Source organism: Oncorhynchus mykiss, chromosome 6 (genome assembly GCF_013265735.2).
Source record: "Oncorhynchus mykiss isolate Arlee chromosome 6, USDA_OmykA_1.1, whole genome shotgun sequence".
Taxonomy (NCBI): Eukaryota; Metazoa; Chordata; class Actinopteri; order Salmoniformes; family Salmonidae; genus Oncorhynchus; species Oncorhynchus mykiss.
The window spans coordinates 60416150-60560328 of NC_048570.1; the positions used below are offsets into that span (position 1 = coordinate 60416150).

At 41.3% G+C, this 144179-nt stretch overlaps 9 protein-coding genes and 1 long non-coding RNA gene across 20 annotated transcripts in view; 3 read left to right on the forward strand and 7 right to left on the reverse strand.

Moving 5' to 3' along the window:
• LOC110526937 (SHC SH2 domain-binding protein 1-like) overlaps window positions 1-2372 on the reverse strand; it is an 11794-nt gene extending 9422 nt beyond the window's left edge. The window contains exons 1-3 of the mRNA XM_036981767.1: window positions 2212-2372; window positions 1921-2036; window positions 1422-1630 (exon numbers count right to left, since the gene is read on the reverse strand). Coding sequence (XP_036837662.1) covers window positions 1422-1630; window positions 1921-2036; window positions 2212-2332 — 446 coding nt within the window. The 5' untranslated portion in view covers window positions 2333-2372. The remainder of the gene's footprint in view (window positions 1-1421; window positions 1631-1920; window positions 2037-2211) is intronic.
• Window positions 2373-14051: 11679 nt separating this feature from the next.
• On the forward strand, window positions 14052-16158 carry LOC100653452 (histamine H3 receptor). The gene is made up of 3 exons (XM_021607074.2): window positions 14052-14458; window positions 14663-14829; window positions 15021-16158. The coding sequence occupies exons 1-3, from the start codon at window positions 14131-14133 to the stop codon at window positions 15915-15917; spliced, it is 1392 nt and encodes a 463-aa protein (XP_021462749.2). The 5' UTR covers window positions 14052-14130; the 3' UTR covers window positions 15918-16158.
• A 518-nt stretch (window positions 16159-16676) lies between these two features.
• Window positions 16677-32347, reverse strand: LOC110526263 (vacuolar protein sorting-associated protein 35). Of its 3 annotated transcripts, none has more exons than XM_021607073.2 (17): window positions 32217-32347; window positions 31128-31211; window positions 30791-30887; window positions 30517-30640; window positions 30116-30298; window positions 29448-29667; window positions 28777-28860; window positions 28520-28629; window positions 28312-28408; window positions 27935-28083; window positions 24103-24310; window positions 20653-20808; window positions 20437-20559; window positions 19328-19507; window positions 18929-19168; window positions 18408-18551; window positions 16677-17830 (listed from the first exon to the last, which is right to left on the reverse strand). In XM_021607073.2, the coding sequence occupies exons 1-17, from the start codon at window positions 32217-32219 to the stop codon at window positions 17651-17653; spliced, it is 2382 nt and encodes a 793-aa protein (XP_021462748.1). In that variant the 5' UTR covers window positions 32220-32347; the 3' UTR covers window positions 16677-17650. The 3 variants fall into 3 exon arrangements, with proteins under 3 accessions (XP_021462748.1, XP_021462746.1, XP_021462747.1); XM_021607071.2 differs by having other exon boundaries at window positions 31128-31226; XM_021607072.2 differs by having other exon boundaries at window positions 31128-31214; window positions 32217-32343.
• Window positions 32348-32456: 109 nt separating this feature from the next.
• On the forward strand, window positions 32457-36121 carry LOC110526265. 5 transcript variants are annotated; one of them, XR_005052181.1, is made up of 7 exons: window positions 32457-32959; window positions 33138-33264; window positions 33390-33550; window positions 33725-33814; window positions 33911-34020; window positions 34480-34558; window positions 34691-36121. It is a non-coding gene; the product is annotated as an uncharacterized LOC110526265 (long non-coding RNA). The 5 variants fall into 5 exon arrangements; XR_005052180.1 differs by having other exon boundaries at window positions 33911-34558; XR_005052179.1 differs by having other exon boundaries at window positions 34480-36121.
• Window positions 35282-77370, reverse strand: LOC110526266 (myosin light chain kinase 3). Of its 3 annotated transcripts, XM_021607076.2 has the most exons (14): window positions 57719-58512; window positions 51270-51363; window positions 50310-50607; window positions 49331-49355; window positions 48847-49180; window positions 48559-48664; window positions 46689-46782; window positions 41770-41879; window positions 41414-41555; window positions 41221-41291; window positions 40839-40967; window positions 39709-39861; window positions 36687-36822; window positions 35282-36567 (listed from the first exon to the last, which is right to left on the reverse strand). In XM_021607076.2, exons 1-14 carry the CDS (start codon window positions 58277-58279, stop codon window positions 36493-36495), a joined length of 2328 nt encoding a protein of 775 aa, XP_021462751.2. In that variant the 5' UTR covers window positions 58280-58512; the 3' UTR covers window positions 35282-36492. The 3 variants fall into 3 exon arrangements, with proteins under 3 accessions (XP_021462751.2, XP_021462753.2, XP_021462750.2); XM_021607078.2 differs by lacking the exon at window positions 57719-58512 and adding an exon at window positions 77056-77370 and having other exon boundaries at window positions 48847-49355; XM_021607075.2 differs by having other exon boundaries at window positions 48847-49355.
• A 4594-nt stretch (window positions 77371-81964) lies between these two features.
• Window positions 81965-87142, reverse strand: LOC110526267 (UPF0547 protein C16orf87 homolog). Its single transcript, XM_021607079.2, has 4 exons — window positions 86781-87142; window positions 85728-85824; window positions 82848-83027; window positions 81965-82368 (listed from the first exon to the last, which is right to left on the reverse strand). The coding sequence occupies exons 1-4, from the start codon at window positions 86919-86921 to the stop codon at window positions 82250-82252; spliced, it is 537 nt and encodes a 178-aa protein (XP_021462754.1). The 5' UTR covers window positions 86922-87142; the 3' UTR covers window positions 81965-82249.
• Window positions 87143-91809: 4667 nt separating this feature from the next.
• LOC110526268 (alanine aminotransferase 2) lies at window positions 91810-109094 on the forward strand. Its single transcript, XM_021607080.2, has 11 exons — window positions 91810-92411; window positions 96422-96511; window positions 100933-101041; window positions 101838-101971; window positions 102186-102429; window positions 103070-103149; window positions 103279-103415; window positions 103938-104112; window positions 104222-104377; window positions 104576-104688; window positions 106830-109094. The coding sequence occupies exons 1-11, from the start codon at window positions 92091-92093 to the stop codon at window positions 106939-106941; spliced, it is 1671 nt and encodes a 556-aa protein (XP_021462755.1). The 5' UTR covers window positions 91810-92090; the 3' UTR covers window positions 106942-109094.
• A 12442-nt stretch (window positions 109095-121536) lies between these two features.
• On the reverse strand, window positions 121537-126333 carry LOC110526273 (dnaJ homolog subfamily A member 2). The gene is made up of 9 exons (XM_021607088.2): window positions 126177-126333; window positions 124947-125006; window positions 124586-124812; window positions 124368-124448; window positions 124054-124187; window positions 123758-123954; window positions 122857-123001; window positions 122612-122739; window positions 121537-122343 (listed from the first exon to the last, which is right to left on the reverse strand). Exons 1-9 carry the CDS (start codon window positions 126252-126254, stop codon window positions 122158-122160), a joined length of 1236 nt encoding a protein of 411 aa, XP_021462763.1. The 5' UTR covers window positions 126255-126333; the 3' UTR covers window positions 121537-122157.
• Window positions 126334-127577: 1244 nt separating this feature from the next.
• Window positions 127578-142748, reverse strand: LOC110526272 (neuropilin and tolloid-like protein 2). Of its 2 annotated transcripts, XM_021607085.2 has the most exons (9): window positions 142300-142746; window positions 139784-139840; window positions 139495-139641; window positions 137609-137857; window positions 137247-137294; window positions 136815-136942; window positions 135930-136158; window positions 129320-129433; window positions 127578-129191 (listed from the first exon to the last, which is right to left on the reverse strand). In XM_021607085.2, exons 1-9 carry the CDS (start codon window positions 142307-142309, stop codon window positions 128527-128529), a joined length of 1647 nt encoding a protein of 548 aa, XP_021462760.1. In that variant the 5' UTR covers window positions 142310-142746; the 3' UTR covers window positions 127578-128526. The 2 variants fall into 2 exon arrangements, with proteins under 2 accessions (XP_021462760.1, XP_021462762.1); XM_021607087.2 differs by lacking the exons at window positions 139495-139641; window positions 139784-139840 and having other exon boundaries at window positions 142300-142748.
• A 239-nt stretch (window positions 142749-142987) lies between these two features.
• Window positions 142988-144179, reverse strand: part of LOC110526271 (T-cell immunomodulatory protein) — a 112526-nt gene continuing 111334 nt past the window's right edge. Inside the window, exon 17 of one of the 2 annotated variants that reach the window (XM_036980625.1) lies at window positions 142988-144179. This exon is cut by the window's right edge and continues 501 nt beyond it. The gene's annotated coding sequence lies outside the window, so the exon portion shown is untranslated. The other variant, XM_021607083.2, reaches the window with a different exon arrangement.

Below are 144179 nucleotides of genomic sequence, written 5' to 3' on the forward strand. Positions count from 1 at the left end.
ACACTACACGTTGTTCGGCTGCTGTATACACCCATTGCACAAGTAATGTACAGCCAGAAGAGGACTTCCTAGGTTCTGGCCTTTCTAGGGAGTTTTTCCTAGTCACCGTGCTTCTACACCTGCATTGCTTGCTGTTTGGGGTTTTAGGTTGGGTTTCTATATAGCACTTTGTGACATCAGCTGATGTAAGAAGGGCTTTAAAAATACATTTTATTTGATGTAGTTGTCACCCAAACAACATATTTTATTCATCTACAATCCGGCAGACTTCGACTTGGTCGTAAAAGTGTTTTAACAGGAGAAACACTAGACTCCTATACAACACAAATACACTGTATTTATGTCAATTGTTGGGCTCATCGCAATTATCACTGTCTTCTTAAGACTGATTTGTATTCATGTAAATTGTGCATGGGGTCATTGCATATTCTCAAATGCAACACAGAAGATAGACTGTGTGTGTGAACAATAGTAATTATAATGTAACACCAACATTAATAATACATTAGCTATTCCCTTGTTTACGGAGTGGTCGTGCAGCAGGCTAACCCAGTGATGCTACTGGTCCCTCCTCATCTACAGTTGTGACACACTAGAGCAAGCATTTTTAAAAAGGCAAGCTGCTTATGTACCCACATCAAAAACATTCTCAAGACCTCACTGCAGCCCTTTCATTAAGTTGAGAGGCCGGGCTTTCTGAGGCTGATGAAGGTTGCCGTGCCTCACTACAAAGTGAGTGCTGCTAATTTTCTTTGTTTGTTTATTTGATTGCTTAAGGTTGTGTTCATTTAAACTTGCACTAGGGAAACTTTTACCTCATGGCGCCATCGTTAATGTTATTATTTTAATGTTTATGCACACAAAAAGTGCATAGTGCTGCTAATTCTATTTGTCGGTTTTCAATATAAAATTTGGTGAAATGATTTCAGTGTGCGTGTCAGTACTTTAAGAACATTTCCAGCACATTTTAACAATACCACGATAATACTGATAACCGTGGTCACTATAACCGTGATACGAAATGTTCATACCGTTTCATCTCTAGCGGAGGTACAGGTTAGTTGAGGTAATATGTACATTCAGATAGGGGTGAAGTGACATGTCATGTCCATTGACATTATTCTGAGTGCTTTTGTAAAAAAAGTTGACATATTGCAGCTTTTAACCACTCCAAAAAATAAGTTTTTCTAAAGTTCTATCAAGTGGACAAAAAGACAAGAGAGATACATTTTCACACGCACAGTAAGTCAGGCACAGCAACATTGAATGGCAGTTCCACCCCATGCAAAGTCCGACAACAAGAGGCATGTATCACAGGTGCTTTTTCTTGTGCTTTCTAATCTGACATGGAAAGAATAACTGCGGCTTTAACAGCCCTTTGAAAAAAAAACTCAGCAGTTTTATTAACAATGGGGACTTACCGGAGGTGCTCAAGTGCCAGCGCAGTCTGGTCAAAGTCCCCAGACTCATCAAACACCACATGGAGCTCCTGCAGAGGCACTTTGTGCAGTGTGGCCTCTAAGAGGGTATTCATGGCCGCCTCTGTGAGCTCGCAGCCTCTCGTCTCACACTGCAGGGGCACCACCAGCTTCACCTTGGCTTTCAGCTCCTTATAGTTCACATCCGCCATCTGAGGAAAGGGGCATAAGTATGAGGTTGTGACCTTCATATGACCATTTTTCAAGGGTAAATGGTTAGGCTACCTTGTTTGACTACTTCTGCTCCACTGATCAGATCCAACCATCTGTATAACATTGGAAAAGATAGCTGTTTCACTGTTTAACCAGACCTCTGGATTAAGATTCCCTATAAAACTGCATCCAGAATGCAAGTGTTCCAATTCATTTCATGCAGTGTACAAAGCACAGCTCCATTAGACAAGTCTCTTGCTGGGAAATCTTTCAGGTCGAAGTGACTTACCTCCACTGGCACATCAAACACGTCTGTGCACCACTGTGCCTGCCAGTCACAAGGCTCCAGAACCTTCTCCAGGTAGTCAGCTGTGAAGGCCTTCACCTCTGATGTTTTACAATCACCTGTGCAAAACAGCACAGACAGCATCTGAGACAACACCTCAAGTCAGCTTTGTTTAGATTTTTCACTGGGAGCCTTGAAAGATCGATCAATATGGTTGTAGTAATCATCTTTCATCCTCTTTAGCCAGTAAACCTGACAACTGAATTGATGTAAGACCATGTAAGGTTATCATACCTAGCGTGTAGTCTTGATAGGCTTTGAATCTCTCGTAATAAAGCAGTTCATTTGTCTGAAAGGTGTCAGGAAGGGATGCATCTCCTACGCATTCATCACGTTGCAACTGAGTACCAGCCATATCAGGGTTGAAGTAGTCTGTGCCACTGTCACCGTCATCCTCCTCATTCTGAAAAAGCCCTGTGTTAGAAAATAAAGTATCAGTTAGATTGATATATAATTTACTACTTGGATGCATAGTGCAACGTGGTTTCCTTCCATTTTGCCCTATCCTTCATGATCAATTACTGATCTGGCATGGCCTAGCAGCGGGTATTGATCAAGGGGAGACAAAATAATTCCATGGATAGGTACTGATACATTTTCTCTCTCTAACAGTTCTTTGAAATACAGCAAATAGAGATGAAAGTAGATATACCTAGCCTTATTTGCTGTTATGAGTCAACAGTTGGTGGCATTGCGTGTTTAGCTAGGTTGCAGTAACATTAGATAACTAGCTAAGTAAATTGACAAAGGTGAACGTTAGCATGCCAACATTATTAGCTAGGTTAGCTGCACGGTTGAGATGTGCAACAATAGTTACTAAACAAAACCATGTCTGACAACATCTTCTTGTCGCAAATTAAAATCTCTGGCGTCCTCTTGTAATTCAACTCCAAATCCACTTTGTCTGTCTTGTTCTGTCCACTTTCACTTGAAGTCATTGAATCTGCTGTCGACCTCATTCTATCGGCCTCCGTGTTTTTTTTTTTTTTGTTGTCATATTTCAAAAATCAACTTACATCGCTACATCAAACATGTCTAACAAACCAAACGCAGGTATTAACACTACTCAAACATACAACAAATATCAATAAAATAATACAAAATAAACTATTTAAGTGCAATTATATTCACTCTGAAAAGATCTTATTATAATGATTCATGAAGATGTTATTCTTGTTGTTATTCACTAGGGCTAATGTTTTAGTAAGATAATTAAATTCAATCAGAAAAATGTGTAATTTTGGTATAGAATTTTGGAATTTTTGTTTGTGTATAAAGTATTTGGCAACAAGAATGTAAAAAGTTAACAATCATTTCAGTGGTTTTGTTATCATTGCAATGGTAACATATATATTTCATGTAAAAAATATAGGCAGTGTTCATAATGGTAAATAAGTACTTTGCAAGGTTTTCCCAAAAATCTGACACAAATTTACATTCAAAGAACAAGTGAGACAGATTCTCACCTTCGTTTTCACAGAAAACGCAGATATCATCAATAGCCACAAATTTGGAAATCATAGAATTACATGGATATATCTTATGTAAAATTTTGAAGTGCACTTCCTTAATTAACTTTCTTTGGTATACAGTATTTGTAAGGCCTTAACCATGCATTTTTCCAGACAATGTCAGGAATAAGCATGTTCCAGAAAAACTTTCCTCTCGGTGTAAGTTGGTTTTGTGAATGAAGAATTTGTCTTATATATTTATTACAACAAGATCTCTCAAGTAAGCCCACGCCTTCCAATCTGAGTTCTATATAAACTTTGTGATCATTCCCAAAATTAAGATGAGTTTTCATAAGTGTAGTTAAACCACTGGGAACGGCTTTGATCACAGAAATAAACTCTCTGAAAGGTATTGGAAACTCTTTCAATGTTATAAATTGTTCATATGTGAGAATATTACCCTTGTTGTTGAAAATATCAAGAACAAAGTCAATATTCCTCTCATGCCAGCTGGGGTAGAACAATTACTTATTCCTTACAGTTAGGTCTGAATTATTCCACAAAAGAGCTTTATGAGGGGAAAAATTGTGCAGGAAACATATTTTCCAGGCCATTAAAGCTTGTTGGTGAAACCTAGCCAATTTACTGGGTAATCTTTCGGGAATATAATCACATTTCAGTAAAAATTGAAGACCTCCCAATTTATTAAACACATTATTTGGAATGAAATACCATATTGAATCGGTATCGATCAAACAGTTTTTTCAACCAGTTTATCTTGAAAGTGTTATTTATGTCAGCAAACTCCAACACTTCTAGACCGCCTTCAGCTCTTTTGTTAGAAAGGACAGATTTGTTTAGTTTGTGAGACTTATTTTTCCAGATTAAGTCAAGAAAGGTCTTATTGATCTCTTTACAAGTAGCTGGATTTACACATAACGATAATGAGGGGTACACAAAACGAGACAGTCCTTCTGCCTTGGACAGAAGTACTCTCCCAAGTATAGAAAGATCTCTTTGTAGCCAATTATGAAATATATTTTTAGTTCTCTTAATTTTAGGAGAGAAATTCAAATGTTGTCTGACTAAGTGGTTTTTTGACAGATGTATTCCTAAATATTTAACACAGTCCTTTACAGGAATATTTTCTATTTCTTTATCATCCGAGTCAAATAAACATAAGATTTCACATTTAGAAACATTCAGCATTAATCCTGATGCAATAGAAAATACAGTTATAGCATTGAGGGCATGTGCGACCTGGTCTTTGTTTCTTAAGAAAAGAGTAGTATCATCAGCCAGTTGGGAGATTTTGATTTCTTTGTTAAAAATGGTTACGCCATACGAATTTGCATTATTCAGAATATCTAGAGATAGAAGTTCCACAACCAAAATGAATAAAAATGGCGAAATTGGGCATCCCTGTTGTACACTTCTGTTGATACTACATCTTTTGGAAGTATTAAGGTTTAGTAGCACATAACTATTTATATCTTTGTCAAACATGCAAATTACTTTAATAACATTTTCACCAAATCCAAAAAGTTTAAGACCTAAAGAGAAATTCATGTTCAATTGTGTCCAAGGCTTTACAGAAGTCTAGGACAACCGCATCTGTATAGGACAACCGCATCTGAGTCAATTGCATCTGAATAATCTATAAGGTCCAAGACTAAACGAATGTTAGAGCTTATGTGACGGCCCTTCATAAATCCTGTTTGAATCTCATTTATAATGGTATCTATTCCTTTTATTGATCTTTCAACCAGAGCCATCAATTTGTAATCAACATTTAATAAAGTAATTGGTCTCCAATTGTCAATGAGAGAATGGTCTTTATCAGGCTTCGGAATCAATGAAATAAGGCCCTGTTTCATAGTGGAGACCATTTCCCCCTTTTCAATGCAATCTTGAAACATATTGAAAATCTGGTCTTCTAGCAACTCCCAAAACTGTCTATAGAATTCAACTGTCAGGCCATCAGGGCCAGGTAATTTCCCTTTTTTCATTGAATTCAGAGCCTCTCTAATTTCTTCAATTGACACAGGTGAATCGCAAACTGAGTGAAAATCATCCTCAATTACAGGGACATAATTCTGAATGTGGCAAATGTAGCTTTCACAACCATCTTCCTGAAATTGAGAGCTGTAAAGGTTTTCATAAAAGGAATTGACAAATGAGGATATTGTAATGGGATCTTTGCATAAAACATTGTTCATTTTGAGTGCAGTTATAGATTTTCTTTTGTAGTTTCTCTTTTCAAGTGCAAAAAAATAACTAGTGTTTCTTTCCCCCTCTTCAATCCATTTTGCTCTTGACCTTACAAAGGCGCCCTTTGCCAGATCCGTGTAAGTCTGTTCTAATTCTAGTTGTAAAGACCTGAACACAGACTCCTCTTCTTCAGATAGATTATATTTCTTTAGAAAACGGTCAAGCTTGCTCATCATCTCCTTTTCTCTAAGGTTCTTTAATTGCATCAGCTTTTTGGCGCGTTTAATGGCTACCACTCTGACTTTAATGGCTACCACTCTGCTACCACTCTGGCCCCCGTGTCTCCTCTTGCTTCAAGCTGAGGCTCCGTCATAGATGAACAACCATCTTCTTCAGCCAATGTACAACTTTCAAACTAGGCACAGCAGGGGTCCGAATGTACAATAAAATCCAGCACTAAAATGACGGGTGAGTTAGCTAACTGACTGTGCCTTTGCTAAGAAATGCACTTTCACATTGCTCATTTCAAAATTTCCCCGGTTTACGGAGTCCCGACCGTTGAGCATTGCCGTTGGCTAAAGGTTTGGCGTGGTTCAGTTGATGTGCGTTCCTAATAGTAAACCAGTTATTTTTTTCTTCTTTTTTTTATATATGAGTGGAGATGTATCACAAATTGTAAAGAATCTTTGATAATATGTTAAATCAGAGGCATTTATATATGAAGGAAATGCCTGGTCTTCCCTATACCTTTGACCTGTTATATTGTTTATTCAGATCAGTGCATATGGGAGCCTCCGGAGGAAGGTGAGGAACGCACTTTGATTCTTTAGAAACAGAACAAAAATAAGAGAGAGATTGAGGGAAAAGATAGAGGGGGAGAAAGAGATACAAAGATAGAGGGGAAAGAGAGATATCCTTGACCGAGATAAAAGCCTTAAAGGGATACTTTGGGATTTTGGCAATGAGGCCCTTTATCTACTTTCCCAGAGTCAGATGAACTCGTGGATACCTTTTTATTGCCTCTGTGTCCAGTACGAAGGAAGTTAGAAGTGGTTTCGTGAGCCAATGCTAACTAGCGTTAGCACAATGACTGGAAGTCTATGGGTATCTACTAGCATACTAGTTAGCAACTTCCTTCAAAATGCACATAACATAACAATTGTATCCACAAGTTCATCTGACTCTGGGAAAGTAGATAAAGGGCTTTATTACCAAAATTCCAAAGTACCCCTTTAACATTTTTCACGTTCAAGTGGTAGCCTACTGCTGACAGCATCCTTTTCAGTGGTAGAGTGGGAATACAGTCATTGTTTCTGGGCAGTGTTTTACACACCAAGCAGTAGTCCTGACTGACGTAATAGTGAGTCAATGATGTCGTTTCAGAGGGACAGTGCACAGATGGAAGGAATGAGTAAGAAAGAGCAGAATGAGAAGGGGGGAAAGTGTGGGGGATGTCTAGAATAAGTCTTTAAAATGAGATGGACAGTGGTGACTGGTGACGTCCTGACCCTAGTCAGAGCAATCTGGTGTCAACCTCCTGATTCTACCTGTCCATCAGCATCTCCATCTTAATCCATCAACCTAATCAGGTACATCAAACTGGCCAGGTCACTATAAAGAACATTCATTTCAAACTGTGGATTTACATTAATTCACTATTGGAAAATGTCTGTTTACACTGAGCATTATTAGAGGTTTGTTTTATTGTCAAGAATGTTGCTGACTGGTATAAATCAGCATCTACATGATAAACATGGTGGCTATTCTGACACGTAGCTTGTCACATGCTATTTTTCATGTTGGCTGAGCACATATAATCTGATGACTTGGTAACAACACACAGAGGACCACAGGATAACAAATGGACCACTCTGTATGACCTTGTGAACTTGTCAAGCCAGCAAGCATTTGCATCAGAAATGAAACAATGATTTCAGTCATAAATGTGTTACGTGTAAGTAGCATGATGTGTTATTGTATAAGTACCCATCTAAGGAAAATCTGAACTATCAAAATTGCAACATCCTTTGGACCTGATTATAATGGCTCACACACATTAAATATGAAGACCTAACTATTAGTTATAATAAAATAATATTCACATTCACAAATAGCATACTACAACTGTCAGGTTATAAAGTTAAACATGTAAAATGCTAAATTAGTTGGTCAAAAAAAATACCTGACTTTAATTTTTGACTATTTGACTGTGACTGTGTATGAGCCCCTTTTCACAATCTAGCTAAACTACCACTGTCAGAGCAGGATTGAAAAAGGAAATACTGTCCTCTGTTGTTTTTATTTGGGATAGAATCTGAGCATGAAGGTAAGCAGCACTGTCGACCTCACTAGCTAGGTTTTTGTTCATTGACAGTATTATAGCCCTCAATCACAGACAGTCATAAATCCTTATTTGAAGTTGACCTACAGACTACACACCTAGCTGTTTACACCTGTTTATGACGAGTTTGTGGGATAATTTCATGGGTTGTGTTTATATAGTGAAAGGCGTATGTTGCTGTGCGTTTAGTGGACCCAGTGCAAAGCCTTGTCAGATGCAGTCCTAAGTCCCTGAAGTTCATACTTTTTGTCCAGTAGGGGTCAGCAGATACATTTTCAAGAGACAGATTCATTGTTCAATTCATATTTATTATCAAACACATTACAGTATTATCAAAGATTGATTTTATTTCAAAAGGGATAAAGTGAACTTGCTGGTGATGCAGAAAATAAATCCTCAGCAAGGAGGCAAATAGAGGCCTTTTGAGTTGAGAATTGTAAAACCCTTGTGACGATATTTGAGTATGTTAAGGGTTAATTATTGTTTTTTGAGACCTTAATGTGTAAGGAACACATGTTCTGTGGGCGTTCACAGATGGACTGTCATTTAGGCCGCTTCAGCCTCCTGACAGCATGCCCACGTAGCCAACACTCAAAAAGAATCTGGATTTGAAACAACCTAATTATTTATTTATTTTTGGTAGCCCAGCGCAGGGTAAATACTGGACAGAGCACAAGCTGGGTTATTTTTACCCAGACAGTTGGGTTGTGTGAATAACTAAACTGGCTGGGTTGTTCAGATTACCCAAACATGGGTTAATTTAACCATCAGTTGGGTTATAATCACTTTCATGCTGGGTTGAGTCAGCAGCTGGGTATTTTATAATGTAGTCCTTAGGTTATTTTCAAGAGGCATGGCTTTCAGACAGTTATTTTGGGCCACCCATGAGAGTAAATGTAATTCCTGTTCATCTGTTCTGTTGTATTGTATCAGATGTTAAGATAGTTCACCGCAATTTTAAATGTTCCTTATATATTTTAGCATATTACATGTTATAATTATATAATTATAATAATGTTATTAATAATATTTAGATTATTTATTACATATTGTAATAAAGTGGTAACTATCCCAACATTGGAACATATACACTTCTGTAAGCCTCATAAAAGCTTCAAAACGGTCTGAAATGTGATTTTCTTTGAAGTTATGCAATAGGAAGGGGGGAGGGGGTAGCGAGAGAGAAGTAGAGGGACAGAAGTTAGTGCTAACAATTTTTCATGTGCTAACAATACAACAGAACTGTCACGACTTCTGCTGAAGTCGATGTCTCTCCTTGTCCGGGCGGTGCTCGGTGGTCAACGTCGCAGGTCTTCTAGCCATCGCCAATCCATTTTTCATTTTCCATTTGTCTTTTCTTTTTTTCCCTCACACCTGGTTCTCATTTCCCTCATTATGTGTTGTGTATTTAACCCTCTGTTTCCCCCATGTCTTTGTGTGGTATTGTTTATTCTGTTTCATGTTATGCGCACGTTAATCTGTTGCGCTGAGTTATGTTAACCCAAATTGTTATTTTGTGTTTATTTTGCCGTGTGCTTTTGGTTCGCCTAAATAAAAGGCTACTTTGGCTACCCAATATCTGCTCTCCTGCACCTGACTCTCTTACAGCCATTTACGCATACCTGACAAGAACAGAGGAACAGGAACGACATTTACTCTCACAGGTAGCCAAAAATAACAATATCTGAAAGCAACGCCCCTACTAAGCTATGCCTACCTTCTGATCTGACCCACTGGATCATATCTCAATAATAACACAGCATCAACAACCCAACTTTGCTATTTTCTCAAGAAAACAACCCCACTAAGTTGGCCAATGCCTGCAACCCAGCAGTTGGGTCATCCAAACACATTTTTTAGAGTGTACTCAGAGTCATCTTTCAAAATTGTACTTTTCATTGCTGCTTGCGGTTCTGTCAACGATATGACAATTTTATATATTTTGCTCTTAAGTTGTTTCATGTCGGTCACCATCAGTGGTGTAGTGCTGTGTAGTGTCATTTCCAAATTATTCCCACAAATAACAAAAGAGACCAATGTGATTGTGTTGCAATGTAATCAAGTTATGAAGTGATTCTTTTCAAATACAATTTGCAGTGTACAAGTCATTATTATCATTATGTTCCGACCCGACCATCCGTCCCGCAGCTGAATCTATTTGCCTACCACTGGCATAATTTATAATAAGGTAGGCCTAATTCGGTGTTTTCGAATGTTATAAAAACACCAAATTAGGCCTATATGAGCCACTATGTGTAAGCATAAACAATCTGCAATTAGGATGATGCATAGTATGTACATGTATATTCTAAAATGAAATTATACAGTAGGCTACATGTCGGTTAATTGAGAAATGATGACATAAAAAAAAATACAAGATTCGCTCCGGTACCTAAAAAAAATAGCACTAGACCACTGGTTACCATGTCAGGTCAAAGCAGTCCACTCTAGCCCCCTTGTTTATACTCTTTCGGGAAAAAAGTCAACCTGTCTCTGTGCACTCAGTAGTACATAGATGAACGCTGCAATGGTCCTCCTGAGTTCCAGACTGAAGCTGGTCCATAAGCCAAGGTTTCTGTACATCAATGTCTCCAATGTCACTAAGTATATAAAATACTGTAATTTACCAGGCACTTGTGTCACCTTATGTGGAGAAAACAAATGAATCTACACTGAACAAAAAGCGTTGGGCCCAAGATTCATGAAATACAAGATCCCAGAAATGTCCCGTACACACAAAAAGCTTATTTCTCTCAAATGAAGTCCACAAATATGTTTACATCCCTGTTAGTGAGCATGTCTCCTTTGCCAAGATGGCATATCAAGTAACTGATTAAACAGCATGATCATTACACAGGTGCACATTGTGCTGGGGACAATAAAAGGCCACCCTAAAATGTGCAGTTTTGTCACACAACACAATGCCACGGATGACTCAAGTTGAAGGAGCATGCTGACTGCAGGAACTTCCACCAGAGCTATTGCCAGATGATTGAATGTTAATTTCTCTACCATAAGCTACCTCCAACGTTGTTTTAGAGAATTTGGTAGATCACGTGTATGTGGGCGAGCATTTTGATGATGTCAACGTTGTGAACAGTGTGCCCCATGGTGGCAGTGGGGTTATGGTATGGTGAGGCATAAGCTATGGACAACGAACACAATTGCATTTTATCGATGTCAATTTAAATGCACAGAGATACTGTGACAAGATCCTGAGGCCCATTGTCGTGCCATTCACCCTCCTCCATCAGCTCATGTTTCAGCATGATAATGCAGAGTTCCATGTCGTAAGGATCTGTGCACAATTCCTGGAAGCTGAAAATGTCCCAGTTCTTCCATGGCCTGCATACTCACCAGGCATGTCACACATTTAGCATGTTTGGGATGCTCTGGATCGACATGTACCACAGCAAGTTCCAGTTCCTGCCAATATCCAGCAACTTCGCACAGCCATTGAAGAGGATTTGCACAACATTCCACAGGTCACAATCAACAGCCTGATCAACTCTATGCAAAGGAAATGTCATGCTGCAAGAGGCAAATGGTGGTCATGCCAGATACTGACTGGTTTTCTGATCCACGCTCCTACCACAGGAAGCACCAGTGACTCTGTCTTTAAAAAAGTGACTGGAATATGTTCCGGGATTCTTCCGATGGCATTGAGGAGTACACCACATCAGTCACTGGCTTTATCAATAAGTGCATTGAGGAGGTTGTCCCCACAGTGACTGTACGTACATACCCCAACCAGAGGCCATGGATTACAGGCAACATTTGCACTGAGCTAAAGGGTAGAGCTGCCGCTTTCAAGAAGCGGGACTCTAACCCGGAAGCTTATAAGAAATCCCACTATGCCCTCCGACGAACCATCAAACACCAGCGCCGAGAGCTGACAAATGACACGAGCCGACCAGACAAGCTAAATAACTTCTATGCTCGCTTTAAGGCAAGTAACACTGAAACATGCATGAGAGCATCAGCTGTTCCGGACGACTGTGTGATCACACTCTCCGCAGCCGATATGAGTAAGACCTTTAAACAGGTCAACATTCACAGGACCAGACGGATTACAAGGACATGTACTCTGAGCTTGCGCTGATTAACTGGCAAGTGTCTTCACTGACATTTTCAACCTCTGCCTGTCTGAATCTGTAATACCAACATGTTTCAAGCAGACCACCATAGTCCCTGTTCCCAAGAACACTAAGGTAATCTGCCTAAATGACTACCGATCCGTAGCACTCACGTCTGTAGCCATGAAATGCTTTGAAATGCTGGTCATGGCTCACATCAACACCATTACCACAGAAACCCTGACCCACTCCAATTTGCATACTGTACCAACAGATCCACGGATTATGCAATCTCTACTGCACTCCACACTGCCCTTTCCCACCTGAACAAAAGGAACACCTATGTGAGAATGCTATTCATTGACTACAGCTCAGTGTTCAACACCATAGTGCCCTCAAAGCTCATCACTAAGCTAAGGACACTTTGGACTAAACACCTCCCTCTGGAACTGGATCCTGGACTTCCTAACAGGCTGCCCCCAGGTGGTAAGGGTAGGTAACAACACATCCGCCATGCTGATCCTCAACACGGGGGCCCCTTAGGAGTGCGTACTCAGTCCCCTCCTGTACTCCCTGTTCAGTCATGACTGCACGGCCAGGCACGACTACAACACCATTAAGTTTGCTGATGACATAACAGTGTTAGGCCTGATCACCGACAACGATGAGACAGCCTTTAGGGAGAAGGTCAGAGACCTGACCGTGTGGTGCAAGGACAACAACCTCTCCCTCAATGTGATCAAGACAAAGGAGAAGATTGTGCACTACAGGAAAAGTAGGACCGAGCACGCCCCAATTCCCATCAACGGGGCTAATAGTGGAGCAGGTCGAGAGCTTCAAGTTCCTTGGTGTCCACATCACCAACAAACTAACATGGTCCAAGCACACCAAGACAGTCGTGAAGAGGGCACAACAAAACCTATTCACCCTCTGGAGATTGAAAAGATTTGGCATGGGTCCCCTCAGATCCTCAAAAGGTTTTACAGCTCCACCATTGACAGCACGGGTTGCATCACTGCCTGGTATCAGCAACTGCTCTGCCTCCAACCGCAAGGCACTGCAGAGGGTAGTGCGTACGGCCCAGTACATCACTGGGGCCAAGCTTCCTGCCATCTAGGACCTCTATACCAGGCGGCGTCAGAGGAAGGCCCTAAAAATTGTCAAAGACTCCAGCCACCCTAGTCATAGACTATTCTCTCTGCTACCGCACGGCAAACATAATTACCTCAATTACCTTGACACCGGTGCCCCTCGAACATTGACACATTGACTCTGTACTGTTACCGACTGTATATAGCGCCGCTATTGTTATATACTGCTGCTCTTTAATTATTTGTTATTCTTATCTCTTACTTTTTGGGGGATTTTCTTAAAACTGCATTGTTGGTTAAGGGCTTGTCAGTAAGCATTTCACAGTGCTACACCTGTTGTATTCCGCGCATGTGACAAATAAGATTTGATTTGATTTACCTTTACCTTTATTAAGGTATCTGTGAGCAACAGATGCCTGTCTCTATTCCCAGTCATGTGAAATCCATGGATGATTTCCTTATGAACTGTAACGGAGTAAAATCTTTGAAATTGTTGCATGTTGCGTTTATATTTTTGTTTAGTTTGCAAAGCCAGCCACAATATTAATATTAATATGAAATTAGATGAGAATACCTTCCAGACATTACATTTTAATTTATTTTTGCCTTGGAAATTCATATTTTCTAACAGCAAAAATTATGTTTAGAAAGACATACAGAAAACCACATATGCCTTCAAATGTTGTGTATTCTAAGGAATTAACTATTCTAATCTTTATTTCACTGTCTTTATATACTATCTGCTCAAACAGACATAAGAGATAGGAATCATATGTCCTGTTTTTTCAGTTCTCACAAGCACTGCAAAACAACCAATAAAAACGCAGCTCTCGTTTTATGTAGGCTGCAGCCTATAAAAACGGCATCTTCCTCTTCGTTTTCAGTCTTCACACGAACCCCATGGAATGTCAGCTTAAACAACTTTACCATGCTATTGAAGTTGGCTGGTTAAGCTAATATAAAAATTAATAAAAGTAGGGACAATGCAACCCGAATCTTTATTACTGGGTGCTGGAACTTCCATGGCCGTCACTTCGCATTGGAAATCGAATGAGATGCTCAACTGGTCTGTGGTTACCCAGGGAAACGCCACGGCGCTTGGTGATATGGAGATGCCTGGGAACCCACGTTCGCAATATGGACAATTCTCTCCGTCTACCTCCGTGTTCTTGGCCGTGCTCATGACGCTTCTTGTCTTCGCCACTGTGCTCGGCAACGCGCTTGTAATATTAGCCTTTGCGGTGGAGAAAAGTTTGCAAACTCAAGGGAACTTTTTCTTTTTGAATTTGGCTATAGCCGATTTACTCGTTGGTGAGTGCGTAAATGTATTGTGTGAGCAAATACATCGTGTGCCATTGTTGTAAAGGTATACATACTGTTGTGCATGATTCATAAGCTACTGCTACCCATACATATTTTCTCTCTGTACTGTTTTATATTGCCAAAATATCTGAACGCGTTTCAAATGCGTGCTTAATAGTCGTGCGTAAAATGTGTGTTCCATCCCACCTGCAGGCGGCTTTTGTATTCCTGCGTATATCCCCTATGTCATTACCGGTGAGTGGCGACTCGGACGAGGTCTTTGCAAGATATGGCTGGTGGTGGACTATACTTTATGCACTGCATCAGTGTTCAACATCGCCCTGATCAGCTTCGACAGATTTATATCTGTCACACGAGCGGTGAGAAAACATTTACGCATGATTATCCTTTCCTGCAGCAGGTTTCATTTTCAACTGTCTGCGAGTGATATGAAAGTAATGAAATGTAAAGCCATATCAAAATATCAGAATTGAAAGGTTTTCTTTAGAGCACCAAGAACCTGTGTACACCCCATTTCAATAATGTCACCATTCCGTTCTTTCTGTATCAGGTGAGCTACAGGTGTCAAAAAGGTGTGACCCGGGAGGCTGTTCTGAAGATGCTGAGTGTGTGGCTGGCTGCTTTCCTACTCTATGGGCCAGCGATCATTATCTGGGAATACATCGCTGGTAGTAGCGTGGTGCCCGACAAACAGTGCCACGCAGAGTTTTACTTCAACTGGTATTTCTTGATGACAGCATCCACTGTTGAGTTTTTCACCCCCTTTGTTACTGTCATGTACTTCAACATCAGCATCTACATCAACATCAGGAGGCGGAACCAGGTGAGGGATGAGCAGCCTGTCGAGGGGCCTGGGGACTGTGAGATGGAGGCCCTGAAAGCTGGAGTTCAGCATGTATTCTTCGTCAGACCAGTGGAAGGTGAAGCCCAAAGGATCCCAGACAATGCTGCCAGGTTAGGAGGTATTCTATCTACTGCTAAAGTGTCAGCAGTAACTGGGAACAGCAACCATGAGACATGTAAGGACAGCACGATTCTGGACCTTCCTCCACTGCAAGTGGGTGATGTGGTTCAGCATTCCAGGAGGACGCGGTTCCAGTCAGCGGAGCACTCGTTCAGTAAACAGCGCAGCCAATCTGAAGTAGCTGCCAGTCGTTTTCGTCTCTCAAAGGACAAGAAGGTTGCCAAGTCCCTGGCAGTGATTGTGTGTGTATTTGGCCTGTGCTGGGCTCCCTACACACTGTTAATGATCATTCGTGCAGCATGCCATGCCCAATGTGTCCAGCACTACCTGTATGAAATCTCCTTCTGGTTACTGTGGGTCAACTCCTCCATCAACCCTGTCCTTTACCCGCTGTGTCATACCAGCTTCAGAAAGGCTTTCAGAAAACTGCTTTGTACCACCAAGATTAAAATTCAGCCACAGTATATGGAACAAATGTATTAAGCATGACCAAATTGCACTGACAACTATGGCCTTGTTCTGACAGTTTTACATAATCAGTTGTCTCATGATGTTAGTGTAGGCGGACAGGTCATACGAGTGTTGCACTGGGTACAGACGGTCACCATGAATATTGTTTTGTATTTCTGTGTAGCATGTGCTTGTTTGCAGATCTTACAACGTGTATTAGTTACCTTTACAAATGTAATGTCTGTTTTATGTTGAACAATAAAAGACATGCAGCAGCTCACCTCCAATATGTTTATTACCCTGGCGTCTACCTTAGACTTCAGGCAACAGTGTTCAAAACCTTTTTGCAACACATACCGTCTGTTAGCCTTTATATAGGCACCAAAATGCCGCTAAATGACAAAGAAAAACATGTTCTCAGCTGTGATTGTTATTCCGTGGGCCATCAACGAGAGACTGTCTCCATTGAACAGTCACCTAGCAACGGATGAAGTAAAACTGAATAACAGCCATAGACAGGAGATAGCTAATTGGTCCTCATTTGTTAAGCATGAGTCACAACACAACCTTGACCATCCAAACTAAATAGTAGAAAACACCGAAAGTGTTTCTAAAAAATATAACTTTCATAATAACCTTGTCTTTCATAAAAGGGTGACCATTTTGCAAACAAATGTCGATCCCATTCACTAACGTGAATCTCTCTCTCAGTGCACCGACTAAGTATTAATTCAAAACCAGAGGCTAGTTACCTGCAGCATAACAGAAGATGGACACCAAGTTATAGACATGTAGGGTTAATATCAATTTGTTTATTTGTGCAAACGACATGATATTTATTCTGTTTTTGCTGATTTACAAGTAGCTCATACATACAATAGATAGGGTTCAGAATCCAGAAGACAACGAGATGAATAGAACCCAACCCCAGCAGAGATCTTTTAATCAATGTGGACATCTAAGAAATTAAGGTTAGCTGCCACTTTAGTAGCGCCAGTGGCAAAGGGGTATCATACACATCAGTTCCTCCTACCACTCATTGAGATATCCAGAGCAGGTCTATGTAAAAGCATGCACCAACACACACCGCTTAACTCTCTACAAATGGCTGTCAACCACAGAAGTAAGGCCGCAACCAGAAAAAAAAAGCTCAAGCTAAATGAGTGAAGCAGTTGAGGAGAGAGAAAGAGGAGGGCAAAGGAAAATCTACAGCCGACTGCCCAGGTGTTAGTCCATGGAGGAGAAGAGGTTGTTGGGTCACAGCGTTAGGTCAATGGGATAACTCTCCCCCAGTACGACCTAGTAATGATGAGACATAAAAGCAGGCAATTTCTTTCTTTTGCATGACCATGAAATCATGATGACGTACAGACAGAGGAGATGAGTAGGGTACAAACTTTAAACATGAGCTTCCACTGGCTATATCTTCGCCTTCTGAGGGTGACGACGGACAACAGAAATTGTCAAATATGATGGAATGACAACACACAGGAAGTGCAAGACAAACTGCAGCCTGTACACCATGTATTCTCAAAAGCAACACCTTTAAATGCAACACCTTATGCTAAAAATGGTAACATGAAATAAAGGGGGATGATAGAAGGAAATAGAGTGAGAGGAGAAAAGATAGAAAGAGAAAGAAATAGAGAGATGGAAGGCAGGTGTTGTTGGTGGGGTTGGCATTTTTCCCAATGGATGGAATACCCTGGTGTGAGTGTACATGTGTGTGTAAATATATATATAGATATTTATAAGTGTAGCGAGTCCTACAGCACCAGGCCCTCATAAGCAGGCCCCTCAGCCTCCGGCGACTCTCTCTGCAGACGCAGGTGCTCCAGTGTGTTGTGGAAGTGTTTGTTGATCTGCTCCGTCTCCTCGCTGGCCTCCAGGTTTGGCAGGTCCTCTCGGATCTTCTGGATCAGCTGGTTCAGAACCTGGACCGTCACCTACAGGGGATCAAGACATCTCATGATTTCGAATAATAATTTCAAATAAATTGAAATTAGTGAGAGAAAAAAAAAGTACATATTACCTACTGTAGATATGCAGAAATATACTCAGTTATAAGACAAAAGTTATATCATGATTTAGGGGGGGAAAAAAATGTCATCAGTGTCTCAAATTGTTCTGACCATGGAGCCCCTGTTCTCAGTCCCTGGAGGTCTAGTACCCTCTCTAGATGTTAAGAAAAACACCCTGTAAGACACCCCAACTGTCTGTCTGGGGAGAGTGGGTGGGTGTGCTGTAGCCTCCTGTCCTTCCCTCCTTGCTGCGCTGGTAAATAACCACCAAAGAGTGGGCGTCCCCTTGGTGTGCTAGCAAGTCCCAATACTGTTCCAAAAAACTCAGAGAACACGGGAGATTGGATGGCGTCACTCCAGGCAGCTCAATGTGACCGTCTGCACATGAAGTGCGTTGAAAAGACGTCAGGATTTCATAATGCAAGCCTGGTTCTTAAAAAGCATTTCAGGAATGAGTGGTAGTATAGACGAGGAGGACAAAAGGGAAGAAATGTGCACATACCGCATCATTCTCTCTTTCGTAGAAACAGACATATCTGTTCAGGATCTCAATGAAGAGCTGCACTTGCAATGACGGGTCCATGCACTGATTGGCGATTTTCAGGGCCTTCTTTAAGCACTCCATCACCCTCTTCCCGTCAAGAATCTGAGGACAAAGACGGTGGTGTAAAACTATTTTACCACGCATTCACACACACGCCCCCTGTGATGAAGAGGAAGTTGAAACTCTGAATATAAATATAGAACAAAGAGAACCTCTTACTGGATTTCCCACGCTTCAATACTCTTGATTATGTGTCATTATGAGCAAGGAACCTTAGAATTACCACCCTGCTTGTCATATGGGGATTTTTTTTTTATATCTCATCAGAGCAGAAGACAAAGCAAGGCAATCAATCTCAATACTTGGTTACTAGACTGTTACTGCATGTCTGTTACTATGGTGACACCATCATCTTTAGAACAGCACTGTATTTAACACAATAATTATATATTTATCCTCTTTGTGATCACAACCCCCACCTCCTCTCCATTCTTTTCAGTGTTGCGTCCGGACCAGAAGAGGTGTGCACAGATGCTGACGGCCCGACACTGGTCTGGCTTCTTGAGCAGTTTGGAGGCAGCGAGCGCACACTGTGTCCTCAGGGGCTCATGGTTCTCCTCGCTGAAGCATTTTGTTCTCTCAAACGTGCCGATGATCAGCGTGATAGCTGCTAGTTGAGCCTTGGAGTCGCTGATCTCATCCTCATACAGGGAGAAGGCCTGGGGTGGGGGGGCAGTCGTATGTTATGATTCTCAGAGAAAACAGATATAGAAAAATGTCAATGCTGCCAACACAGGGCACAAGTAAACCTAAGGCGAAGAGGGGCAGTGACCTCCTCCCTACAATATTTAACACTCAACCCATTTTGTCCCTTGTACCTGTGACATAAACTCGTAGGCCACAGTCTCGTGGTTCTCAAAGCCAATCTCTCCTGCGGCCAGCGCCCCCTGTAGGAAGAGTCTGAGGGGCAGCTCAGCCAGCTCAGCCTTGATCAAGGCACTGATGGTTTGGTGGGCAAACGAGAAGATCTTCTGGCACTTCTTCTCCCATTTATCATCCTGTGGGACGTGTCCAACAAAGAGGAAACAGTTCAAATCCACCTTCCTGTTTATCATAAATCATCCTCTTCATAACTTCGTAAAAAAATAAAATATGAATACTGAACAAAAATATAAATGCAACAATTACAAAGATTTTACTGAGTTACAGTTCATAGAAGGAAATCAGTCAACTTAAATAAATTATGCCCTAATCGATGGATTTCACATGACTGGGCAGGGGGCGCATCCATTGGTAGGCCTGGGAGGACATAGGCCCACCCACTTGGGAGCCAGGTCCACCCACTGGGGAGTCAGGCCCAGCCAATCAGAATGAGTTTTTCCCCCACAAAAAGGCTTTATTACAGACAGAAATACTCCTCAGCATCCCCCCTCCCTGACGATCCCACAGGTGAAGAAGCCAGATGTGGAGGTCCTGGGCTGGCGTGGTAACACGTGGTCTGCGGTTGTGAAGCCGGTTGGATGTACCGCCAAATTCTCTAAAACAACATTGGAGGCATCTTATAGTAGAGACATTAACATTCAATTATCTGGCAACAGCTCTGTTGGACATTCCTGCAGTCAGCATGCCAATTGCACACTCCCTCAAAACTTGAAGCATCTATGGCATTGTGTGACAAAACTGCACATTTTAAAGTGACCTTTCATTGTCCCCAGCACAGGGTGCACTTGTGTAATGCTCATGCTGTTTAATCAACGTCTTTATATCTCACACCTGTCAGGTGGATGGATTATCTTGGCAAAGGAGAAATGCTCACTAACAGGGACGTAAACAAATTTGTGCACAACACTTGAGAGACTTGTACACTTGTGTGTATGGAACATTTCTGGGATCTTCCATTTCAGCTCATGAAAAACGGGACCAACACTTTACATGTTGGGTTTATATTTTTGTTCAGAAAAGTTAGGGTAAGGGTTACGTGGCGTACTGATGAAGAGTTCTCTTTGTAGCGGAAGGCCAGCTGATAGGCAGCAAACACCAGCGGTGGAAGAGTGTAGCGAATCCTCTGGTTCCCCCCAGCACCAAAGTGCTTCCTGGCTGTATTCAGGATCTGAAAAACATGACGGAGCCCTCCATGAAACACATCTCCTGAAAACACATTGATACTGTGACGGAATTCAACTGTATGGGAAGCAAAGCTTACCAGATACTGTTGGTCGGGGTCATCGGAAAGCAGCAGATGAATGAAGCGACCCACAAGGCTCTGCTCCTCAGCAAAGTCCTCTGGGTCTGGGTCCTCAGCAGGCTGGTCTGGCTGGTCCTGGATCAGTGTTGACACCAGGGACAGGATGGCATCCACCTGGAGGGAGAGAGAAAGCGGTGCTTCAGCAGTGAGATATTTACAGTGCTTTCAGAAAGTATTCACACGCCTGGACTTTTTCCACATATTGTTGTTACAGCCTGAAATAAAAATGGATCAAATTGAGATTGTGTCACTGGCCTACACACAATACCACACAATGTAAAAAAAGTGTACTTTTGTCTTTAGATAAAAAATAAATAAAAAATAAAAAATGAAAAGTATTCAACTCCTTTGTTATGTCAAGTTTTTAAAAAAAGCAGACACTGTATATCCCTTTGAGCATAGTGAAGTTATCAATTACATTTAGATAGTGTATCAATACACCCAGTCGCTACACGGATACAGACATCCTTCCTAACTCAGTTGCCGGAAAGGAAGGAAACCACTCAGGGATTTCACAATGAGACCAATGGTGACCTTAAAACAGTTACAGTTTAATGGCTGTGATAAGAGAAAGCTGAGGATGGATCAACAACATTGTAGTTACTCCAGAATACTAACCTAACTGACAGAGTGAAAAGAAGGAAGCCTGTACAGAATACAAATATTCCAAAACATGCATCCTGTTTGCAATAAGGCACTAAAGTATAATCCTGCTAAAAATGTGGCAAAGAAATGCACTTTTGGTCCTGAATATAAAGCGTTATGTTTGGGGGCAAATCCAACACAACACATCCCTGAGTACCACTCTTCACATGTTCAAGCATGGTGGAGGCTGCATCATGTTATGGGTATGCTTGTCATCAGGAAGAACTAGGAAGTTATTTAGGACAAAAATTAAACACAATAGAACCAAGCACAGGCAAATCCTAGAGGAAAATCTGGTTCAGTCTGCTTTGCAACAGACACTGGAAGAAAAATTCACCTTTAAGCAGGAAAATAACCTAAAATACATGGCCAAATCTACACTGGAGTTGCTTACCAAGAAGACATTTAATGTTCCCGAGTAGCCAAGTTACAGTTTTGCCAAATTGGCTTGAAACTCTATGGCAAGACTTGAAAATGACTGTCTAGCAATGATCAACAACCAACATGACAGAGCTTGAAGAATTATAAAATGGGCAAATATTGTTCAATCCAGGTATGCAAAGCTCTTAGATACTTACCCCAAAACACTCACAGCTGTAATCGCTGCCAAAGGTGATTCTAAAATGTATTGACTCAGGGGGTTGAATACTTATCTAATAAAAGAAATGTGTACTTTTTAAAATTTTATATAAATTTCAAAATCTTTTTACAAATTATATTACAGAATATTGTATGGACTGTTGACAAAAAGGACCATTAAATAAATAAAAAATCCCACTTGGTAACATACCAAAATGTGTAAAAAGGAGTGTAAATACTTTCTGAAAGCACTGTATCATCAACAAGTTTTCTTGAGCAGACTGGAAAGGGCTATTAGTGGCAACAACAACAAAAATCACCAGACTGCAAGTATATTGTAATGGAGTTGAAGTTATATCGTGGCCAAAAAGGTATGGGTGAAGATAGTTATATAAGTTGGGGGGGGGGGCTTTTAAAAGGTCTCTTATGGCATTACTGGGAAATCAATGATCTCCTGGAGTCCCACTAAGAGCGCTCTTAGAAAAGGCTGGTGCTCTGAATCATTGTTCACATTGACCTTTTCCAAATTGAAAAGTTAGAAAAGGTTATTATGACTTTAACAGCCAATATCTTGAAGAAGAGAATTGATGAAAATAAGTAGCCAGACTGCATGGAAGTACACAATACAAAGAGCCTTTTGTTCATGCTTACCTAAACAAAGTAAGGTGAAAAGAGCCCAACAACAAGAAAACACTTATGAGAAAGAACACAGCTCAATGTGCAAAAACATAAGTAGCACATATCAGTACGTGTTTGTGTGTACAATACCGGTCAAAAGTTTGGACACACCTCCTCATTCAAGGGTTTTTCTTTATTTGTACTATTTCCTACATTGTAGAATACTAGTGAAGACATCAAAACTATGAAATAACACATATGGAGTCATGTAGCGACAAAGAAAGTGTTAAATAAAAAATATATTTAGATGAGATCCTTCAAAGTAGCCACCCTTTGTCTTGATGACAGCTTTGCACACTCTTGGCACTCAACCAGCTTCAATGAGGTTCTTACTTGGATTGCATTTCAATTAACAGGTGTGCCTTGTTAAAAGTTAATTTGTGGAATTTCTTTCCTTCTTAATGCATTTGAGCCAATCAGTAGTGTTGTGACATGGTAGGGGTGGTATACAGCAGATAGCCCGATTTGGTAAAAGACCAAGTCCATATTATGGCAAAAACAGCTCAAATAAGCAAAGAGAAATTACAGTCCATCATTACTTTAAGACATGAAGGTCAGTCAATCTGAAAATTTGCAACCCAAATAAATGCTTCACAGGGTTCAAGTAACAGACACATCTCAACATCAACCGTTCAGAGGAGACTGCGTGAAACAGGCCTCATGGTCGAATTGCTGAGTGCTAAGAAGAAGAGACTTACACTTGGGCCAAGAAACACAAGTAATGGACATTAGACAGGTGGAAATCTGTCTTTGGTCTGATGAGTCCAAATTTGAGATTTTTGGTTCCAACCGCTGTGTTTTTGTGAGACGCAGAGTAGGTGAACAGATGATCTTCGCATGTGTGGCTCTCACCATGAAGCATGGAGGTGGTGGTGTGATGCTGCTTTGCTGGTGATTCTGTCAGTAATTTATTTAGAATTCAAGGCACACTTCACCAGCATGGCTACCACAGCATTCTGCAGTGATACGCCATCCCATCTGGTTTGCGCTTACTGGGACTATCATTTGTTTTTCAACAGGACAATGATCCAACACACACCTCCAGGCTGTGTATGGACTATTTGATCAAAAAGGAGAGTGATGGGGTGCTGCATCAGATGACCTGGCCTCCACAATCACCTGACCTCAACCCAATTAAGATGGTTTGGGATGAGTTGGACTGCAGAGAGAAGGAAAAGCAGCCAACAAGTGCTCAGCATAAGTGGGAACTCCTTGTTGGACTGCTGGAAAAACATTCCTCATGAAGCTGGTTGAGAGAATGCCAAGATTGTGCAAAGCTGTCATCAAGGCAAAGGGTGACAACTTTGAAGAATCTCAAATATATTTTGATTTGTTTTAAACTTTTTTCATTACTACATGATTCCATGTGTTATTTCATAGTTGATGTCTTGATTTTTCTACAATGTAAAAAAATAGTAAAAAATAAAGAAAAACCCTGGAATGAGTAGGTGTGTCCTACTCATTGTGTGCGTTGGTGTGTGTGTGTGTCGGTGTGTGTGTACTGACCTGCTCCTGGGATATAATGGTGGTGTTGTAGTCCAGAGTGTTGCTCAGAACGTAACAGCTCATGCTTTTGCGGGACTCATAATCAAAGTACTCGAAGAGTGGTGGGAAGTGCTTGAGTTGCAGAACGGTCAGAATGTTGTTGTAGGTGTCCACTGGGATCTTCAGCAGCCTAGTCAACTCTTTCGAGACCGCGCTACTGGTTGCAATGCTTCGAAAGGGGGGAGACAATGGCGTTGAGAATGAAAACACTGAAGTAGCTACAGCAGTTTCCTTTGTCAGCTATTTATGAAAATTGGGAAATATAATAACTTCCAAACATCACATGGCTGAAAACAAATTATATATATATATATATATATATATAGTCTAAAGAAAAAAGGGAATTACATTAAGAAATTACATACTTCTTACAGAGATTTGAGATTATAGATGGGGATGATAAACTTTATTTATTTTAAAAAATTCATTACTGTTTGATGAGAAAATATACTCTGCAACTGGCTTTCTTCTGAGATTTGTAAACCTTTCAGTCTCAAGTATGGCTGAACAAAGCACTGTAGCCTACTCTAGCACTTTGCTGAAGAATTAGGTTTTTCTACCATTTTTCTACTAGCGGTTGTTTGTTCAGCAAGCTCTTAATTCAAGATCGGTGGCAGGTATATAAATATTTATTTTCTTGCCTGTTTTGCATGTTATTTTGGCATTAATACATGTCACATCAGTTTGCAAACAATATAAAACAAATATATATATATATATATATATATATATATATATATATATATATATATATCATTGAGTTAATAAAGCAGCATACAAACATGGTCCTTTTTTGTTTTCTTGAGTGAGGCAGCTCCAAAATGCAGGTGTTTCAGCCTAGCTCAGTGCTTTCTGTGGTGGTGGGGCAAGCCAGCAGACAATAGCAGCATTGCGCCGTGATTGGCTCAGTGTTCTGTCAGTCATGGGGGCACTACATAATCGCCAAGTTTAAGTCCTTAGTAAGGGTAGACATCCAAGATTTCAGACCTTTGGGTCCTGCCGTAGAGTTATATTACAAGTGCCCTTCCAAGAAGGCTCAAGGTCATCGGCCACAAATAAAATGACGTCAATGACGTTATATGCACTGTAGCTTTGATTGGACTGATCATGTCAACATCTTACTTCAAAGTCTTTGCTAGCAGTCATTATGAATCAAGTTGACAATCTACTGGCAAATCGTTTTTAATCCTCGTCATATGAAGAGAAATAATTAAGATAAATTATAGATAAAATGTATCAGTGCTCGGCCATAAAGATTACACAAGTTGGAAATTGCAAATTCAACAATGAGTGGTTTGTAAGGAATCAGTGGCTAACTGCAAGCATTGCAAAGCAACCACTAGCCTGCTATTCAATGGCGTGGCTGTGTGTTTTTTCCCCCCTGGTTCACACCATAAATCCAGAGAATTCCAGACATTGATGACAAAAAAAATAAATATTTTCACCAACGTCGTATTGTAAACACATAGTTTGTGGCCAGTGTTTGATTGTTTGCAAACCTTTTTGTACAGATTTGACAGTGCTACTGATAGTATTTAACGCGTCAAATAGTGTTATATGGGGCCTCCCAAGTGGTGCAGTGGTCTAAGGTACTGTATTGCAGTAAAGCTGTGCCATTAGAGATCCTGGTTCGAGTCCAGGCTCTGTCGCAGACGGCCGCGACCTGGAGACCCATGGGGCGGCGCACAATTGGTCCAGCGTCGTCCAGGTTAGGGGAGGATTTGGCCGGCAGGGATGTTCATGTCCCATCGTGCTCTAGCGACTCCTGTGGTGGGTTGGGCGCATGCACGCTGACGCGATTGCCAGGTGTGCTGGCTTCCGGGTTAGGTGGGCATTGTGTCAAGAAGCAGTACGGCTTGGGGTTGGGTTTCGGAGGACGCACAGTTTTCGACCTTCGCCTCTCCAGAGTCCGTACGGGAGTTGCAGTGATGAGACAAGACTGTCACTACCAATTGAATACCACGAAATTGGGGAGAAAAAGGGGCCATTTTTTTTATACAAAATATAAAAAAGGTGTGACAAATATTTTTTTCCAGATGTTATTTCTTTCATCACATTCCAAGTGGGTCAGAAGTTTACATACAGTCAATTAGTATTTGGTAGCATTGCCTTAAAATTGTTTAACTTGAGTCAAGCGTTTCGGGTAGCCTTCCACAAGATTCCCACAAAAAGTTGGGTGAATTTTGGCCCATTCCTCCTGACAGAGCTGGTGTAACTGAGTCAGGTATGTAGGCCTCCTTGCTCGCACACGCTTTTTCAGTTCTGCCCACACATTTTCTATAGGATTAAGGTCAGGGCTTTGTGACGGCAACACCAATATCTTGACTTTGTTAACCTTAAACCATTTTGTTATCATTTTGGAAGGATGCGTGGGGTCATTGTCTATTTGGAAGACCCTATAGCGACCAAGCTTTCACTTCCTGACTGATGCCTTGAGATGTTGCTTCAATACATCCACATAATTCTCCCTCCTCATCATGCCATCTATTTTGTGAAGTGCACCAGTCCATCCTGCAGCAAAGCAGCCCCACAACATGATGCTGCCACCCTCATGTTTCACAGTTGGGATGGTGTTCTTCGGCTTGCAGGTCTCCCCCTTTTTCCTCCAAACATAACGGTGGTCATTATGGCCAAACAATTCTATTTTTGTTTCATCAGACCAGAGGACATTTCTCCAAAAGGTACGATCTTTGTCCCCATGTGCAGTTGCAAACCGTAGTCTGGCTTTATTATGGCGGTTTTGGAGCAGTGGCTCCTTCCTTGCTTTACTGTGGATATAGATACTTTTGTACCTGTTTCCTCCAGCATCTTCACAAGGTCCTTTGCTGTTGTTCTGGGATTGATTTGCACTTTTCGCACCAAAGTACATTCATCTCTAGGAGACAGAACGCGTCTCCTTCCTAAGCGGTATGACGGCTGCATGGTCCCATGGTGTTCATACGTGTGTGCTATTGTTTGTACAGATGAACGTGGTACCTTCAGGCGTTTGGAAATTGCTCGCAAGATTGAGCTAGACTACTGGAGGTCTACAATTATCTTTCGGAGGTCTTGGCTGATTTTTTAAAATGTTCCCATGATGTCAAGCAAAGAGGCACTGAGTTTGAAGGTAGGCCTTGAAATACATCCACACAGGTACACCTCCAATTGACTGAAATGATGTCAATTAGCCTATCAGAAGCTTCTAAAGTCATGACACCATTTTCTGGAATTTTCCAAGCTGATTAAAGGCACAGTCAACTTAGTGTATGTAAACTTCTGACCCACTGGAATTGCGATACAGTGAATTATAAGTGAAATAATCTGTCTGTAAACAATTGTTGGAAAAATTACTTGTGTCATGTACAAATTAGATGTCCTGACCGACTTGCCAAAACTATAGTTTGTTAACAAGAAATTTGTGGGGTGATTGAAAAACGACTCAAACCTAAGTTTACGTAACCTTCCGATTTTAACTGTAGCAACACATCAGTCAGAGCCCTGTCTGCTGCCAGAATGCTCATTCATGAATACTCAGTGGAGAAGTGCAACTAACGTACAAAATGAGTCTGAGGACAAGCTGAAATTACAATAAGAAGCATTTTAGATCTGCGTTTATAAAACGCAGCAAGATATTTCTTATGCGTTTTATCTATTTTTTCCTGTGTTACGCAACCCCTGCTAAAGTAATTTCATTTTAATTTCCATTAATGTATATCTTTGGTCCGATGAATTCCTCTACCAAACAAAGGAGAAGCAGAATTATCCACATGATCAACTATGTAACAATGAGACAGGGACATGGTAGTGCTCTTACTGCTCCAGGTTGAGCTTATTGAAGATCTCCACTGTGCTCTCCAACACCTTGTCCACATAGTCCACCCGGTCAGGGTAGCACTTCATTGCCAGGTTGATGAGGGACACCTGTAGTGAGACCACATCCTCCGAAGGCATGTCCTGGCGGGACTGGAGGGAAAACATGAAATACAAAATATGTAATAACATATAATGTAGTCTACTTCAGTTGAATTACTTAAACATCCATCAAGGTCATGAGATTGAGTCGATGAGAGGAAAACTAGATCTCGATTTTGTGCCCGAATTTGTCCTTTGAGCGAGAGATATTGATATCTGCAGGGGAGAAAGAAAAATAAGAAAAAAAAGAAGAAAAGCCTTTCTTTCTCCATCACTTACCTGTATAACTGTGGCTACTTGTTGGGAGAAAATATCAAACAGTTTGATTTCAGCAGGGATTCCAGGTCCATCTTCTCGGTGAGCAAACAAAGCCAGTCTAAAACAGAGAAGATAAATCATGTCAGTGTGTTTCAATACAATACCAGGGAAAATTGCAATCCTGTGTGTAGTGTACTGATTGAACTGAAATCGCATGTAGCAGAGTCACCTGTCAATGAGAGCGATGATGATGTTTTTGACATTGACGTGCTGATGCAGGTCGGCACAGGAACGAAGGAATAGGTTCAGTGTCTGAAGGTGGAACTCATCAGGGAAAACCTGTTATAGAAGAGGAGAGCCAGGCCATAGACAGCAGGGCAGGGTGACTCCATTTGACCAGTCTATGTGATGAATCAGTGATAGTTCATGCGTATGCATTTCCTACTACAGACCTTGACGCAATGACAAACTGGAAACGGTAGTTACCTGAATGATGCACTCCATGAGATATTCTTGAGCCAGGGAATCTCTGCAGTTTACCACCTGTTCTAGGACACCGGACAGCACAATCTGGGGAGAGAAATAACCCAAATACAATGTAACACAATGGACATCCTCTCTAGATATAAGGGACTTAAGTATTTGTTTATTTTCTGCACGTTGTAATACATATTCAATGTAATATTTTATCCAATGCTGCATCCCTCTTTGCCAAACATAATTTCTAAGGTAAAGTAGATATAATAGCAGAAATAAAACATCAAGAGGTGCTCAGGGTTAAGAACCTCTCTCGGAGCTTGTCAATGATCATCTTCCCTTGTCTCCACGCCCTCCGATAGACAAACGACAAAGGCTACACCCTACATAATTCTATAGGTGCTCTTTATTCTAGAACAGTACATGATGTGTTCCTATGCTCCCCTGCATGGCATGATTCTCTCAATTCAAGTACATTAATTCATTTGCAAGCCAATATCTGAAAAGTGGCACAAAAACAAGCATACTGATTCATATTAACTACACAGTCTTCAAGTCAGTTTCAGATTAATCATACATTAGCATTCAGATTTAATGTCAAGTGTTCCATTTTACTTCTAGTACATGCAAATGTGCAGCTCTAGACATCGATACATATATAGGCAGACGTAAACACCAACCTGTTTATACTTTTCCACGTTGACCCCCTCCAGCTGGCTGAGTCGAACCAGGTTGGTCCCGACCAGGATGCGCAGCTCTTGCCTCTCCTTCTCCCTCTTCTCCCTGTCTCGGCTGTGGCCCTGGTGCTGCATGCGCACCCACAGCTTATTCATCTCAGCAAAATTCAGCAACACAAAGTCAATGGAGTCGTTAATGTCTCCCGTCATCGCATCCTCCCCCCTGGAAAGACAGAGACGAGGACCAAAAGTTCTGCCTCGTTAACTGGAGCATGATATATCAAGAGGAAGTATATAAGCCTTTTCATTAAATCAATAACTCTAAGGTCACATTTACACCTTCTGGGATGATTGCTAAACAACGAGCTCAAATCTCTTTCAATCAGAGGACGGACACAACGTAATGAGAAGGTCTGATAAATACACTGTGAGGCCTGGATTGCGAGTGGGAATTGGTCGATGAGAATGAGTGAGGGGCAGCTCACGAGGGGAGCCCCGTGAGGAGAAAATCTGAATTGCGTCCTCTTTTTCCTCACCTCCTTCTCAAAAACCATTGGATGAGAAAACCAAAGGTCCCTCCCCTCTGACCTTCTCCTCCAAAGGGTTTCATGAAGGTGGCAAGGCAAGAGGATGCAAGGAGTATGCAATTCAGATTCTCCCTTTGTTCTTACTCTAACTGCTCCCCGTCGTCAGGCAAGATGTTGCGGGTGCACTGGAGCAGGTAGTTTCTGAGGAACAGGCCTCTCAGCGGGTGCTGCACCCCACGACACATCTCCACCAGGTCCTTCAGGATGTCCTTGCGCGACTGAGGGAAGGAGCGAACATACACCACCCCCACAGTGATCAGCAGGTAACTGGGAGAGAGGAGAGGGGGGGAGGGGGTCATTACTTGTTCTGTTTCCTATTCCTTTAGGGTCAAGCTCCTTCATCTGATTCGCACTGCCTAAAGGAGGGCATTGTTGTCACATGATTGATCACATGTACAAGTAGGCTAGTCCAAGAGAACATGTGCAGCTTTCCATTTACACTTATTCACTATCTGAAACGATCATTAGGATGCTTGAGTACTCACAGTCTGGGGATGATGTTCCCTGCATATTGAACCAGCTCATAGAGGTCAGCCACCTTCCTGCCTTTGGCAAACTCATCTGTCAGGTACACCTCCAGGTAGTGGAGCTCGTCAGAGATGGCCATGTCTGCACTCAGAATTAGGGACTCATAGCACAATTGTAAACAACACCAAACATAGACTTGCCTAGAACAGTCAAATGATCTTGAGAATGAGGAGTGCATTTTGTTTCTATGTCTAGACCAGAGATCCATAGGTTGCAACAGGTAAAGGATACAGAGTTCGTAGTAGCTCTTTGGCGATAACATGGAGGTCCTGAGTTCACCCAGCATGTTAGATGCATGTTTCAATGCATCCATCAGCTTGTTCTTGTCCTACAGATGGAAGTGTCAATCAAACAAGTCAAGTAACAAGTCAATGAGTATACAGTACAGTTCGTTTAATACCTGATACACTGCTCCAAAATATGCTGTAATGTAACTTGCAGCTTGGAAACACTGTCTCTCTCATACACTGATGAGGGTCAGAAAACACAATACATATTTGCTATATTGTTAACAGAAAAGAGAAGGAAATCAAACGGACCCACAAAGGAGGAAATAGGTAGATCTTACCAGGCAACGCTTCATCTGAAATGACTGGACCTTGACAGCCTGCACAGCTTCATCAAGTAGCTTTTCCTGCTCGTCCTGGGGTGACTGCTGTGTGGTAGGCTGAAAGACAGCACACAGAAGCTCAGAGGAATGCCATGCATGTTACTCTGACATACTCCATCCACCATTACAGCTACAGTGGTTTACAGTTACAGGGAGCCGAGACATGACATTGACTCAGATGCTCAGTAAACTGGCTATCCTCACAGGAAAATAATTCAATGGTTGGTGGTACTGTACTGGTCAACATAAACATCGAGTTAGCTAATTCATAGTTATTCTAATGTCAGCCCTCTGGATGGCCTAAGATTAGAAATGGTGAAAAAAATGTCACATGCCTCATCAAGAGTGTAGTAGGTGTAGACTGCAAGCTAGCACTGAGTCACCAGACTATCATCAAATGGTTCGCTACTGATTCGTATGTGTTCACACGAACCATGTTCATTTCTAGCATCACCAGAATGAATGATCAATGACTGACATCTGTTGGCTAACCTTTGTTATTGAACTAGATAGCTAACGTCAGTTGTGGTGGCCAGGTTTGTATATTTGGACCTCTCTGTCACGGATAACCAATCGAGTTTAGCTAGTTAGTTACATATGCTAAGTAAAATCGATATTCTCTTTGATCTGTACTAGCTACGTTAGTTAGCTAGATAGCTAACTGGCTAACGCGTCTAGACATTTCATGAAAATACTAGCTAACAAACTGCACTCCTTAGACTTGGTGAAGTTCGTGTCTTAAAGGTAAGAGATGAAACTAATCGGCCATAAGAGATGCTAGACATCAATGAATCGGGTCGATTCTTCAAAAATGAAATATGTTGACAGTTAGTCTACAGCCTTAGCCAACTACTAGCTAGCATGTAGCTATCTGGCTTTTAACTAGGCCGTAGCTAACTAGCACCACCCACAATTTGAGTCTGTTTTCGAGTCTCAGCCATACAGCAATAACAAAAAAACAATACCGAAAAGTAATGACTCACATGGGAGGATTGGATGGATAATAATCACAGTATAAAGTGTAGCTATTTTTGCCTTTTCACTTACCATGATTATCAAGTTTGTATCAGCAAACTGGTAGCTAACCCTGAAATCGTTTCCCAGTCATGTGACTGCTACCAATCCACCAGCTACCCGGTTTCCACAAGTTACCACAGCCACAAAGTCAAAATAGACTATGACGTAAAAATGTATGAAAACAACTATTTGCTTTTATGTCTTAATTTAAGGATAGGATTAGGCATATACTGTGGTTAAGGTTGAGGTTAGGATTAGGTTTATACTCCGATTTTAAGAAGATAAATTGTATACATGGGCGGGGTTTATGACTTTGTGGCTTTAATAACTAGTGAAGACCCGCTTCCCTTTCCACTGAATCGCCCGCATTGGCTGAGCCGAAAACAAAGTGTGGGAATACGTCTCCCATTGGCTAAATTACTGTGTGCAGTAGTGTTAGCGCAAATATTTAGACGGAGATCCAATTACTACAATGTGATATAGGTAAATATATTATGAGTAGAACATTTGATGCTGAATTCCTTTCGTAAATAAATATGCTGTTGTTATTTTCAGCAACAAGTACGCAAACAGACGTCGATGGCTGGTAGGCGTGGTGGTGTCTGCCAATTTTGACGCGAAAGGCATGTTTTTGTGCGATAACTCGATTGGAGAAGTTTGCTTTTTACTCTCTCGTTGGCAGTCACGAACATTAGTTAGTTAGCGGAAATTGAAAATGAAATGTCTACTAAACTTGCATCTAAAATGGGTATAACCTCTGCAAGAGTTTTACGGTGAGTCTGTAAAACGATGATATTGGCTAGCTAGTATACGTGAGACAGGATCATAGTTCAATCAACATGTACCATTGACTTTAGGTAGCTAACTAACCTGCTTGCCAACAGCTGTTATTATTCAGCTGCTTGATAACCTTCTGGATATAGTTTCCTAAACTCTGCATCTACATTACAGCCAAGCAGATGAGTACGTGCGGTTATCCCTGGTTAAATGTACAGGACTCGGAATTACGACGGGTACAAGTAAAGCAGTAATTTGCCTAGAACTGGTAGCAACATCAATGAAGTTTCCTCTGGACAAAGTACGTTTTTTTTTTTTGCATTAGCTTTGATGACAAGGCATCTAGCCTGTTAATCAAATAACCAAATGCCCTGGTGTTGCTCAGGTAACGTGCCCTATGAATACTGCTTTTGTGCTATTCCTCAGGAATATGACTTCAAATTATCCGGGTTGAACAAGAAGCAGTATCAAAGCAATCTGAAGGCCTGAGATTGAATGCATGCTTGGCCTCGAATCTCACCTAGGAGTCGGAGACCTTACTGTTCAGTTTGGGTGCATGGATGCAATCAAAGTAGCCACCCAGAACGGTGAGAACTTGAAGAGTAGCCTACTCTGGCCAACACACAACTAATCTTCAAATATTTTGTTAACTACTATTTTCAGCAAGTCTTCTCTCCTGAACAAGACACCGTCCTGAATATCATACATTTGTCAATGTAAATATGTTAATTTAATAAGATGAATCCATGTTTGTGTTCCAGGTATGAAGCAAGCCTTCCTGCTGCTCAGTAAAAAGATGTGGACCTGTCAAAACCACTCTTCACTACAGCTGCTTTGAACGCTGCATGCGAGTGAGTGTTACAGTATTTCTGTTACTGTTTATCCATAAACCATTCAACCTGATTATTAATGAAACCTAATCACTATCCCCATGAACATCTCTCCAGATGCTTGAAGATCAAAGTGGATAGGAAGCTGTTAGCATCATCTGGTGCTAAAAAGGGAATCTTTGACAGGCTGTGCACCCAGTTCCAGAAACTGGGACAGGACATCTGCAGTAAGTCTGCTGTTAAATTATAAAGGGGTTTGACTAACATATGGTGGGAAATGGGTGAAAGCCCAGGGAGGGCCTTTGGATTTAAAAATGTACTTCCAAGCAATAACGTTCTGTTGACTAACAATACCTTTTTTTGTGACATACGCTTCCGAAAGCTGGGGTTTGAAATATTGTGGCCTTTTTCATAGTGGCTATTTGTACTTTTGCCCCTGGTGTGTGGGTTTTTACTTTCCTGGGTGAAAAGAGAATCTAGGTCATTCCTCTCTCTCATTGTTGTCGTGGTTACCGCCTGGTGGGAGAGAGTGGATGTTCTATTTTAGGACTGAAAACTTCAGTGAGTTGGTCTCCCAATCAGGGATGTCCGGATCGCGGCATACAACATGCCTATTACAATCAATCTCAGAATGTCGTAGCTATGATCTTTAAGTATCTCTTGATATTTCTTTTCCCCAATGGAAGAAGCCACTCCACTGAAGAATCTAGTTAAAATGGCACAGAAAAGACGAACACTCATAGAAAATATAGAACAAAGAGGAAGGTAAGTGTGACCAAATAATAACCATACCAAATTCCTGATTATGTCCTTAGAAAAGTGTAACTCTTAATCTTTGCTGTATTGCGGGGTTAAAACGGTGTTGGGGGGGGGGGATATTTTGTGCTGTCTATCAAGGCCGACGTCTCAAAAGCAGCAGAAAGAGGACTCTGAGGAGTGCGCTACACAGGATTACGAAGAGTGGAAGCCGAAGAATCTTTGGAAAATGCACTTAAAGCCAATACATAAAAGTTAATTTGATAGTCAGCTCAGCCATAAAGTGGAAATGTTTTCACAACCTTGGGCTTGTGATCAGTGAAAATGCTGTCTACAGTGCTGAGTAGTGAGGCTGGAGCTCTTGTTTTCTTTGCATGTGAACTCTAATGAGCAGGTACTCGTCTAGTAATGAAGCACATATGCGCTTACTTCAGCTTTTGGAGAAAGTTACCTGACAGGTGTTTTTATTAGTTACATTTTTTTTTTTTTTATCATTGTTTATTGTTTCAACCATGCTTGTTTTATGCTATAAGCCTTACCCTTGTAAGCAAGCATGATGTGTTTGTATTCCATACAGTACTTTGCCTTTTCTGCCCCTCAGTGGCAGTGTATGAGACTTACTTTAAGATAATTCTGCTGTGCTGTTGCTGGTCAATGTGTTGGATTTGTACAGTTAAGATTAACATTCTGTGGCGTTCACAATTTATGGTGGACGATAGACAGTCTTACCAGTTGGCATTAGCAACTGTTTTTATTTAGACAGACCACAGTATGAGTTGGAAATGGTTCTAAGTTTTTTTTCACCATTCATTTTTCCATCTGGGATTTTAGAACTACTTCCTAAGTTTTGATAACCACACATCTCTCTCATCAATAATTAGCATTGCGAAAGGGTAAATTGCAGCGACTATATTGATGACTACCCTCAGAGGATTACACAGCTATCAAAACGTCTCGCCAATGTAAGCCTATATCTAACACACAATTGAATTAGAATTGTCATTCAAGTGGCGCAGTGGTCTAAAGCACTGCATCTCAGTGCTAGAGCTGTCACTACAGACCCTGGTTTGATTTCAGGCTGTATCACAACCGTCCGTGATTGGGAGTCCCATAGGGCGGTGCATAATTGGCAAGGCATCATCCGGGTTAGGGTTTGGCCGTCAATGGAAATAAGAATTTGTTCTTAACTGACCAGCCTAGTTACATTTTAAACATTCACAATGTGAAAAATGAATGGTGGAAAAACCATTGGAAGCATTTGTGTTTATGGGTGTTTATGGTGATTCCACTGTGCCATACTATTGACAATAGTATAAGTCTGGCCATTTGTGGCTTCACTTATTTTAATGAATTAACATTTCTAGTCATTGAGTTATTCTTGGTGAGTTCAAGTGGAGGTGGGGACACTGTCACAAAATAATGCTATATGGGAACACTACTGTCAGTCAGGTTGGGTAGCATGCAAGCAAGTAGCCCATTCAAAGCCTTCATAGAAGGAAAGATTGACAAGACAAGGTCGTCTGTGTGATTTGTAAAGATTCACTTACCATATTAAATAAACCAAAAATGAAAGCCTTGTGAATAAATGTGATTTGTGATTTCAACGTGATGTACATTCAGCAAAGCAGTTCAAACATATGTCAGTAAGAGTTGTCATTAAATAAACAATTACACCGAAGTAAGTAGTAGGCTACCTGCTTGAAGCGCACTGAGCCCAGGGTAATTTAGTGAGCACTAAACAGGAAGACCGCACAAAGTTGTGCACTGTACAGTATAAAAAGTTATTAGAATACTACAGTACACTTCAATGTCCATTGCAATTTGCATACCAATGCCAGACACTGTTGCCGATCACGTTCTGTTGCCTCAGTCCAACTAGCATAATTGGCAGGAATGCCTGCCATTGAGGTACAACTACTCAGTCTTTGACAGTCTTCTCACTGCTATACAGTGTTTATGGGATGATTCTGGCGAAACCTCTTCAGCCTGTTGGCTGCAGCAACCACATAGAAGTGTTTCTGCAAGGAAGTAGAATTGAATTTAGATCACTTTCCTATAAAAATAAATTAATATTATTCAGACAATTCACTGTAACACAGATGAAATGGGAACATGTGTAACAGGCTTCAGTCCTCACCTTCCACTGTTTGTGAGCGGCCAGGTAGCGCTGGAGCTTGACTTGAGACTTCAGCCGCACCTGATGCAATTTGGCTTTATCCTCCAGATTGTTCAGCCAGGCATGCTTCATGCAGCCAGTTGCACTGAGGCGACTGCTACAATACAGACCCAGGATAGGAGTATCAGTACACATAGGTTTACGGACAAAATTGACTCATCAAGAGAATTGGTTGACTATAATTTTACACAATGTGATATAACTTTCTAAACCGCATTAATCCTTTCTGTTTATAAACAAGAGTTTTTAATGCCGCTGCCATTATGGGGTGGAAACATTCTCTAACCCATGTCTCTTCTAATGCTGGTAGCCTATCATGAAATAGCTGCTGCTAACAGCAGGGATGTACCCATTCCCTGGAAAGAAAAGTAGTCTACAGAGGGAGGCTAATGATGAACCCACCATGGCTGAAAGTGGGAGTTGGGGTGAATAACACACGACTAAGTGCCCCGATTTAGCAATGACCAGATCATTAACGGTGACACAGCACAGAAAGAACAACAAGGAGGCTGTTGCCATCTGCAATCCGGGCTGTCGTTGTTTCCTGCCAGCTGATCACTCAGTGAACAGTCCAGTGTGGAAGCATACACACAACTCACTCAGGCTCTGGCAGTGTAGTTTGCATTTAAATGTGACTCAAATGTGCTACTTTCTATTGACCTTCTATATGCTGTTTATTCAACTCATTTGGATTTCATGGCACATATTCAAATAACCCATTTAGACAAATGGCAAAATGAACCATCAACAGTCCGATTGTGATTCAGTGGCAATGAGGTGCATTCAGTTGGAATATTCCTGCCTTACATAAACAATAGGCCTTTTCATTTTACTAAATGAGATGGTGCTGCAGCCATGATTGAGTGGGGAAAACAATATAAACTAGCACTAACTTCAAACATCTGCTATCTGAGCAGCCATCTGATCATTTATCACTCCAGTGTTAATCTGCTAAATTGTAATTATTAGCCTACCCCCTCATGCCTTTTGCACACAATGTATATAGACTCTCTTTTTTTCTTTTTTTTCTACTATGTTATTGACTTGTTAATTGTTTACTCCATGTGTAACTCTGTGTTGTCTGTTCACACTGCTATGCTTTATCTTGGCCAGGTGGAATAAAAAATAAAAAATAAACTCCCTTTTTCAGGACCCTGTCTTTCAAAGATAATTCGTAAAAATCCAAATAACTTCACAGATCTTTATTGTAAAGGGTTTAAACACTGTTTCCCATGCTTGTTCAATGAACCATAAACAATTAATGAACATGCACCTGTGGAACGGTCATTAATTATTTATTTATTTATTTAACCTTTATTTAACCAGGTAGGCTAGTTGAGAACAAGTTCTCATTTACAACTGCGACCTGGCCAAGATAAAGCATAGCAGTGTGAACAGACAACACAGAGTTACACATGGAGTAAACAATTAACAAGTCAATAACACAGTAGAAGAAAAAAAAGAGAGTCTATATACATTGTGTGCAAAAGGCATGAGGAGGTAGGCGAACAATTACAATTTTGCAGATTAACACTGGAGTGATAAATGATCAGATGGTCATGTACAGGTAGAGTTACTGGTGTGCAAAAGAGCAGAAAAGTAAATAAATATAAACAGTATGGGGATGAGGTAGGTAAATTGGGTGGGCTATTTACCGATTAAGACACTAACTGCTTACAGACGGTAGGCAATTAAGGTCACAGTTATGAAAACGTAAGACACTAAAGAGGCCTTTCTACTGACTCTGGAAAAACACCAAAAGAAACATGCCCAGGTGTCCCTGCTCATCTGCGTGAACGTGCCTTAGGCATGCTGCAAGGAGGCATGCAGATCTGCAAGGAGGATTGCAGATGTGGCCAGGGCAATAAATTGCAATGTCCGTACTGTGAGATGCCTAAGACAGCACGACAGGGAGACAGGACGGACAGCTGATCGTCCTCACAGCGGCACACCATGTGTAACAACACCTGCACAGGATCGGTACATCCGAACATCACACCTGAGGGACAGGTACAGGACGGCAACAACAACTGCCTGAGGTTCACCAGGAACGCACAATCCCTCCATCAGCGCTCAGACTGCCCGCAATAGGCTGAGAGAGGCTGGACTGAGGGCTTGTAAGTCCTCACCAGACATCACCGGCAACGTCGCCTATGGGCACAAACCAACTGTTGCTGGACCAGACACGACTGGCAAAAAGTGCTCTTCACTGATGAGTCGAGTTTTTGTCTCACAAGGGGTGATGGTCGGATTTGCGTTTGTCGTCAAAGGAATGAGCGTTACATCGAGGCCTGTACTCTGGAGCGGGATCGATTTGTAGGAGGAGGATCTGTCATGGTCTGGGGCCGTGTGTCACAGCATCATCAGACTGAGCTTGTTGTCATTGCAGGCAATCTTAACGCTGTGGATTACAGGGACGACATCCTCCCCCCTCATGTGGTACCCTTCCTGCATGCTCATCCTGACATGACCCTCCAGCTCCTTTACAATGCCACCAGCCATACTGCTCGTTCTGACAGGAATGTCAGTGTTCTGCCATGGCCAGCGAAGAGCCCAGATCTCAATCCCATTGAGCACATCTGGGACCTGTTGGATCAGAGGGTGAGGGCTAGGGCCATTCCCCCCAAAAAAGTCCCAGAACTTGCAGGTGCCTTGGTGGAAGAGTGGGGTAACATCTCACAGCAAGAACTGGCAAATCTGGTGCAGTCCACGAGGAGGAGATGCACTGCAGTACTCAATGCAGCTGGTGGCCACACCAGATACTGACTGTTACTTTTGACCCCCCCTTTGTTCAGGGACACATTATTCAATTTCTGTTAGTAACACATGTCTGTGGAACTTGATCAGTTTATGTCTCAGTTGTTGAATCTCATGTTCATACAAATATTTACACATGTTAAGTTTGCTGAAAATAAACACAGTTGACAGTGAGAGGACGTTTATTTTTTGGCTGAGTTTAGTAAGGAAGATGTAGTATACATACCATTTAGTTGGAATCAGCAGTCTGGTAACAAAGTCCTTAGCTTCCTCTGTGACATTCTCAAATGCCTCTGAATCAAAATCCCAGTTGGCGTGAAGGATGTTGTTCATAGTCTCTGCATCGTTGTCCCCCAGGAATGGAGACAGTCCACTCAGACTATTAAAACAGGGAGATATTCTTGGTTAGTCACATTTTCATACAGTCCTTCTATACATTCACTCATTAGAAAGACAAAGCAGTCATCAAAGTCATGATGCTACAGAGAGCTCTGCCTCAATGTCCTGTTGCATGGAATGAGAGTATGGGCCAGTAAATACAAAGTTTGAGAATATGAATCTTAGACCCATACTGTACCACACTTCAACACAAAGACTGTGGGCAATGGCTATGAAGGTGCAGATGTACATGCCACGTTCCAGAGAAATTGAAACAAAACACACTCGCATGCTGATGCTTACTCTAAATAGAATAGAATAATTAAATTAGCACCATGGAGCCCTGGGTAGTGCTAGGTATTCAGGCAAGCTGGCGGCATAGTAGGACAGCCACACTTTCTTATTTTGAGCGAACCCTCCTAAATCTCCTTGGACAGCTGTCCGGTTATTAGCATTAATTGAATCGTCCGGGTCCTGAGAAAAGACAGGCGACCATTGGGATGCACACAGTTCATTCAGGGCCATGGTTGAGGCTGACAGGCAACATTGCGAGGGGGCAGCAGTGGGTATGACTTTAGTAATAGCTGAACAGTCCTAGTGTGAGTGACAAGAGACAAACGTGCGTTTACAGATGGATGGCAAGCATGTTTCCAGTGGCTAGGATACCATTGGTTGACCCTTTACAACAGATCAGGTCCTCATGTTTCCGCCAGAGGAGACTGGTGGGAGGAGTTATAGGAGGACAGGCTCATTGTAATGGCTGGAATGGAATGGAGTCAAGCATGTGGTTTCCACATGTTTGATATTGTTCCATTTATTGCATTCCAGCCATTACAATGAGCCCATCCTCCTTTAGCTCCTCCCACCAGCCTCCACTGTGTTACAAGGTATACTGATGCTGCTGCCGAGCAGAGGTGTGTGGTGAGTGTATTTGTCAAGCGGAGGTGTTTCTCTCTCTGTGTGTGTGGTAATACTCACAGCATATAAGTAATGACTCCTACACTCCACATGTCCGTTGGGAATGAGACAAAGTCGTAGTTGACCACCTCAGGAGCCAGAAATTCTGGAGTGCCAAAATTGACCTTTAGTTTCTCTCTGGGTCTATACCTGAGGGGAGACAAGCACATTTGAACAATGGGAACATAAAGATCTCACTTATTACAACAGAGCGTCATGGGTGGAGACTCGGAGTTACAGAGATGGCCTACTTTTCACCAATCTGTCTACTGGGTGACTGTTACCATGACTACCTCATTGGCTACTCAATTGAGGATGATGGAAAAAGGGAGATGTCAATAGATGAGATTTGTAGATTAAAACAGCTCTCATCACTTAATGGAGAAAATATTGAGAAACTTACTTTCTGGCCAGACCAAAGTCTATTATCTTGATCTGGTTCCCTGTGGAGTTGACACAAAGAATGTTCTCTGGCTGAGAGGAAATAAGGAGAGCATGTAAGAATCCTCACACCAGGGTGATACGTAATATAATTAAAATCCATGTCAAACTAACAAGTATTGCAATATATTCTATGTATAATATATGATTTCTACCTTGAGGTCTAAATGGAGAATGTATTGCTGATGGAGGTACTGTACCCCCTCACAGATCTGTCTCATAAACACGATGGCATCCAGCTCTGTCAGCTGGTAGTTCTCGTCAACGATCCGGTCAAACAACTCACCACCGTCCACACTGCAAAGACAGGGAGCTGGTCAGTGCCATAACAGTGATATTGTTCTACTGTGCAAGAAGCAAAAGAGGAAATTGAGTGGCCTAGAGTTTAATTCCACTAAAACAATGCTTTGTAGCCTGGAACAGTGTTTGCCGTACCCACATGAAATGCAGATAGGTGGTGCTATTTGAGTAGCAATTTCTAAATACTGACTTCATGAGTATAATGACTTACTACTCCATAATAAGCGTAAGGTTTGTCCGTGACTCAAAGGCATCATAAAGCTGAATCAGGTTCACATGGTTAAGTTGGTTCATCACCCCTATTTCATTCTTCACTTCATCCTGTGTTGCCCAGTGGGAGGAAGGAGAGAGAGAGAATAAGGAAATAAGAGAAGAGAGAGCAGGAAGTCACTCAACCTCAGCAAAATGAAAATCACAATCTATCACATTTCATGATTTTAGAAGAAAATAAATCTAACCACTCTGGAGGGTGCTTATGCCCATATCAATTGTATGTATATGGCACTATACCTTAAACACTGAACATTGAACAATGTATTATGCAGACCTGGGTTCAAATCAATGATGAATATATATCTACCCTGGATTGCTGATGCTATGTATTGGCCAGTGAGAGGCTTTGAAGCCACCGGTCAGCCATATTGGCACAGTCCTCCATAGGAATGAATGGAATTCTACAGTATTTCAATTAAATGTTCAAGGTCAAAATGACATGTATTTAAGTATTTTTGTTGTTGTAGTGGGAACAGTGACATTAGTAATCTACATTTTTTGACTGTAATTTTAAAGTAAACATGAAGGTGTCTGTAATAAAATAAATGTGGCAAAATGAACATAGACATTAATAAATGCATGTCTATAGCTTCCAAAATATTTTTTACAATGGTGGGGGAGTGCTAAAACGGAGGCTTGGTGACTTCAACACACCACCCCCTATCAGTCATCTAATAATGTGGCCCCAATCAACTACTTATAAATAGCCTACTATTTAAAAGTATTTTCAAATACATAATTTCAAATTCCTAACCGACCTGGGTTAAATGCATGGGAGTGTATTTGAGTCAGTGTATTTTACTGTTTTCAAATACATGCCAATACATTCCAAGCTTATTTCCAAATACATTCCAATATTCAAATACTTGTCTCTTACAGTAAAAAATATATATTTGATATTATTTGAAATACCCTAAAACACTACTTGAACCCTGGTATTATTCCACTAAGAAACAAATGAAAATTGGATGTTTCTGATATGTATGAGTACATAAGAGCAATTTGCCATGGAAATCCCGTAATTATCTCTGAACAAAATGAGTACATGACATACAGTGCCTTGCGAAAGTATTCGGCCCCCTTGAACTTTGCGACCTTTTGCCACATTTCAGGCTTCAAACATAAAGATATAAAACTGTATTTTTTTGTGAAGAATCAACAACAAGTGGGACACAATCATGAAGTGGAACGACATTTATTGGATATTTCAAACTTTTTTAACAAATCAAAAACTGAAAAATTGGGCTTGCAAAATTATTCAGCCCCTTTACTTTCAGTGCAGCAAACTCTACAGAAGTTCAGTGAGGATCTCTGAATGATCCAACGTTGACCTAAATGACTAATGATGATAAATACAATCCACCTGTGTGTAATCAAGTCTCCGTATAAATGCACCTGCACTGTGGTAGTCTCAGAGGTCCGTTAAAAGCGCAGAGAGCATCATGAAGAACAAGGAACACACCAGGCAGGTCCGAGATACTGTTGTGAAGAAGTTTAAAGCCGGATTTGGATACAAAAATATTTCCCAAGCTTTAAACATCCCAAGGAGCACTGTGCAAGCGATAAGATTGAAATGGAAGGAGTATCAGACCACTGCAAATCTACCAAGACCTGGCCGTCCCTCTAAACTTTCAGCTCATACAAGGAGAAGACTGATCAGAGATGCAGCCAAGAGGCCCATGATCACTCTGGATGAACTGCAGAGATCTACAGCTGAGGTGGGAGACTCTGTCCATAGGACAACAATCAGTCGTATATTGCACAAATCTGGCCTTTATGGAAGAGTGGCAAGAAGAAAGCCATTTCTTAAAGATATCCATAAAAAGTGTTGTTTAAAGTTTGCCACAAGCCACCTGGGAGACACACCAAACATGTGGAAGAAGGTGCTCTGGTCAGATGAAACCAAAATTGAACTTTTTGGCAACAATGCAAAACGTTATGTTTGGCGTAAAAGCAACACAGCTCATCACCCTGAACACACCATCCCCACTGTCAAACATGGTGGTGGCAGCATCATGGTTTGGGCCTGCTTTTCTTCAGCAGGGACAGGGAAGATGGTTAAAATTGATGGGAAGATGGATGGAGCCAAATACAGGACCATTCTGGAAGAAAACCTGATGGAGTCTGCAAAAGACCTGAGACTGGGATGGAGATTTGTCTTCCAACAAGACAATGATCCAAAACATAAAGCAAAATCTACAATGGAATGGTTCAAAAATAAACATATCCAGGTGTTAGAATGGCCAAGTCAAAGTCCAGACCTGAATCCAATCGAGAATCTGTGGAAAGAACTGAAAACTGCTGTTCACAAATGCTCTCCATCCAACCTCACTGAGCTCGAGCTGTTTTGCAAGGAGGAATGGGAAAAAATGTCAGTCTCTCGATGTGCAAAACTGATAGAGACATACCCCAAGCGACTTACAGCTGTAATCGCAGCAAAAGGTGGCGCTACAAAGTATTAACTTAAGGGGGCTGAATAATTTTGCACGCCCAATTTTTCAGTTTTTGATTTGTTAAAAAGTTTGAAATATCCAATAAATGTCGTTCCACTTCATGATTGTGTCCCACTTGTTGTTGATTCTTCACAAAAAAATACAGTTTTATATCTATATGTTTGAAGCCTGAAATGTGGCAAAAGGTCGCAGTTCAAGGGGGCCGAATACTTTCGCAAGGCACTGTATTGGACATAAGAAACATCGTGCTTTGCTCAGTGTATGGTTGAGTGTCTCAGAGTTTTTGATTGATTAAAAATACATTATTAATCACAAATTCAATACCAGCTTTCTGTTGTACTCATTCAATGTGTCAATAAAGGCAAGGTCAGAAGAAAGTTAGAAAATTAGAAAATTAAAGTTAGAAAATTAAGTTAGAAAATTAAAACAGCGCTTATAAAGAGTGTGGTGAATAGTAGGTGCAATTCGAGTCACATGTTTGAAGGCGAAGGATGTGAAATTAATCTCGATGGGATCCGTGGTGGATTTTGGTTAAGAGAAGAGACACAGGTGCATGCTGTATGTACATATGTGCTCTTTAAAAGTGCAATATGCAGAAATCAATCCCCCATTTCCTGGTTGCTAAAATTGTAATAGTTCGCCTACTTTCAGTTTATGTGACAAAACAAGCAATGCATAGTGTACAATCATTGTACCATCTAAACTGCTGTGAATTATATTTTCAATAACCAAAAATATTGTATTTTCAGCTGTTTGAAGCTGTTTTAGAGCCAAAAATTAAAAGACACAAAAATGAAACTTATGAACGGGAAGTACAGAAATAGCGCGCATAAAACAGTTCTACCGCTTCTTATGCCAGGTGGACACTACATGACTTTCAAAATCCAAAATCCAAACATCGCTGAACCTCTCACATTAAACAACTGTCTTTCCTGTGTTTATTTGTCTTGCTTGTGCACACTAATCGATCTGGCACATATGGTGTGTCACACACTACAAGATTCTTCACTTGGTTATGAGGATTCTCCATACCACCACGCTGTCTCGTGAAAACAATGACAGGATGATGTGATTCGATTGTTAACATAGCTAGAATGAGCTGTGGCTCAAAGCAGCCTCAGAAAAGCTTTCAGGCAGACATTCACGCTTGCCATACAGAGCTGACATTTGTAGCCAACATTTTGAAATTAATAACATTGCTTCTGAACTTCATAGCTGTAACGATTTTACACTTTAGCTTTGGTCAAAGGCAAGTACAAATGCATTCACCCTGCGTCCCACTGCTGGCTTGTCTCTGAAGCTAAGCAGGGTCGGTCCTGTTCGGTCCTTGGATGGAATACCAGATGCTGCTGAAGTGGTGTTGGAGGGCCAGTAGGAGGCAGTCTTTCCTCTGGTCTAAAAAAAAATCCCCAGGGCAGTGATTGGGGACATTGCCCTTTGTAGGGTGCCATCTTTTGTATGGGATGTTAAATGGGTGTCCTGACTCTCTGTGGTCACTAAAGATCCCATTGCACTTGTTGTAAGAGTAGGGGTGTTAACCCTGGTGTCCTGGCTAAATTCCCAATCTGGCCCTCATACTATCATGTCCACCTAATCATCCCCAGCTTCCAATTGGCTCATTCATTCCCCTGTAACTATTCTTGAGTTTTTTGCTGTAAATGAGAATGTGTTCTCAGTCAACTTACCTGGTAAAATAAGGGATAATACATAAAACACTAGTAGTAGTCATGGCTCCTGCAGGAGAGTACACTTTCTGGGTGATGTGATACTACGTCATCTCACTGGCTTCTTCTCTGGTGAGCGCTCATTGGCTACTGTTGATCACCGTTCACAAAATTTTTTGTTGCACTTCTCACACCACAAAAGTATTGCAGATTTTGCGCCGATAAAATCAAACCCGTTTGAAAATATTGGGACTTCTGGGACTGCTCAACGGCGAGATCGGTAGCCCTCAGATTGTTTCTCTGACCCGCTCACATTAAATGAGAGTCTGTGACGGCCGCATGCCCGAGTAGGCAAACGACATTGGGATTTTGTCTTGTTTGGGATAGCTAAATTGGTGTGAAAATTGTGTACTGTAGACCCGGCTTGATGTCAATGAAAATAACAGATCAATAATTCAGATTTCTATGTGAATATGGTCAGTTCACCCCAAAAGTTAGATATTGCGACTTTAATTTCATTGCAGAGTATTTTTTTAAAATTTTGAGATAGAGAGAGCTTGTGTGTGTGTGTGTGTGTGTGTGTGTGTATGTGTGACTAGCTCTTTAATCTGCGGCTAGAGAATTACTCACATTGAACCTCATAAATAAACTTAGAGAGAGGTCAGGGTGGGTGTGTAAGGTTGGAGTCAGAGAGAGGAGGGGTACAAAGACCACAGGTCTGTTGTTGTATATCCACTTACTCTCTCCCTCATTCCCTTTACTTTGATCAACTTCGCAGCGAGGATTAGGCCCGATGACAGTTCTGCGCACTTATGGACCTGCCCAAAACGTCCCCTGTGGAAACAAGGACACTTATGAGTGCATAGATACTTTACATACACTACCGTTCAAAAGCTTTTTTTCTTATTTTTTTGTCCATTAAAATAACATCAAATTGATAAGAAATACAGTGTAGACATTGTTAATGTTGTAAATGACTATTGTAGCTGGAAATGGCAGATTTTTTATGGAATATCTACATAGGCGTACAGAGGCCCATTATCAGCAACCATCACTCCTGTGTTCCAATAGCACGTTGTGTTAGCTAATCTTAGTTTATCATTTTAAAAGGCTAATTGATCAGAAAACCCTTTTGCAATTATGTTAGCACAGCTGAAAACTGTTGTTCTGATTAAAGAAGCAATAGTACACAGCATTGTATGAGATCTTCAGTTTCTTGGCAATTTCTCGCATGGAATAGCCTTCATTTCTCAGAACAAGAATAGACTGACGAGTTTCAGAAGAAAGTTCTTTGTTTCTGGACATTTTGAGCCTGTAATCGAACCCACAAATGCTGATACAAATCCAGATACTCAACTTGTCTAAAGAAGGCCAGTTTTATTGCTTCTTTAATCAGCTCAACAGTTTTCAGCTGTGCTAACATAATTGCAAAGGGGTTTTCTAATGATCAATTAGTCTTATAAAACGATAAACTTAGATTAGCTAACACAACGTGCCATTAGAACACAGGAGTTGCTGATAATGGGCCTCTGTACTCCTACGTAGATATTCCATAAAAGCATCTGCCGTTTCCAGCTACAATAGTCATTTACATAATTAACTATGTCTACACTGTATTTCTTATCAATTTGATGTTATTTTAATGGGGGGAAAAAAAAGTTGCTTTTCTTTCAAAAACAAAGACATTTCTAAGTGACCCCAAACTTTTGAACGGTAGTGTACATGTGAAAGAAACAGGTGTCAACGCGAATATTTGTTCATAGACATTTATGAACATACATCCTAGCCGCGCAAGCACAGACTCAACGTTGTATTCTCAGAATCCGTGCTTCAGGTTATGTAGAACCTTTAAAATGCTAGAACTCAAGGCTACATACACCCCGACAAAGGCACCAAAGAGCACAGCACAGACCCACAAGCAGTCAATCTTGAGGGGTATCCTTTGCGATAACCTCAGTTAGGGCTTTGCAGACATTCAAGGACCTGTTTTACTCCTCTGGTTTCATTGGAGGTATATCATCATCCGCCACACATGGAGAGTTTACTAAGCCAACTTTTTTATGTAGCGAGAGAGCGCCTCTACTCTACATGGACCATGGAGATTTTAAAAGCCCCTATGCAAATGGACACTCAACACCTGCCCAAAATAATACCCTGTCCATGACAAGCATAAAATAAGCCCGTGCTTATTTGCAGACTCTGTGGGGGATTAGCCATGTCTGCGTTGCCAGTTGTTCAGATCTGCTGCTGCTACGTACTATCTCTCCTTGATTTGCCCATCGCCTTGTATCATGCTATACTGCACAGTCTGTCAGTCTGCTAGCCCTGTTTATCTGCTAATGCTGCACCTGGTTACCACTGCTGCAGCAAGCTGCTCCTCTTGTGTTTTCTACATCGTTGCTGTCAGTCAACATCATTGGGTAGATGCCAACCTGACAGTCTATTTATAGGAGTAGAATAACAGTTGGTAACCCTCACTTACAGTAAGTATGTTGTGTTTGGGGGGGGGGGGGGGGGGGGGGGGTAACAATAATGGGAATAATATATGCAACACCACAGTCTGTGTGTACGGTAAACACATTCTCGTTGCCTTTAAGATTTAGGACTCACCCTCCAAGAACCGCGTTAGGCTTTACAGCGTAATAAGAGCCCATCGGGACTTGCTTGGCACTCACAATGCGGTGCTCAAAGGGAGCGGGCAAGGGTGGGCAGTCATCTGGAAGAGAAGAGCACCAGAGCATGATTTATTATATGCTTGGTGGTATGGGTAATGATCTGTGGACTTATTGGAAGATTGACAGACCACGAGGAGCATATTTCATACTGCATTTCACTCAGTAACATAGCGCTGTGAAATCCATATTGTGATGAAAATGACATTGATATTGCACTTCTTACCTATGACCAATAGTTGTGCATCCAGGCCTGCCGCCTGTGCAGCTGCTGTAGGGTTTGTAACAACTAAAGAGGGAGTTGGCTGAGGGATAACTGGTTTTGCAGAGTATTTCACTGCCTCAGACTCTGGTTGAGGTGGAACAGGTTTGTGCTGCTCTGTGGCTGCCACCGGCTCAGGCTGGACCTGAGGGACAATCGTTGCGGACTCTGGTTTGGTGACCACATCCAGTGGGCTTGTTAGCGCACTGCTGCACGGGGTTGGTGGTGTTACAATGATAACAGGTTCCTGAGGACTGACTGCAGCCTTTGTAAAGTCCTCTTCAGGGAGGGGGTCATCCTTGGAAGGAAGAGAAACACTTTCAGGGGCTTGCTCCAGCGGTTGCTCCTCAGTGGTGGAGATAGGTGGCTGTGATACAGTGGGCCCTGGACCTTTTGGAACCTCGGTCTCCTTGACTTTGATGTACTGACTGTCTAACTCACTGCTCACCGAAATCATGGTCACATCAGGAGTCCTAGCAACACAGTAACATTACAAAACAGTCAACGTTTGAACAATGCATAGACCTACACTTTTTCTTCATTAATGAAACAGAATATACATGTAACTAATGAAACCAACGTGACAGCAATATATTAGATTGCATTTTAGATTAGGGTGTGTTTATCAATCACATGTACAGGGACGCATATGTAATTGCTGGGTACAGTGAAAATATTATGCTCCGGGCACCAAAAGCGCAGGTCGAAATATAGATAGCCTATTTTATTTATTTTATTTTTTTATTTTACCTTTATTTAACTAGGCAAGTCAGTTAAGAACAAATTCTTATTTTCAAGGAACAGTGGGTTAACTGTCTGTTCAGGGGCAGAACGACAGATTTGTACCTTGTCAGCTCGGGGATTTGAACTTGCAACCTTGCGGTTACTAGTCCAATGCTCTAACCACTAGGCTACCCCCTATCACTCATATTGTTACTATGAGTAGTGAGATACTGATTCTCAGTAACCCCCATTCAAGTACCCCCCATTCTTGGAATGCCACTTAGAGTAGGCATGTAAAAATTGGCAACAACAGAAGGACCCTTTGATGTTCTTTATCCCCTTTAGCATGTGCCTCGTGTTTCTCACCCTACTCCGAGTGAGAGCCCACTGCCACTTGAAACCCTTTCATTAGAGACATGAAAAGGCAGCAGTGGGTTTTAGCTTGAGGATCATTTATTAAATCCCCCCTGTGCTTTCACATTTCTAGCTGAAAGTGTACGTCAGTGATTGCAGGTGCTTTGTTAGATCTCTTTGATGACAATTGATGTCAACTCAACAGATCCACCTGTCACGCTTTTCATAACCCTGTTGGGAGTAATGGTACGGCTATTTGTTGACAGCAAAAGAAAAGCACTTAATAACAAGAGAGATTGCACTTTGGATAACTGGCATTTTCTATTGGTTAAGAATCAGTGACAGCCTACCTCCTCAGCTCAGAGAGCACTTCGATGGTGACCTCCACCTGAGCTACGACCACATCAGGGGCAAAGGTCTGGACTCTGGTGGGCTCTCTGCTCTTTAAGGTGACCTCTTTTGGCTTGCGAGAGCCTTTACTACCCCAATCACTATTGGTAGATGGGAATATGGCCTCGTCGACTGCAGGGCCATCTGTGAGAGCTTCGGATAACCTGCAGGGACCAGGCTCAGGAGGAGTTGGGACTTCCACTCCATGGTCTGCGGCCTTCGCTTCCTTTACAGGGAGCTCTACCACCTTCTGGTCACCTGTGGGAGAACAGCAGCATATTTAACAAAAGGAATTAGCTCAAGTAATCACTCATTTGCTTATGGAATCCCCATCCACTCACATTAACTTTGCAGAAAATATCCAGGCAGTTGTCAGTAACTGGTCAACATTGACTGAAAGCACCTTAAAAGGCATTTGATGTAAGGAATGGGATATACATTACCAGTCAAAAGTTTGGACACACCTACTAATTCAAGGGTTTCTCTTTATTTGTACTATTTTCTACCATTGTAGAACAATAGTGAAGACATCAACAGTATGAAATAACACATGTGGAATCATGTAGTAACCAAAAGAAAAGTGTTAAACAAATCAAAATATACTTGAGATTCTTCAAAGTAGCCACCCTTAGCCTTGATGACAGCTTTGCACACACTGTACAAATAATGTTTGATTGATTAATTGATCCAGGCTGTATTACAACTGGACATGATTGGGAGTCCCAGAGGGCGGCGCACAATTGGTCAGCGTTGTCCGGGTTTGGCCGGTGTAGGCCGTCATTGTAAATAAGAATATGTTCTTAACTGACTTGAGTAGTTAAATAAAGGTTACATTTGAAAAAATTAAATTAAATAGAAAAACATTAACTGAAAAATATGCATCAATGCCAACAGATAACACAGAGACAAGTCCAGCTTACCTGTGGCGATTTGTAAGCCCTCTTCCTGGACCTGAGTCCCCTGGTCGCAAAGAGTGACTTTAGGCTTTACTCTGCTATCTTCTGATTTTGTTTTCTGAGGGAAGAGAACATATTTCATATATATTGTTGCTTACTACTCCATCCCAATCAGGTTTAACAATCATTCTCCCACCAGTGTGGTATCGTTTGAACAAGATAAACCACATATAGCAAACAGAATAAATAAAAAAGTTAAAAGCTGAAATATCTAAATGTTTGTTCACATTCACTCATCGCCACATTGCCAATACATCAGGCATGGAGTATGATTGAGGCATGGTCTTTTTTAGTATTAATGCTGAACTGGTATGGCATATTTGAAATGACAACACATAACTGATAACAGATGCCTACTGGGCCGACTCAGCTGGACTCTGTTATTAGTTTACACTAAGCCATGAGTAACTGGGAGATAGATGCCAGCAGTGGATATGGCCTGGAAGTACACCGCAGGGTCATAGCATGGGAGGGCAAGAAGCAATGTTGTTGTGATCTGTGTTCGCACGGCATACCTTACTGGCTCTCATTATAGAGTCCATCTGTCTGCCTAACACTAAATGAAACTGCACTATCTCCACTAGAGGTGGACCGATTAATCAGAATGGCCGATTAATTATGGCTGAGTTCAAGTTTTCATGACAATCGGTAATCAGCATTTTTGGACACCGATTGTGGCCGATTACATTGTACTCCGCGAGAAGCCTGCGTGGCAGGCTGACTACCTGTTACGCGAGTGCAGCAAGAAGCCAAGGTAAGTTGCTAGCTAGCATTACATTTATCTTATAAAAAACAATCAATCTTAACACAATCACTAATTAACTACACATGTTTGATGATATTACTAGTTTATCTAGCTTGTCTTGCGTTGCATATAATCGATGCGGTGCCTGTTCAATTCTCATCGAATCACAGCCTACTTTGCCAAACGAGTGATGATTTAACAAGCGCATTCGCGAAAAAAGCACTGTCGTTGCACCAATGTGTACCTAACCATAAACATCAATGCCTTTCTTTAAAATCAATACACAAGTATATATTTTAAACCTGCATATTTAGTTAATATTGCCAGCTAACATGAATTTCTTTTTAACTAGGGAAATTGCGTCACTTATCTTGCGTTCCGTGCAAGCAGTCAGGGTATATGCAGCAGTTTGGGCTGCCTGGCTTGTTGCGAAGTGTGTGAAGACCATTTCTTCCTAACAAAGACCGTAATTATTTTGCCAGAATTGTACATAATTATGACATAACATTGAATATATATAATATATATTTAGACTTAGGGATGCCACCCGTTAGATAAAATACAGAAAGGTTCCGTATTTCACTGAAATAATAAACGTTTTGTTTTCAAAATGATAGTTTCCGGATTTGACCATATTATTTCTGTGTGTTATTATGTTATAATTAAGTTTATGATTTGATATAGCAGTTTGCCAGCAGCTCTTCGCTGTGCTTCAAGCATTGACCTGTTTATGACTTCAAGCCTATCAACTCCCGAGATTAGGCTGGTGTAACCATATGAAATGGCTAGCTAGTTAGCGGGGTACGCACTAATAGCGTTTCAATCGGTGACATCACTCGCTCTGAGACCTTGAAGTAGTTGTTCCCCTTGCTCGGCAAGGGCCCCTGCTTTTGTGGAGCGATGAGTAACGATGCTTCGAGGGTGGCTGTTGTCGATGTGTTCCTGGTTCGAGCCCAGGTAGGGGCGAGGAGAGGGACGGACGCTATACTGTTACACTTGCAATACTATGGTGCTTATAAGAACATCCAATAGTCAAAAGGTTAATGAAATACAAATGGTATAGAGATAAATAGTCCTATAATTACTATAACCTAAAATTTCTTACCTGGGAATATTGAAGACTCCTGTTAAAAGGAACCACCAGCTTTCATATGTTCTCATGTTCTGAGCAAGGAACTTAAACGTTAGGTTTTTTACATTTTACATGGCACATATTCCACTTTTACTTTCTTCTCCAACACTTTGTTTTTGCATATTTTAATCAAAGTGAACATGTTTCATTATTTATTTGAGGCTATATTGATTTTATTTTTGTATTATGTTAAGTTAAAATAAAAGTGTTCATTCAGTATTGTTGTAATTGTCATTATTACAAATTTAAAAATGAATCGGCCGATTAATCGGCATCGGCTTTTTTTGGTCCTCCAGAAATCGGTATCGGCGTTGAAAAATCATAATCGGTCGACCTCTAGTCTCCACCCCAAAAAGATCTACATTTCAATCTATTAGTCAAATTTATTTTATAAAGCCCTTTATACATCAGCAGTCACAATGTTTGTTTTTTTTAAATTTTTTACAGCTACCGAGCCTCAAACCCTTAAGAGCAAGCAATGCTGAGGCAGAAGCACAGTGCTTAGTAGCCCTTGATCCTGACTCTCAGTTCCATTACATTACACATAAGTCATTGGACGAAGGGGTCTTCTGTAGGGGGGATTTTTTTTTTTGTTGATCAGCAACCTTATCTTTCATATAATAATTTTTAAAAAACAAAAGTCAAATTTGTACACACCTTTATAGCGTTAGGGTTCCAACTAATCCATATTATGTTACAGTGCTTGTTTTTACGGAAAACAGACGGTAGAGAGAGTGGACTACCTGTGCTAATTAGCTATCTGCATCTTCAAACAGCTGTGTGTAACCAGAAGACAGATGCCACAAAAAACGTTGGCTGCAGCAGTGTTAAAACAGTGAGTGTGTGTATTTTGAAGTGATGTGACAGTAGAGGATTTATATTTCTAGAACTTTACCAAAGTGGACACTCGATTAACATTTAGATGGAGTACTGTATTTGTCTGTTTTGGCTTCCACAGCCAATTCACCTTTTAAACAGAACGTGTAAAGTCCTTGGACTAAGGACTCCAAGGAGTCCAATGTAGGGCTTTAAGAGTACTTGTGTGGCCATTAAGGCCATATTGTTTTACAAGGCGTATATTGGTGCTATATCTGAGTGTTTAACACCTTTTCTGTCTTCGGAGTTGGTCATTTTGGGGGATTTGAATCTGGATTGGCTATCCCTGGCCTCAGATCAATTTAAGAACATATAGTGCATTGGTTTTAAACTCACTCAATTGACCTCAAAACCCACATGGCTAAATGTGAAAAACCCTGTTAACTCCTCCTTGATTGATTTAATTCTTACTGAACCGCATAAATGTTTGTCGAGCGGGTTATTTACATATGATATCAGTGGTCATTGTCCCATAGTATGTATTAGAGATACGAAACAGCAAAATACTAATATTATGAACATAACTTTTTTTTAATGTTTCTCCTCAATGGTTTTTACATGACATGTTCTACTCTGATTCAGCCACTGTATCCTGTATTCCTAACCCTGAGTTGGCTCTAGAATATTTATTCCTCTGGCAGATAAACAAGCCCCTATTAAACAATTCAAAGATAGCTCAGAAGAAAACCAAGAGTTAGATCTATCTAAGCTCATTCAGGTGAGAAATCAGGCCTGGGTCAAAGCAAGTTAAACTGACTCTGTAGTGGATTGGCAATCTTTCAGACAATTAAGAAACAGATACTATCTCGATTAAGAAAGCTAAGTCAACCTACTTCCTAAGCGTTGACCCTGCTGGTGATCCTTCAAACATTTTGGAAAACAGTAAATGCACTGAAGCATACAATTCCTCTTCACCCCTGCCTAAACAAGTTCTGTCTGACTCTGGCACCATATCTGAGAAGAATGGGATAAGTGATGCTTTTTAGTTTTATTTGAGAGAATTGGTGGTTTAACTGACCCTGGTCAGTCAATCAACTGCGCTTCCCTTTGCCAGCCTCTAGCTGACTGGACAGTTAACCCGTCAAATTCTAGTGCATCTCTGTTTTCATCTGAACAATTTACTATCTGTGGTGTGATAGATGCCTTGTTTAAGATTGATGTAAAACAAATCCACTGAGGCTGATGTGCTTGATCCATTTTTTGCTGCAGCTCTCTGCCCTCCTGAATAATTAACCCATATTTTTACCTGCCTGTTATATCTGGTACTATCCCCAAGGTTTGAAAGGCGGCCCATGTACTCCCCCTTCCCAAAGGTGGAGACGCTTGTGACCTAAATAATTAAAATCGCCCTATTTCTAAACTTTCTTGCCTAGCTAAACTATTAGAATCCTTAATTCTCAGCTAAGATCTTTCTTATCTTTGAAATGCATTCTAAATGTACATCAGTCAGTGCTATAACCTGGTCTAAAAACTATCTCTGCTGCAACCCTAGTTATAAATGTGGTTAACTGTATGGTTAAAAGGCAACATTGTGCTGCCCTCTTCATTGACCTGTCAAAGGCGTTTGATACTGTTGATCACTCACTGCTAATTCAAAGGCTTTCCTCAATTGGCCTAGACCAGGCTGCACGTAACTGGTTAATAAATTACTTGACAGATAGAACTTAATGGGTATCTACTGATGGTGTTAAATCAGGTTTCCTGGATATTACAAAAAGGTGTCCCACAGGGTTCTGGGCACTATATTGTTTACATTAACAATATTGATTTGTCTGTAAAAAAAAAAAAAAAATTGCAACCTGCACTTGTATGCCGATGATACTGTTGTGTATGCTTCTCTACCAACTGAGCCACACAGGAGGATGGATGTTTTCTTGAGTGATGATTTTAAGCATATGCACTTTTGATGGTGTCCATATTGATCGTGTTCCTGCTTACAAATATCTGGGCATCTGGATAGAGGAAAAGCTGTCTTTTAAAAAACTGTGATGAGTTAGTTAAGAAGCTGAGAATAAAAATTGACTTCTTCTATAGAAATAGGTCCTGGCTCTGGCTAAATAGTAGAAAGCAGATTATTCAGTCGACGTTGCTATCGGTCCTCGACTAGGGCGACATCATCTATATGAACGCAGCTGCCACTTCATTAAAGCCACTAGATGCAGTTTATCATTACAGGCAACAGTTTAAGTGCTCATCACTGCATTCTCTAACCAGAAAGTTGGTTGGCTCTTTGATGTCATGTAGGTTGATACATTGCTATGTTTTCATATATAAAGCCCTTTTACAAAAACTCCCACTGCAGCTAACATCTTTACTAAACTTTAGACATACGAGTTACCACATCCAGTCTCCGGGATGGCTCACTCTGGAAATTCCTTTGGTCTCTACTGACTTAGGTAAATCAGCTTCTAGTGGAACAATCTTCTAAATGTACTTTACATGTAATATTTTGGTGCCTCTAGGCCAATTCAGAAAGCTGATTGAGGGCTTATTTATTGATGAATGTGTTTGTTTTTTATGACCATGTTTTTCCTTTCTGCTTACATTTTGAAGTGGGTATTTTCTGTCATTTCGGTAGTGCCTATCTGTAAAAGAGACCCTGGTCTCAGTGGGACTCCCTGATCAAATAAAAAGGTTGAAATAAATAAATGAATAAATATGAGATCGTATTGAAAGACTATTCTAATTCCTAATTATGTGTTCAAACGAATAGATGACCAGCATTTGGTTCCATCTGCCTTCTAATGATTTGTTAGTAGGCTACTGTATGTGGTAGCAAACATTAGTATTTAATGTCAAGATTATCAAGATGCCAGTGATGAAAACCTAATTTTGACATGAATCAGAAAATAGATTCTTTATACATTATATGTAATCCAGATTCTTTACCCTAAATTGTCATGAGTTGGAAGCATACAGTCAGTGGGAAAAAATCCCTCACACTTCAGTTTCACTTTGAACTTAATGCTAGCCAACAGCCTGATCTTGACAGTAACATTACTGAAACAGCTCACATTGTTTCCCAACAGCTGAACAAACATTCTAGAGACAGTCGGTGACACGGGTCGCCTGGTTAAGTGACATTGCACAAGGCTACTATAGTAGCAACACTTTGCACTGGGAATTTCAACTGACATTTTGCTGGACAAACGTCCAACTTCAATTTACACTTCCTCATTATGTTAGGTCATGCCCTATGAAAATAGCAATGACCACTTATTGAGAGTTAACATTTAACAAAAGATGCTGTTACAGTAGTCAAATCACGAATATTGAAATCCTTTCCCACAAGCCCAAAGCATGAATTAGTCATTTTCAAAAGAGAAATTGTTCCCTTTATTTTACACCACATCATTTGGTGAATTAAACAGGATGAACGTTGCATATCCAATGCTGCAAATGAACTAATTTGAACTCATGTTCCCATTTGAATGAGAAAGTATTTAAAAAGTGTGAGAACTAAACATAATGACAGTGCACTCAGTACATAATGCACTGCGTACTTTCCAAAGGTTAAATTAAGTGGGTAATGGCTCACAAAAATAACTGATTATAAAATGTTAAAACCATAACTCAAACATTGTCAAGCACCTAAGGACATCACATTTAGTTCTGAAATGGCAAAGATGTGCCAGCCCGCTTTAACATGAGCTCACTGACCTCCTCCTCCTCTTGGATGTACAGCAGGCCCTGTTTCCTCCAGGGTACGATGCCTTTCAAGATGAACTCCACTATCTTAGAGCTTCGAAAAACTTCCCCCACGTATCCCCAGAGCTTGTCCACGGCCGAAACCGAGCTCTCTATTCCTTCAATTTTCTCCCGTTGCCATTTACCCTCCTGCTGCAAGTTCTTCAGCAGTGCCACGGTTTCCCCACACATTACCCTGACCTCCGAGAACAAGGCTGGGTCCCCTCCACCTCCACGAGAGCCACTGTCCCCTGCCTGGGGGTCCCTGTCTTTTCTGAGCTGGGCCAGGTCCTTCTCCAGCATCCCCATGCCCTGACACACCATATCCAGCCTCCTGAGGACCTCTGTCTGGCTACAGGCTATCTGCTCCACCTTCACCTCAAGCTGATTCAGCTTGACCTCCATGCCTCCCAGGCTGTTCAGCAGGCTGTTAGTTGGCTTTTTCATTGCTCCAGAAGGGGCCCCAGCATTGTCCAATTTACCCCCCTCGTACATCTTGGCAATGCAGGAGGCCAATGTCTCTGGTTTACTCATAGTTCCAAGAAATTCCACACAGAAGGGAACAAGTGTCAAGCGAGACAAAGGAAGCTGTGCTAATCCACCTTGCTCCAAGCTGAATTGGATCTATTTTAGTTCAAGCTCCCGAGGTGGTGTTGTTCCGCTCCCATACAGGCAGTCTGCCGGACCCTGTTGTCTGTATGTGCCAGAGACATGACACTACTTAAATAAACACCAACTCTTCGCTATCTTATCTTTCCACTTGTCCCCCCCCCCCTCCCCCCCCCCCTCCCCCTCTCTACCTACCTCTCTGTCCCAACCTTTTTATATAGTAGCCCCCCCACTGCCAAAATTCCAATGGTCGCTTGACGTCACCAAAACATTTAAATTCAACCTCAGAAGATGCTGTTGACTGGTGGGCATGCAAGGAATGACCTTTTGAATATGGCCTTTCGCCAGTATTAAGAGAGAGATGTTGTGAACTTTGGAAAGGTTGTTGTTTTAAAATGTTGACCCATTGTCATGTTGCTTCCCCATTGGTATGTACAGGTTGTTTGTTTGTTTGCTGGTTGGTATATGTTTTAGATTGTTTACTGGTGCTGATAGAGTGAAGTGAACCATTGGTGGATCTAAAGGTTCTGGTCCGCCCAGCACAGCTGCTCTGATTGGGTGACTGTCCCCCATCATCGCTCAAAGGAAAGTGACTTGACATTGGCTGACACTTCCCTTTAAAAATAAACCTCTGTAGACAGAGGAATGATGAAGTGCAAGCAGGAATCTAAGCAGTTGCCCTCTCCCTCTGGTCCATGGTAAGGGAGACTGGGGTTGGTTGCCTCATGGGTTGGTTGTCACAGTGCATATCACTCTGAATCTAGAGGGTGCTGTGTAATAACAAAAAAAATCAAAATGTATGAATTATTTGTCTAAACATAACATGTGTAAACATAACAAGATTCAATAACAGACAATCTGAACAAGGTCAACAGACATGTGACTAACAGAAATTGAACAATGTGTCCCTGAACAAATTGAGGGGGGGTCAAAATCCAAAGTAACAGTAACAGTCAGTATCTGGTGTGGCCACCAGCTGAATTAAGTACTGCAGTGCATCTCCTCTGCATGGACTGCACCAGATGTGCCTGTTCTTGCTGTGAGATGTTACCCCACTCTTCCAACAAGGTACCTGCAAGTTCCAGGACATTTCTGAGGGGGGGGGGGGGGGGGGGGGTCCAAGAGATGAGATCCCAGACGTGCTCAATGGGATTGAGAACACTGACATTCCTGTCTTGCGGGAAATCACGCACAGAACGAGCCGTGTGGCTGGTGGAATTGTCATGCTGAAGGGTCATGTCAGGATGTGCCTGCAGGAAGGGTACCACGAGGGAGGAGCATGTCTGCAATGACAACAAGCTCAGTCCGATGATGCTGTGACACACCGCCTCAGACTATGATGGATCCTCCACCTCCAAATCGGTCCTGCTCCAGAGTACAATTCTCGGTGTAATGCTCATTCCTTCGACGATAAACACGAATCCGACCATCACCCCTAGTTAGACAAAACTGCGACTTGTCAGTGAAGAGCACTTTTTGCCAGTTCTGTCTGGACCAGCGACGGTGGGTTTGTGCCCATAGGTGACGTTGTTGCCGGTAATGTCTGGTGAGGAGCTGCCTTACAACAGGCCTACAAATCCTCAGTCCAGCCTCTCTCAGCCTATTGCGGACAGTCTGAGCCCTGATGGAGGGATTGTGCATTCCTGGTGTACCTCAGGCAGTTGTTGTTGTCGTCCTGTACCTGTCCCGCAGGTGTGATGTTTGGATATACTGATCCCGTGCAAGTATTGTTACACGTGGTCTGCCACTGCGAGGATGATCAGCTGTCCGTCCTTTCTCCCTGTAGCACTGTCTTAGGTGTCTCGCAGTACGGACATTGCAATTTATTGTCCTGGCCACATCTGCAGTCCTCATGCCGCATGCCTAAGGCACGTTCACGCAGATGAGCAGGGACCCTGATCATCTTTCTTTTGGTGTTTTTCAGAGTTAGTAGAAAGGCCTCTTTAGTGTCCTAAGTTTTCATAACTGTGACCTTAATTGCCTACCGTCTGTAAGCTGTTAGTGTCTTAATGACCGTTCCACAGGTGCATGTTCATTAATTGTTTATGGTTCAGTGAACAAGCATGAGAAACAGCGTTTAAACCCTTTACAATAAAGATCTGTGAAGTTACTATGATTTTTACGAATGATCTTTTAAGGACAGGGTCCTGAAAAAGGGACGTTTCTTTTTTTTACTGAGTTTGTGTTTTTCATTGGTAAAATAAAAAGCATGTAAAGTATTTCTTGTTATTTTTATTATTTTTATTCAATTTATTATTATTTATTATTATTTTTATTCAATTTATTATTATTTTTTATATATATATTTTTTTTTCTTGGGCCTCTATAACTATATCTATTGTTTTTTTTTTTTGTGTGTGTGTGATTTGGATTCATCTCCTCTACCACACGGAACCCCACTAATCCTACCGCACAAGGTGGCTAATAACAGACCTCCATCCTATACTAGCTTGCTACCGATGGCCCGGCTAGCTGTCTAAATCACCGTGACCCCAACCAACCTCTCTACTCACTGGACCCTTTTGATCACTCGACTAAGCATGCCTCTCCTTAATGTCAATATGCCTTGTCCATTGCTGTTCTGGTTAGTGTTTATTGGCTTATTTCACTGTAGAGCCTCTAGTCCTGCTCACTATACCTTATCCAACCTATTAGTTCCACCACCCACACATGCGATGACATCTCCTGGTTTCAATGATGTTTCTAGAGGCAATATATCTCTCTTCATCACTCAATACCTAGGTTTACCTCCACTGTATTCACATCCTACCATACTTTTGTCTGTACATTATACCTTGAAGCTATTTTATCGCCCCCAGAAACCTCCTTTTATTCTCTGTTCCAGACGTTCTAGACGACCAATTCTTATTGCTTTTAGCCGTACCCTTATCCTACTCCTCCTCTGTTCCTCTGGCGATGTAGAGGTGAATCCAGGCCCTGCAGTGCCTAGCTCCACTCCTATTCCCCAGGCGCTCTCTTTTGATGACTTCTGTAACCGTAATAGCCTTGGTTTCATGCATGTTTACATTAGAAGCCTCCTCCCTAAGTTTGTTCTATTCACTGCTTTAGCACACTCTGCCAACCTGGATGTTCTAGCTGTGTCTGAATCCTGGCTTAGGAAGACCACCAAAAATTCTGATATTTTCATCCCAAACTACAACATTTTCAGACAAGATAGAACTGCCAAAGGGGGCGGTGTTGCAATCTACTGCAAAAATAGCCTGCAGAGTTCTGTCCTACTATCCAGGTCTGTACCCAAACAATTTGAACTTCTACTTTTAAAAATCCACCTCTCTAAAAACAAGTCTCTCACCGTTGCTGCCTGCTATAGACCACCCTCTGCCCCCAGCTGTGCTCTGGACACCATATGTGAACTGATTGCCCCCCATCTATCTTCAGAGCTCGTGCTGCTAGGCAACCTAAACTGGAACATGCTTAACACCCCAGCCATCCTACAATCTAAGCTTGATGCCCTCAATCTCACACAAATTATCAATGAACCTACCAGGTACCTCCCCAAAGCCTTAAACACGGGCACCCTCATAGATATCATCCTAACCAACTTGCCTTCTAAATACACCTCTGCTGTCTTCAACCAAGATCTCAGCGATCACTGCCTCATTGCCTGCATCCGTAATGGGTCAGCGGTCAAAAGACCTCCACTCATCACTGTCAAACGCTCCCTGAAACACTTCAGAGAGCAGGCCTTTCTAATCGACCTGGCCGGGGTATCCTGGAAGGATATTGATCTCATCCCATCAGTAGAGGATGCCTGGGTATTTTTTTTAAATGCCTTCCTAACGTTCTTAAATAAGCATGCCCCATTCAAGAAATGTAGAACCAGGAACAGATATAGCCCTTGGTTCTCCCCAGACCTGACTGCCCTTAACCAACACAAAAACATCCTATGGCGTTCTGCATTAGCATCGAACAGCCCCAGGGAAGCTGTTCAGGGAAGCTAGAAACCATTATACACAGGCAGTTAGAAAAGCCAAGGCTAGCTTTTTCAAGCAGAAATTTGCTTCCTGCAACACTAACTCAAAAAAGTTCTGGGACACTGTAAAGTCCATGGAGAATAGGAACACCTACTCCCAGCTGCCCACTGCGCTGAAGATAGGAAACACTGTCACCACTGATAAATCCACCATAATTGAGAATTTCAATAAGCATTTTTCTACGGCTGGCCATGCTTTCCACCTGGCTACTCCTACCCCGGTCAACAGCACTGCACCCCCCACAGCAACTCGCCCAAGCCTTCCCCATTTCTCCTTCTCCCAAATCCAGTCAGCTGATGTTCTGAAAGAGCTGCAAAATCTGGACCCCTACAAATCAGCTGGGCTAGACAATCTGGACCCTTTCTTTCTAAAATTATCTGCCGAAATTGTTGCCACCCCTATTACTAGCCTGTTCAACCTCTCTTTCGTGTCGTCTGAGATTCCCAAAGATTGGAAAGCAGCTGCGGTCAACCCCCTCTTCAAAGGGGGGGGGGCACTCTTGACCCAAACTGCTACAGACCTATATTTATCCTACCCTGCCTTTCTAAGGTCTTCGAAAGCCAAGTCAACAAATAGATTACTGACCATTTCGAATCTCACCATACCTTCTCTGCTATGCATACTGGTTTCAGAGCTGGTCATGGGTGCACCTCAGCCACGCTCAAGGTCCTAAACGATATCTTAACCGCCATCGATAAGAAACATTACTGTGCAGCCGTATTCATTGATCTGGCCAAGGCTTTTGACTCTGTCAATCACCACATCCTCATCGGCAGACTCGAAAGCCTTGGTTTCTCAAATGATTGCCTCGCCTGGTTTACCAACTACTCTGATAGAGTTAAGTGTGTCAAATCGGAGGGTCTGCTGACCGGACCTCTGGCAGTCTCTATGGGGGTGCCACAGGGTTCAATTCTTGGACCGACTCTCTTCTCTGTATACATCAATGATGTTGCTCTGCTGGTGAGTCTCTGATCCACCTCTACACAGACGACACCATTCTGTATACTTCTGGCCCTTCTTTGGACACTGTGTTAAAAACCTCTTGGATTTAGGGGGCGCTATTTTAATTTTTGGATGAAAAACGTTCCCGTTTTAAACAATATATTTTGTCACGAAAAAATGCTTGACTGTGCATATAATTGACAGCTTTGGAAAGAAGACACTGACGTTTCCAAAACTGCAAAGATATTGTCTGTGAGTGCCACAGAACTAATGTCACAGGCGAAACCCAGATAAAAATCCCACCAGGAAGTACCACATTTTTTGAAACCACCTCATGCCAATGACTCCTTATATGGCTGTGAATGAGCTACGAATGAGCTTACGTTTTCCACGTATTCCCCAAGGTGTCTACAGCATTGTGACGCATTTCCATTGAAGAATAGCCGTAAGGGAGCATATTTAGTAAGTGGTCACATGGTGTCTCCCGCAGAAAATCTTGCGTAAAATACTGAGGTAGCCATTTTTCAATCGCTTCTTATGAGAAACCAATTGCCTCGACGGATATATTATCGAATATATATGTTAAAAACACATTGAGGATGGATCCTAAACAACGTTTGCCGTGTTTCTGTCGATATTATGGAGTTCATTTTGAAAAAAGTTTGGCGTTGTAATGGTAGCATTTTCCGGTCGATTTCTTAGCCAAGCATGATGAACAAACGGGAGCTATTTCGCCTACAAAAATAATATTTTTGGAAAAAAGTTACATTGGCTATCTAACTGGGAGTCTCCTGAGTGAAAGCATCCAAAGTTCTTCAAAGGTAAATGATTTAATTTGGTTGCTTTTCTTATTTTGGTGAAAATGTTGCCTGCTGCCAGCAGAGCTAGCATAGCATTATGCCATGATAAACTTACACAAATGCTTGTCTAGCGTTGGCTGAAACGCATATTTTGAAAATCTGAGATGACAGTGTTGTTAACAAAAGGCTAAGCTTGTGTTTGAATATATTTATTTCATTTCATTTGCTATTTTCATGAATAGGAAAAGTATTTATGTCCGCTGCGTCATGCAAATTCGTTTGAGGCTATGATTACGCTCCCGGATCCGGGATTGCTCGTCGCAAGAGACCCTCCAGGCAAGCTTCAATGCCATACAACTCTCCTTCCGTGCCTCCAATTGCTCTTAAATAGAAGTAAAACTAAATGCATGCTCTTCAACCGATCGCTGCCTGCACCTGCCCGCCTGTCCAACATCACTACTCTGGACGGCTCTGACTTAGAATACGTGGACAACTACAAATACCTAGGTGTCTGGTTAGACTGTAAACTCTCCTTCCAGACCCACATCAAACATCTCCAATCCAAAGTTAAATCTAGAATTGGCTTCCTATTTCGCAACAAAGCATCCTTCACTCATGCTGCCAAACATACCCTTGTAAAACTGACCATCCTACCAATCCTCGACTTCGGCGATGTCATTTACAAAATAGCCTCCAATACCCTACTCAACAAATTGGATGCAGTCTATCACAGTGCAATCCGTTTTGTCACCAAAGCCCCATATACTACCCACCATTGCGACCTGTACGCTCTCGTTGGCTGGCTCTCGCTTCATACTCGTCGCCAAACCCACTGGCTCCATGTCATCTACAAGACCCTGCTAGGTAAAGTCCCCCCTTATCTCAGCTCGCTGGTCACCATAGATTCTCCCACCTGTAGAACACGCTCCAGCAGGTATATCTCTCTAGTCACCCCCAAAACCAATTATTTCTTTGGCCGCCTCTCCTTCCAGTTCTCTGCTGCCAATTACTGGAACGAACTACAAAAATCTCTGAAACTGGAAACACTTATCTCCCTCACTAGCTTTAAGCACCAACTGTCAGAGCAGCTCACAGATTACTGCACCTGTACATAGCCCACCTATAATTTAGCCCAAACAACTACCTCTTTCTCTACTGTATTTATTTTATTTATTTATTTATTTTGCTCCTTTGCACCCCATTATTTTTATTTCTACTTTGCACATTCTTCCACTGCAAATCTACCATTCCAATGTTTTACTTGCTATATTGTATTTACTTTGCCACCATGGCCTTTTTTTGCCTTTACCTCCCTTATCTCACTTCATTTGCTCACATCATATATAGACTTGTTTATACTGTATTATTGACTGTAAGTTTGTTTTACTCCATGTGTAACTCTGTGTCGTTGTATGTGTTGAACTGCTTTATTTTATCTTGGCCAGGTCGCAATTGTAAATGAGAACTTGTTCTCAACTTGCTTACCTGGTTAAATAAAGGTGAAATAAAAATAAAATATATTTTTTTATAAAGGTTTGAATTCTGGGATTATACATCAAAAATATGTTTATAGAAAAGAGAAAAATAAGAGCTATTCCAAACCTTTTTCTGAGTTGCTAGGTCAAGCCATGTGGTTACTAGCATTGGTTGGGTTGGTAGTCACTATCAACTCATTGTAACCATACTGTCCGGGGACATTATACTGGCAGTGACACAATATATCCCAAGCTATTTTGTGCTGTTGCTATAAAAACCTCCTTTCCCAGTAAACACAAACACCTTTGGCCAACATATCAAAATGTGTTGGGAATACAGTGCCTTGCGAAAGTATTCGGCCCCCTTGAACTTTGCGACCTTTTGCCACATTTCAGGCTTCAAACATAAAGATATAAAACTGTATTTTTTGTGAAGAATCAACAACAAGTGGGACACAATCATGAAGTGGAACGACATTTATTGGATATTTCAAACTTTTTTAACAAATCAAAAACTGAAAAATTGGGCGTGCAAAATTATTCAGCCCCCTTAAGTTAATACTTTGTAGCGCCACCTTTTGCTGCGATTACAGCTGTAAGTCGCTTGGGGTATGTCTCTATCAGTTTTGCACATCGAGAGACTGAAATTTTTTCCCATTCCTCCTCAAGCTCAGTGAGGTTGGATGGAGAGCATTTGTGAACAGCAGTTTTCAGTTCTTTCCACAGATTCTCGATTGGATTCAGGTCTGGACTTTGACTTGGCCATTCTAACACCTGGATATGTTTATTTTTGAACCATTCCATTGTAGATTTTGCTTTATGTTTTGGATCATTGTCTTGTTGGAAGACAAATCTCCGTCCCAGTCTCAGGTCTTTTGCAGACTCCATCAGGTTTTCTTCCAGAATGGTCCTGTATTTGGCTCCATCCATCTTCCCATCAATTTTAACCATCTTCCCTGTCCCTGCTGAAGAAAAGCAGGCCCAAACCATGATGCTGCCACCACCATGTTTGACAGTGGGGATGGTGTGTTCAGGGTGATGAGCTGTGTTGCTTTTACGCCAAACATAACGTTTTGCATTGTTGCCAAAAAGTTCAATTTTGGTTTCATCTGACCAGAGCACCTTCTTCCACATGTTTGGTGTGTCTCCCAGGTGGCTTGTGGCAAACTTTAAACAACACTTTTTATGGATATCTTTAAGAAATGGCTTTCTTCTTGCAACTCTTCCATAAAGGCCAATTTGTGCAATGTACGACTGATTGTTGTCCTATGGACAGAGTCTCCCACCTCAGCTGTAGATCTCTGCAGTTCATCCAGAGCGATCATGGGCCTCTTGGCTGCATCTCTGATCAGTCTTCTCCTTGTATGAGCTGAAAGTTTAGAGGGACGGCCAGGTCTTGGTAGATTTGCAGTGGTCTGATACTTCTTCCATTTCAATATTATCGCTTGCACAGTGCTCCTTGGGATGTTTAAAGCTTGGGAAATCTTTTTGTATCCAAATCCAGCTTTAAACTTCTTCACAACAGTATCTCGGACCTGCCTGGTGTGTTCCTTGTTCTTCATGATGCTCTCTGCGCTTTTAACGGACCTCTGAGACTATCACAGTGCAGGTGCATTTATACGGAGACTTGATTACACACAGGTGGATTGTATTTATCATCATTAGTCATTTAGGTCAACATTGGATCATTCAGAGATCCTCACTGAACTTCTGGAGAGAGTTTGCTGCACTGAAAGTAAAGGGGCTGAATAATTTTGCACGCCCAATTTTTCAGTTTTTGATTTGTTAAAAAAGTTTGAAATATCCAATAAATGTAGTTCCACTTCATGATTGTGTCCCACTTGTTGTTGATTCTTCACAAAAAAATACAGTTTTATATCTTTATGTTTGAAGCCTGTGGCAAAAGGTCGCAAAGTTCAAGGGGGCCGAATACTTTCGCAAGGCACTGTATGTAGTGTGCAGAGCATTTGCAGATTGGGAAGACGTCACCGAGACATCAGAATAAAATGTTGATGCCTGGCCAATGTATAAACGATGTAGAACTCTAGAATGTAGAATGTGAGACGTCTTGCCAATTAGCAAATTGTCTGAACTGCTTTTTGCCAATGCATCATGTATATCTGTTGGGCAGAGGAGTGGGAGTGTTGGCTCTTTTTTTCCCCCTCCCCAATTTCATGGTACACAATTGGTAGTTACAGTCTTGTCCCATCGCTGTAACTCCTGTACGGATTCAGGAGAGGCGAAGTTCGAGAGCCGTGCGTCCTCCGAAACACGATCCAACCAAGCCATACAGCTTCTTGACACAATGCCCACTTAACCCGGAAGCCAGCTGCACCAGTGTGTCAGAGGAAACACTGTACACCTGGCAATTGTGTCAGCGTGCATTGTACCCAGCCCGCCACAGGAGTCGTTAGGGCACGATGGGACAATTGTGTGCCGCCCCATGGGTCTCCCGGTTGCCTGGACTCGAACCAGGATCTCTTGTGACACAGCCTTAGTGCCTTAAACCACTGCGCCACTCGGGAGACACCAAACACATATTTTTTATTACACACCCACACATGTGCGCAAACATGCGCATACACACAAATCTACTCAAAATGTCATACGTTGTTCTCAAGGTATAAAATGCTGAATTCTGTTAGGAATATTGTTCTATAAAACAAAGCCATTTCTAAGACTGTGCTATATTGCGTAATTCCATGTTAAAAAGGAATAAGCTACTAGCAAATGTGACAACCCACCCCATACGACAACCAACCCTGCGATGGGGCTGGTTGTCACAAGTGGGCAAGGTGGGTTTGATTGCTTGTTGGGAATAAGATATGAGAATTAAAATAGTCCCTATTCCACCCAAGACATTTCTGTTAATGTTGAAAGGAGTCTTGTAAGATATAAGAGAGAGTAAAAACTGTGACATCCAACCCCGGTATGCCCTACTGTGTCCCCTACTGTCCCATTGGATGGGAATGTTTTCCTGGAACATCCTGGCATTTTGTACTGCATGGGTCTTTCCCCATTTTCCAGTTATTAGTAAAGTATTCAGGTATTGTAAAGAGTGTGTGTTCTTTATCCTACTATTAAAAAAGACAGTTCAATGACAAATGGACCTCAATGATGAAATCTCTGCTTTTCAATGATTCAACAAGCTAGACCTTACATTTTTTTAGGCTAACATGCTCAGCTGTTGACAAATGAGCTCTAGCAAAATTATCTTGGTAAATATGCGTTAAGGCCATTTCTGAGAAGACAAAAGTGTTGTCTAATAATTCAATTATCACACATTCTGGGGATATGTCTTCATCCCAGTGCTGTGAATAGTGATGCAATGATTTGATGAAATGATGGGTCCCTGTCTCCTGGTCCGGAGAGCAGAAGATAGCCCATAGAACCATCGATATGCAACTGTAACACCGCCAAGTATTGGACGGAGTCCCTTAGGCCCAGTTCTAATGGGCAGAATGTAAGCTGGGTGCTTTATTTATAAAGTCCTTCCCAATGAGACTACAGGCTAGCTCTCTGCCTTGGGCCTACGCCAGGAACCATCCCACTGAAATGTAACCACATTATGCAATGGAGTGGCAATGGAAATCTCTGGTAGGATGCTGGCCCATCAAAGGAATGTGGCTCCGCTGTGGTTTTCCACAAGGGGGTTTGGCTGACTGGGGGGGGGGGGGGGGGGCTGCGCGTCACAGCAGCTCTGAACAATCATAACAACTCCATTTACCACCCCATAACCCAGGGCAGGCTAGTTAGCTAGCGTCCTAGCATATCAGAAAGTAAGCGTTGCTCATAAATGAATGTCTACTCCCCCAAAATGGGGCAGCCAGCTGCATTGAATAACAGGAAACAATAGATAATGAGAGGTGCGGTGACATGGGATCAGGCCAGCGATGATAATATGACCCAATACACATGGGTCATGGAGGGTGGGCCCGTAATACCAAGACCACAACAACATTTCAAATCCGAACAATCAAGGTCATGGACTCGTTGAACAATTATTAGGCTAATTTGGTTATTTAGTTACTGTATATAAAAACAATAGACAGTCACATTTTAATGGCAAATTAAATGACACAAATAAATAACCCTTAGTCTGAAAAGTAATTTAATATTTCACCTATAATAACTCCGTCGTCATTTAGCACAGATCTATTACATTTATTGCTTTGCTTAACCCTTTACACTAGTGAAAACTGGTCTATATGGATAGGGGGACACATTTTAATGTTTAACAAAATAACTATAAAAAGGATATGCATGACCATGGTAGCAATTGAAAGAGTACACTTAGGATCTTATGGGGAAGTTATCAGACCAAATGTGAGGACACAATAGTTCACCTGAGACAAGACTGAATCCAAACAACAAATGCTCAAAGTTGCCCAATTAACGTGAGGGATTTCGAACAACTGTCAAGTTTAGAACGACTGTCAGTCAAAACCCATATAGCGTTGTGAAGCGGAGACCCTGAGCTCTGACATCATGTATAGAATGTTACTGTACAGCCACTGCGTTACAATTTAGGGGCTTATCAATGACCAAACCTACCATTCCGACTACTTTAACAATGATTTGTGGGCAGTGGCTTCAAAACAACAACAACAACAAATCTACAATTTAAAAAAAAAAACATTTAGGTGGAAATTATACTTCCACCCAAAAGGGCACTTTGGAGACTGGAAGGGCAAATGGGCATGTTCTCTGCAAAGGTAGAGCCCTATCTGTGCACATGCCTGCCGGGAGGGACCATTAGACATCAAACACACGGACAGTTTCCCTCATTTGCACAGCTGCTGTGGTACCACTAGAGCTACTTAACACGTTTACTTGTATTTAATGTCTGTAAAAGTATCTGTAACAATAGCAGTAAAATAAACATGGCTCCTGGCAGGCACCAATAAAATCACAGAGTGAGAGAACATCAGACAGAGGAAATAAAGGAAACCCAACTAACTGGAGGGTTAATCTGGGTTATTTTCCCTCTGAAATGGAAACGTGACACCAAAGCTACCTCCCTGACACAACAACATTTCAGACCTGTGAGGTCACTGGAGAGGGTATTCTGGGTTTCGTCCAGTCCTCTCCATCTAACCCTGTACCATTACAGCCCATTGTCTACCAAAAGAGAAAATATGAAAACTGTCTGACTGAACGCCTCTGCATCGTTTCCATTCCCCCGTTTACAGGGGCAGTTCCATGTTACGTGACCGAATTTTGTGAGGTGGGGTGAAGAAGAATTGCGGGTGGAGGTCAGTGGGAGGTTTGCCTTGAACCCACAAAAAAAACAAATTTGATCTTTCCCAATTTTACACTGAATGGAACATTCTGGGGTGCATGTTCGGCTGACAGCATTGTGTGCATGGGAAATTCTCTGGATTTGTATCTGACTGGTATACTGATTTATTAAAACAAGTCCATCATTTTCATGAAGTGTTAGATGCATCTAAGTGTGCGTGGCAAGGTTTGAGCCTAGTGGGTCTAGTTAGAGCTCTTGGCAGACCAGAGGAGTCAGTATTTTGATCTGTTTGGAGAGCTACTGATGGAAAGTCTTTTGCTGTACCTAATGCTCCTCTTTCTCCACGACCCCTGACATTAATATGATACATGTATGTCAATCACAAGTTTAAAATACCAATGTGGTTCTGTGGGAGTAATACCACACAGCATATCAAATCAAAATGTATTTGTCACGTGCGCCAAATACAACAGGTGTGGACCTTACAGTGAAATGCTTACTTACAGGCTCTAACCAATAGTGCAAAAAAAGGTATTATGTGAACAATAGGTAAGTAAAGAAATCAAAATAACAGTAAAAAGACAGTGAAAAATAACAGTAGTGAGGCTATATACAGTAGCGAGGCTACATACAGGCTCTGATTAGTCGAGCTGATTGAGGAAGTATGTACATTTGAAGTCGGAAGTTTACATACACTTAGGTTGGAGTCATTAAAACTAGTGTAGTTTTGGCAAGTCGGTCAGGACATCTACTTTGTGCATGACACAAGTCATTTTTCCAACAATTGTTTACAGACAGATTATTTCACTTATAATTCACTGTATCACAATTCCAGTGGGTCAGAAGTTTACATACACTAAGTTGACTGTGCCTTTAAACAGCTTTAATCCAGAAAATTATGTAATGGCTTTAGAAGCTTCTGATAGGCTAATTGACATAATTTGAGTCAATTGGAGGTGTGCATGTGATTGTATTTTAAGGCCTACCAACACCATGGGACCACACAGCCGTCATACTGCTCAGGAGGGGAAATGTTATGTCTCCTAGAGATGAATGTACTTTGGTGCGAAAAGTTAAAATCAATCCCAGAACAACACCAAAGGACCATGTGAAGATGCTGGAGGAAACAGGTACAAAAGTATTTATATCCACTGTAAAACGAGTCCTCTATCGACATAACCTGAAAGGCCACTCAGCAAGGAAGAAGCCACTGCTCCAAAACCGCCATAAAAAAGCCAGACTATGGTTTGCAACTGCACATTGGGACAAATATTGTACTTTTTGGAGAAATGTCCTCTGGTCTGATGAAACAAAAATAGAACTGTTTGTTTGTACCATTATGTTTGGAGGAAAAAGGGGGGGGGGGGGTTTGCAAGCTGAAGAACACGAGGGTGGCAGCATCATGTTGTGGGGGTGCTTTGCTGCAGCAGGGGACTTGTGCACTTCACTAAATAGATGGCATCATGAGGAGGGACAATTATGTGGATATATTGAAGCAACAAGACATCAGTCAGGAAGTGAAAGCAAAGTGAAAGCAAACAATGTCCCCAAGCATACTTCCTAAGTTGTGGCACAAAGTCAAGGTACTGGAGCAGCCATCACAAAGCCCTGATCTCAATCCTATAGAACATTTTGTGGGCAGAACTGAAAAAGCGTGTGCGAGCAAGGAGGCCTACAAACCTGACTCCGTTACACCAGCTCTGTCAGGAGGAACGTGTCAAAATTCACTCAACTTATTGTGGGAAGGCTGCATGACACATTTGACCCAAATTAAACAACTTAAAGGCAATGCTACCAAATACTAATTGAGTGTATAAACTTCTGACCCACTGGGAACATGATGAAAGAAATAAAAGCTGAAATAAATCATTATCTCTACTCTTATTCTGACATTTCACATTCTTAAAATAAAGTGGTGATCCTAACTGGCCTAAGAGAGGGAATTTTTACTAGGATTTAATGTCAGGAATTGTGAAACTGAGTTTAAATGTATTTGGCTAAGGTGTATGTAAACTTCAGACTTCAACTGTACATGTAGATATGGTTAAAGTGACTACATATGATGAACAGTGTAGCAATAGAGAAGCAATAGAGTAAAATCCTAGAGAAAGTTTGTAATATTTACCGTATGTAAAATATATCTCAACAAAAGTAATGTTGAAATAGGCCTAGTAATGGTTGTAGACTTCCCAAAGTTACCATTGTTTGTTTGTATGCTCATAGTGGTGGTCGTCTCATAAACAAACTTGAACATTGTGAAAATTCTGTGCAATTTCCAGCGAGTGTTTACTGTGAACACCGAGGCTGTACCCAGTTAAAGTGAACAGTGGCCAAGCATTTGATCATAATGTAGGCCTACCAGAGTGGCCTACCATCAAAAACAATGAAGAAAATGCATCCCATACATTTTAACATGGAAATAGCTGTTCTCTCATACAGTCTACAGTAGCAGAAAATGTGCAGTGTTCAATGTAGGCCTACAGACTTTTGAAAAAACAAGCAGGTCTTAATATGATAAATGTCAATCACAAATTCAAAATACCACTGTGGTTCTGTGGGAGTAATACCACTGCATATCCTAGTGAAAGGTTGATGTAATATTTACTTTACTGGGCCGACGGTGCCTGCATCTATGGTCAGTCTCAGCAGAGAGAGAGAGCAGCAGACTGATGATCCGCCTCTCAACATCCCCTCCGCTCTCTCTTTCCTCCACTGACACTGACAAAAAGGGACACTCTTCCAGTTGATGGCAAAACTCGAGTCGCACCGCGTTATTTCTGCCTCATGTTGTTACTTCTATTAACAGAAAAAGTGTAAAATTCCTATTCAAAGACCTAAGCAGCTAATAATAACACATGCCTATCGATACACTTTCCTACTCATTGATTACTGCTGCAATGCTTGTTGTAACGTAAACTCACGTAAACTCGTACATTGCCTTGGTCTGTACAATTGCCCTTATTTTAGTGCCCCAAAAACGTAATACTTCCAGATCAACTGTAATGTCAATACCATTGTAAAGCACCATTTATCCCCTTTCAAACAGAATCAATTACATGACCTAAACGCTGCCCGTTTCTGCATAATTCAAGCAGGCAATGAGCCCCGTCAGGTCTTTTTAAAAATAGCGGGTGGGGAAGTTGCGTGATAGTGAGAAGGAGGGATGTTGTGTGGGAAAATTGCTTTTTTCACTCGATCTGTCCAACTTATCACCTTATCGCCTCTAAAATGTAAATAAAACACTATAAAGAGTTTATATAATGTGTCATTACATACCTATTTGAAGGTTTGTGTCGAATTTGAATCGGGTTTTTAGGGCGGTGCTAAAGTGATCTTAAAATAGAGACTTTGAGAATGATGATCGCATGCAATGATGATGGAAAAAAATGACTAGGTATCCCCCCCTTACCCCCGTTAGAAGTGCTACACCTGGTGGAGAGAGATTGTAAGACAGAAATAGTTGCTTAATGTGTGCTGTACGTTACGACATGACACGTCAAGATGTAACTGGAGGGTCAGATTTTTCAACTTTTCTCCAATACTATAGAGCCATTACCATGTCGATCAACGCTTGAATAGAAACCTAGTTCACACCCCCGACTTTGACGTCAACACAGTCGCTACAGTCCCATTAGTTTTCTTTGTAGCCTCGTTTGAATGTTGCGGTTGCGCACATTTGTACGGAATGGGGTGAGTTTACGTTAGTGCTAAATGAAAATAGGAAGAAAGCCATGTCATGGTTTACAAAGTGTTGACAGTGCTGAGTAAGAATTTAAACATGAACTCACTTATTTAAAAAAATGGCAACGGTTCGCATACCCGGGTGCAGGGCAGCTGAATCGGGTGCACCTACAATTAACAGCCCGAGATTAATAAATAAAAAAATAGGAACACAAGGATTTATTTATTTTATTTTTTATTTCAACTTTATTTAACTAGGCAAGTCAGTTAAGAACAAATTCTTATTTACAATGACGGCCAAACCCAGACGACGCTGGGCAATTGCGCGCTGCCCTATGGGACTCCCAATCACAGCCGGATGTGATGCAGCCTGGATTAGAACCAGGGACTGCAGTGCCCTTTATCGACTAGAAATGACTTGGAGATCGGACAGGTTGGTGACCACTCCTCTAGAAAATTGACTGAAGTTCAATCTCGAGTGGTGCTTCTCTTCATTGGCTGATATGTATTCTGCATGGAATTCCAGGGGAGCTGCGTGGCAGTCTCAGGGCTACTTCGCGCCAGAGGATAATAGGGATTTGTGTATGTTCATAAACCAGCTGCCAGAGTTAAAGCTATGGATAACAAACAGATAGCATGCTAATACACCAGTGGTGGTTTGTACCATTTAAGATGTTGGAGGACAATCTTTTTTTTTTTATGAGCATGGTCTTATTTTTATTACAGCATATTGAATGACTGTCATGCATATTCCATTCACCTAGCTCACTGTAACATCGATAGGCTTAGGATAGTGCATGCTACTCAAATTTCCCTATACCCATCATGAGGTTGCTACAACCTAGCCTATGAATTAACATTTACAATGTAGGTGCACAGGTCGAGAGAAATTTGAGTAATCAAGGTGACAGACATTGACACATTCAATACCGCCTTGCACACTCTTTCCTGCATCTAGCTAATCTAGGGTGTAATCATTAGTCCAACAGTTGAAAACAAGAGTTTCTAATGGACAAATGCAGGTATTTTTATCCCTGTTTCGATCCGTTTGCTTCCGTTTAAGAAACGTTTTCCAACAGAATTGGCGGAATGAATACACCCCATGATCCCACACAGCCTACATCGTTGTCACCATATTAAAGTCATAGTCAACATACTGTAGCTACTAAAACGAACACATTATTAAATCCACTACAATCATGCAGTGCAGTGTTCAGTCAGCAGGAAGCAGTTTAGCAGCTACACCGGCGGGCCCCATGGCAATAAATGTATAACACCAAAATCTTACCTTGACTTGAGAGTTCCAGTTTTGGATAGGCATAGCCAACTGTTCAACTATTGTCTTTCTCTCTCTTTGAGTCAACAACTCACCACATTGTATGCACTGAAGTGATAGCTAGCTGTAGCTTACGTGTTCACCACAAGATTCATTCTCTGATCTTTGATTGGGCGGACAACATGTCAGTTCATGCTGCAAGAGCTCTTATAGGTTGGAGGACGTCCCCCGGAAGTTGTCATAATTACTGTGTAAGTCTATGGAAGGGGGTGAGAACCTCAAGTCTCCTAGGCTTTGTATTGAAGTTAATGTACCCAGAGGAGGACGGAAACTAGCTGTCCTCCGGCTACACCATGGTGCTACCCTACAGAGTGCTTTTGAGGCTACTGTAGACCTTCATTGCAAAACAGTTTATTTTAATTATTTGGTGACATGAATATATTTAGTTTAGTTTTATCTAAAAAGGGTAACTTTTTTTAATATTTCACTATTTTTATTTTATGAAATTCACTTAGGAGGATGGTCCTCCCCTTCCTCCTTAGAGGAACACACAAACACACACACTCACACAAACTGTCTTTTGATATGGATAGACAAATACAGACCTTCAAAAATACAATTTATTTTCTGCAAGAAGTCATGTTTTCGGCAAGCTTGTTGAACAAATGATCTAACCCTGAGGGCTATGCTTCATATATTATTTAATAACATAAAATAAGTTTTACTTCATAAGAAAATCTTAATTCAAGGACTTAAATGGTAATTGAGAAAAACAACACCGTAATAACTCACTCTTCTCCCAAATGTTCTTTTCCACCTGACCACCTCCAAATAACATTCCCCATGCTCCCATGCTGTGTTAAGGGCAACGATAAAAACTAATGGAGTTAGATATGGTACAGTAAATGTGACTTGTGAATGTGACTTGGTCTCACTTCACTGACCAAGCACTAATGTGATTTTGAGCACACAAGGCTGTTTGTTTGTTTGTTTCTGTTCAATGATGTTGATGCATCGTTTTCTTTGAGAGTATGATGATTTGTGATTCAATATTATGTAACCCTTATGAATATTAGAATGACACAAACATATTCTAGAGTCTAGAAAGGAATTCATTTAGTTTTGCCTAGCATCTTTTATTAGATGCCTATTATTAATTAGGCAGCCTTGTGTGACCAATGGTCTGTCTTGAATCGTAACTTCATCCATGAACCTGATTAAATAAAATTACAAAAATAAAACTAGCTTGTATAACCTCAACCCAAAAGCAATGAGTGCCAAGTCTCTTACCGTGAACTTTTGAATGTAGTCAGATACGCTGAAACCTCCAGTGCGTAGAAGGAGAGTTCTATAGACGGAGGTTCCCATCACTTTCTCTCTGCCCAAGGTTAGGACCTACGGTTCTCCATACCAGGGTCTCTGTGCCTTATGGAGAGGGTGAATGGGGAAGCCGGGCCCTCTGGGTACTGAAACATAGTGGAAAAGAAAGATGGGTGCTGACAGAGACAACTCTATCTTATCGCCCGGTGCCTCGTCCTGTGCTGTAGCTGGGTCCCTATCCTGTCCCCTCTCGTAGTGATATCAGCACTGCTCCAGCACCACAGCCGGCCCAGAGCAAAGAGCACTTCCTGCAGGGAGATAACAGCTGCCTGAGATTAGGCAGGGTATGCACGAAATGTGAGTGTCCTTTATTAATAGGGGTTCAGATTGGCCTTTTTGTTTTGGAAGGTCTCTGTGGGGGTCCTCCTCCCACCCAGTGATGATGAGAGGATGATTCCTAGTCTGAGGTGAAGAGAGCCTGTTCTCAGATCTCTCACGAATGCCCTCTCTCTGCACCCCACTGAGGTTAATACCAGTGTACTCCTGTTTACCCCTCCGTGTGTGTGTGTTTTTTGAGTGCGTGCGTGTGTGTGAACCTGTTAGGGATCTGATCCCACACAACTCTGCTTTGGGGCAACAGAAGGTGCGTCACCAACACTCAAATGCAGTGGCATCGTGTTGCTGGTCTTAACCTCAAAACCACCCATGTCTTACACTCAGGGATAAAGAGGCCCCCTCTCAGCCTGGCAGCAACAGGGTTTTAGGTGGAATGGAAAAGTCTTCACCTCCTGGCAAGCATCCCACTGCAGTTTTTTCCTCCTCAGAACACCTTGTTTAGAAGTGCAGGGTATTTTTGGAATATTGTCTACAGGCTCTGGCGTCTGCAGGGGAAGTGTCAGCTCTATGATGCAGGAAGAAGTATGCACGCCAGAGGGATGATGTCCCAATGGTCCTAAGGAGATGATGATGATGCACATTTTCATTAGGGCTGACCTGTTAATGTGTCACTGTGTATGTACACGTGCTTGAGCCACACATATGACATATCTATTATGAACAGCATGTAGGTGGTGTGCCGGTGGACTGTCACAATGTCATAATCCTCCTTCTGAGGTGGATGATGCTTCAGTTAACTGTCTGCCTTTAGACATCACAGGACAGCTGGTGGGTAAGGAATCAGCATGATTCGAACTGTTGTCATTACTGGTGTGTATAAAGTTTTACACGTTCTGTCTTAAGTTTTACACAATCTGTCTTTCTTGGATGCCTGACATGTGTGTCTGTCTATGCTGTCGCACTTGTCTCTGCCTCTGACTCACTTAACGTGGAAATTGTACTCAATGTCCTGTTCTCTACGACCAAGTTTTTCTTTTGTCAAAACAGCCCACTGGGTCCTCCAAGACAGATACACATGCACACTAACATGACTGTTAGATAAATGAAAAGCTGGATGATTCTTCCGAACAAGACTTAAAAGGGACGTTTAAATCTCCTGAAACAACTTGTTGTTCACATTGTTGATCTCTTACTGTAGTGGTCCCCTGGATGCTAAGACCTCAGAATGACTGTCCAGTATTTCATTGAAAGAGATGTTTCTACCACAGGAGGTTGGTGGCACCTTAATTGGGGAGGACGGGCTCGTGATACTGGTTGGAGCAGAATGGTATCAAACACATGGTTTGATGCCATTCCATTCGCACTGTTCCAGCCATTATTATGAGCCATCCTCCCCTCAGCAGCCTCCACTGGTTTCCTTAACTTTTCCATCTAAATCCAGAGCCAGAGAAAAACACTCAACAAGCAACAAAGGCAAAAGATTCTCTCATCCATCAATCCATTTCATAAAAAATAGCTGGACTGACTAATGTTCTTTGAAGTAGAGTGGCTTATAATTATAATAACCACTTTTCATTTGATGTTTGTTAATTTGAAGACGTTTAATTACAATTTTTCTGCCACATATGATGTCATAGCAGAGGAGACTGAGAGATCACCATTTCACAAAAATTAACATTTACTGTTAATTATATGAACTCAGCACCGGATTCTTATGTCACTGGATTGCCCTCCAGTGGTTGAAAGAGAGACTACATAGCATATTAACATTTACTGTTAATTATATGAACTCAGCACCGGATTCTTATGTCACTGGATCGCCCTCCAGTGGTTGAAAGAGAGACTACATAGCATATTAACATTTCAATGTCAAAGAAAAGGACAAGGCACTAAATTATTTACATTTACATGTAATAATTGCACATGTTACGAAGGGAGTAGGGTCTGTAGGAGAGCAAGTGAAAACATTTAAATGTTGGTCTCTAGGACATGAGGGTGGTTCACAGTTTGACATTGGTTTTCCAGTAGGCAACATCCTCAAGCACACCTTACAAGCATGGATTATATGCAAACTATCATATTGGGCAGATAATAAACCGAACAGATTAGATTTTAAAATAATGTTAGGAGTATTAGCTACTGTATGTTTAATCATTTTTTTAATGATAAAATTGTCCTCAAATTCCATAAAGCGAATAATATACAGTATCTCATGTTACATTGGAAAGTAGCCAGGTTACATGCGCCAAGATCTGAACAAAGAACTCTCTCGCTGGTTAATGAGAGCATTTGTGAGTCATGTGACTTGGAGAACACTCCACACGGAACAAATGGCAATTTTGTTTGAGTAACAATAGACTTTTAGTGTGCACACGTATCTCTCTCTCTCTCCCTAGACCCCTCTTCTCTCTCTCCATCTTTCTGTCTATGGGCACGGGTGCTCAGTATTGCTCACTTCACTATTTCCTGTTAGATAGAAAGCCAGGGATCTCAGTGTTCCTGGGGGCATGTGGTAATAGGGAATGGTATTCAGGCTGGGCCAGGCATTTCATCATTAACAGCCCTGCCCAGCCTGGCCTCAGCGTGTTAATGTCAGTCCCACTACCAGCCATATGCAGTAATGATACTGTCATCATGGAACTTTCTCACATTACAGTACATGATTTCAGAAATGTGCTCATCAGGTAGCGTCCTTTATCCTTATACCCTTAAGAAATCCAAATAAGGTCTGACTGCTTGAGTGATTTCCATTAACAACCGATTCTCATTTCAATCATGTTCTACATTTCACAGAACATAGTCATTTTCTCAGAAAATGTCATTAAGAGTGAGTTTCAGAATTTGGAGCAGTGGTTGACTAATATCATGACTTTTGTTTTCAAATGGTGCTTGTAGATAGCGGATGGATGTGTATTATTTAATGTTTGAATGTATTCGAAACAGAGGCCCAATGTGAAAGTTGACACCCGTCTCCTGTGGTTTTGCATTGCAACAGGCAGGCTTTACTCAAGTATCTTATGTAAATGTTGGCTTTGAGAAGAAAGAAAATCCCAGGTTCACCCTGAATCCCTTCTTCATTGTGTCCAAGTCTCTGACTATTTGAGGGAAATTAATACAATTTCTTAGGGCAGCCAATCCACATAATCCCCATGACATAAAACAAAATGCATCCAGGATAATTTATAGCCATATACTGCCAATGCCCTACTCTTATGAAACTGCATCTGGGTTCTGTCAATTTCACAGTGAATTTAAGGGTCAAAGTTCTTTAATCCAACTCTCAAATAACCTTTTCATTACTTCACTTAGATTATAATTCATTACTTTCCCCCCTATAGGAACAGCACTGTCTTTTGTTTTTACTCACATGTATTTCCCATAGGGGCATGCTGAACACGGTCTCTTTCTGGTTCACAGAATGGCCACAGTTTCTCACAAGGACTGAGGTGTCAATAAAGCACACAGAACCCTTTTCCTAACCAAGAAGAAAAAGTCTCATCATTATAGCTCATCATTAACAGCCCTGCTTTGCATATTCAAACACCAGCAGTGTTTACTCTTTAGGTTTCACTCATTGTATGAATAACCAGGATATGATGTACGCATGTTTCTGTACATTCATACATGTACAATGCCGTTTGGTGAACAAAGAGGCCAGGCAGTTGAAAATGTCTCCAACAGGATTATCCTGTGAGGTTGAGATCTGTTGAGAGTTCCATGGAAACTGGGATGTGTTCCAGATGGATGAGCCTTTAATGGCAGGGCCTTTCCCCTGTGGAGGGAGGCAGAGCAGAGCTGGAGAAACGGCAGCAACAGCTGTCTCCAGGAGAAGTGGGCAGGTTACAAACAGGTGTCTGAGGCCAAGCCAATCCCTCTGCCTGCTGCAAGGTAACATATAGACATGAGGGTTGGTAATACACCATAGTACCAGTGAATGATGTGTATGTGCAGTAAATCAACAAAGTACAACACACTCTTAAATAAAAACTTATATTCGCTCATTAAGGCCCAACATCTGACAGTGGTGGTTGTGATTTATCTCTTTTAATGACAAAAATAAGTCACATTAAAGAGGATTTGCCTTTGACATTTAAATTACAGGTGTCCAAAGCAAATATGACATATTTAATATAATGTCACCAATAATGAAACAAAAGACAAAACAATATGCATTTAAATTAAGATGGTACACAAGCATTATAAATATAAATGTGCAAGGCCTTCTCCCAAAGTCTTAAGCATGATACAAAATATATTGAACATTATGTTCCAATGGCATCTAGACTTAAATAAACAATGTTTACTAGCACTACAAGCCAATAACATTATAGAAGCCAGTTACAATGCTAGGATGGCCCTCCATGCTTCAACATATTTATGCCCTTTTTTAATAGAAATGTTTTGCATTTGCTACCGACAGCTTTCTTGGTTGACAAGGTGATGAATCCTATACCATTTCATCTAATATATATATATATATATATATATATATATATATATATATATATATATATATATATATATATATATATATATATATATAAATCTGATTAAAAGATAAATATTCAGATGTCCTACCCCCTCCAATTCCATAAGCTTACTCTAAAGATAAGTTGGTTCCAACATTTCCTCTTGAGCAGACCAGGTGCCTGCTTCTCAATGTTCCCCAACATCTCCATTTTCCCAAGGCTTTGACCAATCGGGCAGGGAGTTCATGGGTCAGAGTTCATACCCTGTTAGACACACTGTGGTGGTCATCCATGGGTTTTTCCACAGTAACAATCTTAGGTTTCACATGTCAATCCCTCAAAGCAACCATCTGGTCTGTCTATAAGATCAGTCTTTGGCCCAGGATCTTCCGGTTGATCTCGGCCAATGCCACCGAAAACACAAATGCTTTCTCATCTGAGAGGTTGGCATAGATATCAACTTCTTTCTCAATTTTTTCTGGTAAAAAAAACACAAAAGAAAATGAATTAACAACATCCCCTGGTTAATAGAGAAAACCCATTGAGAAACATACATAATTTGCATGTGACAACAATAACCTTGGGCAATATATTAACATAATTTCTGTCTTCCACACAGGAGGAACCGGCATAATGATATTTCTCCTTATAGATCAGCTGCTAAAGCACAGGCAGAGTCAGGGACACCATGATTTATTCATGGGTGAGAGGAGAGAGCAACACTCTCTGTAAATCATTCATCCAAACACAAATCCCCCAGCTCTGTCCCAATACTGCACTAATCACCAGCCTTATCTCCTGTGACTGGAAAATACTGAAATATGACTAAAAGAATAATACTAAAAGAGTCAACACAAATCAATGAGGAATAACAAAGCTTAGAAAGTATCTTGGAAACGCTTAGTATATCATAACTGCACTATTGTCATTGAGTGTCACTTTTTATTATTGTTTTACCTTTCTCCTCCTCCTGCTTCTTCAGCCCAACTGTCTTTGGCCTGCCCCGCCCTCTCCGGATCTGATCCGATTGGCTGTTGGAGCGGCATCGCCTTCTGTTCTCCATGTCATTGGTTGACGGAGAGTTGATCTTCTCTCTGCGAATTCTTTCAGTTCTCCTCCTCTTTGCATCCAATTTGTCTAAATAGACCAGAATTTTTTTTTACAATTGTATGAACACTAAAATATGCCATATGGAAATGAAAGATTAATGTAAAGTAATGAATTGCCTTCAAATATGTCAAAGTATCAAATGCATCATACATCCTAAGGACAAATCGTCTTATGCCAATGACTCCAGTTTAAATGTATGTTATGGAAAATTTGTGGGAAGGCCATATGGTATTAAACATCTTAGCCTCCACTTTTGATCTCCTACCAACCCCCCTCTTCCAACAATACCGCCTTAAAATAACAACAGAATAGCTCCTCTCATATTCAACACGATTCCACCAAAAGGAAGACGCTTGCATTCCCTTTTCGGTGATTCCAATGCATATCTAGCATCCTAGGTGTGCGTGCTGTTGCCTCAAAACCACTTTGTCATTGAATCAGTGGAGTGTTCTTATTACCAGAGCAGGAGGTAGGCCTATATTTCACTAGGAGTTTCTGTCTAGTGGCCTTTTAAAAAGCCTTCCTCTTCAGAAATGTAAATTACCACATAGGCTGCTTCCTGAGTGGTGTAGGAGTGAGTGTGCACCCGGGAGTATTTAGGTTTCAAAACAAAGACTGATTGAAAGGGCCAGATAAAATAGTGATACAAATGGACAAATATTTGGTGCCCAAAAGGGTAATGCTTTATAACTGTGTAGCAACCCACTACTAACAATATTGTATTAACATATTATTGCATAGTTTTTTAGTAACTCTGTAATAATTGCAAAGCAATAGTATTGCTATTAAATTCAATTGATTGTTTCAAAGTCTGGACTAAGCCTGAAAATATATTTTCTACATCAACCCCGTTTCTGCTATGCGAGAATACACACAACTTCAGAATCTCCCAGGAATTCTAGCCTTATCAACAGCTTGCCCAAACAAGAACACACTTTCTCTTCAGACTGACAATATTGTCATAAAATTGTGACATAATCAATAGTCTGAGAAACCTATTGCACTCCATACTATAACATAAACATCATATACATAACTTACTACTTCACCTTTTCCAAGGCTAAATTCTCATAGTCAAGAACAGATGATATTTTTAAAAAGGCCACCGGAAAATAACAGTCTTATATAAATATGTTCCACTAAGGAATCATGAGCGAGCAAAAAAATAAATACAACTACTGGCACTTTTATCCAGAAAAAAAAGGTTCAGTGCAACCTTAGTCTTCCTAGTCAACAATAATAATGTTTTATTAGTGTCTGTTCAAAGTTACAAAGGAAGTACTAAAATTTTAACCTGAAAACCTGAGAGTCTACAGAAATTACAGCGAGGAGAGCCATATGATAAACTATTTAAAGAGAGGGGGGAAGCCAAAACCCATCATTAAAAATCAGAGCTGAAATTCAAGACCCCTTCCTCTTCAAATGGAACCAGTCTCCTCTGCCTTCAAGATACTTATTAACTACAATACCTCAAAGTTCATTCGGTATCATAAGAAACTAATGAAATTGTATCATAAAGCGAGAGAAGATGCGAGTAATTCTACTCCATAAACTGTCTAATACTAAGTGTTTAATACAACAAAGTTCAAAGGCATTTGTTAACATTCCATTCATAACTTCAGGCACTGCAATAGCCTATACACGATGATTTCACCCCTACCCAGATATTTATTTAAGTACTTTAAATATAAGTACTAGCCTACATTTAGCATTCCAATCACTCCATCTTTTAAAATCTAAACAGCAGTATTGTATTGGTTCTCATCGTTTAAGGTTGAAAGGTGTTTTATCAGGTAGAAGTGTTTATTATCAGGTAATAAAGTAGTACTAAGCTATTTAAGGTATTTCTATGGCATATTCTTCAAAAAACTGATTGAAATAATTGCTTATATGTTACTGCATTTTTAAACAGTCTGTTTGGAGGGAGATGCAAGGCTATGGGCAGACAGTAGCACATTGATGACACGCACACGGGAAAAGCCCTCATTGGAATAAAACAGTGAACTAGTATTCTGTAAACATGCTCAGATACACAGGCAGGCTTCTGTGCCCTATATCTATTTAATCCTTACACTTTCCACATTTGACAGGATCATAGCAGCATGAGCTGGCATGTAATGGGTTATATAACAATTCTGTATTCTAATTTATTTTCCTAATCACCTTTTGGAAATGGCTTAATCAAATCCTGTTAGATATCTGTTCTATTCTGAAAATGTCAAATTTCATGAAAGACAACATGATCTAACTCTACAGCTAAATGTAAGATCTAACTTTTCACAGTCAGCGATATAGGCTGCCTTATGCTACTGCAGAAGCCTACAAGAGAGAACTGAGGGAACAAGCTTTTCAGTCAGGAATAAAATATCCCATCCCCCCACTTCTTGCAGTAGGCTACTCACTCAAGCAAATAGCCATTTAAACCAGCCACCACTGCACCACTCAAATGTTATACTCTGATCCAACTGACAAAAAAAATCAACACCAATACATCTTAAGTGAATAACCAGGGGAGGGGGAATGTAATTGTATTAATACATGACTAAACTCAGCAAACTGTATTAATACAATTACATTCTGACTACTTTATCTTCAATCTCATGTGAATGTTTTACAGGCTCATAATAAAACAAAATACCTAAGTTAATAAACATTGTAACATTGAGTGTGTGAAGAGAACGTCAAAAAAAACTATGATTTGTAGGCTCCCGAAGTATGTTAAATTACCTATTGCTGGTGGTGATCTCTCATTCAGTTTGGCATTTAGAAGCTTTCGACTAATGAATACATAGCCACAGGGACAAGACTTGCAAGCAACTGGAATCTAAAAAAGAAACGGGTTAAAACATGGTTAATATAAAATATTCCTCCAAACTGAGGCAACTTTGTTGATGAAGTCATCTATTAAGCATAGGCTACATTCCAGAAGCTATATAAACTTTAGTATTTTTTGTTAAACAAGGGCGTAGCCAGTGTTAAACCCCATTATAACTATATTGCCCAAAAATTTTGAGATATTAGAGGACTGTCCTTTGTAATTCATGAAAAAGTCCTTAGCGCAATCTAGCTGAAACCCACCACATATTTTGGACACGTGCCGACAACAGCGGTGACATTAAAACGTTCTAATGAATAAAGCGTTTTCAAATCGAATGTAGACTAGTAGCCTACATTTCGTCGACACATTATTTTTGAAAACAAATCAATTCATCGATGCAGTTTAGAGAAATTATATCAAGAAACGATCTAAAAGCTAGATCAAAATGTCGCCGTATAAACTACGATTTATTTGTGTAATATGTTCATTTTTACAATATATCAATGTCAGCAATGCAGCTACATTTAAGGCATTTCAACGCGCGATATTGTTCTAAGGCTATATATAGCCTATGATTTGCAAAGTCAGATCACGATGATTAACCAGTTTCAGTTGGGTTACAGTATGACAGTGTATCAAAAATAAGGAAACGTCGAGCCACATTTGGCGAGCAATAACATTCTGACTCTTTAATCGTATCAACGTGTCATTGAAAGCACTTACTAGCTATAGTTGAGGTACATTGTAACAGTGTTTGAGATCTAATGCACATACTAATTTAGATGATTAGCCTGATTATTTGCATTAGTTTATACTATGTTTCTCCAGATCTTGAATTCATAGGCTACCATATGGGACTTCAGCAGCCTACAGTGGCTTTAAATCCCATGCCTGTGAGGCAAAACAACATTATCACTAAGTCATAATATATCGAAATGAACAATATCTATACATTTTCTCACCTGTTGGTCGCACTCAGGGCATGATTTGGTAGCCATTTTTACTTTCTTAGCTTTGTTTACCGACATATTCTGTTTCCTTATCCGATGATTCCTTTGAAAAAAGCCTACTTCAAAGCCGTAAAACTTATTTCTGCAATACATGAAGTGCAGCTGATCTTGCTCAGACGGACATAAATGATACAAAAGCAATGACCATGCGCACTGTGGTCAATGAGAGAGAGGATTCATTGTGCTTTTCCTTTACTATGACATGGGGCATGCGCACCACTCAGTCTAAAGAACAGTTGGCTACATACAGTACACTAGAAAATGTTCTGCATAATGCTTGCATTTTTTATCCTATCCACTGAGCATACGTTAACCTCTCACAGAGTCTGAAACAGTGCTCAGCTGGAACAAATTATTTAAATATACACAAGTGACTAGATGACCGGAAAGGGGGCGCTGTGTTGAAGCCACTGTGCCTCCATTTTGGCACTCCCCCACCGCACAAATACATTGGGAGCTATATAAATGTATTTATTAATCCCTACATTCGTTTTTGCTACATTTATTCTATTACAGACACCTTAATGTATACTTTTAAATTATATTATGTGAGCTAAGCATAAAAAATGAACAAATATATAAAAACATGTTAGATCATTTAATGTTACATTTAATTACTAATGTTACTTTCCCCACTACAACACAAATACTTAAATAGATCTAATTTTGTCCTTGACACATTTCCATTCATTCCTATGGAGGAATGCTCTTACTGGGGAGTACCAATATGGCCGACCTGTGGCTTCAATGACTCTCAACGGCCAATACATAGCGTGCGCAATCCAGGGTTTATATACATCGTTGGTTGGAACGTTCGTGGACTATTTGTTAAACCATATTAAATTACATAAATCAAATGACTATAGCCAACTGAAATTAAATTACTGTGAATGCTTGGCCAACTTGTATTTGATTAGGGCACAAATGCACACCCATTGTATTCTATCAAACCCATTTGTTTTCAGTGGCTGTGATTTTATTGATACAATAGACATCCAAGGTTTTAGAAAATGTTGTACTTATTGTGGTAGGCCTACATTGCATGTATTATGTCTATGTGCCTGTATGATGTACATTAAAGATAGATGGCAATATAAAAACATTGTCTGAAAAGCAAAGAGGCTTAGTGTACATGGCTACCATCCCCCATGCAAGGTACCACAGGCTGCCAGCAAGTTTGCTCTGTATTATGATCAGTGAGATACCGTGGTAATAATGGCGACTAAGACAAAACATGTTTTCGATTTGAAGTCAATTCTACTGAAGTATCACAGTGTACAGTGATCATGATGAGTTATGGTGTACAAGGTGTACGATTACAGCATTAATATTGCTTGGAAACAAATGTAAAATTCCTGTGGGATAGGCTATAGCTCAGTTTTTTGCGTGACCAAGCTAAGTAGGCATGCCAAAATCTGTCTCCTATATAATTTTCTTCACTTTCCATTTCCTCTTCATCATATTCAGATATTGCAGGAAGCTCTTATGTCATAGGAAATAAATACGAATTCAACTTCACATAGACTTTGAAATAGTCATTGGATCCACTGCTGCCTGAGAGAGAGAATTTTTCCTCTCTTGTTTGACAGTTTGAGTTTTGTGTCAGATTAGAATTTGTGTATCATGTACTCACATCTCTGACTGTCACGCGGGACTAGGTGGGTGAGGAAGGAATCAGGCGCAGAGAGTTCCACTGGGAAAAAGTGCTCTTTTAATATGGCACAAAAAATGACAAGCCCAACAACACAGGGCGCGAACAGTAAATGTGACTACCCAAAACACAGGGTGCCAAGTCCAGAAAATATTATACACCTCTACCTAAACGCACACACGTAACACAAAGACAATCCCGCACAAAACAAGGGCGGGTACACATACTTTAAATAAGGAAGCTCATTAAGCACATACAACAAGACACAGGTGAAACTAATAAGACAAAACAAACAGACAAATGAAAAAGGGATCGGTGGCCGCTAGTAGGCCGGTGATGACCTCACTCTCACATCCTTTGTGCTGCAATAGACAGGCTCTGTTCTCCCCCCACAGCTATTTATGCCTTATCAGCCCCTGTCAAATAATATTCATGACAGGAAAGGTGAATAAACAGTTGTCATTTTACAAGTTACCTCGTCACCCTAGACGTTTGATAACAAATTCATTCATTGTTAACTACCTATTATTGGACAGTTGGTCAAATTTAGTTGATTAAAAAAGCTTTGTAAGTGGTGTTAAAATAGAGAAGTCAGTAATGCCTTTGTTGACATTGATCATTCTTGCACAGTTCAACCCAATGCCAGCTCAGATGGCCTTTACAACAAGAACAGCCCTATCATTAGTGCAAGACAAATATGTCACTCAGTGGTTTAATTTCCAGTGTGCCGATGCTGAAACCAAACTTGAAACACTTGGAATCAAACCAGAGTTAAATAGTGATTTTTGTACCAAATGGAGATTGGCCTCTGCCTGGGGCCTCCAAATCACTAAGTTAGCCTGCCTAAAGGAATATATAACAGAGCAGCATACAGTCTTTAAGATACTTGAAATTCTTAAAGTTGTATAATGTTCTCTGACAAAATGCCTAGTTGATGTTTCCTGGATTTGAGTTCAGTATACTTAACACGTTATAAATGTCTCACCAGGGTGAACCACCCATGAGTAAACGTTCAGAGTAAAATCTTCCAATTTGATCCAGCCCTGAGAAACACTGAGGACAGCAATCTGGCACTGAGAACCAAGAAGTCTGACTGATCAATGGGCCTACATGCATAGCAAAGGAAACTGTAGTCACTAAACGTGGTCGACGCCTTCATTTGCGTAGGCAACGCCACACGCATTTACATAGAAAAAGCCTAAACGTCCCTTTCTGTCACGAATGTTGAATAAAATCATACTTGAACATACTCTGCCAATTGTCCGTAGGAAAGTATTATTAAACCGACTTCAAAACACAGGTCTATGTGTGTGGGAATCAAGATGCGTTTGCTCATGACCGAAGGCCCGTCCACAAGACAGAAGTATACTAACAGGTGTTTACATGGTTTTTCTCATGTGCTAGGTAATATAAATTTCAACTTTAGTACCGGCGCTCGGTAAACAATACTTTCCTATGGATATTTTGTCTCAAATTTCAAACAGCTGAAGAACCAACGGCACAGACAACCGGTGGATTAAGTTCAAATGAAATGTTATTTAATATTCTGGTTTGTAAGGAAAATGTCCACGATTTTGCAGTGCTTTGTTTCAGACTGTTTACCAACAATTGGAATCAAAGTAGGATTTATTAGGCAAGGAAAACTGCAGTACATGGTTCATATGCAAAGTATGGATTCATGATTCACAAGCATTTCGCTACACCCGCAATAACATCTGCTAAACACGTGTATGTGACCAAAAACATCTTATTTGATTTCATGAGAAATGTAGAATTCTTTAACCTTTTCTGCAGTGTATCTGAAAAGTGGACAGTATTATTACTATATTATAATGACTGTCTAAAACATGTATCTTTAGTTTGAAATTGTATTTCCTTTATTTGAAGAATTTAAGAAATTCATTTGAGATGCAAAATTACCTTTAATTGAGGCACTCTTTTACTTCACATTATTTGCTTGTGCATTTTCCAGCCAAAGCCATTCTGTTTTTGACTTAGCCCTGAATCTCCATACCGGTAACTGGATTTCCCCATACCGGTAACTGGACTATTTACATTGACCCCCCCCCCCCCCCCCTTTACAAATGACCTCGACGAACCTGTACCACCCGCACATTGATTCTGTACCGGTTCCCCCTGTATATAGCCTCGTTATTGTTATGTAAATATATTGTGTTACCTTTTTTATTTTTTACTTTAGTAAATATTTTATTAACTTTATTTATTGAACTGCATTGTTGGTTAAGGGCCTGTAAGTAAGCATTTCACCGTAAGGTCTACAGCTGCTGTATTTGGCGCATGTGACAAATACAAATAGATTTGATTGAATGTAGCCCGAGGTTATTAGGATAGTAAGAACACAGTGCAACCATGTATCCAGTAGATGGCACTATCTGCTTGTTGACCAATCAGCTAACCTCGCATCCCATGCGCTGAGTGTAGTTTGGTTGGATTGATTGAGTAACGAGCCAAGTGAATAAGTGTGGTGCGTTTTATTTGAGAAAAAGTGTGTATGGTCAGTGTAGTATCTTGAATAGACCAACATATAATTGGAGGACACAGGATGTAATCTTTACTTGTCATTTATTAGGATTTGATTTACACCACTATCTATCATGAAGACCAATACTCAACTATCTCTTTTGCTCACATAACGGTTACCAACCTAGGACCGGTGATAGCGCCGCCTGGTTAGATGAGCCAGCATCATTTATCACCATTATCAACAGTCAGAAACAAAACACTTAGAAACACTTTAGCTTCATTTGATGTAGTGTGCCTGGTACAATTGGCACCAATGGAATGGTCCCAAAAGTGCAAACTCCAAATAAAAAACAAACCCACCTCAAATACTTTTTGACATATATTCACATTTTGACATGACACAGACCCAGGTTTGGTATCATATTGGCAGGCAGTCCTCACTTTTGATCATAACAATTCATTTAAAGTCAGTGTTGCAGTGTCTGTCCAGTTCCAGTTGCTGTCCTGTACAGTCTTAGCAGTCCAGTATTGAAGGTGTGGGAAATGGTAATTCAACCTAACTCGGGCAAATTCAAACCTTCCGAACGTTGCATACAGAAATGTAACCTGATTGGGTGATATTACCACAGACTATCCATTATGTTGACCAGATACTCAAGTGGCTACTCTAACAATGAAAATAAATGTCTTCAAAAATGGAACGCAGTCAGGATGAGGCAAGATCAGGTGAGACCATTCTAACCAATGAGAGGGAAGATACGTATCCGAAGAACAGGAACAACTCTGATATAAAGTGTTTGTTTTTGCCGGGGTGTCACGTGTCCTACTTATATCTGTACACTCGTAACAACCTAACAATTAAGAAACACATGTTCGATTAAATAAGCCTCGCGTCACAAACAAGCCATTCCATATTTTTGTAGACCAAATTCGACACTCACTTTGATTTCCAAACTAACACTCCTCACTTGGTTATGGCGAAAAAAAACACAACTTCGCCACCTGCTGGAGAATACAGATTTCGCGCTCAGTTATCCCTCTAGCATCGCCTCTTCCTCATATACTATCGTTCTTCATTTTCAGCGGTCATTAATTTCTGTGCTTCTTCTAGCTAACCTTCTGAGATCATGCATCGACTTCAGCACTTGGCAAATAGATCATTGATTGCACGTGTTTTTAACCAGTCTCCAGCCCTTGTGCGGACAAAGGCTCGGGAAACCTCATGTTTAGTGCAGTCCATACGACTCAAAACACAAGGACCCGTTGAACAGTATGGACAGAAGAGATTCAGTACAGCGGAGGCAACCGTGGTTTTAAGAGAGAATGGCAAGATGCGAGAAAAGAGTCTGACCATGGACACCCTCAATCCGCAAGTGAAAGCGGTGGAGTACGCTGTGAGAGGACCCATTGTCACGAAGGCTGGTGACATCGAGAGAGGCTTGCAACAGGTGACAACAACATATTTGCCTATCATTCTAACTAGCGAGGGAAAAACAAAACAATAGGTGAGCTTGCTACGAGCTCATGCAACCAGCATTTACTGGCAACTAGCTATTTACACAGCCGTAACGTCGGCACCCCCCCGCAAACAAACTAGCTAAGATTAGTCATGGATATGTGTGCTCTCATGCTTTATATGATCAACTAGAATAGTGGACGACAGTTGGTTAAATGGAGGAGTAACGTTAGCTTACTAGCTAGTTTATATAGAATTATGTGTGTAGCGTCTTCCCTCAGTGCCGATACAATGTTGCATCATCCTCCTCGAGTCGCGATGCATCCATCCGCTTGTATGTGTGTAATAAGGAGCCAATCCTTGCTCAACCTTTGTGGTACCTCCTCGTGGACGTGGCAGTGGCAGTGATGAGCTTTGACAGGGGACCACTAGACAGTGAATTTCTCAATCTACCATCCGTGATTTTTCTTTGTTTGATTTTGGAAACGGTCCTCTGCAAACCGGAATGTTGAATACAATTATATTTGAAGTTACTCTATCGGTTATCTGCGTAGTTGGTCCTTTTGCAGGTAGGACTTTGACTACCGACAGGAAAGTCTTAGCACAACTTTTCAAAGCACTGGTAGTCCGTTCAGATAACTATCACCTGAAGCATGCACACATTATGTAAATACTTGCATGCATACTTGCCAAACATGTACAGTGCTCATGTTTACATGGTTTTGCGCCTGCCTCAAGTGATATAATTGTGAACACAACTCGGTGCTTTGAAAAGTTGGTTTAATAATACTTTCCTATGGCTCAAATTCCAACCTGCAACAGGACCAACGACGCAGACAACCAGTAGAGTAAACTCATTTGTATTATATTCAACATTTCGGCTTAAATAGGACCTTAGAGGTCCATTTCCAGAATCATACACTCTGGAAAAAATGCTCTGACAAATGCCTTGAGGCCGATACGTAAAGCTTAATAAAGAACAGTGATCGTGGCTTCTATTTTCTTTCATGTTATTCAATTGTTACCATGCACCTGCAACAGAGATAGCTCAACTGTGCAAGTACCTTTTTGGATTCAGAATCAAACACAGAAAAATGCCAGAAGGCGCCATCTGATTCCCAGGCAATGACGAACTTTGCTAGTGAAAGCTCAACCAAAGTTACTAGTAACTAACCTTTAGCTCAACTGTTTTTCATGTACACGTTGTGCTGTTTAGTGATGCCTTTACATTAATATCAGGCAAGGACCACTTGTGATCCAGACTGTTGTGTGGGGTTGTTTAGGCTAGTTTACTTTAATGTTGACTATGAGCTACAACACAGAGATCCTTTTATTTACATGTAATTATATGACCTACAAGATCAGTGAACTGGAATTCATTCATTCAGACTGATGCTGTGACTGACCTATAGCCCACACTCCACTTGAATGAAAGCCAGTCTTCAAAGTCTACTCCCACTACTCAAAATCTACTCCCACTACTCTTCTTTCACTTGAGTCTTACACTCGCTTGTTTCTCTGTCATGTTGTATAAGTTGATTGATGTGTGCCTTGGGCAAAGGTAGTTCAACTAATAATAGCCCTGAAACAGGTGCCTTCCTAGGGGCTGGTAGGAGCACATGATCCGTGTACCACCCTGACATATACAAGACCACACTAGGGTGGGTCGCTTTGTTATGTCCCTTGCATACTCTTGTCAAAATATGATTTAGATACTGGGCCACCACAGGGGCATTAAAATGAAATTGTAGGACTACAGCACTTAGGTTAGGCTAATACATCATGTAAAGGATGGTGTCAATTAGAGGTCGACCAATTATGATTTTTCAACGCCGATACCGATTATTGGAGGACCAAAAAAGCAGATACCGAATAATCGGCCGATTTATTTATTTATTTATTTATAATAATGACAATTACAACAATACTGAATGAACACTTATTTTAACTTAATATAATACATCAATAAAATCAATTTAGCCTCAAATAAATAATGAAACATGTTCAATTTGGTTTAAATAATGGAAAAACAAAGTGTTGGAGAAGAAAGTAAGTTTCAGTTCCTTGCTCAGTTTCAGTTCCTTGCTCAGAACATATGAAAGCTGGTGGTTCCTTGAGTCTTCAATATTCCCAGGTAAGAAGGTTTAGGTTGTAGTTATTATAGGAATTATAGGACTATTTCCCTCTATACCATTTGTATTTCATTAACCTTTGACTATTGGATGTTCTTATAGGCACTTTAGAATTGCCAGTGTAACAGTATAGCTTCCGTCCCTCTCCTCGCTCCTCCCTGGGCTCGAACCAGGAACACAACGACAACAGCCACCCTCGAAGCAGCATTACCCATGCAGAGCAAGGGAAAAAAACACTGCAAGGCTCAGAGCGAGTGACGTTTGAAACACTATTAGCGCGCGCTAACTTGCTTGACGCACAACGAAGAGCTGCTGGCAAAACGCACGAAAGTGCTGTTTGAATGAATGTTTACGCGCCTGCTTCTGCCTACCACCGCTCAGTCAGATACTTAGATACTTGTATGCTTGTATGATCAGTCAGATTATATGCAATGCAGGACACGCTAGATAATATCTAGTAATATCATCAACCATGCGTAGTTAACTAGTGATTATGATTGATTGTTTTTTATAAGATAAGTTTAATGCTAGCTAGCAACTTACCTTGGCTTACTGCATTCGCCTAACAGGCAGTAAGTATCCTTGTGGAGTGCAACAAGAGAGAGGCAGGTCGTTATTGCGTTGGACTAGTTAACTATAAGGTTGCAAGATTGGATCCCCCGGGCTGACGAGGCAGTTTACCCACCGTTCCTAGGCCGTCATTGAAAATAAGAATGTGTTCTAAACTGACTTGCCTAGTTAAATAAAGGTATATAGAAAAAAAAATCGGTAAATCGGCGCCCAAAAATACCGATTTCCGATTGTTATGAAAACTTGAAATCGGCCCCAATTAATCGGCCACTCCGATTAATCGGGAGACCTCTAGTGTCAATCAATGATATACCCCCAAGTATGCATAATCATGCAATGTATTTGCTCTTAGACTACAACCTTGACAGGAGTAATTATTTAACCCATCACTTGCTGTGACAACTCATCTAATATACTTTTCTGTCTTGTAGGCCTAAATCTGCCTCAACAGTTACGCTGATAGAAAGAGTAGCCTACTTAGATCAGCACTACACTGAACAAAATATAAACACAATGTTTAAAGTGCTGGTCCCATGTTTCATGAGCTGAAATAATGAAACCAGAAATGTTCCATTTGCACAAAAAGCTTATTTCTCTCAAACCGTGTGCACAAATTTGTTTAAATCCCTGTTAGTGAGCATTTCATCCGTCGTCAAGATAATCCATCCACCTGACAAGAAGCTGATTCAACAGCATGGTCATTACACAGCTGCACCTTGTGATGGGGACAATAAAAGGCCATTCTAAAATGCAGTTTTGTCACACAACACTATGCCACAGAGGTCTCAAGATGAGGGAGCATGCATTTTGCATGCAGACTGCAGGAATGGCCATCAGAGCTGTTGCCAGAGAATTTAATAAGCCGCCTCCAACGTCATTTTAGAGAATTTGTCAGTACGTCAAACCGGCCTCACAATCGCATACCACGTGTAACCATGCCAGCCCAGGACCTCCACATCCGGCTTCATCTGTGGGATTGTCTGAGACCAGACACCAGTCTGATTGGCTGGGTCTGGCTCCCCGGTGGGTCGTCCTGGCTCCCAAGTAGGTGGGCCAATGCACACCCATGGCTGTGTCCATGCCCAGTCATGTGAAATCCGTAGATTAAGGCTGATTTCCTTATATGAACTGTAACTAAGCAAAATCTTTGAAATTGTTGCATTTTATATTTTTGTTCAGTATAGTTCTTCATATGTATTTGTATTGAACTATTTATTTATTTATTCATATGTGCAGAGGTATTTACAAAATTCAAATTTTCTCTCAACGTGAATCTAAATTGTACTTTTTTTCTCTCCAGGGTCAGAAACACCCCTTCACTGAGGTCATCAAAGCCAACATTGGAGATTCACATGCCATGGGGCAGAAGCCAATCACCTTTCTCCGTCAGGTGAGGGGCAGGGATTGGCCAGGAAAAGTGTTGTCTTGCAAAGTCATATTTACATCACCTGTCCTACCACCATAAGGTCAAATAGACTTCTAATTCCATTATCACCCTCTCTAACTGGACTGTTGATTCGGTTATCTTGCTAAGGAAATATTCTGTCAGGACGGCTATCTGTTTATTCCGAGTTACTAAATCAGTCATCCTTGGCTGGGCATCAGTTTGGCTGATGAGGGTGCACATCTACTGTTTTGTTTAGGCTACTATTTGCACTCTGAAACATTTAGAGGAACGTCCTCGGCTCATGGAGAGGTTGGAAATGGGATCACATTCATTACTACTTAATAATACAGTCATTTCTTAACAGCAGCACAAAAGGTGTTCTAGAAGAAAAGCCTCTAAAAAAACATTAAGCATATTCTTACTCGACTTACTGTTGGATTCCACCCAGCAAATTTGTGTTGGATAGGCTATCGGTATGAGCACAGAGTATGATCTCTTCTAGTGAAAGTGCACATTACAGAGAAGGGGCTACACTATGTCCAGTCTTGTGCTCCATATTGTTATAGCAATCGACTAGGGCTGGGCTATATTGAATTATTTATAATTTATGTATGATCTTCCAAATGCCTATATCTCAAGAATCAAGTTTCTATATATATATATTTTTTATGAGAGTTTATGTCTGCTTATTCTCACGTTTTCTTTTTGGTCTCGTCTCATTTGCTCCTTCTTTGCTGTGTGCAATGACTTGTAAGCTGTGCACCTTCCAAAATACACAAACACACCAAGCCCCCCCCCCCCCTGCCACTCACGTCAACCAAGATGAGAGATCACTTCTTCCTCTCTGACAAGCAGATTCAACTCGCTATTTGAGGTTTGGTTCAACAGAATTGGTCAATTTTTATTTGTCACATCCGCCGAATACAAAAGGATTGAACCTTACCGTGAAATTCTTACTTAGGAGCCGTTTCCCAACAATGTAGAGTTTAAAAAAAAACATTTAAGTAAGGAAACTGAAGGAAAAATGGACACATTATTTTACTGTAATAGAGGTTAACCTTTCTAACAATAACCTGTCTCAACGCAGAGCAGACCCTACTAAAACAAGAGTATCACTGAACATTGATTCTGGAAAATGAATGCTCAATTTGTTGCGCGCGACATTGCAGTACCATGTACCGCTATCAGTATTTTAGCCAAAGACTGTTATACTAGCTGTCTAGTATGTGTTTTTATAACTGTGCAATCAGCATAAAACACTAATTATATAAGGAATTGGCAACTCATTCTCATTCTGAGAATTCAAAACAGTTGGAGACAGACAGAATGGTGTGTTCATAACGCTTCAACTGTTCTACCTTGTTAGCAAGCAAATAGATCGAAGTTGGCTAAACTTGAAATGTAAAGATTGAGAAACACGATTCTCTGGTCGGATGAAACCAAGATTGAACTCTTTGGCCTGAATGACAAGTGTTACGTCTGGAGGAAACCTGGCACCATCCCTACGGTGAAGCATAGTGGTGGCAGCGTCATGCTGTGGGGATGTTTTTCAGCGGCAGGGACTGGGAAACTAGTCAGAATCAAGGGAAAGATGGAGCAAAGTACAGAGAGATCCTTGATGAAAACCTGCTCCAGTGCACTCAGATCCTTAGACTGGGGCGAAGGTTCATCTTCCAACAGGACAACGACCCTAAGCACACAGACAAGACAACGCCAGAGTGGCTTCGGGACAAGTCTCTGAATGTCCTTGAGTGGCCCAGTCAGAACCAGAACTTTAACCTGATCCAACATCTCCGGAGAGACCTGAAAATAGCTGTGCAGCGACGCTCCCCATCCAACATGACAAAGCCTGAGAGGATCTGCAGAGAATAATGGAAGAAACTCCCGGAATACAGGTGTGCCAAGCTTGAAGCGTCATACCTATTAAGACTCGAGGGTGTGATCGCTGCCAAAGGTGCTTCAACAAAGTACTGAGTAAAGTGTCTGAATACTTATGTAAATGTGATATTTCAGTTTTTTATTTGTAATACATTTGCTGTTTTTGCTTTTCCATTATGGGGTATTGTGGGTACATTGATTGGAGGGGGGGGTTATATCAATTTTAGAATAAGACTGTAACGTAACAAAATGTGGTAAAAGTCACAGGGTCTGAATACTTTCCCGAATGCATTGTGTATATATCTCGTGAATCGTCCATAAGTTTAGGCCATATCGCCCAGGGTTACATTCGCCCGCAGGGCAGCTCACTTCAGATCTTCCATTATCATTAAAATAATAGCCCCAGTGCTTGAACTTGAACTATTCGGCTAGCTGTACCAGGAGGCCTGTTTTTTAAATGTTATATTGTTGAAGTACCGGTTGAAGTACCGGTATGTGAAGTCTATTTTGCCTAGTTTGAGTAGTTATATAAAGCCTAACTCTGCACCGCCCATCTTACTTTGTCTCTAATAAACTTGCGTTGTCAGGTGGCTTGAAAGTAAATCTGTCAGTTGCCAATGACATTGTGTGCAGACCAGTGTGTCCATGGAACTGTCGTAAAACGTTCCATGTGATTCAGTAGCTTGGAAGGCAGCAAGCTTTGTTGATGCCAGTCAATGCCACTGCTATGTCACTGTCCAAGGTGACTTGTGTCCCTGGCTCCACTCCCCAGTATTTCCTCCTCTGGAACCATAGAACCTGTGTGCTAATGTCATGCTGCCTATTTTACTGTGGTCAAAGGTTCTGTCCTAAATCTCATCTGCAAACATACTCTACACCACCTAGCAACTACACTGCGAACAAATAAACACAGAACAGATTGTGTAAATTACTTGTGGCTAGGCTACACTTGCCTTCTATTGACGGATTGGCCAATGTCAAGAAAATGATGCGCCCGCATTAATTGATCCGGAAGCTGTGAGTTATGATTCTGAACAGTCAGATGGCAAGAAGCTGCCATGTGGGAAATTGTTGGAGGCACGTTTCAGCTAGTTTTATCTTGCTCTTGATATCTTGTTTTGACTTATTTCATGTCGATGCTAATATGGCAAAAATTCGCTAGCTATCCAACAACTATAACGATATATTTGGGACAAGTGCTCATTGTGCAAATTAATTTGTTTTCAATAAACATTGGAGACTAAATATAGTTTAATAAACATTGGAGACTAAATATAGTTTAATAAACATTGGAGACTAAATATAGTTTAATAAACATTGGAGACTAAATATAGTTTAATAAACATTGGAGACTAAATATAGTTCAATAAACATTGGAGACTAAATATAGTTTAATAAACATTGGAGACTAAATATAGTTCAATAAACATTGGAGACTAAATATAGTTTAATAAACATTGGAGACTAAATATAGTTTAATAAACATTGGAGACTAAATATAGTTTAATAAACATTGGAGACTAAATATAGTTTAATAAACATTGGAGACTAAATATAGTTTAATAAACATTGGAGACTAAATATAGTTTAATAAACATTGGAGACTAAATATAGTTTAATAAACATTGGAGACTAAATATAGTTTAATAAACATTGGAGACTAAATATAGTTTAATAAACATTGGAGACTAAATATAGTTTACATGTTGTCCACAATCTAAGTCAACCCCGTCTGTTTTGCATATGCATCGGTTTTGTTACAAAACAACCAACTATGTACTTCATATTGGTGAAATGGGATTCCGTGGTATCCAATTGTTTTAGTAGCTACTATCTTGTCTCATCGCTACAACTCCCGTACGGGCTCGGGAGAGACGAAGGTTGAAAGTCATGCGTGATACACAACCCAACCAAGCCGCACAGCGCGCATCCAACCCGGAAGCCAGCCGCACCAATGTGTCGGAGGAAACACTGTGCACCTGGCAACCTTGGTTAGCGCGCACTGTGCCCGGCACAGGAGTCGCTGGTGAGTGACGAGAAAAGGATGTCCCTACCGGCCAAACCCTCCCTAACCCGGACGACGCTAGGCCAATTGTGCATCGCCCCACGGACCTCCCGGTCGCAGCCGGTTACGACAGAGCCTGGGCGCGAACCCAGAGTCTCTGATGGCACAGCTGGCGCTGCAGTACAGCGCCCTTAACCACTGCGCCACCCAGGAGGCCCCGGAATACCATTTTTAAGTGGCTTATTTTATGGCTGTCATTGTGTAAACCATGTATGTAACACCATGTCTTTTCCTCATCCTCACATACCAGTCCTTACATGCAACAAAGGCTACATACAGGAATCATAAATTCCTTTAGAACTGTCAACATGATTGTGTGGAAGGATAACTTTAGTCACTTTCCTCCTGCAGTTCACCTGGGATGCTTATGTAAAGCTATTTACATAATATGTCAAATAAATTGGCATATTAAATTGTGAAAGTGTCTGTGTGTCTTGATGGGGGTGAAGTTCACATTAACACCTCCTGTCTTTATGTTCAGGTGGTGGCTCTCTGCTCATTCCCAGAGCTGTTGGACAGCTCTATTTTCCCGGATGATGCCAAACAACGTGCCCGTCGCATTCTACAGGGCTGTGGGGGACAGAGCTTGGGTGTGTACTGTGTGCTTGTCTGTCTGAGTGCACTGCGCTCACATTCCTGTGTTGAAATAGCCTAATAAAATAGATTTAAAAGCTGAAACAGTAGGAGCTTTGGCCTCCTGTGCATGGTTGCGTTCAGAATTGTCTCACTGACAAAGAACAGGATGCTAAGTTAAGCTCTAATGATGTTGTGGCCTGAAAAATGCAGAACCTTAGCATTGTTTTGGTTACAACAATATGCATTTGAAACATTCTTTCTGTGACCTACTGTTGCTGCAAGATATGCCTAATAGTTCATTTAAAACTGCTGTTACGGTTTTCTTGCGGTGAAGGAGAGTCAGACCAAAATGCAGAGTGGTTTCTATTCATGTTTAATAAAGATGAAACACGAACAGTACAAAAACAATAAACGTAACGCGAAAACCTAACAGCCTATACTGGTGCACAAACAAACACAGAGACAGGAACAATCACCCACAAACACACAGTGAAACCCAGGCTACCTAAATATGGTTCCCAATCAGAGACAATGACTAACACCGGCCTCTGATTGAGAACCATATCAGGCCAGACATAGAAATAGACAAACAAGACATCCAACAGAATGCCCACTCAGATCACACCCTGACCAACCAAAACATAGAAACATACAAAGCAAACTATGGTCAGGGTGTGACAACTGCATGGTACAGCGGAGCTAGAAAGTGTATGCAAGTTGAAGTTATCTAAGCTCTCATTTATTTCCTGAAACGGAACATAAAAAACTAATCCAGAGTTTTATACTATATTGTGTGTGTTTTAACTCCAGGGTCATACAGTGCCAGCCAGGGAGTGGACTGTATTCGGCAGGACATTGCTGTCTACATCGAGCAACGGGATAAGGGTGTGCCTGCCGACTGGGACAATATTTACCTCACCACCGGAGCTAGTGATGGCATCGTGGTACGTCTTTAGTTCTTGACCCTTTCGAATAATCTTCTTACAAACAAAAGAGAGTTGGTTGGTCTTTGTTTAGTCTGAGCTGTCACTGAAAGTTAATTAGATTTATTAGGTATTTTCATGTTTTTTTCCCCTCTTATAATCATTATCGTTTTCATTTGGGATGCTTTCCTACTAGTTGTTGATGTTGTGCAACGATTTTCTCATCTGACCGTAGAGCATCTTGAAGATGCTGGTGTCGGGCCAGGGCCGGTCCAGGAGTGGTGTGATGATCCCCATCCCTCAGTACCCCCTATACTCTGCAGCCATCTCTGAGATGGAGGCCGTTCAGATCAACTACTACCTGGACGAGGACAACTGCTGGGCCCTGGATATCAACGAGCTCCACAGAGCCTACCAGGCTGCCAAGGAGCACTGTCACCCCAGAGTCATCTGCATTATCAATCCAGGCAACCCTACCGGTGGGTCTTGCCAGCCAGAACAATGAGATTAGGTTACTTATGCAATGTGACTGTTCAGTGTTCAACACATCAAAGACCAGTATCACACACACCCAAGACCAGTATCACACACACCCAAGACCAGTGTCCACCACATTCAAGTCCAGTGTCCACCACATTCAAGTCCAGTGTCCACCACATTCAAGTCCAGTGTCCACCACATTCAAGACCAGTGTCCACCACACCAAAGACCAGTGTCCACCACACCAAAGACCAGTGTCCACCATATCCAAGCATGATCATCTCAAATCTATATGTTGCAAATGTTTACCATGTCCCATAAGGCTAATAAGCATGATGATTAACTTTAAGAGGCAGCTATGTTGATACTGTACCACCATTGAAACAAGCAGGCCAAGGGTCATGATGTCAGGTTGTGTAAGATGAATCGCATCCGGCAGGCTAGTAACCGTCCGTGAAGCAATACTGTGGTCCTCTGGTTTCCAGCTGCCTCCATAATGCAGTACATACTGTCTTTGTAGTCATGGCGTCCCCTGTACAGATGGAAGGCCCATGTAGAGTTTCCCATGTTCTCAGTTTCAGCACCTGTGGTGACCGCTCTCCCCTCCCCTCTCCTTTCTTTCTCTCTGGCAATATCCAGGTCAAGTGCAGAGTAAGAAGTGCATCGAGGAAGTCCTCCACTTTGCCTACGAGGAGAATCTGTTTGTTATGTCCGATGAGGTACTTGTTTGCTGTTTCTAACTACCATGGTGTATTGAACTGAATGGACGCGGACTATTTCTCTCCTTTTCCAGTCCTATGAGAAGTATCAATTCTCCATTGATGTAATCCACCTATGTGTGTGTCCAGGTGTATCAGGACAACGTGTACTCCCCAGACTGTCAGTTCCACTCCTTTAAGAAGGTGCTCTATGAGATGGGCCCTGAGTACTTCAACACTGTCGAGCTGGCCTCATTTCACTCCACCTCCAAAGGCTACTCAGGAGAGTGAGTATTCACATCCACGTGCCCCTCGCACGGGGTCACTATTTCTCCCTAAGTACCCTTAAAACACCACACGTTGTCTGTGCTCACTCTGAATTCTCTGTCTGACCCCCATAAGTAGTCACTGATGTACGTTACACTTTCCTATGTATCCGTAACAGGCTGTCCAGCTCGTATAGCGCCTTAGTCTCATGTATTTGATCTACAAGAACACTATAAAATGTTAGACTTTGTGTTAGTACGCCATGTTGCCCTGGGAAACAGGTCCATGCTGTGCTTTAGCCAACTCCTCTGATTTGCGTTGTCATGCTTGTATAAAAGTCAGACGGGTTGGCTAAAATCACAAGGCTACCAGGCCCCCCTCCCCCCCAAAAAATTATGCCCTTGGAATGCAGACTGACTGGCTCATGGGATTATCCTTGCCATGGTTGATTTGATCTGGGATAAAGTCCAATTTGGTTCTATTGCGTGTGACTGTGAACCCAACACTAACGCTCCCCTCTCCTTTGTCCTCCTCCCCTACAGGTGTGGGTTTAGAGGAGGCTATATGGAGGTTCTCAACCTCGACCTGGAGGTCAAGGCCCAGCTGGTGAAGCTGCTTTCTGTTCGACTGTGTCCCCCTGTCTCTGGACAGGCTGCCATGGATGTCATCGTCAACCCTCCTCTGCCACACGAACCCTCCTATCTCCAGTTCCACAAGGTCTGTCATTCAATGTGGTGGTGGGGGGTTAATTTGTTAGTATTCAGTTTTGATTGCCATCCAAGACCGATGTCTGACCACTGTGTTGTGTATGCGTGTTGTCTTCCAGGAGAAGAGTGCTGTGCTTGGAGCTCTGGCTGAGAAGGCCCAGATGACTGAGCAGATCCTCAACACGGTGCCTGGGATCAAATGTAACCCTGTGCAGGGAGCCATGTACGCCTTCCCACGCATCTTCATCCCCCCACGAGCTGTGGAGGAAGCCATGGTCTGTTCACCTAACACCCATCTAGAAACCTACTGCTGAAATGTGATTCCTTTCTACACCCATTAGTGAATTTGTCACCTCTCAACTCACGCATAAAACTTGCATGGTGTAGGTACTGTGCAGCTGACAACAAATTGGCATATGCCTCCACACCCAAAACTAGAAAAACTGTTTTTTAAGTGTGTCTCTCTTCTGCAGTCCCTGGGAATATCTCCTGACATGATGTACTGTCTGAGACTGCTTGAGGAGACTGGCATCTGCCTCGTTCCAGGCAGTGGCTTCGGCCAGAGGGAAGGGACGTATCACTTCAGGTAACTGTTCAAATAGTGGAAACATTGCGTCATACATTTACAAAGACAATCATTTAGAGAAGCCTTTCAGAAAGATGTCTGTGACGACAGTGTTTTGTTTGTCCTGATTCACCAGTTGGATTTAAATCAGAATGTGACAGTAGCTAGTGACCTATAGTTGTAGTCGGTAGTTTACATACACTTAGGTTGGAGTCATTAAAACTTGTTTTTCAACCACTCCACAAACTTCTTGTTAACAAACTATAGTTTTGGCAAGTCGGTTAGGACTATCTATTTGTGCATGACACAAGTAATTTTTCCAACAATTGTTTACAGACGGATTATTTCACTTATAATTCACTGTATCACAATTCCAATGGGTTAGAAGTTTACATTCACTACGTTGACTGTGCCTGTAAACAGCTTGGACAATTCCAAAAAACGATGTCATGGCTTTAGAAGCTTCTGATAGACTAATTGACATCATTTGAGTCAATTGGAGGTGTGCCTGTGGATGCATTTCAAGCCCTACCTTCAAACTCAGTGCCTCTTTGCTTTATATCATTGGAAAATCAAAAGATATCAGTCAAGACCTCAGAGAAACAATTGTAGACCTCCACAAGTCTGGTTCATCCTTGGGAGCAATTTCCAAACGCCTGAAGGTACCACATTCATCTGTACAAACAATATCACGCAAGTATGAACACCATGGGACCACGCAACCATCATACCGCTCAGGAAGGAGACGCGTTCTGTCTCCTAGAGATGAATGTACTATGGTGAGAAAAGTGCAAATCAAGCCCAGAACAACAGCAAAGGACCTTGTGAAGATGCTGGAGGAAACAGGTACAAAAGTATCTATATCCTCAGTAAAACGAGTCCTATATCGACATAACCTGAAAGGCCGCTCAGCAAGGAAGAAGCCACTGCTCCAAAACCGCCATAAAAAAGCCAGACTATGGTTTTCAACTGCACATGGGGACAAAGATTGTACTTTTTGGAGAAATGTCCTCTGGTCTGATGAAACAAAAATATAACTGTTTGGCCATAATGACCATCATTATGTTTGGAGGAAAAGGGGTGGGGGGTTTTCAAGCTGAAGAACACCAACCCAACTGTGAAGCACGAGGGTGGCAGCATCATGTTGTGGGGGTGCTTTGCTGCAAGAGGGACTGGTGCACTTCACAAAATAGATGGCGTCATGAGGAGGGAAAATGATGTGGATATATTGAAGCAACATCTCAAGACATCAGTAAAAGCTTGGTCGCAAATGGGTCTTCCAAATGGACAATGACCCCAAGCATACTTCCAAAGTTGTGGCAAAATGGCTTAAGGACATCAAAGTCAAGGTAATGGAGTGGCCATCGCAAAGCCCTGACCTCAATCCTATAAAAACAATTGTGGGCAGAACTGGAAAAAGCGTGTGCGAGCAAGGAGGCCTACAAACCTGACTCAGTTACACCCGCTCTGTTAGGAGGAATGGGCCAAAATTCACCCAACTTATCGTGGGAAGCCTGTGGAAGGCTACCCGACACGTTTGACCCAAGTTTAAAGGCAATACACTCAATTAGTATTTTGTAGCATGTAAACTTCTGACCCACTGAGAATGTGATGAAAGAAATAAAAGCTGAAATAAATAATTCTCTCTACTATTATTCTGACATGTCACATTCTTAAAATAAAGTGGTGATCCTAACTGACCTAAGACAGGGAATTTTTACTAGGATTGAATGTAAAAAAATGTGAAATACTGAGTATAAATGTATTTGGCTAAGGTGTACGTAAACTTCCGACTTAAACTGTATATTGACGCATTGTAACCTAATCATTACAGTGCCACGTCTACCAGGCTCAAATTGGTCAGGCACTGACATCTCGCTTGTATAAGTGAACTAAAAAGATTTAACTGAGCTGGAAATTGCAAATATTACATTAGCCGGAGAGTAGCTAACTGAATAGCTGGCCTCCTTTCATTCCAGCTCTATTTTTTATATCTTACAGATGCTGTGTTTACTTTGCATTGATCTCTTCCTCCCTGTCTGTCTTTTGCCCGCTAAGTAATCTCTCGTGGAGAGATTTACGTGTAACAACATTCGCGAGAATTTAACTTCTGGTTATCTGAGATGACCTGCTAAGTTGTCTTACATATCATTTCCCCCTAGAATGACCATTCTGCCCACGACAGAGAAGCTGAAGGTGCTCCTGGAGAAGCTCCGGGATTTCCACATCAAGTTTCTGAAGGAGTACGCGTCATTGGAGGAACCCAAGAGATGAGAGCACAGAGGATGACACACCGGACGCACTGAAACAGTTCAGATAGTCCCAGTTTGAGAATGTTTAACACACAAACAAAAACAGCATTTACAGCGGTGTCGACTAACAATGTAAAGTAAAAAAGTAACCCCTTTTTACTCTACTAGTGTAACCTATGATTGCTTGAAGTTTTATCTGATTTTAGGAACAGTACTTGTTTGAGAGACATTTGTGCCTTTGTCAGACGAGGTAAAAGTGTGGGGAGAAACTATGCCGTCTGTACAGAGATGTTAAAGGGGCAATCTGCAGTTGCTACATACATTTTAGGACTTGTCAATTAAATTGCAGTTCAATGTACAAATTGATTCTTGAAGAATACAACTTATAAATGCCTCATAAGCTGTCGTACCCCATCAGAACACAAATATAAGCTTTGTAAATGTAAACAACCTATATAGCCTTAACATGGTTAAAACTGTAATATTGATTTCATGGATGATCAGTCCTTGCATCCATTGCTCTGGCTATGAATTTGGTTACAATTCTCCAGTCCCATCCCTCAGATTTTTATTGAAACTGGCAGTGAGGACGTTTTATTGTAACTACTGCTGATTGCCCCTTTAACACTAAAGCAATGTACATTGTGATGTACGCAAAGGTGCTCCATTATAGAGGATGCACTGGGGAATTATTTTCTAACACTCCATTTTGTTGTTTTTGTGCCCGGGAAGTTATTTACACTGTTTTGTATTTTCTACCTGTCTTGAGGCTTTTCTGTCTCCTTAGAGGCATTTTGTGTTAGTGCTCTACACTGTGGGGCACCGTAAGTGCAAATATTATCTTAGAACCAGCTGTACATTTCCATGTGCCAAATGGAACTGGGGAACAGAGGTTGTTTCTGTAGGTCATGGACTCCGGACAATGAGTACTGCTACATCAGCTCTTTCTGGTCTGAAAAACAGCAGGGAGGGGATACTCCTCACCATTTATAACAACATCCTGTCTCTCCAAGTCATAAAGCTTTGAGCCTGCATAGCTCCCTGTTGGGCACATGTTTACCCATATAGTACCTGTCTAGCATGACACTGATCTGAGGTGTCAGATGCACTTGGAGAGTTTTTTTTTCAAGGGGTGTGTGTGTGTGTGTGTCCCGTACTCTCTGCCTAGTTGCAGTATAATGTGCTTGTTATGGAAAGAAATGCAGTTGTTTGTGTGCTACTTTGAAATGAGCTTAAAGGTCAAACCAAGGGAAATGTAGGTTCTGATAATACTGTATATCGACATGTGCCCTTATTAGGCTATTTATTGCATAGATAGTTTACATTTTTACTGACAGTGGCTTTATGTCTTTCATTCACATTTATATCACACCCGAGAACGAGAAAGGGAGTACGGTGACATCTCAGACGATGGAGATGGTGGGTTGAATGCACTTCAGTGTTTTTGTTTGTAAAATGTTTTTGGGATCCTTCCGCCTGTGTCTCTTTCTGCACACTGCAAGCGGGAGGAAATGTCATTGTAAAGTGAAACACAGCATTTACACAGAAACACTTTACAATTTCCCTTTTTAGGTTGGAGATGAGCATAGTGACCCACACAAGGCAGTCTTAAAGCTTCAGTCCAGTGAATTCAGCCAGCCGATGAACTGTGGTTCTCTGATACCGTATCATCTCATCTCTATTTTTGTATGCAGTTTAATGCTGAATGAAGTGTTGAAGCATTAATGTAACCTCGGGAGCCATTCAATGTATGAAACTCTTGACTGACCTCAACATGAATTGTTTTTAACCATTTGACGGCAATGGGGTGCCTTCAATGGCAATGAGCTGTAATTTACATTGAGTGACTTTTGAGAATGTCAACAAATTTAATATTTTTTTATTAATACTATGACATTTTTTAAAATGTGCATTTTCTGCTAAATGTTTTCATTTGTGTGCCTGCTTTCTTTTCAACATTCTTTCTTCATGAGCTGAAAGTTTACTGGAAGAAGTTTTGGGTTCAACATCGATGTGCTTATAAATATCAAGTTTCTAACTGAAATAAGACTTAACCCTAGTTTTATCTTGTCATGTTTATGTTTTGGATATTAATAAATAAATAAAAAATTCAGATTTGGATTTCTTATTTTGTTATTTCTGTTGTGTTTTGTACAATAAATACTTTTGAGATCCATTTTGAGAGATGATTCAAATCTTTTTTTTGTCTCAAACTAAGGCTGCATTTACACAGGCAGCACAATACTGATATTTGTTTCATTGACACAAACAACTGGATTTGTTATCCCTTTCATGCCCTGCCTCCAGTCCACTTACTGATATCTGAACGAGAGCCATTTCGAAATTGCAACAAGCGGTTCTGTGAAAATTGAATTTAATCAGAAGCCACTGCCAGATTTCTGGATTGGGCTGCGCTCAGAGTATCCTGCCTTTGGCAAATCGAGCTTATAAGACTGATCAGATCAGCGCTGAAAAAGATCTGATGTGATTGGTCAAAATACCAATTAGTGGGGGAAAAAAGATCAGAATTGGGCTGCCTGTGTGAACGCATAAATGGTCTCTGAAGAAATATCCACAGATTCAGTTTCATGCAATATGAACTGAGTTGAATTATTGTACTTGGGGAAACTACTGAATCTAATATTTAGCCATTTAACCAAACATCAGAAACTACAATGACACATTTCAACAATAAACAATCTATCCTCTAATACAGGAGGACAATTTGCTCTCCACCAGTCATTGAATAACTACATATCACACTTCCACCTGAGTGCTGAACTGTTCATAAATCTTAAACTTGGCCGTCTTTTAAAGTAATATTAGATTGACTCACAGGACAAGGGTGCAGTTTTCTCCTAGCCCAGCACTAATGGTTAGTGACTTGAGTTATTAGTGGTGGATTCTAGGGTCAATTTGAGGTCAATTGACTGGTCAGGAACACCTGGTGTCCGTCCTGAAGGTTATAAATCAGCGTTCAGGAGGTGTGGCGGCAGGGGAAGAAGGCACACGGTTGAAACCATGGCACTGAGAAGGATAAGGAAAATCAGCAATCAGACAGAAGGATACGCAGATGGTCAAATTAGCAAGGAGACACGCCAAAAGCAAGGGACGCTTTTTATTCAACAGTTCGAGAAAGAAGGTTGTTAATTTTAAGAAGGCCCATCTCTACCGTCAGTTTTCCATGTTCCTCAAATTAACTGAATTCACTATGTTCTCCCTTTACAGCACAAGAACGTATAAACGAGATGGAGGAAAAAATAGAGCAGACTCTTGCAACAGTAGATTGGGTTTTCAAAGTGGAATTAATGAAAATGCCACCTGCGCTTCAAAAAACCGTGATAGATTTAATAAATGGTGCGGTTTTCAAATGTATTTTAAATGGTATTTGGAATGCATGCATGTTGACTTTATTTAGGTTGTTTCCCCACTTTTCTTTCCTAGCGGATGGCATTACGGCAGGTGAAGTCACCATCGCCATAAAGGTAGGACTAAACATTGATTATCAGACAGGCTGTAAATGGCTGCCTCCTTGTGGCATACGACAGAAATGTCAGAACATAACGGGGTTTTTTTTACAGACCGAATCACCCGAGATTCACCAGCCTCTCACAAGGAAGGTTAGTAAAGGTAGTGGTTTATTTCCTCCATTAACTTAAATGCGTGAATTTGCCATTAACGATACACTTTTCGTATTTCTGTAGTCAAAGTAAGTGAAGGTGCATCAGCTCATAAAAGGAAGACTACAACAGAACCAGCAAAGGTAGCTAGCAATTCAATTTAAAGGGCTTTAATATCATGGGAAACGTATTGTAATGAAATAGCAGGGAGCAGGTCTCGAACCCTCGACCTTCTAGGCCGAAGTCCAGCGCGCAATCGACTGTGCCTCAGTCGATGTCCGCGCTTATAAACACATGGTCGTTATAGTATATTTACATTGGCAAAGCACGTGACAGGAATAATAAACTTAACTAAACAAGCAAAAATGAACAGTAAGCATTACTCACAATTTTCAAATGAATACATTTCAAATGTCACATGGCTATGTACAGTGTTAAAACGATGCAATATTCTACCACGGTGTACAATCTGGTTAGGTTCAAATAGCATTCCAGTTAACTCTGTTTTTGTTTTGGTAGTCTTTCCAATAACCAAGAAAAGATTACTTGACATTTCTCATGATTTGGTTGGGTCTAATCGTGTGGCTGTCCTGAGGCTCTTTGGGGTCTGTTTACGACCAGAGCCCCTGGACCAGCTTGCTTAAGGAACTCTAGGTTAATATCTCTGTAGGTGATGGCTGTATGTAAGGTTTGTGAATTGCTTATTTTAAGGCAGTTATAAAATGTAATGGGTATTGGCCTAATTCTGCTCTGCATGCATTTTTTGTTGTACACTTGTTTTTGCAGAGTCTCAAATTGGTGTTTGTCCTATTTGTTGGTTGGTGAGTGGATCCCAGACCTTACAACCATAAAGGGCAATAGGTTCTATAACTGATTAAAGTACTTTTTGTAATTGGGATGTTGAATTGTATGTTCCTTTTGATGGTGTAGAAGGCCCTTGCCTCGTCTCAGATCTTTCACAATATTGTGGAAGTTAGCTGTGGTGCTGATGTTTAGGCTGAGGTAGGTATAGTTTAGATCCCACTTTATTTGCATGGCATTAGGCCAATGTGTGATTGCGAACAGAGCAGGCATTTCTCCTTAAATATATACAGTTTAATACAATTACTTTCTAAAGGTTTCCAAGAAAGCCAGATCACTTGCCAATGGCTCAAGCACTGGAAGCCTACGGTATGTCTCCCTATATATATTATCAGTCCTGCGAGCAACCGGTTGGTTGCTAGTTTTGTTCCAGTCCACCACTTATTAAAAACCCTATTGAACTAATTCAGTAGCGTTAGCTGAAACGCCCTCTTCTGGTTGATTCTGCTCATTTGCTCTTGCAGGAGTGCCACATCCACAAGTACAAAAATAACCAAAACTCACATTGCCAAAATCAGTGATCAATCTCCACTGACTGTGACAAAACACAGGTTTGTCTTCACTTATCACATTCCCTTATGAAAAAAAAGATTGCAGTCAGTGCAGTTATTCTGCAATTACTAGGACCAAAATACTATTAGTCAACTGCACTGTCACTAGTTTCAAAACTGCTATCTTTTACGGGATGTCTGAGTTCATCAAATTAATTCTGTCCTTAATTCTCCTTGGTTTCTAGATCTGTTTTGCGGTCAGCCAGTGATGACCACCTGTGTTGCTCCCTGTCTGGGTTGTCTCCACATGTAAATGATCTCTACATCCCATGGAGAGGTAACTTTTCATATTGAGGTTGTTGGGCTTTAAGTTATTTCAAGCAGTCTAAACTAGTCACATTTTCCCCCAAGACTTTGTGTCTCTCAGATGATACTGTTGAAGATGTTGACATCGGGTTACTGGATGATATGGCTGTTCTCCAGATGCAGAAGTTGATGGTAAGATATATTCTTGTCAATTTCTCATATTGAAACTATTTATCCCCTACAATTCTGACATTTTTCTCATTTAGAAACTGATAGATTATCTTTTCAACAAAGTCAAAGCGACTCAGCCTATGAATTAGTCTGCAATGATACCAAGACGTCTAACATTGAGCCACTAATGCCACCTATGCATGTTTTACTTTCAAATTAAAAGTTGATTCAATAAAGTTCTATATTTGTATATTCATGTTTACTGGCTGGTGAGGAATATATAGCCCCACAAAGTTGGTGGTTGCGAGCATCCTATTGAATATTTTCGTATTGACCACAGTCAAACTGATGTGCAAGTGTGCCCTGTTTAGCAAAAGTGTTAACTTAATAATCAATAATCAACTGACTGGCTTTATTAATGTCTACAGAATTTCCCCCCCCATGCAATTTGGTTTCTGCTCAGGTTATTGATGTGTCATTGCAACCTTAAAGGTCCTCAATGATGTCACCATTGCCCTTGTTTCTAAGCAATGTTGTGCTGCTATTTTTGACTTGGCCAAAGCTTTTGATATGGTAGACCCGTGGTTCCCAAACTTTTTAGTTCTGTACCCCTTCAAACATTAAACCTCCAGCTGCATACCAGGGTCAGCACACTCTAAAATTGTTTGCCATCATTGTAAGCCTGCCACACACTATACAGTACATTTAATAAATGAGAATGAGTGTTTGTCACAACCGGGCTTGTGGGAAGTGACAACTTATAGGACCAGGGCACAAATGAACTAATATTTTGCTCTTTATTAAATGTGAATATCTCAAGTTAACAGTGTGCTTGAAAGGATGCAGATAACGGCAATGTAGGGTTATATTGGAGAGTAAAATAATTGTGCTAAGAATCCATTCTTCCAAAGGTACGTGGTTGCAGTGTCTTAACAGTGTTTTGCCAGGTTGGGATACTCTGAGCGCAACCAAATCCAGACATCTGGCAGTGGCAACTGATTTTAAATTAAATTTTCACAACCACTTGTTGCAATTTCAATGATGCTCTCCAGATATGGATAAGTGGACTGGAGGCAGGGCAGGAAAGGGATAACGAATCCAGTTTGTGTAATTGCGTACCCAATTTGGGTGCTTTGCTATATCACATTGACATTGTAACCTTGAGTTCAATTGCACACATCATACAATTATGGAAAGATCTGTGTTAATGCAGAAAGAACTCCAACTTCTTAATCAGCCTCAATTTTGTCCCTCACATTGAATATAGTTGTGGGGAGTCCCTGTAATCCTAGATTCAGATCATTCAGGCGAGAAACCAATGCAAGCGTCAGACAAGTGAACATTATGGTCAGTAAGAACTGTAAGCTCCTCAAGGTGTCAATACTTCGCCCCTTGATAACCACCAGACTTCGGTATGTTGTAAAAGCATTACATGGTCGCTGCCTATATCATTGCATAGTGCAGAAAATACAAGTTCAGTAGCCTTTAACAATTTTCACTTTAGTGTCAGTCTTTCAAGCATTCCTTTGGCAGCAAGCGCCTCAGTGGTGTCGGGAACAGCTGCTTGCACGCGCATTACCACTCCACTGTCTCCCTGTCATGGCTTTCGCGCCATCAGTACAGATGAGCAGCAGTTACGTTTGGCTACATACGGACTGTTACTGGAATTACCCAAGAGTAACTTAAGCACACCTCTTGGAGGGAATGCAACACCCTGCTACACAACTCCCCGTGGAGTGAAAGAGGTATGTGATTTTAGGTGCAGGTAAGGATGACAGAGGCAGAATATTACTGTTAACTGGGAATTTATTTAATGTGGGGAAAAGGGGCTGGATGGAACCAAAGAAAGTTAAAGTCCTCTCTCCTACCTTATCTGCCTACCCACAACTTACCTAACCTTAACGCCACCTGGCACGCTAACCAAAATACAGGGGGTGGTCCGCCCAGGTCTTACCTAGTGTGCATAGACAGAGTACATACTACGGGTGTAGTATGTGTGTATGCCCGCAGGTCTCTTGACTAAGCACTCCCAAGGTGCCTTCCCCCCTGGGAACAAAAACAATAATTACTAACTTAAAGTGAACTTCAATAATCAAACAGTCCTATTGTCACACACATACCTCAGAAGTAGTGGCTACAAAATACTTTCAACCACTGTCTCTGCACAACAACCAACACAGGACATCCAAGAAGCTATCTCTCCTAACAAGGGAACACTGGCTTTTATCCAGCTGGAGGAGTTTGTAATTGCAGACAGCTGTATCTCCTGACGAGAGGGCGGGATCAGAGCTCAAATCTGCAATGGGGCCAACCAATCAGCTGCTTGGGGGAATCCAGGAAACCATTTCCTGCCGTACACACAAACCCACAACACAGAAACTGGGGAATGTAACAGTAATGTTAAAGTGATTGGATGTTAATTATTTGACTTCGCTTCCTGTATTTGACATTGTTATTTCGCTGAACACTAGATGGTATAATTTTATTTTTGGCAGTGAGTCAAGGCTACTCAGGCGAGGGGGGGAAAAAAACTCCCAAATGTATAGCCCCGTTGAAAAAGTGAAGCAAAAAACATGAATCACATTATTTGGCGTACCTCTCGCGACATTGCGTACCCCCGTTTGGGATTACCTGCGGTAGACCATTCCATTCTTGTGGGCCGGCTAAGGAGTGTCTCTGAGGGGGTCTTTGGCCTGGTTTGCTAACTACCTGAGTGCAGTGTATAAAGTGAGAAAATCTGCTGTCTCGGCCACTGCCTGTCACCAAGGGAGTACCCCAAGGCTCAATCCTAGGCCCCACGCTCGTATTTAAATAAATACAAATGTAATCTTTATTTAACTAGGCAAGTCAGTTAAGAACAAATTCTTATTTACAATGACGACCTAGGAACAGTGGGTTAACTGCCTTGTTCAGGGGCAGAACGACAGATTTTTAACTTGTCAGATCAGGGATTCGATCTTGCAACCTTTCGGTTACTAGTCCAACGCTCTAACCACTATGCAGTAGGAAGCTCTCTCATACATTTATATGCGGTCTTATACTCAGCTGGCCCCTCCCCAGATTTTTTAAATGCTCCACAACAAAGCTTTCTTAGTGTCCAAGCTTTCTTAGTGTCCAACCTTGTTCTGAACACATCCAAAACAAAGGTCATGTGGTTTGATAAGAATGCCCTTCTCCCCACAGGTGTGATGACTACCTCTGAGGGTTTAGAGCTTGAGGTAGTCACCTCATACAAGTACTTGGGAGTATGGCTAGATGGTACACTGTCCTTCTCTCAGCACATATCAAAGCTGCAGGATAAAGTTACATCTAGACTTGGTTTCCTCTGTCGTAGCCGCTCCTCTTTCACTCCAGCTGCCAAACTAACCCTGATTCAGATTACCATCCTACCCATGCTAGATTACAGAAAGTCAATTTATAGTTCGGCAGGTAAGGGTGCTTTTAAGAGGCTAGATGTTCTTTACCATTCTGCCATCAGGTTTGCCACCAATGCTCCTTATAGGACACATCACTGCACTCTATACTCCTCTGTAAACTGGTCATCTCTGTATACAGTGCCTTGCGAAAGTATTCGGCCCCCTTGAACTTTGCGACCTTTTGCCACATTTCAGGCTTCAAACATAAAGATATTAAACTGTATTTTTTTGTGAAGAATCAACAAGTGGGACACAATCATGAAGTGGAATGACATTTATTGGATTTTTCAAACTTTAACAAATCAAAAACTGAAAAATTGGGCGTGCAAAATTATTCAGCCCCTTTACTTTCAGTGCAGCAAACTCTCTCCAGAAGTTCAGTGAGGATCTCTGAATGATCCAATGTTGACCTAAATGACTAATGATGATAAATACAATCCACCTGTGTGTAATCAAGTCTCCGTATCAATGCACCTGCACTGTGATAGTCTCAGAGGTCCGTTAAAAGCGCAGAGAGCATCATGAAGAACAAGGAACACACCAGGCAGGTCCGAGATACTGTTGTGAAGAAGTTTAAAGCCGGATTTGGATACAAAAAGATTTCCCAAGCTTTAAACATCCCAAGGAGCACTGTGCAAGCGATAATATTGAAATGGAAGGAGTATCAGACCACTGCAAATCTACCAAGACCTGGCCGTCCCTCTAAACTTTCAGCTCATACAAGGAGAAGACTGATCAGAGATGCAGCCAAGAGGCCCATGATCACTCTGGATGAACTGCAGAGATCTACAGCTGAGGTGGGAGACTCTGTCCATAGGACAACAATCAGTCGTATATTGCACAAATCTGGCCTTTATGGAAGAGTGGCAAGAAGAAAGCCATTTCTTAAAGATATCCATAAAAAGTGTTGTTTAAAGTTTGCCACAAGCCACCTGGGAGACACACCAAACATGTGGAAGAAGGTGCTCTGGTCAGATGAAACCAAAATTGAACTTTTTGGCAACAATGCAAAACGTTATGTTTGGCGTAAAAGCAACACAGCTGAACACACCATCCCCACTGTCAAACATGGTGGTGGCAGCATCATGGTTTGGGCCTGCTTTTCTTCAGCAGGGACAGGGAAGATGGTTAAAATTGATGGGAAGATGGATGGAGCCAAATACAGGACCATTCTGGAAGAAAACCGATGGAGGTTTTTCTGGAAGAAAAACGATGGAGTCTGCAAAAGACCTGAGACTGGGACGGAGATTTGTCTTCCAACAAGACAATGATCCAAAACATAAAGCAAAATCTACAATGGAATGGTTCAAAAATAAACATATCCAGGTGTTAGAATGGCCAAGTCAAAGTCCAGACCTGAATCCAATCGAGAATCTGTGGAAAGAACTGAAAACTGCTGTTCACAAATGCTCTCCATCCAACCTCACTGAGCTCGAGCTGTTTTGCAAGGAGGAATGGGAAAAAATGTCACTCTCGATGTGCAAAACTGATAGAGACATACCCCAAGCGACTTACAGCTGTAATCGCAGCAAAAGGTGGCGCTACAAAGTATTAACTTAAGGGGGCTGAATAATTTTGCACGCCCAATTTTTCAGTTTTTGATTTGTTAAAAAAGTTTGAAATATCCAATAAATGTCGTTCCACTTCATGATTGTGTCCCACTTGTTGTTGATTCTTCAAACAAAAATACAGTTTTATATCTTTATGTTTGAAGCCTGAAATGTGGCAAAAGGTCGCAAAGTTCAAGGGGGCCGAATAATTTCGCAAGACCCACTGGTTGATACTTATATATAAAACCCTCTTAGGCCTCACTCCTCCCTATCTGAGAGATCTACTGCAGCCCTTAACCTCCACATACAACACCCGTTCTGCCAGTCACATTCTGTTAAAGGTCCCCAAAGCACACACATCCCTGGGTCGCTCCTCCAGCTAGTGACTAGAACGAGCCGCAACAAACACTCAAACTGGACAGTTTTATCTCCATGTCTTCATTCAAAGTCTCAATCATGGACACTCTTACTGACAGTTGTGGCTGCTTTGTGTGATGTAGTGTCTTCTGCCTTCTTGCCCTTTGTGCTGTTGTCTGTGCCCAGTCATGTTTGTACCATGTTTTGTGTTGCTACCATGTTGTCATGTGTTGCTTCCTTGCTATGTTGTCTTAGGTCTCTCTTTATGTAGTATTGTCTCTTGTCATATATATATATATATATATATATATATATATATATATATATATATATATATATATAATCCCAGCCCGTCCCTGCAGGAGGCATTTTGGTAGGTCGTCATTGTAAATAAGAATTTGTTCTTACTGACTTGCCTAGTTAAAGGTAAAAAAAAAAAACTTCATAGTTGGCTATATGAGCAAATATAATGGTCTTGCAAACAGTGCTTGACTTGAGCAAGAGCTCACCAGAGCTGAGTACCGGCACTTCAAATGTTCAACTGCTTGAGCTCCTGTTCCTCTTTTATAGAATATTATCTCTATACAATTTAAGGCTGTTCCTAATCATACTCTGAACCAATCCCACTAATCACATGCTACAGGTCAAACACCAACGATGCTGAATTACATTTTATATGGTAAGTGTAGGCAGGGGAGTAGTGTTGGCGCTAGCAAGCTAGCTATACACAACTACTGTATATACACCAAACAAAAATAAACAGTTCATAAAGAAATCAGTCAATTGAAAGAAATTAAGACCTAATCTATGGATTTCACATGACTGGGAATAGATATGCATCTGTTGGTAAAATATCTTTAAAAAAAATACAAAATAGGGGCGTAGCTCAGACGGAAGTTACGAATGTAACTATGGTTCTACGAATACCTGCAAGACCTTTAGTATGGTGGAAAGTATGGATTATATCCCTCGTGCTCCGCACAGATTGAGTAATAAAGTCACGCCGGTGACGTGACAGCTTGGGAGGACGTGCCCCTCGGTACAAATATAACCACACACTATCTTCTCGCCCAAAAGATTGAGTGATGTGTAAGTACTGACGGTCTGCCAGGTATTCGTAGAACCAGTTACATTCGTAACTTCCATTGTACTTCATACCTTTAAGACTGTCAATACGGTACCAACAAGGTCACGAGGAATAGACTACTAACCTCTAATGCACCAGTGCAACTAGAAGAATGGCAGAGCCCATGGTGTGGCAAGATGCAACGTTGACCTTGTCAAATCTAGAACGTGCAGGGCGACGACCCGGTAGCAGCTGCGCATATCTCATTCAGGGGGATGCCTCTCAGCATAGCCCAGGATGTGGCACCACTTCTGGTCAAATAACATTTACACACCTTCTGGGACAGGTAGGCCTGAGTGATGACATCCACAACCCAGTGTTTTAGTCTCTGCTTGGACAATGCTAGGCCTTTCCCACCAATGCACGGAAATATATATATATTTGATTTGAGGGAACGGACTGGACACAGGTGATTTGCTCGCTCCTCTGCATTCTGGAAAGGAGGGGGCAGTAGGCCTGCATTTCGATTGATGTGATAAACCCTTAGGCAAAAAGGCTGGATTCGGTCAAGCCTAGGTCGTCTGCCTTAGAGAGCGCACACACATTTTACTGATGAAATAGCTAAGCGAAAAGCCATTTTCAGAGATAAACCATTTTATGTCTGGCTCCTTCGTATGCTCGAAATTAGATTCCGTCTGATAATAGTAGGACCGCAGTCGATCAGTAGAGGGTTGGGCTCTTCAGAACATGAAAGACACTGTGCAGCATTGCTAAGATTGGGGGGGTTGAAGGGAAAGCATACAGTAGGCCATCTGTGGGCTAAAGCGTCCATGTTTAGGTGACTCTTGGACTCTGCCAGAGAACCAGAGGGAGCAGTGGGATGTTTGCTCTCCGAGGCGAACAGGTCCACATGTGCTATTCCAAACCGCTGCCATACTCTCTTCACTACTTGTGGGTGAAGTCTCCAGTCCCCCAGGGGCGCTTTCTGTCACGACAAGAAGTCTGCTTCCTTGTTCACCTTGCCTGGGACATGAATGGCTCGTAAGGAGGCCAGATGTGGTAGGGCCCATATCAAAAGTTGTTGGGCCACCTGTAGGGACCTTACAGACCTTGTTCGCCCTTGATGGTTGATGTGGAACACTGTCCATGTTGTCTGATCGTATCAGGACATGTTTGAGAACCGGCAGAAAATTATTGAGGGATAGGTAAACTATCATGTTCTAGCACGTTAATATGCTCTTTCCTCCAGCAGGGGCACCACTCTCCTCGTACAGACCTGTGTTGCCACACTGCTCCCCAGCCTGTTAGCGAAGTGTCGGTCGTCAATACCTCTCGCCTTGCCGGAATTGATCTGAGATGGTCACCTGTAGTCAGGTAGGCTCTCCTCCACGGCCACAGAATAGAGTAGCACGCACAAAGTTGCTGAACATAGGTGGGAACAGGAACACGCTGTCGATCCAGAGTATCCCATCATGCACAATGTGTGACGTGTCTGGTGAGTATGTAGGCCATGGAACAACTGGTACATATTCAGCTTCCAGGAATTGTGAACAGATCCTTGTGACAGGGGGCCATGCATTATGCTTTAACATGTGATGGTGGCGGCTGAATGGCACGACAATGTGCCTGAGAATCTCATCACGGTGTGCATTCAAATCGATAAAATACAATTGTGTTCATTGTCCATAGCTTATGCCTGCCCATAGCATAACCCTACCGCCACCATGGGGAACTGTTCACAATGTTGACATCAGCAAACCACTCGCCCACACAACGCCATACGTCTGCCTGGTACATTTGAAATTGTGATTAATCTGCAAAGAGTATCCTCCAGCAGCCATCGAAGGTGAGCATTTGCCCATTGGAGGTTGGTTACGACACCAAACTGCAGTCAGGTCAAGACAAGTACACAGATGAGCTTCGCTGAGACCGTTTTGAGTTTGTGCAAATCCATTTATCAACTGTCGGTTGGCTGGTCTCAAACAATCCCGTGGGTGAAGAAGCCAGATGTGGAGGACCTGGGCTGGTGTGGTTCGTGGTCTGAAGTTGGACCTATTGGATGTGGCTTATGGTAGAGAAATTACATTTCAAATCCCTGGCAACAACTCTGGTGGTTTAATCAGCTTCTTGATATGCCACACTTGTCCGTTGGATGGATTCTCAGAGAAGGAGAAATGCTCACTGACAGTAAACACATTTGTGCAAACAAATTGTGGAGAAAAGCTTTTTATGCATATGGGAAAAATCTATGATCTTTTATTTCAGTTCATGAAACCAACACTTTACATTTATATTTTTGTTCAGTGTAATAACACATTAACATGACCTAGGCTGCATTTACACAGGCAGCCCAATTATTGGTAAGAGCCAACCTGATTGGTCAAAAGACAAATTAGTAGAAGATCAGAATTGGGCTGCAAGTGTAAACGCAGCTCTAGTGCAGTGTTTCCTAACACCAGTCCTTGAGTATCCACAACAGCACACATTTTGTTGTAGCCACAGACAAGTAAACCTAATCAAGCCCTCAATGAGCTGAATCAGCCAAGTTTGTCCAGGGCAATAAACATGAGTGCTGTTGTGGGTACTCAGACTGGTGTTGGTAAACACAAATAACCAGCTCATCAAGCTTTGATTATTTTGGCCACTAGAGGCCTCTATCATTATCTATGATACCCATCAACATTAATGAAAAAGGACTGAGGTGGTAACCAAGAAATTTTCCTGACGGATGTAAGTCATTTCCCAGACAAGCACAAGACAGAATCACAAACATCAAGTATTGCTGTTTGAGATTTGAAGAACTTTTATTTAACAACTTAATAAACCTTTTCACAGAAGTTAAGCTGCTTTTAAATTGTATTTTTTCAGCTTCTCTCGTTAGATTGGATGTTTAATCGGTGCAGGAACCAATGCGGTCTTAACATGCACCAGGGTTGAGGACAAATACAGGTGTTTTTTCTATTTGTATCACACCACTGTATTAGCGCAGCTGATAACGCTCACCGACAATCACTTTCATATTATACACAATGTTGTCATGTTTGAATTTTTATATATAGAAAGAAAAACAAAAGTAAAAACCTACAAAAAGAAAAATCAAGCGGTAAAAATCAAGCACAGATACATACAAACCTAAAAATGTGATTGTGTCCTGGGTCCTTTCAGGATCTCCCTTCCTTAACTCACACCTCACAGTCCAGAGGTGGAGGCCAAAACTGCATTTTATGGTTAGTTTAAATTAATTATTGTAAATACTATGAAAAAAATGCAAGTTACACACCAAGCAAAGGAGAAATGACCTTTTTCCATCTTATCTGACGTTGCCACAAGGAAAGTGAGGGATGCGTGATGGGAAGACGGGGGACGGGTGCAACACGTACATTTTCCTCTGAGCCAGATGCTACTGGTGGGCACACTGCACTCCAGGGCCGTGGTGGCCTCCTTCATCATCTGAGCTGTCGTTGTAGGCCTCACGTCGTCCTCCAGACGAGCCCTGGCTGACGTCGTAGTCCTGCAGGTCCACCTCCTCCGCGTCCCCAGACACTATGGGAGCCTCGGCACGTGTTGGTAGCAAGTCCTCCAGCTCCTGGGGTTTACAGAGGGCCACAGTTTTTAAAATGTTATGCCTAGTTAGCAAAGCCAGCATGCAGATATCACTACAAAGCACTTATTTTAAAAATCTAACACTTGTGTGGTACCTCAGCTCTTAAATACCATCATCATCAAACAATGCTCAACATAACCAGTATGGTCTGGGTCAAAATCCTAATCTCGTTATGAATGATCAAATTGTGTCCTTCAATCCCATAATAGAACAGGCACTGTGACAGAAAAGGACACAAGAAATGACTTACATTGAGTTTATCGGGGCTGATCCAGTTGTTGTCTGGGAACTGCACATCAAATTTAATATACAGGTCTCCTTTTTCAAATGGATTACGGTACTGTGGCATCCCCTCGCCTCGCACAACTCTGACCGAGCCTGTAAAATAAACATTGCATCATAGAAACATTACTTTCACATACTGCATTGATTAATAGTCACATGCTGTGGTCTCATCTACAATATGTAAAACCAGTACAAAGATCAAAATCTTACCTGGCTCAATGACTTTGCCAGCCGCGTACTTGACTACAATCTGTCTGCCATCTAAGTGTTTCAACGTAAACTGGAATCCACAAAGTGCTTCAACAAGGCCAATCTTATGGGTCATGTGCAGGTCATGGGCCTCTCTTTTGTATGTCTGTTGGCATGAGAAAACAGGCAGTGTCTCAATATAGTAATAGAGAGGTTGTTTTAGGCCAATTTAAAATGACCAACATTTGCTGGAAATGTTACAAAGTATACCCGAGGACTAACCGATACTGCTGGCTGATTGTACATAATGAATATAAGATAATAGCCACAGGAAGCTGTGCATATACATCCTGTCAGAGTATTGTCTCCCCTTCCCATTGACTCCCCTGTACTGGCCTATTCTCCACATGAGAGGCTGGTGCCATCAACATGTGTCTGTTCTCCAATCTTCAGAGGAGTGAGAGTCTGGAGGTGACACAATGGAGTGGAAATGTTAGGACTCTAGGATTAGGAACGATGTGCCACTCGTGACTATAACTAATACCAAGTTATGCCAGACATGCAGGGGGCTCAGAGGGTGGGAGGCCAGTACTGGAAACTGGATTACAGCATGTTCACATTGGCCTAGCAGCATTGTGCCGTCACTGCAATCTGCTCCCAAAAGATCCCAGTAAAGAGTGCTGGAGGACCCAACTCAGCCAGCTGGCTGCTTTTGGTCAACCAGCTGCCATTCAACCTTATCCATCTATACTACTCAAGTGCTCATAGAAATTAGACATAACAGCTGAGTAATAACACATTTACACACCAATGTTTCACCTTCACTAATATGTTTCTACATTGTAATATTTCCTTTAGTCAACAAGAGACGTAGTCTTAAGGAGTGGGGACCATGGTGTCCAGAGCACAGCAGTTAATCTACCTCATGCTCTTTCTCTTGCAGGACAAGGACAATGTCTCCTGGCTCAACCCCAGGTGCCTGGTCAGCTTCCCCTCCGAAGGTGATCTTCTGCCCATGCTTCATGCCTTTGTCGACATGGACCTCCAGGATTTTCACCTCCTTACTAACCTTCTTGCCCTCGCACTTTTTACAGCGGTCTTTCTCGTTGATCACCTCACCTATGGGTATAACCATAGAAGTTTAGGAGTCTGAGGGGGCAAAGCCTTTTCATGCATCGCTGGGTACTACAAGTTTATGGTTTCTAAACTGTTGCTTACCTTCTCCATTACAATCAGTACAAACGGACTGCATCTGTTGGACCATCCCAGGAGCCAACTGTCTGATCATGATGCGCATACCACGCCCCCTGCAGGCCACACACTTCTGAACTGCGCCAGTCTTCCCACCCTGGCTGTTGAGAAGAAGTTATAACTTTTTGTCTTACACCAACAAACCTACATGAGCAACATGTAAGATGCAGTAATTGCCAGGCAGATAAAGCAAGACCTGAACACTGCTTCATGTGGGCTAGAGAAGTAATTTTGAGGGAAAATTGTTGCAGATACAAATGGAAGAATGTGGAAACACTTACCCATTACAAGTGCCACAAAGAACATTCTTGCTCAGCTGCAGTTTAGTTGTTTTTCCATTGTACAGGTCTTCAAGTGAAACTCTTAAAAAAACAATGAGCATAATTGGAGACAGTAGCAAGGTCATAGAAACCACTGACAGACAATGTAGTCAGAATATTATAATTTTTTTGATTATCACTCAATAGATCTGTGACACCAATCTATAGAGTAAGCTTACTTGAGTGGGTGAACCATGTCCTCTCCTCTTCGTCTACCACCATTTCGGCTGCGCCCCTGTCCGCCCATGAAGCCAAAAAGTCCACCGCCGAAGATGTGTGAAAAGATGTCATCCATTCCCCCACCACCTCCACCTCCTTCCCGCAGTCCCTGCTCCCCATAGCGATCATACAGCTCCTTCTTCTCTGGATTAGTCAACACTTCATACGCAAAACTGATCTCCTTGAACTGTTTGAAGGAGACAGGGGGACATTAAGTTCTATGACATCTACAGATATTTGTTCACATTTATGTAGCTACTCAGAAGTGTAAGGAATGGTTGAATCCCTCCCCCCAAATAAATCTTCATGCAATTTCAATACCTTGTCGCCAGCATTTGGGTTTTTGTCGGGGTGATATTCCTTTGCTAGCTTCCGGTATGACTGAAAGAAAAGACAAAACACATAAGCTCAAGGCACTGGTTTCGATTATTTATGCTAGTCAACATTAGCCAATGAGTTGTATAACCACCACCCTTTCCACGTTATCCCCGTAGTAGCCATCAGTGAAATATTGACAGGAATCGGACGTTCCTTTTTACAGTAAGGTTAGTTAGCCTCCCTAAATTAGCTAACTAGTAAATTGAGCCTGAAACTGCGGAAGAAAGCTAACGGTAGCAATTGTCTCATAATGACTTAAGTTAGCGACTGGCTAAACAATTAAAATAAATGACAAAATCAATATTAACCAGCGATCCATCAGAATTTCCCCAACAAAATCAACCCAAAAATCTCTGACCTGAAGATTTGGCCCCAAAATTCCATTACTGTGAATTAAACTGTTAACACGTGAGTTAACGTCGTAGGCTAGCCGGCTAAATAACGCAACTAGCCAGCTAACTAGTTAGGCGGCACACTACGTTAGCTAACATTAAAAGATCAAACCGGGGTAACCTTGATATTGTACCTTATCTATAGCAACCTGGTATGAGGCGGCTCGGTCGCATCGTATCTGTTATCAGCAGACAGACGCACGAGAGTTAGCTAGCTAACGTTACTAGCTAACCATTGTCTTAACTAGTTAGCAACCACCAGTCTGGAAAAACGTAAACAAAACAACTGCTAATCCAATGCTATCAAACGCGTTGATACAGTAGTGGTTTAATATGTAACAATTTATTGTGTATTATGCGGACTATAAACAAAAATACAAGCGATAGTGTTAAAGTCCTCGCTACCAACCGCATGCTAACTTTTACAAAAATATATAACGTTACTCGAAAGCGTTCGTTATACGCGAGATGCCATCATTGAAACAGAACGCTAGCGCCAACAAGCGCAAAGTACTAACACCTAAATACTTTGCGCCAAAGACAGAGGTAATTATCTAAAACATTGAGGTAGATAAATGGTTGTACAATGTGTATCCCGTACTATCATTTTCTGATTGACGCTAACGTTAGTTGGCTAGGAACATCGCTAGTTTGACTAGCTAGCTAGCTCTGACTAACGTTTCTAGGCCAGACTAGCTTTTAGCCAGAAAAACCTGTTTCTACCAACAATTCAAACCCCACAGCACCTAGATTTAATTTGACTAGATACAATCAACGTTACCTTTTTCAACTCATTTTCAGTGGCAGTGGGGGACACCCCTAGGATGTCATATAATTTAGTATCGACAACGTTCGCCATGATGGAGCTAAGGGTAAGGACCTTCTGTACGAGAAGTGAAAAGAGAAAGAAGAAGAGCCGGTCGAAAACGTCATACGTTGCGTCAATTTGAACCTTTCTCCTGGCTTTAAAAAAGGGTGCATCTCAATTACATTTGACTTCCTTATTTTCACCTCATCTATTTTCTCCTCTCTATTATACATGTGAAATTGATTCAGGTATTTTACATTGCTCACCAGTTTAGTGACATTGTGTCTGTTTTTGTCATCTTATCACACACCAAGCTAATTCCCCTCTAAGATGAAACTTTGACAAACTCACAAACACACACATGCATTTATACACACACAGCATTTGCACAGTCTGTATATTTCTGTATGTGCGTAATTTGTCCTCTCTTGGTTGACACCGTCTACCATATCTTTACATCTAGGCCCGACAGAATCATATCATTGGGTCTATGTTGGTAGGAATATGAACTGTGTATCGTATCCATGAGGTGTTGTAATGGCTGGAACCTGGGACAAAAGGACACTTGAGTTCCCATAACTTTGTGACAGATAATTTGAGTATTAGATTACTATGGGTCTATTTCAATTTGGGCAGATTGAGAATTACCAGCATCACAGCACCTTCTGTTGACCTCTGTCACTACGTTCATAGAGTTCATATATGGTTTTTGTGGCTTTCAGAGGGCTTCATTGTAGCTTCAGACCCCATTGGTACTAGTAGCCCTCTGTCTGTCCTCTGCCTTTTTAAGATGGATGAAGCCCTAAGCCCTCTCATATTGTCTAATGCAACATGACAGCAGAGATAGGGGGTTGGGATGTTGGTTGGTGGAGAGAGAATCAGCCTCTATGACTGATGTCTGTCTCCATGTTTTGTGTGTCTCATCTGACTATCATGTTGCAGTAAATTAAGTGAAATTATATTTAATTGACATTGATTACTACAGACACGAATGGACATAAGATCCTATACACTGCATGCTGCATAGTTCATTTTGATTGAAGAGGGCTCTTAAAAGGACGGTTGCACAAAACTCTTTTTTTTTTATTACATCAGTTCCATGTATAATATAATCATATAAATACATTTTTATTTGACTGAGCAGAGTAAATCATGGTAATTAATTACAATAAACATAATGAATTGAAATTCTAAAATGGCTAAGAATACTATGTATTTGTACACATCAACAAAACAAAAACTTAACTTCAGGGTATTTTCATTATTTGCAATTCCTATGCTGTTTCATTAAGTTGTGGGGTTTTGGTATTTTTTTAAATGTATTATGTAGAGCAACTGTCAGTGTTTACTTATGAAATGAAAGGCAGACACAGGTAGGTGAGTAAGGTCTCTTTTAATGAAACAATGAAATCCTACAACCAATGATTGAAATAATAAATGGTGGCCCATGTCTGTCTGATGCAACAGGTTGTGCTTGTTTTAAATGTCAGCTCAGAAGACACAATCTGAAGTCCTTATTCCACCATTCAGGTATAACAACGTTTCTGAATTAAAAGTCGCTAAACTATTTAGGCTACTATTTCACATCACTCTGAATTCGTTACCCACTCCTATATTACCCTTTTAGCTCATCTATCTTGTCAAAAGTTCATGGAAACTCAACCCTGTACCAGGCGAGTTTGTGTGGGCATCCCAATCCCGTTATAGATTCCCTCTGTTTTATATCCTCTGGGTTCACCACTATAGTCCACATCTGAACTCAAAAATCCCCAAATGGACCCAAGATGTTAAAAAGCACACATCTGTCTAGATATTATACATGAACATCTGACACTTCTGAATGTATATTTACGGTGTTCTCTCGAGACATGGAATATTCATTGGGGCTCTGCAAGTGTGTGGATGTGTGTGTGTGTGTGTGTGTGTGTGTGGTAATCATAACCCGCATCAAATCATTGTCATCATATATGCACATTTTTATCAAATCAAACAATATCAAATGAATGGGTTAAAAGCCAAGCAACAACATGAAGCTTGATATTCTGGTTTTAATATACAGTACATAGACGAAAATAAAGACGAAAATAAGTTATGAGAAGAATAATATATCTGTGCTTGACATGTGAATGAATGTAAATACAGCAAACAGTCTAAAGTAATTTTCATCAGTGTCTCTGTTTCCCTGTGTGGCAGTGTCCAGTTCTTTTGAGCATACAGGGGAAAGGCTGAATCTGCATGCGAGAGTCTTCCCTATTATACTGATCAAAAGAAGGAAAACAGAAAATAAATGAGTCTCCTTTTCTTCCCCCTCTCCTCTCTTCACCTAGAAGTCCATGGACATTGAGCGCTGCTGGGGGTCGACGATGCTGGTGTTATTGCGGCCCCCGTTGCGGGAGCTGAGGGTGCCACAGCCTCCTGGTCCAGAACTTGGCCCAGCCGCTCCGCCGCGGACGTAGATCTCACAGGGGATCTCCTCCATGACGCGGTCTTCAATGACCTTCTCGGCACAATCATGAGTCTGTTTGTAGCCGTAGCAGCTTTTCTTATAGGTGCTGTTAAAGGTCTTCATGGGCGGGGGCTTGGAGAAGTCGTTGTGGTAGGAGAGCTCCATGGAGCTGAGGGTGGTGCGGCTCTGCTTCAAGCTGCTCCCCGAGGCCTGCAAGCCACAATGGTGCTCGTGGACACAGCGAGACGTGGTGGAGGAGCGGCGTAGCTTGTGGTAGCTCTCCAGCTCCTCTGATAGGTCGGCCAGGTCAGAGGAGATCTCCTTGTCACGGAGGGAGAAGAGCTCGTAGTGGGGAGGGTCAAAGACCTCCTGGAAGCCAGCCTTGTTGAAGACTGGCCGGCGAGCTACCAACTTCTTCCTGGGCTGCTTCATCTGTACCAGGATGGAGATGATGAGTAGGACTAGAACCACGCCTGAAGACACGCCGATCACCGTGCCGTGGGTATTAGTGATCTGATGGAACAGGCCATTGGATTTCTTCTCTGTTTGTGAAGCGGGGAAAAAAATAGTAAGTCTACTATAATGGTTTGGTTGTCATAAGTCAATTTACCACGCGATAAAAGTACTAAATGATTAAAAGTATCCCATAGGAAATTAAAGTTTCACTCACCCTTACAATGGTTCTCATCCCAGGGGTAGACACAGTTCTGTACCCCATTACACACCAAGGAGTTATTGATGCACATGTTGCTATGGCAAAAGAATGTGTTGCTATTGCATGGGGCTGAAACAAGAGACAAGGTAAAGTTATTAATGATGAAAACTACTGCAATAAAATGCAGACATCTAGCAACTTAAAACCATACATCATCATTTACAGCTTGCATGACATGATTGGCAATTGAAATGGCTGCTTCTCCTAGCCACCGTGTAGAGGGGAAAACAGCGTATGGAGTGCAGTAAATCAATTTAGACGGCCATCACGAGGCACAGATGGCCAGGCGCGCTGAGACTCCAGATTAAACTAGCTCTTACAATGCGAGTCACGAGACAGCCAAGAAGGCTGGTAAATTGAACGTGGGCTGCTGCGCCCAGGAGATGGATGTGCGAGGCTGGTTCTGTGGGTCCTAACAGGATGCCCCCCGCCACACACTTACATCCCCTTTCCTCCTGCCACCCCACTCCACTCATTCTCTGATAGAGATCCAATCCAAATCCCCCTCCCCACACACACACCTCTGAAACCCCATCAGACAGTACTACAGCAAGGTAGACACTAGCCCCCACCAGGTACCACTGCACCCCTGACACATACACGATGTTTAGGGCACGTTGCCGAACACCAAACCATTCCCCTCCACTGCTGCGAGGCTAAGCGGTTCTGACAGCGGGGAAAAAGGGGTCAGAACACACCTTTCGTCTCCCGTTGAGTGCGTAGAGCTCCTGACTATGCGCTCACTTCCAAACCGATTAGACATCTCTCGCATTCAAAAAGCCTGACACTCTCTCTGGGTGTCAGCGCTGGTTCGTGTTCCCCCATCTGTGGTTCTGAGAGAACCCAGAACCACAGAGGTAATGAAAATGATGATGCACAGGACTAAGTGTGTCAGTGGTGTTCTGAGAAGGATAAGGACAAAAATGTCCAAGGTGATGAGGCGGGTAAAAGTGCCTTGACTGATTCCTAAAGCTGACGTCGGGACAACATGAATTTGAAAAGCAAGGCAATCATAGTGAAATATGTGGTCATGTTTAATATGCAGTCATGTTTAATATGCGTCAGAATGTTTTAAGAGCTCTCTTACAAAACTGTTGAAAAAAAAAAAAAAAAAAAAATCATTAAGACAGTGTAAATATTTAAAAATATCCAAAATGAATACAGCAATTAATATATATCTCTGATTATTCAGGCATTCAATGAAAATAGTGTGGTCGAGGAACAACTGAAGAGTTTATTTCCAAAACGCTATATCGACTAATTCTTTGTGGTTTTTTTTCATGATAAATTAATGGTTATTTTATTTAACTAGGCAAGTCAGTTAAGAACAAATTCTTATTTTCAATGACGGCCTAGGAACAGTGGGTTAGAACGACAGATTCAAACCCCCTTGTCAGCTCGGGGGTTTGAACTTGCAACCTTGCGGTTACTAGTCCAACGCTCTAACCACTAGGCTACCCTGCCGCCCCGTTATGGGTATGTAAAATATTACTCCTCACATACATACATACATACATACATACATACATACATACATACATACATACATACATACATACATACATACATACATACATACATACATACATACACACACACATACATACAGTGCCTTGCAAAAGTATTCGGCCCCCTTGAACTTTGCGACCTTTTGCCACATTTCAGGCTTCAAACATATAGATATAAAACTGTATTTTTTTTGTGAAGAATCAACAACAAGTGGGACACAATCATGAAGTGGAACGACATTTATTGGATATTTCAAACTTTTTTAACAAATCAAAAACTGAAAAATTGGGCGTGCAAAATTATTCAGCCCCCTTAAGTTAATACCTTTTAACGCCACCTTTTGCTGCGATTACAGCTGTAAGTCGCTTGGGGTATGTCTCTATCAGTTTTGCACATCGAGAGACTGACATTTTTTCCCATTCCTCCTTGCAAAACAGATCGAACTCAGTGAGGTTGGATGGAGAGCATTTGTGAACAGCAGTTTTCAGTTCTTTCCACAGATTCTCGATTGGATTCAGGTCTGGACTTTGACTTGGCCATTCTAACACCTGGATATGTTTATTTTTGAACCATTCCATTGTAGATTTTGCTTTATGTTTTGGATCATTGTCTTGTTGGAAGACAAATCTCCGTCCCAGTCTCAGGTCTTTTGCAGACTCCATCAGGTTTTCTTCCAGAATGGTCCTGTATTTGGCTCCATCCATCTTCCCATCAATTTTAACCATCTTCCCTGTCTCTGCTGAAGAAAAGCAGGCCCAAACCATGATGCTGCCACCACCATGTTTGACAGTGGGGATGGTGTGTTCAGGGTGATGAGCTGTGTTTCTTTTACGCCAAACATAACGTTTTGCATTGTTGCCAAAAAGTTCAATTTTGGTTTCATCTGACCAGAGCACCTTCTTCCACATGTTTGGTGTGTCTCCCAGGTGGCTTGTGGCAAACTTTAAACAACACTTTTTATGGATATCTTTAAGAAATGGCTTTCTTCTTGCCACTCTTCCATAAAGGCCAGATTTGTGCAATATATGACTGATTGTTGTCCTATGGACAGAGTCTCCCACCTCAGCTGTAGATCTCTGCAGTTCATCCAGAGTGATCATGGGCCTCTTGGCTGCATCTCTGATCAGTCTTCTCCTTGTATGAGCTGAAAGTTTAGAGGGACGGCCAGGTCTTGGTAGATTTGCAGTGGTCTGATACTCCTTCCATTTCAATATTATCGCTTGCACAGTGCTCCTTGGGATGTTTAAAGCTTGGGAAATATTTTTGTATCCAAATCCGGCTTTAAACTTCTTCACAACAGTATCTCGGACCTGCCTGGTGTGTTCCATGTTCTTCATGATGCTCCCTGCGCTTTTAACGGACCTCTGAGACTATCACAGTGCAGGTGCATTTATACAGAGACTTGATCACACACAGGTGGATTGTATTTATCATCATTAGTCATTTAGGTCAACATTGGATCATTCAGAGATCCTCGCTGAACTTCTGGAGAGAGTTTGCTGCACTGAAAGTAAAGGGGCTGAATAATTTTGCACGCCCAATATTTCAGTTTTTGATTTGTTAAAAAAGTTTTAAATATCCAATAAATGTCGTTCCACTTCATGATTGTGTCCCACTTGTTGTTGATTCTTCACAAAAAAATACAGTTTTATATCTTTATGTTTGAAGCCTGAAATGTGGCAAAAGGTCCAAAGTTCAAGGGGGCCGAATACTTTCGCAAGGCACTGTATACACACCCATACAGCATATACAAAAACACACACTGTTTAGCTGGAATGTAATGTTCGTATCCTGTATATTTAACATATAAATGAAACCCATCATAAATCTAACCTCATGCTATGGTGTTTGGTAAGAGTTAGTCTCGTTCCACAGGGCATCCTATTCCCTATATAGTGCACTACTTTTTACCAGAGCCCAAAATTCATATTACTATATTGATATACAATACCAGTCAAACGTTTGGGCACACCTACTCATTCCAGGGGTTTTCTACAATGTAGATTAATAGTGAAGACATTTCATAATTTTGATAACACATATGGAATCATGTAGCAACCAAAAAGGTGTTAAACAAATATTCTTCAAAGTAGCCACCCTTTGCCTTGATGACAGCTTAGCCTCTCCTGGTATTCTCTCAAACGGCTTCATGAGATATTCACCTTGAGTACATTTTAATTAACTGGAGTGCCTTATTTAACTTTTAACATGTGGAATTTCTTTCCTTCTTAATGCGTTTGAGCAAATCAGTTGTGTTGTGACAAGGTACGGTTGGTATACAGAAGATAGCCCTATTTGGTAAAAGACCAAGTCCATATTATGGCAAGAACGGCTCAAATAAGCAAAGAGAAACGACAGTCCATCATTACTTTAAGACATGAAGGTCAGTCAAGTTTCATCAAGTGCAGTCGCAAAAACCATCAAGCGCTATGATGAAACTGGCTCTCATGAGGACCGCCACAGGAAAGGAAGACACAGTTACATCTGCTGCAGAGGATAAGTTCACTATAGTTACCAGCCTCAGAAAATGCAGCCCAAATAAAACACTTTACAGAGCCCAAGTAACAGACACATCTGAACATCAACTGTTCAGAGGAGACTGCGTGAAATCAGGCTTTCATGGTTGAATTTCTGCAAAGAAACTACTACTAAAAAGGACACCAATAAGAAGAGACTTGCTTGGGCCAAGAAACACTAGCAATGAACATTATACCGGTGGTCTGATGAGTCCAAATTTGAGATGTTTGGTTCCAACCGCCATGTCTTTGTGCGTGAGACACAGAGTAGGTGAACGGATTATCTCCGCATGTGTGTGTGATGGTGGTGTGATGGTGATTCTATGGTGACACTGTCAGTGATTTATATAGAATTCAAGGCACACTTAATCAGTGAAACACCATCCCATCTGGTTTGCGCTTAGTGGGACTATCATTTGTTTTTCAATTGGACAATGATCCAAAACACACCTACAGGCTGTGTAAGGGCTATTTGACCAAGAAGGAGAGTGATGGAGTGCTGCATCAGATGACCTGGCCTCCACAATCACCCAACCTCAACCCAATTGAGATGGTTTGGGATGAGTTGGACCGCAGAGTGAAGGAAAAGCAGCCAACAAGTGCTCAGCATATGTGGGAACTCCTTCAATGCTGTTGGAAAAGCATTTCAGGTGAAGCTGGTTGAGAGAATGCCAATAGTGTGCAAAGCTGTCATCAAGGCAACAGGTGGATACTAATATATTTTGATTTGTTTAACACTTTTTTGCTTACTACATGATTCCATATGTGTTATTTCATAAATTTTGGTGTCTTCACTATTATTCTACAAATTAGGAAATAGTCAAAATAAAGAAAAACCCTTGAATGAGTAGGTGTGTCCAAACTTTTGACTGGTACTGTGTGTATATACAGTATTTCTCATTTTTTAAATGTTTATATCAATGTCACAAATGTATCATTTGTACAGTTCTTTAATAAACATGTCATTATTTGTCACATTTGATTGTATAAAATATTGCAGGACTACTTCTCTAAGAGTGAGGTGGATATCTTGTTTTGCAATAAAACATTGCTATTTGTCTCTGAAATGAAACCATCTAGTGATATGTTTCAAGCAAATACTAGTCTGTTTTTTAAAAACCCAATGCCGTGATTAGATCTGGGAAAAAGAAACACACCCATTTCTATCAGAAGTTATGTAGCCCTTCACACTCATACCCATATACGGGTTGAGAATGGCAGATTTTGGCACTGATAATCACCTAAATCTGAACGCAGTGGCTGTGCAGTAACATGCTATAAATAACTTCAGAGGTCAGGCTCTGCGCTTCACAGCGCTGTATGGGTTTTGACTGACAGCCGTTCTGAATTTGAGCACGGCACATAACAAGTTTACCCAATCCTTCCCGCTAAATGGGCAATATTTGCAAATGTTTGTTGTCTGAGTGAGGGAAATGCAATTTATTAAGAGAACTTAATGTATTTTGAAAGATGAGATGTTGAGGTTTAGAATAAATACAACTTTGATGTCATTCAAGCATGTCAAACACCTGTGAATCCAAAATGTGCACTTTACATTTCCATATCACAAAACTCATGTCATATACATGAGTCCACTACGTTTGATGTCAAACTACAAGACAGTAGGGTGTCACACCCTCGGTTGTTCTAAACAGAATGAGCCCGTTTGTCTATGGTGAATAAAATTTGCCGCAGAACATGCACCCGACTCCTTTCCACGCGCACCAAAATTACTATTGGTTTCTCTGAATTTCCTTGTGAATGAATGCCTAAGAAACATTTCAATATATAATTGTCTATATAGGTCAAGAGTGTAAAGGGTTAAACGTAAAAAGCTAAATTTATTAACATTTCTGACAATGGATATAATGTTTTGGAAAAAACGTTTGCAACCATTTCCTCCATGGAAATGCATTTTACATACAACATCTGCCATGCAAAAGGCAGAGCTTAATGCAGAGCTTCTGATCATAATAACAATTCATTTTATTTGTCATTACTATTTTCAAATTATTCAGCTTTTCCATTCATCAATGGCAGATAAATCCCATTTGTCCATTGTGAACGATGAACCATATTTATGGCCAATGTCTTCCACTGTTACCTGCATATCAATAACATTTTCTTTGAGGCACTCAGCAAAGGCCGGGGAAAAGAATTGGCTTTGCAATATCACTGCTTAGTATGCCACTTTAATTACATTTTCTATTTCTAAAATGGAGAGTTGAATGTCAGTTAGTTATTTACTATTCAGAGGATGCAGATGTCGTCAATAAATCAAGAAGAATAATGGGCAGTTGGCCCCATTTATCTCTTCCAACCTTTCAGAAATCAGCTGTGTGTCTGGAGAAAATACTGACCACTAAATCATGGGAATTAAAAAAAATAAAATAACGAGAAAAGAGGACCTGCCAATTGATAACTTACCCAGACTGATCGTAAATATTCCTCTCCATACTAACTCTTGGTTCAGATGGCCCACAATAACTGTAAGTAAGATTATAAAAAAAAAATTATAAAAAAATAAGGAGAACACTCACGGTCGACAAATGAGGTGAAGAGCATCTGGAAGCGGCTGAGTCGGCTCTTCTCGTCGGCCCACATCCTCACCACTCCCACCCCGTTGGTTAGCATGACGTCGTTAGCCACGGTGCTGCAGAACTTGGCCTTCAGGTTTTCGATGGCACTGCTGCCGTCGTACACGGCCACAAAGTTCTTGTTGCACTCGTTGGAGTGCTCCATCTGGTATTCCAGGAACCGAATGTAAATCTACAGCCAGAAATCACCACGTTACAACACAGAACCATGGCGACCCAGCTGACACTCAGAAAGAAATGAAACCCAAAATGAAGGGAAAATTGAAGCATTTATAAAGGGATATTGGAACTGAAGGATAATACATTCATACTTAGGCTAAGCCTATCCTGGTAGCACACAACAACTGGGAATCATTGACCTCAGATGAAGAGTTACAGAACTAAAATCTTTTGAGCACAAGATTGATGCTTTGCACCCACAGGAAAGGCTCTAATCTTAACATTTTGCCAATACCAAACTGTCGCTGTATCGTTCTAGAGAGTACATTGTGAATTCAGCCAGGAACAATCCAGCCTCTTTAGCACATTTTAACTCGTAAGACTGCAGACATCGAGTGACTGCTTTTAGCTTAATTCCCAATACTGCTGATTCTGTTTTTCTGCAACATTGGCCTAATACCTGCTGCCCTGGTTAGGCTACTGCTAATTTGAGATGCCCTTCATTGTTTCCACAGCAGAGAGAGGGGGTCAGGGGACTGGCGTGTCTTTACTCCCAGTCTCCTGTGTTCTAATCAATGGGTGTGTTTTCAGTGGCTGGATCTCTGCAGTGAGTGACGTGATGACCCATTTAGCCACTGGAGAGAAGGAGCGGGGGAACAAGATGTTCACCTTGGACTGAGGAGGAGCGCGGATTGTCCAGATACAGTCCAGAGAATCACCAGTCTTAATCTTATCCTCCTCTTCTACCTGACTGGAGCGGATAACACCATCATAGCCAGCAATCTCAAACTGACAATCTGAGGGGAGAGAAAGGTGGAGGACAGGGGGAAAACACACACACACACATATATATATATATATAAGAGAAGAATTGCAGAAGAAGGAAAGGTGAGCATAAGGGAAGAGACAGAAAAACAGGAACAAATTGACAAGAGAGATGTTATAGAGGGAGAGAGAAAGAGAGAATGTGAGAGAGAGGAAAAAGAGAGGTGCCTGTGTGTGAAAGAGCATGTGTCAGTGAAAGATAGCACCCAGTAAGCTTTAGAGCACAGAGCTCTTCAAATCGGATCGGACAAACCGGTGAAATATTGAAGAGCTTACCTGGAATCGGGTTTAACAGTCCACCCACGTGCAGATGAAAATCTGGGTCTGAAATTATAAATAGGAAAGCACATGAGTCTTGATACACTGAGCTGGAATTCATGAGTAAAGAAAAGTGAGAAGATCTCATTAAAAAGGAAGCCAGATAAACTGGGGAAGGCCATTGGGGGCAAATATCTGTGGCCCGATGTGAGACGCTGACTTCAGTGTCCTAGTGTATAAAATTGGATGGGAACAAACAAGATAAATGAGGCCTTTGACCGTGAATCTGTAGCTGTGCTGCTGTCCTCATTATCCACACCTATGACTGTGTATGTAATGAGGATATGCCCAGTAGGCTAGCTCTAACTGAGAACGTGTACCTGCTATAAAGGTGTATTTGATACGGAACCCAACACCCTCCAGCTCCTCGTCGCTGCTGAACTTGATCCACATGAAGCGGCCCGTGGAGGTGACCAGGCCTGGGTTCTTCGACCCACAGAAGCGGTCGATGATCGGTGAGAAGCCGAACGGACCATCCCGCACCTCGATGTGATCAAAGCGGCACTCAAAGGAGGGCTCCATGTAGTAGTTCTTATCAAAGGCCAACTGGATTCTTTGACGAGGGAGAGCTGGAGAAGGTGAGAGAAGAGGGGTGTGTTGGGTTTTTGCCAAAAGGCTTTGCTCCATGGACTGTGTTTACCCGTACAGCAGGGTCTCAGTCTGCACAGAAACTAGTTTATTTTTATTTTTATAAAAATGTAAAAAATGGTAACAGCTAAACTCCTGTTTTCTACTCATATTCACAGCCAGTTTATAGATGCCTGCATAAACACAGAAAGGTATCTATACTCAGTGCTCGATTCAATCCTTATTGCCGAATTCAGTGCTATAATTTTTTAAAAAAAGTTTTAATTGAGCCAGCATATGCAGCTTTAACCATGGCTATGATGGTGTGTGGGATTTACATTTCAATTGCGCTGAACTTCGGTGACACGGATTGAATTGAGCCCTTACACTAATGCACATGTGCTGATGCATACACACATGACTTGGCATGACATGTCAGCATGTTTCCAACAAAAACACAAAACCTCAACCATTCATTTGAGTTTAGAAGTTCTTGTCATGTAAATCACACCCTAAATGACTGGCTCAAGTAACCTCCCAGAATCAACATGGCTACCAGTTGCACACACCCTTTTAAAATTTTTTTTAATCCAGCTAATTCCTGTCTTTATAGATTAATTACATATGAATCAGACTGCCTGCTATGATAAAATGGCAAACGGTAGAAACGTTTATAAGAGCGGGCAATGCCTTTGAACTGAAACAATTGATACCACCATTTAAAATGATGTCACAGCTCAGACACACACCTAAAGACAAATTGTGTCACTAGCTCACCGACACTAAAAAATGTCAGCTCACACACCAAAACAAATTAGCTGTACTTTGAAGGAATGTGGGAAACAATAATGTCATTATTTTAAGAACAGGAATGAAAGGGGAAGCCTACCATACAGATTCAGCCAAACTGGCACTACTGTTATCACAACACTAAATCACATGTATATTTCCCCTGGTAAGGATTAGAAACAAGAGCTCTCAGTTCAAAGTAGCCACATACCAAATATAGTGTTGCATAGCTTAGCCTGATAACTCAATACAACAACACACTGAAACAATCAAATCAATACACAATCACGAACCAAGAGTCACATCATCTGAGAGACAAAAAGTCTCTGGAATGCATTCAACAAAGCCATAAATTGTGAAATATAAACCAGGTTTACTGACACTTCTGTGATCAGTATTGAGTGTCTCATCCTCCTAAGACCTTTGGAGATGAGCGATGCAATTCATTACTGGGTTTGAGTCACGCTGATCTGGAAAATTGGCCTGGTTTAGCCCTGCTCATTGTGTATGCACATTGACAATTTGGATTGTCAATGCCGTTTTGTCAAGGTAGGTTCTATGACTATGCTTGTTGATGTTTCCACAGGGGGAGCCCTTGAGCTTCACCAAGTCTTCAATTTTTCTCAGACTGATGAAATCACACTATCAGTCCCTGCAGCCTACTTTGTCTTGGTTGAGTTTTATCACAAATATATAGGTTTTGGATGTAGGTGTATCTAGTGACTGAAATGCTGACAAAATAGCAACAAACCAATAAGCACCTATTATCCACATTCTAAGGCACTGCTGAGGCCATGTGTGTGTGTCTGTGTGTGTGTGAGAAAGAGAGAAGGCAGAAACAGAAATGTACCTTCCAAGATGTAAACACACTCCTTGTTAGGGGGATATGTGTTGGGGTAGTTGGGGGACGTGAAGACTCCCCCGTTGATGTTGCGGACCCAGATGCCACATTCGTTAAGATTCTGAGGTGGACTGCCTTCATTCTGAGAAATGGACTCTGAGAAAAAGACAGTGAAAAGAATCAAGCCCATGTTTGAATTGGGATATGTATGGGATTAGATCAATTTCTTGTGACTCTGCCACTGAAAATGCAATGCGCTACAACGTGACCGATTGTTCCACCATAACAGGAGACGCACCTTTAGTTCTCTGTGCCAGGGCAAATCCCTCTTCTATCAGAATAAGGAGTACCCAGGCTGCAATAGAAAAACGTTCAAATGTCAAATGGTTTGCACCGTTATGTTTTCATAAAATAACCGACTAATACGAGTGGAACAGGTAAAAACAATAGGCAATCTAACACAGTGTGGCACACATCCCTTATTAAAAAAGCAATTATGTGAAGCTTGAAATCGGCTAGTTAAAGATAGGAAATCGTCATAGGCAGTTTAAATGAGAAACATGTCTTCTTTTCTTACGGGTGAGATAATAATAAACATTTTTTGTTGTTGTTACTAAATGGTGTATGTGTGATTTGAACAACAGACGCAAGGGCTAGACCGGGCATCATTAAGAACTATAGCCCTGCTTATATCCATAATAACCTAACATAACAGTGCACACACACACACACGAGTGAAAGAACCAATGATCTACGACATTGACAGTAACATATACTAAAGATGCATCTTGCAATTCATGAACACCAAGTGTGTAGGACATGAAACAATACTTGACAGAATATTGATCCTTGGGTCTTGTAGATGTATCCCTACCATTGTACTTCATAGGTTGTGCCATTGAGAGCTTATCTAAAAAGCATCTTATCGGAGCCAAGACGTATCGCAACCTAAAGCCCGAAGCCGAATTCAGATCGACGCCTAAAGAGCCATCTCCTCCATTCACAGATAAATCAAGAAGACTGTGTATGTGTTATCATATTGTCCTCTGATGGTGTATCAGGGACCACTCATTGATAGGCCCACATCATCAGGCCTGTCAGAGCATCACCAACCCTCCAGCCTCCTGAAAGAAGACAGCACCAGAACAAATAGGATAAGGCTCACAGGCGTGATGCCATAATGAGAGACAGGCATCAGGGAGGGAGCAGCAACAGCACAGCATTGTGTGTAGTATCAGTGCTAAAACTGCTCGCCGTACTCCTGTGCACATTTCAGCCCACAACACTACTGTCTTCTCCAGATAAGCCGATGTAGGTTTACCCCCAATGGATTTTAATAGACTGCACTGCTTATATCACATTAAAAACGTGAGCGGGGAGCCTGACAGATGCATAATGAAACATGGAATGACTATAGCCACCCAGGCTTGCAAAAAGAAATCAGACCGCATGTTCTCTACTATAGAGAATTTAAAACACACCCAGTCGCACATACACAGCCTCCCTCTTCTCGGCCTTGATACGCTGAAGGCCAAACTGCACACACACTTTTCCATGCATGGCCTGACTATAAGGCTATTCACAGAGATTTGCCCTTTCTGGATACTACTCCACTATGGGGGACCACTGAGAGTGTAACTACCTCCTAAAAGCAGTCTATGGCAGGAATTCATTGTAGAACACAGTTGGTTCAAACAGTTTTGAATGGACATGAAAGTCTGATTTAAAAAGGTTGAATGCCTTTACAAAATAGCCTACACTACCGGAAGAACATGAGTGGGAGAGCGTTTCAAAGAACAAATGGATGGCCTACCACATTGCTTGGTTAAAATTAACCCAATAAGCATAAATATGTCCCCGTTGGATGTTGGCTGATGTAATATAATTGCAGAATCAGAATGCAAAATAAAACATAGGGTTATTAGATCGCTACAGTAACTGGTTGATAATACGTAGCCGACCAGACTTCGTGCCCTTCATGACCGAAGTAGCCCAGTCCTACTGAAGTGAACTCAACATGAGGTTCTCGCCCTCGGTTATAAGATTCGGTGTAGTTTACAAGCTAGGTGTGTTAAACAATACTTGACAGTCCCTTTATTATTATTAATAAGCCTACAGTACAGTACAAAACACAATTATTTCACAGCATAATATGGTGGCTTAAAATGAGCTGCAAACCGCAGCTGTGGCCTTGTCCCAGATGTTGCGCGAATCAGCAGGAGCTGTCTCAAGCTCTCTAGCTCGGTCACCTTTTACCATAGATGCAAAAGTGTTACACAAAGTGGATTGAGACGCAACCAATGCAAAAAAAAGATACCAAGTTTAAATTGACGGATTTTTCTTTACCATTTGGATTTTCATTATGCTAATTAAATTTCCGCGGTGACGCGGACATCGACCTTAGGTGTTAATAGAAAAGTAACCTAAATTGGAACGCATTCTTCCGGATTGTGTAGCCTTGTGCCAATATCCTACCCTATAAAATGTGATATTTGCACGTTTCAAAGACGACCCCTTGCAGTAAAAAATAAAAGTAATATTAAAGCTAATAGAACATATAACTGAATAGAAGTAAACATGCAGATGGCGATGCCTTTCAGGGATTTAGGATTCTTGCAAACATGAAGAACACAATACAACTTGGCGCAAGAGAAAATACAACGGCATACATTTGGTAAGGATGAGTTTCGCTTATATTGCAGAAGAATAAGGGATGAATTACACCACAGCCGATACGAGTGATTAACCTTCTGTATAATAATCAGTGGTTCTTAATACGATCTAAAAATCACTCGGATGTTCTGTTAAACTCACCTATGTGCATTTCCTCTCCCTGTGTGGTGGTGCCAAATATGTTCTCCTTCTTAAGCTTGGGGAGTTACACGCTTTATTTTCCCATTTTATGGATCCAAGGCAATGAGTCGCTGTCTATACAATCCAACTTTTCATTGATCTCCTTAATTCCATAGTCAGAAAGAAAACCATCCACTCCGAACTTCCTCTGAGGAAAACAAGCGCTTGTTCTTCAACCACTCCCGGTAAGTATTAGATACAACGTTAATTCCATCTAGACAGGTATCTTGTAGTTCCAAATGCAACATATGCTATTATTAAAGTAGGTTGTATTGTCCAGTGAGGTTGAGCAGAAGTATCCGAGAGACGCGCACAGAGTGGTCTGTGGCTGAACTGAAGTAATGGCACCAAACAAGGCTCATTTAAGCTCTGGGCGATGTATGCGTGAATGAGCTGCTTGTACGCATGCACCCCATCGCCGAGCGTAAAATCGGCTGCGTTTCTCCCTGCGTACAAGTATCTTCTCTGCTCGTGTTGTATTGAAGGATTATATTGGTAAAATTGAGCAGAGCCATTTATGATATAATACAAAACGAACCGAGCAAGTTACAAAAAAAACCGGAAATGTTGACAGCATTTAATCAGGACACTCTTTACTCAGTAAGTTGTTCCCAAGAGACATCAGACAGTAAAACATCAACTGCTATTTAAATGTCAACCATTTTATTAGACTATCATTTTACCGTAAGTGCCAGATTGCAATACATTATGCTGCATGAGCTAAAAATAACTCAAAACCGTAGGCTCTCCCAAGTTGTCACTTCCAATCGTTTCTTTAGTCATCAGCTCACTAGGAGAATTGACTTTTTCGGATGGACATGCGTGTCTATGAAACGGGAAGGCAATAGTGAGACGGAAATACATGTAAATGAATTCAAAACAAGTGAGAACCACCATGAATTAAGCATGATAAACACTTTAATTTTCAACCCATCATCCCATAAACATTCAAAAGCAATGATCATATTTCCCGATTACGCGCAGAATCCACACAAAACACAAAAATAAATCTTAGACATCACTATTAATCATTAGTTTAAAAAAAAGTTCAAACCACAGGCATGAGATGATAGCAAAATAAATATTTGGATGTTAGACCAGTACCACCTGAAAACAGTGCCCCACGTTAATTCAAAATGAAATACAATTTTTTAATATTAGAGGCTTAGACATTGATTCCAATACCACTGTGATAATATTGATGATTGCACTTTCTGTTGGTTAAATAACAAACCTATTTCCCCTTGTAAGTAAAAGTAGTTTAAGTGTTATGTGGACCATTCTTCAATTTAACACCACAGTTTAGTTGACGTTTTTAATGAACACAATGTTTGGCAGTCCAAAGACACACCATGTTTATCATGTGAGACAAACAAGATTATTAAGAGTGAGAAAGACTAAAAAGGACATGACCAAACCAGAGGGGTCAGTAGTACAGGCCATTCCAATACCACTGTGAGTGAGGGCAGTGGAAAGGGGGAGCTGTCAAACAAGGATAGGACATTGTGTCAGGTATTTGGAGGGGAATTTGAGAAAAAGGAGGGGAAAAGTGCATAATAAACTTGACACATACATTAACCCTCATTATGGACCATGTACTATGCGCATGATATACAGTAGAGCACAATGGATGCATCCAGTGTAAATACCCTGTTTGGGTCAGTGGACTCCATGTGTAAGATTCCTCTATAGCAGTCCATAGAAAACAATAACTTTTACAAATTGACATACAGAAGGCATACAGGAAGACAATGGATGACTGGACATGCATAATAATTCAAGTAGCATTACAATAGCAATGCTTCCCCCAAAACAAATAAATCAGTACTGTGTTTTGCAGA

Bases quoted from the DNA above. Each gene is read 5' to 3' on its own strand.
- LOC110526268 (XM_021607080.2), top strand. From the start codon at position 92,091: ATGCATCGACTTCAGCACTTGGCAAATAGATCATTGATTGCACGTGTT. The intron at 96,512-100,932 runs GTGAGGGGCAGG...CTTTATGTTCAG, and splicing joins CAATCACCTTTCTCCGTCAG to GTGGTGGCTCTCTGCTCATT. The intron at 101,042-101,837 runs GTGTGTACTGTG...TTTTAACTCCAG, and splicing joins CTGTGGGGGACAGAGCTTGG to GGTCATACAGTGCCAGCCAG.
- LOC110526273 (XM_021607088.2), bottom strand. From the start codon at position 126,254: ATGGCGAACGTTGTCGATACTAAATTATATGACATCCTAGGGGTGTCC. The intron at 123,955-124,053 runs GTAAGCAACAGT...TTATACCCATAG, and splicing joins TACTGATTGTAATGGAGAAG to GTGAGGTGATCAACGAGAAA. The intron at 122,344-122,611 runs GTAAGTCATTTC...TGTAAACCCCAG, and splicing joins TCAGCCCCGATAAACTCAAT to GAGCTGGAGGACTTGCTACC.
- LOC110526263 (XM_021607071.2), bottom strand. The intron at 28,409-28,519 runs GTGACTCTGCTA...TCTCTGTTTTAG, and splicing joins ATCATCGCTCTCATTGACAG to ACTGGCTTTGTTTGCTCACC. The intron at 18,552-18,928 runs GTGGGGGTTGTG...CTTTGTCCTCAG, and splicing joins CTGAAAAGAATGGAGAGGAG to ATTCTTGACGGGAAGAGGGT.
- LOC110526272 (XM_021607085.2), bottom strand. The intron at 136,159-136,814 runs GTGAACATCTTG...TTCTGGCTGTAG, and splicing joins GCGCTCCTCCTCAGTCCAAG to ATTTACATTCGGTTCCTGGA. The intron at 129,434-135,929 runs GTGAGTGTTCTC...CTCTTGTTTCAG, and splicing joins CTTCACCTCATTTGTCGACC to CCCCATGCAATAGCAACACA.
- LOC100653452 (XM_021607074.2), top strand. From the start codon at position 14,131: ATGCAACCCGAATCTTTATTACTGGGTGCTGGAACTTCCATGGCCGTC. The intron at 14,459-14,662 runs GTGAGTGCGTAA...TCCCACCTGCAG, and splicing joins TATAGCCGATTTACTCGTTG to GCGGCTTTTGTATTCCTGCG. The intron at 14,830-15,020 runs GTGAGAAAACAT...TTTCTGTATCAG, and splicing joins TTATATCTGTCACACGAGCG to GTGAGCTACAGGTGTCAAAA.
- LOC110526267 (XM_021607079.2), bottom strand. From the start codon at position 86,921: ATGTATTGCAGAAATAAGTTTTACGGCTTTGAAGTAGGCTTTTTTCAA. The intron at 83,028-85,727 runs GTAATTTAACAT...TGGTCTATTTAG, and splicing joins GAGATCACCACCAGCAATAG to ACAAATTGGATGCAAAGAGG. The intron at 82,369-82,847 runs GTAAAACAATAA...TTTTTTTACCAG, and splicing joins GAAGCAGGAGGAGGAGAAAG to AAAAAATTGAGAAAGAAGTT.
- LOC110526266 (XM_021607075.2), bottom strand. From the start codon at position 58,279: ATGAGTAAACCAGAGACATTGGCCTCCTGCATTGCCAAGATGTACGAG. The intron at 50,608-51,269 runs GTAAGCTGGACT...GTTCTCCCACAG, and splicing joins GGGCTTACAAATCGCCACAG to GTGACCAGAAGGTGGTAGAG. The intron at 39,862-40,838 runs GTGAGTATTACC...CTGTTTTAATAG, and splicing joins GGAGTCATTACTTATATGCT to TCTGAGTGGACTGTCTCCAT.